Source organism: Zonotrichia leucophrys, chromosome 1 (genome assembly GCF_028769735.1).
Source record: "Zonotrichia leucophrys gambelii isolate GWCS_2022_RI chromosome 1, RI_Zleu_2.0, whole genome shotgun sequence".
In the NCBI taxonomy this organism is placed as follows: Eukaryota; Metazoa; Chordata; class Aves; order Passeriformes; family Passerellidae; genus Zonotrichia; species Zonotrichia leucophrys.
Window position 1 is genome coordinate 8,574,619 of NC_088169.1, and position 140,279 is coordinate 8,714,897.

Here is a 140,279-nt window from a genome sequence, read left to right on the forward strand (position 1 = left end):
GTTCCCAGCCCCTCTCCAGCCTCGTTGCCTCCTCTGGATGTGCTCAAGGGTCCCAAGGTCCTTCCCAAACTGAGGGGCCGGAGCTCTACCCTCCAGATGTTGGTACTGCTGGAAACCAAGGTTCCCTCTGAATAAATCTTTTGACTTCTCTGCTCCACAATAGGAAGCTAAAGGTAGGAAATGGGATATACACAGAAATGCATTTGTGGAGAACACAAATTTTTATGTGCTTTATTTCTGGTCTGGGATCATGGGTTATTGTATTCTTGAACAAATGATAGCTCAGATGACACAAACACAAGTTTCAGCTCACCTAACAAATATATTTCTAGTTCATCTCTTTCCCTCAGCATTTCTGCATTGTGATGCCTCTTTTTCTGTACAATGAGCATTTTCGTTTAAGCCAAAAATAATGTTTGGATGTGTTTAGGATAAAATTATTCTGCATTTTGTTTCGAGGAGAGCACATTTACCTCTGCCAAGGCAAGTCCAAGCAGCCTGTTAATTCAGGAGCTGGGGTAACAAGCTCTACAGAACTGGAGCATGTCACTGAATTTGTGGCATGGGCACAGACTGGAGCTGCCTGATCAGTGTGCAGCCACGAATGGGGCAGAACTCACAAATGGGCACATCACCCATGTGGGCTCTGGCACCACAGTTCAGCGAGTCCCAGTGCCCAGCCATGGCCTGTATTCATTTTTTGGGAGCTGATGACATGCACCAAGCACAGTAAGGTCTCATCTAACACCAGGTCACACAAGGAGTCACTCAGGCTGGTGGGTGTACAAGTCCTTTATTCCACCTGGCCCTTTGACAGACAATTCGTGTTCCCAATCTAACACAACATGGATAAAAACAGACAACCAACCCAGTACAAAACATAAGCAGCTGCAGCAGAATATATATTTCATTTTTACATTAAAAACTACTTACAGTGATAGATGACAGCACAGTACAATCCAGAAACCAGCTGCCTAGATTATGCATTATATCAATATTTATTTTAATTCTAAAGAACCATAGTCTAGGGACTTTTACTAAAATAGACACTGCAAATGGTATCCTGATGGATTATTCTTCATTCCAAAGTAACTTTACTTGGACATCTCTGAATTCTGTTTGTCACTTGTTCTTCTCTCAGTTTTTCAGCATGCTGAAAAAAGAAATGATAGAATAAAAATAGAGCTAACTGTGTAACTGAGGTGAGAATAATCTTCCCTGGCAATACAGCGCAATTGGTCTCCAGCTGTAATTACTGCCTTTCTCCTGCTCTAACAATAGGTCTGAAATGGTGTTTTGGGGATATAGGGCTTTCCTTCACAGTGCCATGGCTGTGTGATTCCCTCTGTTGAGTGGCTGTGCTTCTTCCCTGCGCCCCTTAAACCTTTCCCAGCACCAAACTGCCTCAGCAAACACCTCACAGGTGCAGCAGGCTGGGAAGAGCAGAAGTGTCAGAACTCAGTACATCCCTCTGGGTGTCCAGAGTTGCCAAGGACCCCACCAGGGGCTCGGAGACCCTGGCATGCAGCCCAGAACACCTGGGGATTTGATTGTGACCCCTGGAGCAAGTTACCAACTTTGTATGAGGACCTGAAAGTCACAGAGGTTTGAATGGTATAATAATAAAATTATCACAGGGTGAAAATGTAGATTTTAGGATTTTTGGTATGGGGGTTATGGGGACAAGATGGAGGAACTTGGCCATGTCCAGCCTTTCTTCTTCTTCTTCTTCTTCTTCTTCTTCTTCTTCTTCTTCTTCTTCTTCTTCTTCTTCTTCTTCTTCTTCTTCGTCTTTGTCTTCGTCTTCTCCTCCTCCTCCTCCTCCTCCTCCTCCTCCTCCTCCTCCTCCTCCTCCTCCTCCTCCTCCTCCTTCTCCTTCTCCTTCTCCTTCTCCATTTTCTGCAGTGATGTTGGCACTTTGGGATTGGTCTAGAGTAGAAGTGCACTGTCTAACATAGGTGATAGGTGTTGGGAATTAAGGGTAAATATGTTATATGTAGTTTGTAGTATAAAAAGACAACAGCACCTCAGGGATGGTCAGAGTGCCTGTGGCTGCCCTGCTGAGCAGACCTCTGCGGGGCAGAAAGAAAATTTTATAGATAGGAATGAATAAACAACCTCAGGACCGAAAAGTGAAGAGCCCAGACTCGTCCTTCAGCCACACGGGCCGAAGCAGAGACATCCTGCACATCTCAGGGCAGCAATTAACAACAGCTACCTGAAACAGAAGGAATTCAGCTTCTGCAGAATGAGGCTCTGCCAGCTCTGCCAATGGCACAAACTGTGCTGGGAGCAGAGGGAGCCAGTGCTGGGCAGGGGGAGCAGTCAGAGGCCTTGGCACAGGAGCTGGGGCTGCCTCTGCAGTCACCTGGGGCAGCAGCTCCTTGAAGTGGCAGCAGCCACTTCTTTTACAGCAGACAGGGACTCAACATTCAGAAGCCTCCAAGACCATAAATAAGGACATTTTGCTGTATCACTCATCTACAAGGTTTTTCTGCTGCTCTTGCCTTGCAGAGCCAGAGGTGAAGTAGTGTGGGAAACACAATTCAGGAGTTATCAAAAAGGAATATAGACAATTTTTGCTCCTTGAAAATGTGTTTATGTTTTTGTGTCATCTCCAATGCATAATTGCTCTTTTTGGTGGGCAGCATGACTAAAATGCAGCATTCATGTCTATTAGAAATTGGAAAATGCAAGTTTTTCTTTGGTGCAGCCCTGTTTATTTGCAAGAAATTAGTTTGTGGAATGCAGGAGGAATCAAACAAGAGGAAACTATTTCTTTTCTTCCAGTTTCAACTTTGTTTCTGGAAGCACTTTAAACCCAGAACTCCTTCTCTGAGCATTTTCTCAGTCCTGCTAAAAGTGATGCTATGATTACTGCTTGCTTGCTGACTTTCCTGAAGTTGTCCATGTGATTTCTCTTACTCATCATACATACAAGCATCCTCTTCTACTCATTTCCATAGCCACCTATTTCAGTTTAATCAATCTCTTAAGTGAAAGATGGTGATTGCACACTTCATTTCCCATATAACTGTATTAGCCAGGTTAATGACGATATTTAAAACCCAGAACTTTGTTGAGGATATTCAAATAAATGATCATTCCTTTGTTATTGCTGTTACTGCAATGATCCAGAATCACAGAATCATAGAATCACAGAACCACAGAATGGGTCATCTGGTCCAACCTCCCCGCTCAGGTTCTGGGAGCACATGGCACAGGATTGCGTCCAGAGGGTTCTGGAATAGATCCAGTGAGGGAGACTCCAACCCTTCTCTGGACAATCAGTTCCAGTGCTTGGTCACTGCACAGTGAAGGAATTCTTCCTCATGTTCAGGTGGAACTTCCTGGCCATCAGTTCCTGTCCCATTGCCCCACAGAGTAGAGCTGGTCCATGCCCTGAGCCTCCCTACAGACACTGACAGGGATCAGGGCCCCTCTCTGCCCTCTCCTCTCAAGGTTGGACAGGCCCAGCTCCCTCAGCCTGTCCTCAGTGAGATGCTCCAGTCCCTCCATCATCTTTGTCACCCTCCACTGGATCAGCTCCAGGAGCTCCATGTCTCTCCTGTCCTGAGGAGACCAGAAGTGGGCACAGCTCTCTAGGGGATCCTCACAGGGCTGAGCAGAGGGGCAGGATCCCCTCCCTCCAGCTGCCAGCCGAGCTCTTCCTAATGGACCCAAATCCTTCAGCCAGAATCCTTTTGGGATGCAGTTTCAGAGGGAAGCAGCTGCAGGATGGCTGCTGTGCACAGAGCAGTGCCAACATCCTGCTCCTTGCTGAGGTCTGCACCCTAACACTGCCTCTCCACAGGGAGCTAGGGCAGGACCAGGATGTCTTCTCCTTTCCCAGCACCAGAGGAGCAGGACCTGCCAAGACAGGGGCTGCATTTTGCATTTCCATGAGATCCTGTGTGCCTCTGGTGTAGGGTCTGAGGCAGATCCCTGTGGTGGGACACAACTTTGTCTTGGGCAGCTTGCAGCAGGCCCAGAGCAAGCTCAGCCCCTCAGCTTTGCTTTCATCATCCCCAGACTGCTGGCTCCAGGAATGAGCATTGCTAAAAGTCTTGAGTTGAAAAGTTGTCTAATCTCCCAGGAAATCTAAGAAAATCAATCCCACCTCAGAAGCAAGTTTACTAAAATGTTATGGTGCTTTTATTATTGACATTAAACCACAGCCAGATTTTACTGGGAGGTGCTCAGTGGTGACAAGGCTTTTTCTGCCCTTGCATTATTTAAAGGTTAAAAGTAGGAAGGTATATTACTTAAGATATAGGACAATATATAAATGTATGTAAGATAATGATCCTTCAAATAGTGAACCCTGAAAAGGGCTGCGTGGGTGTAGCCTAAGGAATGACATAAACATCAACCAATTATTTTTACATTTTCTCTTTCTTGGTGTAAGCTTCAGCAGCTGGGTCCCATATGAATATGTCATGACAGATGACAGTGATATGAGCAGATGAACCCCAAGGCAACCCACTATCCTGTCAAGGAGAGGGCAGAGCTGGCTCCCCTCAATATGCATAGGCTGTGTCACTGACAGCAATTTACTGTTGTGGTCAGGCATCTGGAGTCTGTATCCTTCCCCAGCAAGCAGGTTTTGAAATATTTTTAGGCATGAATACCATTAAAGTTTGTCTTCAGTAAGAATCACTGAAAAAGGAGAGCCCAATCTTCCACAACCTGGTGAAATTTTCCCTTTTTTATCTGGCATTTTTAAACCATGCTTAACTAAGCCTTGCCAGCTGCCTTGCCTGCCCTACCTAGCAACATTAAGCTGGAAAGATAGGAAAAGAGGTTGCTGGGATGATTTGTAACAAATGTTTACATTTTATGATTGGTTCAGACCTGTGGGTTTTTTCTGGCTGTTTCCATGTGGTTCTAGACACTGAAAATGGAGGCAAATGCGCAGTTTCTTGTTTTAAAAGTGAGGTTTCCAGCATCAGAAAGGTGCAAAAGGAGTGGCCAATCCATTACCTTCATTAGGAGCTGTATGAACAAAGCAGCCACCCTGTGATGCTGACAACACAGAGCCAGTTCCTCAAAAGGTTGGATCAGTTCCTCTTCTGGCTTGCACCACAAAAAAAAGCACAGTGCCTACCACAGCCTGTGTCTAACAGTGCAAAGCAAGGGCTGAGCCTTGCTCCTGGTGTTTCTGTAATGTGAGGAATTCAAGAGCCTCATTTAAATATTAAATACTTCCTTTTCCATACCCCATTTTCAGTCCCTTTCTCCATTTCAAATACCTCCTCTGCTCTCAAGCAGTGACCAAAAGCTTTCCATGGTATTTTGAAGGGATGCCAGTGATTCCTTATGGCAGGGATTCATATTAGGGGAAGCTGGTTTGCATACCACTAAAATAAACTGTGCTCAATTGAGTAAAAGGGGGGATGTTAGTGCTAAGGTCACAGTTAAAGCCAGTCTGGAATTTGCAGCCAAAAGAGGAATCAAATCCCTCTGCATCAAACTTCCCTGGCTGAGTTTAATCTCCAGATTTTAGAGACTAGATCTTGCATAAGGCACAGAGGGCTTAACATTATTTTCTGGCGTATCAACTAATTTCTAAATTATGTTCATTTTCTTTCTCATTTACTTCTAAATAATTGTAAATACCAGACTTTACAGATGGAAGATGTGATGGCACCTCAAGGTTTCTGTTGTTTTGTACCTGGGGAATTTCAGGCACCGCAAATCATTCCTCCTGCCTTGGCTGGCAGGTCTGAATTATACCGAGTTTAGCCAAAAGGAATGGCTGTGTTTGCCAGTAATGAGAGTTTAAAAGCCTTCCACCCCTTGCATTGCTCACCTGATAATAGAAACTATGGAGGTGGATTTTCAAGGTAGCAGGGGAGTGAGATGTGTGGGACACGTGCTGTGCACGTGATGTGACGAGCAGTGACGGCGCTGGGTGTGAGCGCTCAAGCCCCACTAAGCCCCAAGTGCTCCAGTGCCTCTGCACAGAGGAGGAATGGACCAAGCCTGGCTCTGGGCCCTGAGCCTCTGCACCAGGTCAGCAGCACTTGCAGCTGTCCTTGCAGAAATCCTGCCCATGTCACCTTCTGCTCTCCTGCTCTCAGCCCATGCCAAGGGAGCTGCACCTTTGTGCTGGTGTGAGCCAGCCCTGACTGCCCCACAGAGCTGAGGCAAGGGCCAGGGGCTTCCTCTGAGGGCTGACCCCATGGGGTTAAGGGCTGCTGGGCTTTTACCCCCCCAGGAACCCAGCCCTGGTCCTGCTCCCTCAGTCTATCCCTGGAATAGTGTTTATCTGCCCCATGGAATCTCAGCTGGCAGGGCAGGGGGAGCAGGCAGCTGCAGCAATGGGATTGTGTGGGGCAGCATGGAAGGGGAGGGAGAGCTGACATGAAAGCTGTTCAGGTAGAGGGGCTGCCCAGGCTTTGTCAGCTCCTCTGTTTCTCCCTGCTTGGGTCCAGATTGACTGCAGAGCCAGTTTTCTCACCTCTCCCTCCCCCTTGGAGCTTGTCAGTCCTGCAAACCAACAGAGAACATTACAGACAAGCCCCCACCTACACTTCAATATCTTTACCACATCTTCTCATGCTGCCCTCCTTACTGTCCCACACATACCCCTCTTTCTTTCTCTTCTCCCTCACTGCCTTTATTTTTTTTTCTGTGCCCGTAATATATCAACTCTCCAGTGATTCTCTATAAACAAGCAGTGAAAGAGCTGACCAAGGAGTCAGAAAACAGAAAGAAAAGAGTTAACCTGTGCTCTAGCAGAATACAGAATTAATCCAGGACATAGTCTGGAAAATGAGAGAGAGAAGAGGAGTCCAGTAAAGAGGCCATACAGAAAGCAAGGTGGTATGTGAAGATTTAGGGCTTTGTAAGACACCAGGAGAGGAACAGAGATGAAAGTACATGAGCTACCCATGCCATCTGTCAATGTTTGCACAGAAATCCCACCAAACCAAAAATATTGTTTAAAATCCATTAAAGTTGCTGGTGGCACATCCCACCAACAAAAACACTAGAAAGCCATGAAGTCTCCAGCCAAGGCTTCACTTGGGGTTTGAAGCCCTGAACCGCAGTTTCACCTTCAGCGTGTCACCCCACAGACTTCTAGAACCCACAGGCTTCCTCCCTCCCTTCCCACTTGAAACCTTTAACCTGAGCCCTGCACACAAACCTCTCCTGCCAAAACAACAAAATTCAGCATTGCACTTCCTCAACACACACCAAACTCACACCAGCACAGGGAGTAGGGGAGAACTTCTCCAAACCACCAATTCTCCTACAATAGATTCCAAAGCAAAATCTCCTACAATAGATTCCCACTTACAAACAAACAAAAAACATTTGTGCCATCTCACAAAGCTCCCTCCCACCAGCTGCTGAGACCAGATACCCTGGATTCCTGCTGCTTCTCAGGGCACCACACAATTTCTCTTCCTGCCAACCACACTGCACAGTTTGAGTTTACAGTTATGCAGCTCATGTGAGGACGGAGGGAGGAGGTGTGTGGGTTGTGGGTGGTGGATGAGGCTGATGTAATGTGGAGAAGGTGAAATCATGCTCACAGATAGCTGAGGACTACAATAATCAAATTCATTGATTATTCCTATGGCTTTGGAAGTGCCTGGTGTAGGTAAGACACTTTATTTTTTCATAAATTCTGAGAGAGGATGAAAGAGGTGGTAAGGAGTAACCACTAAAACATAACAAAACAATAAGCTTTCTTCCAGAATTGTTGTTTTGTTGACACATTGAGATCACAACTGTTGGCTTCATTCTCGGACTGTGAACGAGAGTGCACTCCTGTGTTGGCCAGGACATGGCCCTATAATCTCATGAAGATCTGGGCTGCTGCAGCATTGGGTAGGAGGAGCAGATGGCCTGAGAGTGCAGCCATTGGTGCAAAAACAGAACTCAAGTGCCTTTAGCAAATGTAGTAAAGTAAATTATTCTAAAATTAATAATCTCACAGCGCAGAAACAGTAGAAAATATCTTGAAGTGCACCCTCTGCTCACAGTTTTCACCGTCTTCCAACATTACTGCACGTGCATGTTTTAGCATTTTTATCCATTCTTGGCTGACCAGAATTAAGCTGGAATTTTTCTAAATAGCTGCTGATTGCAAAAGCACCCACTTTTCTACACAAGCTGTAGCTGAGTGCCCAGAAATGAAGGCCTTTATAATCAGTGGCTTTTTCTGCAAGTGCCTCCCACGAGGTACCTCTCCAGTGCACTGGGCTTTGTCTTTGGAGTTCTTACAACACGGGGAGGGAGCAGGAGCAGCATTTTTCCCCTGGTGTCAGTATCTGCAATGAGTGTTGTAGCTGGTTTTAAACTAAACAAGGGTAAGATTGGAACGGAGCATTCTGTGACTGGGGAGATCTGGATCCTCTTTGCACTGCTATAGAAAAGTAAATATGATTTATCACCATTTAGTAGGGTACAGTCTTAAATGGTTGGCAGCTGGAGTGGCAAAGAGCAGAGCTTTTTCAGACAGAGAAAGCAAAAGCCCTGCTGAAGCCCAGCAGTCCTGTGCTTTGCAGGGTGGGCTGGCCAGGTGCTCTCTCTCCTCTGGCAGCCAGATCGATGCTTCCAGCCACACACCGCCCTCAGAGGATGCTTCTCAGCAAATCAAGGCTCTGGGAGAATCTCTTTGCTCATCAAATGCTTGGCTTTTTCTGCCAGGGATTCCCCAAAAGATACCAGTTGTAATTATACTGGGTCCCCAGTTCAACTTACCTCATTTAACAGAAACCGTAAGTTTAAAAAAACTTTTAATATAATCATGGACATGAACTTAGTAGAGCACAGATTAGGAATTACCCTGCATGAGAGCTGATTTGATGGCCTCTGGGAACCAAGGTAAACTTTTCCAGCAATCCAGCAGCTGGGACAGATTTCTGGGAGGCTTCAGATCAAGCCAAAAAATTCTACATCTGCTCAATGCTTCTCACAAGGTGCCAAATATTGTGTTGGTATTACAAGGGCTAGATCATTATGCATAGGGAGAGTCCACTGTTTTGAAATTAGCGTTTTACCAAGCATCAGTGGCCAGACATGATGGCAACAGAGAAGTAGAATACAGAAGTGTAGTTGCACCAAGTGACTGGCATGTTGTTGGTGCAGAGACCTCTGACAGAATAAAATAAAATAAAATAAAATAAAATAAAATAAAATAAAATAAAATAAAATAAAATAAAATAAAATAAAATAAAATAAAATAAAATAAAATAAAATAAAATAAAATAAAATGACATAGTATAGCATAAAGACATGTTACTCTAAGTTATGAAATGCCTCGCGTGTTGTGAGGGTTTCCCATCCGGCAGGAAATCATTTCTCCAACAGGAGGAGCTCTTTGCTTTGGTGAGACGGTGTCAAAGGAGTGGCCACAGTTTTACTCCAAACCCCCTCCTCCTCCTTCCCCTCCCGCCCCCGTTCTGTACGAGAGCGGCAGCTTAATTGATTTGATAACAAAATAAACAGCAGCCGAGGGCTGCCCGCGGGAGACGGCACAGGAAGGTGATGGATGCCCGCCGCACGGCTTTCCCCGGCCGCCGCTCTGCGGGGCCGGCGGGGAGCGGGATGAGCGCTCCCTGTGCTCCGCGGGGCTCAGCGGGCTCCCGGCTCCGCGGGGCTCATCTTTATCCCTGCGCTCCGCGGGGCTCAGCGCGCTCCCATCTCCGTTCGGAGCCCTCCCGGCGCCCCGCGCCGTTCCCCCCCGGAGCAGGAGCGGGGCAGGGCCGGGCAGACGCGGCATCGAGTCCTGCCCTGGGGCCTTCTGAGCGCAGCGCAGGGTCATTGCCTGGGCTCTCTCCCGGCGCCACGCGGGTGATGTTTTATTGTGCTTGGATCCCCTCGCTGCGCCGAACCTTCGAGGGGAGAAACGGCCCTCACTGATTAGCCTGGAGGGGGGTGTCCGACCTGAGTTTGTAGGGTATTTCTTGCCTTCAGCACGGGCGCCGCCGGCTCCTTAAACATCCCAAACTCAGCGCCGGGAGAAGCCGCCTCCTACCCGCGGGTCGCCCCTCTAAGCCATCCCATACACCGCGATCAGTGTAGGGGTTCGCCGCCGGCCTGGCATCTCCCTCCTGTGTAAAAAACCTCCCCGCAGCCGCCCGAAGCGATAGGGGCTGGCTTTTGCAGAGCAGATTAATCTGCTTTCCGTAAAGGCCCTTCACTGTAATTCTGGGAACCAGCGGGCCGAGCGCCCGCGTAAAGGTTGCCACGGAGGGAAGCCGCCGTGGGGGCTGAGCTTGCCCGCAGGGCATGTTTGTGACGGGGAGAAGCGGTTCCCGAGCAGCCGCAGCAGCAACAGCAGCAGCAGGGAAAGCTGCCGAAATCGCTGCTGCGCTGAGCGGCGCTCAGGCACCGCCGAGCCCTCCCGAGGGGACTGCCCGCCACCCTGGGCTCCCGCGGGCTGCGCTCGCCCTGCCGGGAACATCCCCGCATTGACCCCCCGGGTCCCCGCAGCAGAATCACCGAGCCTGTCCCTCCAGACCCTCCGGGGTCCCTGGGGCAGCCACAGAGCGCTCGGAGCCCGGCGGATCCCCCGCGCTGCCCACGCGTGTGCGGGGGGCTGGACGCGAACGCGGAGGGCAGTGGGCAAGGCCTCCATCTGCTCCCGCCCGCAGGGATCAGCGCAGCCACGAGCAGCACCAGCGCGGAGTTTCCAGCGCCTTGTCCGCAGTTTCAGCTTGTTTTTCTTCCTAATTATTTTTTAAAGACACGATGACTTCTCTGTGTGGGTTGTGCCTTTTTTTTTCTTTTTTTTTTTTTGGTTGGTTGTTTGCTGGGGTTTTTTCCCCTCTGGTTTTGTCTGCGCTGCGCTGCGATGGGGAATTTTAGCTGTAGAACCCAAAACCGGGAACCGTGACTAATTTAGGGGTGTACTTCTTCAGCGCATTCATTTTAAGACAGTAAAACTGAAAAGATGGAGCGGAGGGGCTGTGAAGGGGAGAGAGAGGCGGGAACGCGGTGCTGCGGCTCTGGGGAAGTTTCAGACACCGCGGGTCGGTGTGCGGGGCTGGGGGCGCGGGGGGGCAGCGGTAACGAGCACATTGCCCTATGATTTAGAGCGATGATGAGGTTTATCATTTGAACACTGATGAATTCAGGGAACATGAGAGCTGCAATTGACATTCCTAAAAACAATTAAATCGGTGGGGAGTACTGCTGGAAAATCGATACGGCCCAAGGTAATACGGTTTGACTATAAACAGATTCCTCCCGTAGTAATAAACCACGAAGTGAGTGTGAAGTACCGCGATTCCCTGGCTGAAAGGAGCTCTTCTCCCTTCAAAACACATCCCCCCTCGCCCTCGGCAACGCTCCCCGGCTCCCGCCGAGCGTCCTGGGGAGCCGGGGCGACGGTACCAAATACCTTTGTGAAATTCTCCAGCAGCAAACGTTCATAACCCCGAGGGGAGGTCGGGAGAGGTATTTAAATAGCTTCCCGAATAAGTAGCGAGCGTCTTTGGTCTTGGACGAAAATAAACTGGGAGTTAAGCTTTAAATATCCAGGCTTGATTTAAGAGCGCGATGCACTTGGCTGAGTGCGCTCTCGGCGTGGCCCCCCGGGAGGAGGCCAAGGAAAGGAAGGGGAAAGGGAACTATGAGGGAAGGGAAGGAAAAGAGGAAGAATGAGGAATGGAAGGGAGAGGAGGCCTCCGGGCCCCGCTCGGGCTGTGCTGCCCCCGCTGCTCGCCGCTGAGCGCGGAGGCGACGTTTCCTGCGTCCCCTCGGTCGGATTTGGGGGTGTGTGGGGGACCTGGCCGGCGCCACGGCCCCGCACCGCGCGGAGCTTTCCAACAGAGGGCGAGGGAAGCTCGGCTGGGCTCCGAGTCCCGCGGGGACCAGGATCGACAGGGGGGCCGGGGACACCTCGGCTCCCGGGGACCCCCCCACGCCACTGGCAGCTCCCACTGGAGTAGGGAGGCTGCGGGAATAGAGGGAAAAGCGGAGCCAGGCAAACCCCGGGGGCGTTCGCGGAGCTAGCTGGCTTTCATTGCGGCTTTGGCTGGCGAGCGGGGCCGCCGAGCCCCGCTGTGCCCGCGGCTTGGCACGGGCAGGCAGCGCCGGCTGCCAGCGCTGCGCCGCCCTCCGCGGGCTGCGATCGCGGCTTCGCAGGGCAGCGGCTGCACCGCGGGGATGGCCAGGGGTGGCCCGGGAGCCGCGCGGGGGCCGAGCCCCGCTGGGGACGCCAGGCAGGGCCCGGGGGCCGCGGCCGTGCGCCTGGAGGGGGCGGAAAGCGGCCGCATCCCGCGGGACCGCCGCGCTCCGCCCGCTGCGAGGGAAACAGGATCCCGCTGCCGTGCGCTGCGCGGGAGCCTGTTCCTGGCAGCCGCCGGCTTCCCGGTGCCTCCAAGGAAGAGGATACAAGTTGAATATTGTTTGTGCGGCCGGGACAAAATATCCAGGGCTGACGGGGATAGGGGGAGGGGGAGGGATTGTGTTCGTCCGCCCATGATGAATAATCCGGGCCGGCCTCCCGGCTGTGGCGGCCAAATCGCTCTTGGATCTGCCAAGAGATCAGCCGCTGCCTCTGCCCGCGCCTCGGGCGCCGTTGGCCTTTCCCCGGCTGGCTCTGGCAGCACGCACATCGCAGCCGCCGAGCGCACGGCGCTGCCTCGGCCGGGGGCCGGGCCGCAGCCCCGGCATCAGCCCGGGACGGAGAATGGGGACGGGCGTATAGAGCGTGGTTTGGGGAGGAGTGGGGGTTTCCCCGGCCTGGAGATGCCCGCAGCAGGTGGAGGCTGCCCGGGGCGGGGGGCACTGCGGGGAGCGGAGCCCCGGGCGGCGCCGTACGGGACCTGCTGACCCTTCCTCCCCCCGCCCGCCCGCCCGGCCGTCTGGTGGGAACAAACACAAGCTGTTCCGGACCGGGGCCGCGCAGCTGGCCCGGCGGTGGCGGCGGAGCGCTGCCAAAGAGGCCGCAGGGAAGGTCCTCGGGTTTCCCGCAAGCGCACACACGCGGCCGCCCGGGCGCGGCGCCGGGACCGCTCCCAGCGGCCGCCGTGTGTGTGTGTAAGTGTGCGTGAGTGTATGGGGGAGGGTGGGTGACGTGCCCGGAGAGCAGCCGGGGACGGCGGGCGTGTGGAATTCTGTGTGGAATTGTGAGGCAGCGAGCGCCTGCGAGACGATGTGCGTGGGGAGCGGGAGCGCGTTGCGGGGGAGGCGGCGCGCGTGTGCCTGCGTGGGAATCCCTGCGCCGGTGCGTGTGCCGGTCAGCGTGAGCGTGTGTGGCTGTGTGACAGCCCGGGTGTGAGAAAGGGAGCGTGAGAGCTCCTCGGCGTACGTCCCAGCTGAGAGATGCAGCGAATGTGTGAGAGCTGCCGTGCTTCCCCCGAGGGACGCAGTGCCCGTGCGGGAGGGCCATCGAGTGTGCGTGGGAATAAATGCGCGTGTGCCACGGAACGTGAGTGTGCCACGGAACGTGTGCGTGACACGGCACGATCCAGAAGCGGCACTGTGTGTGCCACACGGAGCGTGTGCGTGACACGGTGTGCGAGAGGCGACGTGCCCGTGTGACTCAGCGTGCGACCGTGCGAGTGCACGCGTGGGCGAGAGCTGCCGAGCCGCTCGGGGGGCGGACGCGCTGCGGGGCCGAGGGAGCCGGGCACAAACTGCTCCGCTGCCGCTCTGGCGCCCTGCCCGCACCCTGCCCGGGCGGCCCCCAATGCCGAGAGTCTTATTTGCCACCGGCGGTGCCGTCCCTCGGCCGGACGGAGGCCCCGGGCCCATCCGCCCCCGCGCTGTGCGGCGCCCGCCGGAGGAGGGAGCTCCCGGGGCAAGAGCCGCGGCTGGGCGGGCAGCGGGCCATGGAGGAGGGACCCCACGCCCCTCCCCTCCCGCTCAGCGCCGAGGGCCGTTCTGCCCGTCCCCACCTTGTTTATGTGCGGCAGGCACTGGGATTTTCCATCTGCCTGCTCCGCTGGTCGTGACCTCCGCGCAGAGCTCGCAGGCAAAGCGCTGGGGAGCGGGCCCGCGCCGCGGGGCCGGCGGGAGGAGGACGCTCATCCTCGCACGGGCTCCCGGTGTGAAAAGAGGAGGGGGGGAGGGATGGAGGCGGCGGTGGGAGGCCCTGGAGACCTGCCCTTCCCGGGGAGCCCTGCCAGTCCTGTCCTGCCTCTGCACGTCCAACCACCTCGGCACAAGTTCGCCTTTTCCCGCCCCGGCCCGATCCCTCCTGCCAGGGACAACACAGGCCCTTAAAGGGGTTTCGGGGAAAGGGAATCCCCAGTTTCCTTCCACCACAGGGAGCAGAGAACCCCGCTGTGGCTGCTGAAGCGCCGACGAGAGCAAGGCCCTCAGTGCAGCGCGGAAATCTGCTCCGCTGGATCCCAGAAACACGGGGAACTGCCTGGAAAAGATGCTGCGCCAGTACGGGCGGTGTTCCCACTTGCGGTGGTGTGACTCCTGCCCGAAAGGGCTGGAGCGAGGATGGGACACGGACATCGCTCTGCTTGCCCTGGCAGGGAGGGGATGAGGGGAGAGGGAACGCCGAGTGGCCGCGGAGCCCCGGCCGTGTCCGGCTCTCGGATCCGCTCGCCCTCGGCCGCTCCCGGGCACGGCTGCGGGCGCTCCCCGCCGCTGGGATCAGCCCGGAGGGACAGGAGGGGCCGGCGGGCTCCGCAGGGAGGCTGCACGGAAGCAGCGCTGCGAGGGAGCGATGACTCCTCTCCTCCTGCGCTATAGAGCAGGGTTGGCTCTGTCTGAGCAGCCAGCAGTGATAAGAGCTGATTTACAGGTAGGGGTGAAACGTGCTCTGAAAATCTCGTGACACTTTCCTCCGGTGGATTCAAATAATATATAAAGACCGTGAGGTGGCGATCTCCCGGGTAGCTCCTAGGATGCGTGGCGTTGTTGTTAACACATGTTTCAATTTTGGATTGAGACTGTCAATTACCCGCTGAGCTGTGAGTCTTAGCCTCAGGCGGGCTGGGAAGAGGGGACGGGTGTATTTATTAACCTCTCAAGCCTGGCGAAGATGCGCTTCCAGCCTCTCGCTCGGCCTTTCTCGCACCTTCCCTCCGACCCTGCAGGTGCCACCGGGCTGCCCCGGCGCCTTCCTCTGCCCGTGGCAGGCGTGCTCTGCCTCCTCTGGGCCCTGCAGAGGCTCTGAGTCCTCCCATGGGCACAGCACCGCGATGAGCCCCACAGCTGAGGGGGAGGTGGCGGTTCGCCCCGACTGTCTTGGCCAAAACGACCCCGGACGGAGCGGGGAAATGCACGGACAGCCTTTCCCCTTGCTTCCCAAATACATTCCCAAATAGATTCTCTTGCTCGGTCGGAAAAACAGGCCAGCTCTCCCCAGCGCAGTCGATTGGGTTTAGGGTTTTTATCCCGGAGCGGAAGAGACCCCCATGTCCCCGGGAGCATAAGCAAACAGCTCAGAGAGCCCGCTCCCGAGGCTGAAGCGGAAGGGCTGACAATTAACATTTCCTCCGGTAGCAGAGATCTGCAGGCAGATCGCTCGGGAAGCGCATCGCCCCCTCCCGCGGCGTGCCCTCGCCGCATCGCGCGGTGCCTGCTAAGCGCTGTGCGCTGTTGGTGGAGCAGATTTCCTTCGGGAACAGCCCGCCCGCTGCCCCGGACCCTGCCCCGCACCGCCCCGGACCCTGCACCGCTGGAGCAGCCCGGGGAGCCCCCCAGCACCGCCGTTTGCCCTTTGGCTTTCCCCCTTCTCCTGCAACCACCTGAAAACAAGCCGCCCTGACTCGCTCAGCGCAGCGCCTCTGCCGCTTACTTTTCCTTTCCCTTTTTCCTCCCCGCCCTGACCTCCCAACTTCGCTGGTCGGGCCCGAGTCGAGCCCCGCGACCCCCGCCCGGCCCGTTCGCTTCTGTGTGTGCTGGGAGCCGCGAGTGCGCCTCTCCGCACCAAGCCTCCGTGACGAGAAAGGCATCGTAGGCAGCCTATAAATAATTTCCATTATGTTCAGCTGACAGCGCGAGGCGATTAATTTTAATAGCTGTATATTTGCCTGTTTCTCCTAATGCTCTGTAATGAGATGAGAAGCCATCCAACCCCAGATGGCTCCAGCCGCCTCGTTATTTATTTATTTTGTGTGTGCGTGTGTGCAAAAGAGGGGCGAAGGGGAGGGGGGTGGCGGTTCCTGCGGGACCGGCAGCCCCCCCCGGAGCTGTCCCCTGTCCCCGCCGCTCCCGGTGTCGCCCCCGGGACCGCCCGCGGGCCGCAGGAGCCATCGTGACACTGCACATTCGGCCGCCGGGGCTCCGCCACTCGTGCGCGGGGCAGGACCGGGGCCACCACCGGCTGGGTGTTTGGGGAATATTTATTTTATTTATTTATTCTCTCCGGTGGCGCAGAGAGCGGCTGCTGGAGCGCCGGGGGCCGATCGGCGCGGGAGTAAATGCGGCGGATCGATGTCGTTCGGGGTGAGGGGCGGGCGAAGGGGACCACGGATCAAAGCCCATCCTATTAACCTAAATTTCGGCTCTGCGTGGCCTGCGGTCCGGGGGCCGGCGGGAGGGGAGCGCTTTGTGGGAGCCGGGAAAGCGACCGCGCCGCCCGCCGCCGGCACCAGCCAGCGACGTGGTGGTGGTGGCGGTGTGTGTGTGTGTGTGTGGCGGTGTGACAAAGCCTCGCCGCGCTGAGCAAGCTGTCCCTCAGCCCAGGCGGCTGAAGGGCGGGGGAAGGGAGGTTTCGACATGCAGGAACGGCGGAGCGAGTCCCAGATTTGGGGACTCCAAAGCGGGGGAGGGGGGGACGGGGGCATTCCCTGGTAGGACGAGGCTGCTTAACCAGGTGGAACACTAGCGAGGCGAGCACCTGTGTCTTTTTCTAAAAGGCGTGTACTGATAATTACGAGAGTTAATTGCATTGCTTTGAAGGTCATTTGAAGTTACGGGGCTGTGTTGGGTTTTTTTATGCAGGCTAGCAGACAATGCCCGTGCACTGTTTTAAATGTAAATCAGAGGGTATCCGCATAAACCTGTATTGTAGGATCGAGGCGTAATGGATTCACTCCGGCTGTGCCTGAGCTCGCCACAATACAGCTGAGCAGCCGAGCTGCGAGCGCGCCGGGGTTTCTCTGCGGAAACGCAGTTGCCGAAGAACATGAAAAGCATTAAATCGTGACGGGAAGGGGGCGGCGGGGGCGGGGGGGATGCATTTACGGTGCGTGGGGAGGGAATCTCGGCACCGAAGGATGCGTAGCAGCGGCGCAGCCACCCGTCGCTAGCAGCCAGGAAGTTTCTCACCCCGGAGAGACACGGGGCTGGCGTGTCACGCACCGTGGCACCGGCGGGGAGGGCCCTGGCATCGCTCCTCCCGCGGGCGTGGAGAGGCATCCGCGTCTCCGGTTCCCTGGCATGCCCCACCTGGGGCACTGCCGTTCCCAAAGGCTGCTCGCTCATGCGGAGGGCCGGGGGGAGAAGGGCTGAGGGAGACGGGCTGGTCCCCCCCAGGCCTGGAGGACTTTATTCCCACCCTCCCGTGTGTGGGGCAAATTCCGGCCCGGCCCGATCCAGAGGAATGTGGCATAAGGGAGACTGGCCCTTCGCCCATCCCCACTGCCTCTGAGCCCTCATTAATCGCAGCGCCCGGGGCCGCGGCGCACCGCCGAGCCGGCCTGCCGTGAGGTTAGCCCGGCGCCCCGGGGTACGGCTCTTCCCGGCGGCGCTGACAGGCAGCCGGGCCCCGCTGCCCCGGCACCTGCGAGCAGCTCCGCCGGAGGCGAGGACGTGCGCAGGAGTCCGCGGAGAGCCTTTCTTCTCTCCCCCTTTCCCCACTAATAACAGGGCACCGCTCGCAAGGCGGCCGCGCCGCACGGAACAAGCGTTCATTGATTTCCACCGCGGGGCTGCGGGGGGGACGCGGGGCGCCGTGCCGCGCTCCCTGCCCGAGGGGGCACCGACCGGGCAGGGACCCCCCCCTACCGCATCCCAGATGGGAGGGAGTGTGCACATCCGCGGGGCTGCCCGTAGGGGAAGGCGTTCCTCTCGCTAAGGATGTGCCGGAGGTTCGGACGAGCGGAGGGGCCGCAAGGCGAGCGGCGGCCGCGGAAGGTGCGGTGTGTCCCTTGCCGCGATGCCGGGCCACCCTCATACAGATCGCGCCGTGTCACCTCCCTGATGGCAACCACCACCCGCCTCCCCAGAAAAGTCGTCAGCCCGGTACCGCCGCTTCCCCCGTTGTCCACGGCAACCGGCGTATCTGATTGAACCTCGTTGTAGGCAGTGACACCCGCGTAATGGATCATCCTGTCAGTGCTTTTTTATCACAGGCATTTATTTTGGTCACGGCTGGTGATAACTTTGGTGTTTATCCCTTGTGTCGTTACGGGCCCTGCCGCGATCTCCCTGCCGCCCTCCCTCCCCGGCGGGCGAGCTGCTCTGGGACGGCGGCTCCCTCCGCCCGTCCGGGGGTGCCCCGATCCCCCTGGGCTACCGATACCTCCAGTACCGCCCCGGGCTGCCGCGGCCTCGGCCGGGGACGGATCGATGTGTTTGGTTTGGTTTGGTTAAGCGCCCTCCCCCGATCGCCCTGGCCTCTCCGGGGCCGGGTTATCTTGGGTCACGCTGGCGCGGAGCGCCGGGTGCGGTAAGAGGCTCCGGCGGAGCCCTGGTGCAGGAGGGAGCCGGGGGAAGAAAGTGCCGTTCGCAGTTCTCCATCAATCCAGACACTTCAAAAGTAAATAAAGCAGGGCAGGGAAGGGCCTCCAGGGAGGGGAGAGACGAGGCCTCTGACAGGCGATTGTCCAGGGCGGAGCCAGGGCTATTTCCAGCCCGGGAATAACAACACTTGGGCTGCGGTGGCTCCGACCCGCGTGTCCAGGAAAGACCGGATCGGGGTGTTTGTTTTGCTTTTAATTATTATTTTGACGGCGGGCTGACGCAGCGCAGGCAAACAATAACCCCGAGCCGTCCGAGAGGGGCACCGGGGAGCAGCGCCGCCCCAACCGGGAGGGAGCGAGCCCAGCGAGGGGGCGGGCGCGGGGCCAGGTTCGCTGCCTCCCGCCGAGGTCGGGCCGGAGCCACGGGGCCGGAGGAGCCCGCCGGGACTGGGGCGGCCGGGAACGGCCCCGGGGGAGGCGGCGCGGGGGGCAGGGGAGCCGGGGAGAGCAGGACCGGGGCCCCCGGCGCGCTTGCGGGCGGGGTGTGGGGGGAGGCCGCCGCTCTTATCTGGGTCACTGGGGTTAGAGGGAGCAGCTGATAGAAACAGAGGAGCTGAGCTCCCGCTGCTGCAGAGATAGAGCCGCGATACGGGCCAAGCAGGCACCGAGCTGGAGGAAGGGCGGGAGGGAGGGAAAGAGGGAGGAGGAGGCGGCGGCTCGTTCCGGCTCCCGAGCCGAGCCCAGGTGCGCTGTGGTTTCCCTGCGCTCAGCGCTGCGCTCGGCGGCCCCCCTTCCCTCGCTCCCCATCCCCCGTCCTCCTCCCCGGCTCCCTCCAACGTTTAACCCTTTCCCACCTCCGCGGGGCTGGAGGCTGAGGCGTGCGCTGGCCCGGCCGCGTCCCCTGCGGTTCCCCACTCCCTCCGTGGCAGAGACTGATCGCGGCGGGGGAGAGGCGGGGGGGCCGGGGGGTTTGGCCTTGTGCTGCCGAGCACCGCCCTCGGGCAGCTCCCGGGACCCGGCTTTGTACACACACACACACATACACACACTCGTACACACACACCCAGCTGCGCTGAGCCGAGCCAGCCCCGGACCAGCCCCCGCCTGCCGCCGCCGCTGCCCGTGCGGCCGATCTCGGTTGCAGCCAGCCGCCCAGCGGGGCTGGCTGCTGCAGCCGCCGCCTTCCTCCTCCTCCTCCCCGGTCCCCGCCGCCCTTTTCCTTCCTGCTCGGGCTGAGCTGCCCCGGAGCTGCCCCGGCTCGCCGGCGGCGGTCAGTCCCCGCTGCCGGGCCGCTGCCGGCGGGGAGGCGGATGCGCAGCGCCCGGCTAGGGGAAGGGCTCTCCGAGCGCCCCCATCTCGCGCCCAGCCCTTTAATCAATTTCACCCTATTAATTATTAATTTTACGCCAGTCAAGCTTGCCCAGGAGGAGCGGGGAGGGGGAGGGGAGGCTGATGTCAGTGGAGGCGGCGGCGGGGCCGTGTGCCAGGCTCCGCGCTCAGCCCCGGCCCTGCAAGTTTCGGCTCCGCTGGCTCGGGCAGCTCCGCTCGCCGGCAACCGGGGGAGGCGGCGATCCCCATGCCGGGGAATGATGCGGTCCCCCCCTCGCACACACATCCCCACACGCTCTCCCTCTCTCCTTTCCGCTCCCTCCCCTTCTCTCCCCGCCCGCCCCCCGTGTAGACACATCCATACAAGGGCCCATTGCATCGTAGCGATGATGGATCGTGCCTAGCGGGGGTGATTTGGTGTTGATCGCATATTATCACGGGCAGGTTGGACTGGTTGCTGATGGACGGCTTTCTAGCAAGCCGCTCCTTCCGACGCTCGGGGAAGCAGCTCGATCGAAAAAGCAGCTTGCTTTTAACTCCTTCTCTCACCAGCACGCGTAGGGCAAAGCTGAGCATCTGTCACAACAGCTCTCCGGATAGCACTTTTCCCTCCTCCCGCTCCGTTTTCCGTTTGGCTCTCCCCGGCACCGGACGAGCACCGGGCAGGTCGGGGGGGGCTGGCAAAGAGGGAGGGATACCCTGGCTCCTCCACGGGCCTGCGGGGCGGCACAGTGCCCTGGCAGGGAGAGAGATGTCCCTGGGGGTCCCCACACCCGCCCGCAGAGAGATGCTCTGTGTCCCTCTCCTCCTCCTCGCCTGTTTTTTATGTAAGTTCTCGCAGATACAAAGGCAGTTTCGTAATGCCTCCCGTCTGCGAGGAGCGAGGACCTTGGCTAACCTTTGGAAAAACTGGTTGCGAGTGCCGGGTGGCACCGCGCTGGCAGCACGGGGCACCGGGACAGGCTCGGCGTTTCGGTGACAAGCACCGAGGTAGCCATGGATCCTCTCCTGCGAGAGGCCTGCTCGCAGCCTGCCTCCTCAGAAACGCTTCGTGCGAACGCTTATTCTCTGGCGAGAGAGGAGGGCGGTGGAGGGGAGGCTTAACCCTTTCGCTCCGCGCCGCCAGCCGCGTCCCAGCCGCCCGCCCGCTCCGAGCCGTGCCGTGCCGAGCCGTGCCGGTCAGCTTGGGGCTCGGGGCACCTCCACCAGGACCAGGTCGGGCAATGCCCCGGGATAAACTGCCTCTTCTCCTCGTGATGGTGCAGGACAGGGAGCCACAAAATGTATTTTTATTTTTTATTTATTTTAATTTCATTCTTATTTATTTTAATTTTTCCTCTTTTTTTCCTTGTTTTTTCTTTATTTTTTTAACCACAGGACTCGAAAGCGATGGTGCAGCGAGCTGCCTCCTTATCTCGCTCTTCGCTGCTACTTTAACTCCTTCCGCCAGGCCCAGCGCAGGTTCCTCGGGCCGGGGATTGTTTTCTGTTTGGAAACTGGAGAAGGGGGGAGGCTATCGGCAGGAAAGCAATAGCTCGCTCTCTCTGGAGAGCTGCTCTCCAACAGGCAGCGCCTTGAAATCTATTTAAAGAGAGGGAAAGGCGGGGGGGGGGGGGAAGAACAAAGGGGGAGGAGGAGGAGGCCGAACCAGAGCCAGCCAGAGAGGGAGAAAGCGATGGATCAGCCGGTTTGCAGCGTACATCAAGCTATCACATCTGTATATGCTCCGATCGATGAAAAGGATGGATAATATTTGTCAGCTGCAGACCTTTTTCTTCTCACTTCCCAAAGAAAGGACGGGGGCTGGGGGAAGAGAAGTAATAGGGAGTTTCAAGGCCAGAGGCACTTCCTGGTACAGCCAAATAGGAAAAAAAAAAAGGCTAGGGATTATTATTAATTATTTTTATTATTCTTCAGCCGTCCAAAGGACGATCAGGGGACCGTGCAGCCCTCTCTGCCCGCTTCTTCACGCTCTTACTCCTTCCCCCCCCTCCTTTTTCTTTCTTTTTTTTTTCCTTTTTTTTTTTAACTCTTGTTCCTTGTAGGGCTCCAAAGATTTAACCCTTTGCTTGAGGGTTAAGAAGCTTGAGGTGGGTGAGGCACAAAAGCAGACCGTGAAAGCCTTGGACTGAAAAAAAAAAAAAAACAACAAAAAAACGCACTCCAACACAAGCTCAGCGAGAAGTCGGTAAAACGCACCGTTACACACACAGCGACGTGGTTTGGCTTTAGGGAAGACAAGGGGGGGAGGAAGAGCGAGAGAGACGCAGCCTCGCTCTCCACCGCCCCCCGGCTCTGACAGCCCCTCGCCTGGTGCCTGCAGTTGCACTCTGAGTAAATAGTTCCCACACATGGTCCACATTTTGCACAGCAGCAGCGTGTTTCCTCTCGGTCTCTCGTTGCTGCTCTCCGAGCAAAGGAAATAAAAAGAGAGGGAGAGAGCTTTAGAGGAAGTTAAAAATCAGACGAGCTGAGAAAAGGCTCTGTGTCACACACATCCTGAACGAAAGCGAAAGCCCAGCGTTTCGGCCCGGTGAGCGCCAAGCTCTCACCTCCTCAGTAATGTCACCAGCATCCGTGTTGGACACACCGCAGTTCATCGCTCACACCCGGCCAGACGGGCTCACAATAGCTAGGCTGGCCGCGGAGCCGTGCGGAGGAGCCGCTGCCCCATCACCTCCTGCTCGCCTCCCGGAGCGGCTGCACGCAGGGAGCGCCCCGGGAGAGCCGGGCTCCTGCCCCACCACCGGGGGGTTCTTCTCCCCTGGAAATGGGGGTGCCCGCAGCTCAGCCGTGTGTGCAGAAACAGCGATGTCCTGCACTCCTGGAGGGGCACATCCCTGGAGGGGCGGTGGGATGGGTGCACGGGTTTGGGATAGGGATGCTGGGTGTGCTGGATGAGCTCCAAGGAAGGTCACCACTGTGAGAGACAACCCCACGGTTCCCTGCGCTGGGGTGCACCCCGGGCCTGCGAGCTGCTGTTCTCTCTCCCCTTGCTTGGGGAGGTGGTGCAGGGTACAGAGCGGAGTGCGCTGCTGGGAAACCATTATCCGGCGTTCTCCTTTTCTTCTCGCTCCAGGCCCTGGACCCGTCCCCGCCCGCCCCTGAGCCGGGATCGGCCGGATGATCCTCCGGCCGTCGGCTGAGTGGCAGCCGCTCCGTGGGTAGCATTAGGGCTCGGCCACTCCGCGCTCCCGTGACCCCGCCATGTCTCTCTGCCTCCATCGCAGCCTCTCCGAAGCCCAGTACCCCATCAGCTCTCGCTGTGTGATATTTAAAAGAAGGGTTGCATTCTCCCCAATAGAAGCCCACTCGTTTCCTTGTTGCCAGGAACAAAGCGTACATTCAGAGGGGTGGCTGTTGACGGCTCCCTCTGTATAGCACTGGAAAGCGGGTGGCCTTTGGTTACTGGCAAGGAAAATTCTAATCAGGGTGCTTGTAAGCGGGGCTTTATAGAAGCTTAGTTACAAAAGGCTTACACCAGAGTAATGCAATAACTATAATAACAGCCAGGGAGCCCTAAAGAGGGTGGAATGTGCTTGTGTCTGGATGATTTTCCCCGCTCGCACAGAGAGGGACTGTTTACCGCGAGTGCCATTAAGTATCGCTGGAAACTCACCAACCGCAGACTTATTTCAATATACTTTATTGTTGTATCTCCTCTAAAAGCGACTTGCTTTGGACGACTTCTAGATCGTCCTAGAGGAGAAGAGAGGCCGCCCTCGGGTGTTGGGGGAGGCTCTGAGCACAGGGGTAGTGCCAAGGGTGAGGGAGCTGCGAGCCGGGGCCCGGCCGGGTCGGGCGGTGCCGCCGCCGAACAAAGTGGCGAGGGGAAAGGGCCCTCGAGCCCAGCGGCACAAAAGCTGTCGGGTCCTGCCCCCGGAGGTGTGTACGCTGCCACGACTCCTCTGCGGGCCTCCTCGCCTGTCTCGGCCGATAAGGGCGTGGGGACCCCGAGGGACACGGGGGGAAGGAGGGGCGGGACCCAGCATGGCCCTCCCGCCGCTCGGTTCGGCGCCCCGGGGCGCCCCTGGCAGCGGTGACCCCGCTGTTCCGGCTCAGCCGCTCCGGCTTGACGAGGCTAATGGGATCAGCCGCTGCCCTCGGCCGCCGCTGCCGCGTGTTGATTTTTCCAACCTCTCCGCCCAGCCCCGATGCCCGCCGTCCCCTAGCCAGACCCAGCTTCTGCTTGGCCGCCGGCGAGGGGCCGCGGCTGCGGAGGGCAGGAAATGGCTTGGCCGGGGAGCCGGGGCGGTCACCCCGCCCGGCCGCGATCCCGGCGTGCGGCGGGGGCTGCGCCGGGAGGCGCCCCGGGGACCGCGGTGGCCCCGGGAGGGACGCATGAAGCGGGCAGAGCTCCACACCCCCCCTCCCCCCCATTACCAGCCTCCCCCGGCACCCCCGAGCAGACTTCGCAGCGCTTTATTTTAACGAAAAAACAGAGCGCGGCGAGCAAACTGCTGCTCCGCGCAGGGCAAGAGAAATGGGTTTTTAATAGGCAAGGTCGGCGTGCTTGGCAGCCGGCCACCGCGACCGGGGAAATAAACAAACAGAGGAGCTGCAACTTCAGGTCGGAGCAGAAGTTGCGCTCCCGGCGAGACGAGCCCGCGGGGCGAGCGAGCAGCCCCGGAGGGAGCGGCCCCGGAGAGCATCCCCGGCCCCTGACCCCTCAGCTCGCCCCCGGGAGCGGAGCGGGGCCGGGGCAGGCAAGCCCCGTGCGGTGCCAGGCGCGGTGCCGGCGGGCTGGCAGCGGGTGGAGGGCAGATGGCCACCCTTGTTTATCACGTTCCGGCGGTGCTGCACGGCACGAAGCGCTGCTGTGCGGCACGGCTGGCCCCGGGGAGGCAGGAAGGGAGAGCCGGAGGGAGCGGGAGCGGAGCCTCCCGATCGCGAAGCGGCAGCACGGCGTCTGCCGGAGGGTTTGCAGCCGTGCCCGGGGGTTCCCGCTCCCTCCAGCGCCGGGGCTCGGCCGTGCCGGCCCCGCCGGCCGCACCGCGGGGGCGCCGCGCTCCCGCTCTGGCGGCGCGTTCCGGGCTCGGTGCCGAGCGAGCACTCCCGGCTGCCGCGCATCAGCCTCCCGCTGCCGCCTCGCTCACTGCCGGCTCTGCAGGCGGCAGGGCAGAGCTGATCCCGCGGCTCCTCCTGTGGCACTGCCCCCCGTGTGGCCTTCAGGTCTTCCCCGAGGAACGAGCCTCCGGGGGTCCGCTCCTCCGATCGCTCTTCCCGAGCCTTTCTGCAGCGTCGGCCGCCGCAGGCCCACACGGGGGGAGAGCGGCCCCAGCCTGAGCAGGGCTTGTGCAGCCCCTCTGCTCGCGGAGGGCTCGGAGGGGACATCGCCTTTGCATCCAGTCGCTGACAGGGCCAGAAAAGCCTCAACGCTCTCGGGGTGAGGAAGGGACTCTGCCTGCCCGCAGCAGGAGGACGAAAGGAGCTGTATCAGGAGAGCCGGGAGCGAAGTCCAAGCCTGGGGGAGCCGGACGAGAGCTCGAGAAGAGGCCGGCAGCACTCGCCCCGGCGGTCACAGACCTCTCCCTCCCGGCTTGGCGGTGGCAGGAGACGACCTCTTGCCGCTACCATGGTTCCCAGCGCAGCAGCACGGCCCGAGCTGGGGCCTCGGCACGCCGCGGGGGAGAACGGGGCGAGCCTCGCCCCTCGGGTTCCCACGGAGCCGCGGCCTGAGCTCCCGGGGGGGCTGCAAGGCCACCAGCATCGCTCAGCCACATTACGGCACAGGGAGAATCCCCTCGGTGCCGCCACCGCGCACCACTCCTGGCAGCCGGAGACAATCAGGGCTGCCACCGGCACGGGCACCGGGCAGAGCGGCGCTCCCGCTGCTCACAGCCCGGGCAGCTGCCCGGTTTCTGGCAGATCGCTCTGCAGGCGGCTCCCAAGGACTCCTGCAAGGGCTGCGAGGGTCACAGGGAATAGCTGAATGGTGCGATAGGCCGGGCTAAGCACGGCAGGGAGAGCTGGGACAGGCCAGGGTGGAGGAAAGGGAGAGGGGCAAAGGCCCGGTGTGAAGGGGTGGCAGGCAGAGACACCAGCCTGCAAAACGCTGAGCTGGCAGCATGCCCAGGAGCTGGGCAGCGCTGCAGTCCCGACAGCCAGGGGAAGGGGACACGAAGGAGCAGCGTGAAGGGGGCAAAGACTGTTTCTTACAGACCCTGTGTGACCTATCGTTTAAAAAATCTGGCTCCCCTTCTAGTGCCAGGGTGTACCTGCAGGGTACTCTCTGCCTTTCTGTCTCTCGTCCCATTATTCCACTACAGTCGAATCCTTCTGTTGTGACCTACAGCAGCGCTCTGATTTATTTTTAATGCGTTCCGATTCCTGTTCCGTTGTCAAGAGATGCATTGAGATTCATTTTCCATCCCCTGTTTTTCATACTTCTGTTCTGCTGGAGGGACCCGCCAATAGAATTTAATTCGATTTGATATGATTTAATGAACACCTTTATCTTTTGTTTTTAGCAGAAGGATAAATAATACAACTGCATTCAGCTTTTGCTAAATCAGACATGTTTCCCACCAAAATCCTATCTGGTGACACACACTCACTGTAACATTTCATTAACAACCTCCCTGATTTATTGATTTTTAATATTTGTATTAAATGTTGTGTAAAATTGAACTCAGGCGTTAGAAGAGATTGTGCACGTCACAAGACATGACTCCTACTTAATTGTTATTTTTTTTTTCCGGCCCTGGAACAACAGTTGGAAAGAGGCCAGCAGGAGGGAAAAAAATTAAAAATAAATTATAAAGGGCAGTGCCCGGGAGAGTGTGGGGGAGCTGGAGAGAAAACGCAGCCCTGAGGGAGGGAGGGAGGGCAGCAGGGCTTGGCTGAGCCCCCTCTGCCGAGCCCCCCAGGCCCCTCGGGGGCCGCCCCCTCCCGCCCCAGGGCCCCGGGCCGGAGCGGCCACCCGGCTCCCACTGCTCTCCCAGCTCGCTCGCTCCGTGTCGCCTCCCTCCCTCCCTCCCTCCTGCTCCATATGGTTTCTCCCCTCCTCCTCCTCCTCCTCTCCCCCCTCCACGCTGTCCCCGTGACGCTCCCCACTCCACGCTACTTCTCCGTTTCCCGGGGGAGTTTCCCCGCAGAGCGGCCCGGCCCGGCCTCAGGGTCTGAGGGGCTCAGCCGGGCCAGGGCGCAGCGTGGAGGGGAGAGCGGAAGAGCAGGGGAACCCGGGGGTCAGGAGAGGGCCGTGAGCAGGGGTGGCAGCCAAAACTCCCGGCCAAAATGTTTCCCGGGTGTGCGGTAGAGGAGCTTGAAGAAGTTCATCTCCCCCACACCCTCCTTCTTGTTTTCTTTTTCTCTGCTCCCCTTCTCTCCCCCCAGACCCCCCCGGCCGCCACCAGGAATACGAGGCATTCAGAGATCAACATAATTCACCTGCATCAAAAAAAACCTCGCGAGCTATAAACTAGCGGCTGATCCTCCGCTTAGACTAGTGTTTAGCCGTTCATGCATCATGAGTGTCAAATAAATGCCTGATTGAGGCCCTCAGCGGAGGAATTAGCTTTCCTTGTGCTGGAAATGCATAATAGAGAAAGTGCTGAGGCATCCTCCCCGGAGTTAGCTCGGGCTCCGCTCCCTGCTCTCCTCGTTTCGGGAGTTTTCCCTCCCTCATTCCGGCTCCGTCCCCCTCCCCACCCTCCAGCCCCTTTATCGCTCTCCCTTATCAGCACGCCCAGCTGGCCGGAGGCGAGGGAAGCCCTCCGGTGTGTACCGGGCCGGGAGGAGCAGCCGAGCATCGCCGCTGTGGCCCCGCGGGGAGCGCGGCCTCGCCCGCCCGAGGGCGGAGACGTGGGCGGAGGGAGCGGGAGCGGCGGGGGGACCCTTCCGCGGGCTCCGTGTCGCTTGGCCGCTCTTCCGCGCCGGGGGCCTCATCCTGCCGCCGGCAGCGACCCGGCCCCGCCGTTCGGTGGCGAAGGGGGCGGGGGAGAGGCTGGCGAAGCGCTCAGCCCCGCCGCAGCTCCGCAGCTCCGAGCCGGGCTCGCTGCCCCAGCGGGTCCCGAGTCCCAGCGGGCAGGGCAGGGCAGGCGGCCGAGGCACACAGGGGTTAACCGGGAGGAGCATTAAAGAGCACGGGCTTGCAGATGCTTTTCAGGCCTCGATGTCTACCGTTTTAAATTAAAAAAATGCACCCGGCCCGACCATGCACCAGTGACCTGCAATTTCCCCTTCTTTTCAAACTGAAATATGGCCAAACTATCTTCAAGTTAACTTAGGGGCTGGGGACGGGGGTGGGGGAGGTGGGAATGGGGGGGGGAGGAGGAAATCGCTCTGGGTTGAGATCTCTGTGTCAAGTTTCATCCCCTCCTGACATGTCTGGCTCCGTGCCAAAGTCCTGAAAATGGAAAATTGGGGAAGGGCGGGCTGTGAGGGGTGGGTGGAGGAGCGGGGGGGGTGGGGGAGCGGGCCGGAGCTCTCGGCGGAGCGGCAGTAGCGAGAGGCTCCGGCCAAGAGGGATGCATGAACGAGCCCGTGTGAGCGGAGCGCGGCGGCATCTTCCGCCATCCATTCCGCCGCCCAGGCGCGTGGAAAGCCGCCGGCCGCTGCCATTGTTACCGGCGGGCGATGCAGGGACCGGAGCCACCGCTCCGGCGAGAGATAAATAGTCCCTGACAGCGGCTCTTCGCACCCACAGCTCGGCGGATCGCACTCGGTGGACGGCCGCAGGTCTGTGTCGCTGCCTTTCGCGGGAGTTCCTTTAAATCACGGCTCCACTCCCCCCTCAGCTCTCCCGGGGGATGTTCCCGACCGTCCCCCCGCAGCAGCCCCGCCGCCCTCCCCTGCTCGCTCCCCCTCCCGCGGGCGGCCCCGGCGCGGAGCTCCGCCGGGGGAGGGGGAAACTCCCCGGTGGAACACTTTGGGCACGCCGCGACTTTGCCAGGAGGGGTCTTGGCGTCGGATCTTTTGTCTCGGGGACTTCGGCTCCGTGCCCCGGAGTGGCTGGCGGCTCTCCCGGGAAGAGACTCTGGGCAAAGCGCCGGGGAGTCCCGGGCTGCCGCCGCAGGCAGCCGTGCCCCGGGCTCCGCTGCCAGCGCCCGGCCGGCGCTGCTGCAGGCTCGCCCGCCTCCCGGCTCCCCTTTCCCGCCGCAGGAACCGCGGGGCTGGGGCTGGGACCTGCCCTCCGGAGCCCACGGGTGGTGATCGTGACCGTGACCGTGTCCCCACGCGGGGGCTTGGGGGGCGTGTGTCCCTCGCCATCCCGCAAAGAGGAGCAGGGCACAACTCCGGTAGCCAGGGCGCTCCTTTCCAGCTGCTGCCCTCCCTGCGCCCGGCGGCCGGGAGCGAGCGCTCCGGAGCCCCTGGCACCTCTGGGCTGCCTTCCCCGGGCACACCGGGCAGTGCCACACGAGCGGCTCGGCCTGAGGCGAGCCCGCACTTTATTATTTGCCATCATCACTTTCCTCCCCCGCGCCCCAGCCGGAGACGAGCCGGAGTGCGTGTGTGCAAGACGAGGTTATCGCCAGCTCCAGTCATTATTTCCAGGCCGAGCGCCGCGGGAGTCGCTCCCCGGTGGGGCCGGTGTGGGCGGCCGGTGCCCGAGCAGACAAAGGCCGGAGCTCCCGGTGCCACCGGAGCCCCGCTGCGCCGACAAGTGCGGGCCCGGCCGGACCCGGTGCGGGGGGCCCTGCCGGGACCGCGGGGCGCTGCCGCCGCCCCCGGGAGCGCGGACTGGGTTTTCCGAGTTCCATTTGTTACATTTCCGAGTCATATTTTCAGTTCTACGGAATCTACTTTTAGGCGATTGTTTTCCCTTTCCACTTGTTTGTCTCCTGCTAGCCTCGTAAACTGCCTCATGATTTATTACCTAGGCTAAGTGCTTAATTTGTGAATATGAAACAGATTAAAAGGAGATCGGCGTATTTTAGCAGTCAGGCCAGAGCAGAGCCCGGCAGCTGTTTCGAGTTTGTAGGCATCTCCAGCCTCGTGTAAGCAGCCCGCTCTGCGAGTGATCAAGGGGTGTCCCCGGGCTGTCTCCGAGAGGCCCCAGCGCCGCTGGCTGCCCGTGCGTGCTGCTGGAGCCCAGACCGCCGCGGGATGGCCGCTGTTGGGCGTTTTTGGGGGGACAAACGAGAGTGATGCCGTCCAAAGAGAAACGCGCGGCCCCGGGGTTCAGGAGCGGCCGCGGCCCCGCCACAGGCGGGCTCTGCAGGCGCAGGGCCCAGCAGGCACGCAGGGGGTTAACGACGGCGCTGCCCTCTCCTTCAAAGGACTCACTCGAGATAGAGTAAATACGGTCGGGGCGGGGGGGATGTGTGTGTGTGTGTGCCGCTCGGGCCACATGATGCAAAAGTAAGACAAGCACACTCCGGAGAACAAAGGCTTCCTACCCCCTTCCTCCCCCTCCCCCCCCAAATCTGCCTTAATTCTGCAAGTAAACTTGAGCGGCTATAAAACAAAGGCGAACGATGAAAGTTGTAGCCAAGGGACAATCAAAGTAAATACCTTTGATGCAGTCCAAGCACGCACTTGGTGTTTTCTGGAGCTCCCTGCTACCCCCAGGCAGCCGGGGTAGGGACGGCTCTTCCGAGGACAGGGGTGACTGGCACGGCGGGGTTTTGGCTCGGGCTGGTGCAGGCCACGTTGCTCAGCCCAGAAATCCGCCCTGGGCGAGGCAGGCAGGGCAGGAAGGGACTGGGGCCGGGGATGGCAGCGGCGGGACAGGGCTCCTCCGGGTGTCCCCCCGGGCTAAGCTGGCCGGGAGGGCTGCGGGCCCGAGAGGGGTCCCGGTGAGACGTGCCCGGCTCCCCGAGGAGGGTGTGGGGCTGGGAGCGGTGTCTGAGCTGTGCCCCTGCCCCCGGGAGCCCCAGGGAGCCGGGCCAGGGCCCCGGGTTGTCCCCTGGTCCCAGGTCACGCAAGTGACACCTCCTGCTCCCGACTGCCCTGTGCTGGCAGAGCTGGCCAGCCGCCTTCGGGCTCGTCACCAGCACCCTGGAGCGATTCCCATCCCATGGACCTCTGCCTTCTCCCTCTGCTCCCCTCCACCCCCGGCCTCTGGGGGAAGTTTTAACGCACCAGGGATGGCACAGGAAGTGGAGGGGCACAGCAGCTGCCTGTGCAGCCCCACAAGCAGAGGTGCTGCTGCTGCTGAGCCCAAAAGTCAGAGAGAGACAGAAATCTGTAACCTGCTCTGCACCCCTGAACACTGCTTAAGGAGCAGGAGCAAGAGCACCGTGCCACTCCTGCTGGAGCACAGCACAGAGGGCTGGCTGGAAGGTAAATAAATGATTCAGGTGCCCTTGCTGCACCTGAGCAGCTGCTCTGGTCCTCCAGAAGTGGCTGGTGTTGGCACAGCGGAAGGTGCAGGAAATGGGGGCAGACTCTGGGCAGACCATGGGGAAGAGGTGTGGTGTGGCACATGCCTGGACAGGCTGAGCCCTGGTCTGCCTGGGAGCAGGAGAGCAGCAAAAGATGAGGCATATGGCATTCAGAGAGATCCCTCTGTGTGTGTGTGTGGAGATTGGAGATGTCAGAGTAACTCTTGTCTGGGGAAAACAATATAAACCGTGGCTGGGAAGCAGTCCTTTAGGTACATGTGAATGAGGCTTGGGGATACCCTCTCCCATGGCAAGGAAGCACCTGAAAGAAGATTGCAAGAATGAGACAACAGCAGATAGGTGTGTGTCAATACAACTCTTTCAGGCTGGCTTGAGACAAGGTCCTTCTTCTGTATTTGGGACAAGGTTTGGGGCAAACCAACACTAAAACTCAGTTCCCAGGGGCCTGATGGGGTTTGGGTGTAGTTGATTGGTCCCTGCCTTGTGAGGGGAGAGAGATTGCACAGTTTTTATATAACACTACTCTTTCTAGCCCTGAGCCTTGCTGTTACCTGTCTGAAGGCAGGGCTGAAACTTTTGAGCAACCTGAAGAGCAGGAGGCAAAAACAGCCCAGGGTCTCTGCATCTCCCTGTAGGTTCTGCATGGAGCTGATCTCTGACTAGGAACACCCAGCATTTTAGAAGGGAGAGAAAACACAGGTTGTGACATGATGGTAACATACATCCCTCTTCAAGCAGTATGCTTGAATCAAGAAGCTGGAAAACCAGACAGCAGCAATGAAAAAGGAAAACAATCCTTTCCAACTTGTTGGCTTGGCCTTTGCAGCCATCCCTACCTCAGGGAGGGCGGTGGTCACCGTGCTAAGCCGTGGTTATGCAGCTGAAATTCACCATGCTGAAAGTTACCTGGTCCCTTGAGCGCTCTTGTGAAGCACTCCAAGGTCCCACAGAAAATGGTTTGTGTGTGCTTGAAACTGTGTGGATTTGCTTACAACAGCACATTATGCCACTTTCAGCCTGACCCTGTCTGGCTTTCACTGAATTAATGCCTGGATGGATCTAAGTCCCAGCCTCTCAGATCAAGGTGGTTCCAACAGTTCCCACTGCTGTCCCCTTGCAGCTCCAAAGGGAATTTAGAATCCCTTTGGAAGTGGTGTTATATGGTGATGGCAAAGTCTCAGAAGCAAAGCAGCACAGAACACTGCTAAAGCAGAGTGGGCAAACCCCAGTGGGCTGGAGCAGTTGGCTGGTACACCAAAGGGTGTGAAAGCTGCTTCAGTTCGGATCACAGGTGTACCCAGGCCCCTCTTCCATCCCCAGCCCTTTGCTGCCTGTTGTAATTCTGCAAGGAAAGTAGCAGGCTGCAGGCACCCAGCCCCACCAGCCTGCAGGCCTTCTTGCAGCCAGGCTTACACCTTTGATGCTCTCCCAGTTACAGTTTGTCAAGTCTTGTCTCTCTTTTTCACTGTTTTGACATCTCACCACCCTCAGAACACTTGTGAGAAGGGGAAAAACGATTTCAAAAGTCCTATTATTGAAAGTTCCTAAAGACCACTACATGACCACCTAAATGATGCCTTCATATTCTTAGAAACTCTGTTTAGCTGCCTGTCTTGTTTCTTTGGGTTGACTCTGCCTTGCATCATCTAATATACTGTTCCTATTATCAAAGTGTAACAGAGTAAGGACAGGTTTTGGACTAGGGTCCAAAGGCTCAGGACACACACAGATAAATAGGGGGATCAAGATATGCTAAATTTGAGTAGTATTTTATCTTTCCAGCTTCACAAATGTTGTGTTATGTGCCAAGAACTTTAGGGTGCTGCACACTCTGTAGACACAGATGACAGATTGCTCTTGCCTGCCCCAAAAATTGAAGAAAAACTGTAAAGTCTGTAGAGGCAGATGACCACGAGTGCTGTGCTGGTGGTACAGGGAGGCAGGTGAGCTCCTGGGCTTGGTCATGGGCTCCTTTGCCATGTCTCAGCAAGGCCACCACTCCCAAGTCTGTGTGCTGTGCTTAGAAGGGAACAGTGTGTGTTTGTGTGTGTGTGCTCATGTGAATGTAATTGTGTTTCCACATAATGTGGATTATCTTTCTTTTGGCAGCAAAGCTGTTCAGGGGTTTAGATAAAAAAGATAAATCCTGCAGCCGTTCCCTCCCTGGGAAAGGGCATGTCTTCCATCACTTTCTCTGCTCCCTCTTCTGAGCCATCCCCAAACACACTTTTTCCTAGCTCAGCATCTGACATCACCCTGACAGCTTGCTCTCTGTCTCAGCATGACACTCCCACATCAGGAATGGGGGAAAATGCACGGAATAAGGCACAGCAGGTGAGGTGTTGCTTGGATGAACGGGAGGAGAGAGGAGCTGGGGTAGAGTGTAGAGGGATCCCCCAGCAGCATTGCCCCATGTGGTGCTGATGTGAGGGTCACACTCCCACAGCTCCCCAGGAAACTCTCCTGGCAGGGGGATCAGGTGTGCCATGGGTGCAGGACACCTGATGGTCCCCCTTCTTTGGAACCCTGGTAGAGCTGTTTGGCTTCGTGTGAAGACAACCTTTTCAGGAAAGAGAGCTCCATTGATTTAAATGCAAAATTACCCTCCTACAGTTCTAATTTCCCAGGCGAGGGCCATACAGACTGAAAACATGAAAGTTGTTGATGTATTGGTTCAATTAATTTTTAAAATAAGTTTGAATGCCATTTGTTTCAAATTTGATAGGAAAACGCCATAGATTTTTGCAAGCAGCGAGTGAGGTGAGCGTGGATGGGGTGTGTATTTTGCATGGCCTTGAGAACAGGGCTCAAACGATGCATTCATTGAGTAGCAGACCTCTGCACAGGGATAAGTGCTGAAAGAAAAGGACCTGAACATCTGTATTTGCTGAGTGGCACCGGCAGCAGCCAGCCAGCTCACAGGGAAGGGCAGGCAGACGGGTGTGGGGCCCAGCTGAGACTCCTGGGTCCCTGGTGCTTTTAAAAGAAAATAATAGCTGGTGGGAGAACTCTTTCTGGTGGCCTTGGCTCCCGTGACCCCCCTCTGATGTATGATATTTAAACAAGAAAATGTCAACATTGGTTTTTACACAGACGGCCTCATCCTGCTCTCCATGAAAACCACTGCAAACCACTGAGAGAGGTGGAGGGGAGCAGAACCCAAAAGAGTCACTCAGATCCCAAAAGAGTCCCTCAGACCCCAAAAGAGCCACTCAGACCCCAAAAGAGTCACTCAGACCCAAACACTGCTGGCTGCAGCCTGGCAAGAAGCAAGTGCGAGTTGTAATGAGTGGCTGGGTGATGTGTGCAGGTAAATTAGAGAGAAGAGAAGCAATCCCATCCTGCAGTGTGCAGTGCCTCAAAGCTGCAGGTCCAAAGCTTTGAATGATTTTTTTTGATTGCTTTTTAAAATTATAAATTGCATTTTTGTACAGCAAGTGAGGATAATGTACTGCTTACTAGAATGAAGTGCAACTCAAGGGTGTTTTGTTATAACAAAGGTGACTTCTCTGTGCTCCCCTTTTCACAGTTGGGTTGGAGAGGTTGATCTGAACCCCATGGCTATCTAGCAGTGGTTCTGGAAAGGAGTAATGCCCATTGTATGAGAGGATATCCATAAACTGGGCTATCAGTGTGTCCTCTGATATATGTGTCCTCTGAGGTAGGAAAGTGTAAGTCAGAGGAAGAGAGGGCAACTGTGGCTGACTCATAGTAAAACAAGGGCACGTGGAAAGTACAAACCAAGGGAGGGCTGCTGCTAGTAGGATTTGAAGGCTGTGCTATGTGTCATGGGAAATATAATTTAAACTCATGGATAATTTATGATTAAAGGGGCAGATGTGGTGCAACTGCATGGTGCAAAATGTGAGATGGGGCATAAGAATAAAAGAAACTTAACCCTTGATCACTGTGCAGTCCCTGTCTTGGTGCTGGTTTATGCAGGCTGGGCCTTTACAGGTGTTGCAGTAGCAGCCTCTGGGTTCTGTAAGGTAATGTGAGCTTCATCACAGATCACCTCAGCATAAAAAGTGTAATTACACTGGCTTTATGCTCTGCCACCACATTCCCAGAGGTAGTGGCAGAATAAGAGGCATGCAAGTCCCTTGAGCAGCTCTGTGCAAATGGAGAATCATTCCTGCATGGGGACCAGCCTTCCTGGGCAGGTGACAGCTGCTGTCCCACTGGGAGTGACCCTGGGGCAGGCACACTGAGCTCACCCATCTCCAGCATGTGCCACGACCTCTGCTAGGGCACAGAGCTCAGCAAGGACAGCCTGGCAAACCAAGTGATGCCAGTCTGATACCAGTCCAATTGCCCTTGGCAGGAAAAGCACCTTTGGGCTGATGTGTGACCACGACCAACCTGAATCTCCAACCAGAATACAATGAAATTTGCGAGGAAAATAAATAAAGGAGTGTTGCTCAGGTGTGACTCCTGCTAGGAAGCACAGAGTGCATGAAGCTGAGACTCAGCCATTCCCCAGAATGTGTCTATCCTACATGATTTTCTGTTTTGAGGATACAAATAATATGAAAAGAGATTGTTGGGCCAGAATATTTCATTCTTGCTGCACAAAGCCCAGGACAATGAAATCCCAGCTGCTGTTGAGGCTTTTGGGAGCCTGTCTCACCCAAATAATCCAGGGTATTTTGGTTTCAACTCAGGCCACCTCTCATGAAGAAGAGAGTCCAGGCTTGCAGCACCTGATGCGATGTCACTCACAGTCTTACCGTGCTCCATGTCCATCTTTTGGAGCAGATGTTCATGAGAAGGTGGATGGGCAATGGGCTGAGGTGTGAAAGCAGATCCTTTGACATGGTTGAAAAAGCCTTCCTGGAATGTCTCTGTGAGCTACCTGAGGAGGAATGTCCCAAAACTGAGCCCCATCACTGGGGCACTGAAAGCACTGAATTACCCCAAGTCTTGGAGCAATTAATGAAGGCTTTGGTACTGCAAGAGAGGAACAGGGAAGAGGGAATGGTGCAGGGAAGCTCTGCCCATGCTTCTCTGTCACTGTACATCCAGCTGAGAATATGCAGCAGTTGCTTCTTACAGACAAAAGAAAAAAGTATGAAGCCCTGCTGAAGGCTAGGGCTGATGGAGCACTGAAAAAGTCGCAACCAGAAAATCTAAGCTAGCTCTGCACTTTTCTCAAGCTATGCTCAGCACTGTGATTTTGATGAACAACACTAGTCTGCATGAAGACAGGTGACTTTTTAAATGGGGTTTTAATAAAGTCAGTATTGCTAAACCTATCTATAAAAGTAATCTGCATAGGGTTTTAAACAAGTAAACTTAATTATGCCATTAGTGCTTCCGACATGAATGGGGCTGTGCTGCAATACTGTGTCCGGCTCTGTTGTGGTGTTTGCATGTTAAAAGTGCATTGGCAAATTAATATGGGATCAGAAGAGAGCTGGAAGAGTGATTCAAGGTCTGGGAATCGCATCTTATTGCAAAAGACTAAAGAAATCCCATCTATTAATTTATCCAAGAGGAGGCTATGACTTGGTTTGATCATAGTCTTTAAGTGCCCTAAGTGTCTCTATGGGGAGATTTCTGATAGTCAAGATCTCTTTAATGTGGCAGACAAAGGCATAATGAGATCCTATGTTGGAAAATGAAGCTCTATGAATTCTGAGCAGAAATAGGTACTTTTTAAGAAAAAAAACAGTGAGGGGACATAACCACTGGAACAACTGAGGCAAGCAGTGGTTTTTCCTGTTACTTAAAAGTCTTCAGAGCAAGATTGGATGCCAAGTTAAAAGCTCAGGCAGAATTTATGGGTCTGATACAAGAACGTCTGGCTGAAATTCACTGGCCCATGATATGTGGCAGGTCAGACCAGCTGATCATAACAGTCCGTTCTTGGTTTAAAAAATCTATGAATTAGGTATTTCCAGTCCCCTGAGTCCTGATATTACTGGAGGTCTCAGAGGAATGCATTATAAGCTGTCATCATTTAATTGTAAGCAAGCAGGGGCATTGCCTTTTTCTTTTTTTTATTAATAAACTTATTTTCCAAGAGCTTGTTAGGCACTGGAGTTAAGCAGCTGTTAACAAACATGACAACATTTTAGAAACAATTCAAATAATTCTCCTCCCGTTTGCTCAGCTTTGTTTTGCAGCAGCACAATTCCATTTGTGCCACATCTACCAGTACTTTTCTAGACGAAATTGCAAATTCCAGCAAAATGGAAAATGCAACCTCCGTACTTAGGGTGGTCTTCTTACACCCTGTCCCCTTCCATGTGCATCCCTTAGATACATTGCAGGGTTTCTCTCAGCACGGTGTATGAGCAGAACAGGGAAGAAGTCCATCAGTTTTCTGGTGCAGGCCCCTCAGACAGGAGGATTCAGGTAGGAATCCATTGTCTGTCACAGTGCCTGGCCTCCAGAGCTCCTGGTTTGTCTGAGTAAATGGCAGAGAATGAGAAGAAGGCATTAAGGAGAGACCTGGTATTCCTGAAATTATGCAAGCTATTAACCTCCTTGAGGTTTCATAAAATGGCCTCCGGCAAATGGTCAGAATGTTTTTCTTACGGAGGAGTAGTTTTCAAGACAGCATAAACTTTCTTATTATCCTTTCAAAGGAAAAAAAAAAAAAAAAAAGAAAGAGAAAGAGAAGAGAGAAAATAAGATAACAGAAAATCCCAGCCACGGCTCCTGGGAGTCTTGAAAATCATATCCACAGTTGCGTAGACATTCTAAACCTCGGATACATTCAGTGCCTCGTTAGCCTCAGTTATCAAAACTGGAAGGGGATATGGTGAGGAGCGCAGCAGAAGATGGAGTTTGAAGTCGCTCGAGGACTGCTCTCCCGCTGCCGGGAGCCCTCAGCCGCCTCCCTCCGCCCGCTCCCCCGAGCCCCAGGGCGTTCGATAAGCGGGCAGTGAGTCAGAGGGACGGGGCCGCTCCGCCGGGCCGGGCCGGGGCCGCCGCTGGGCTCCCGGTGCGCGGGCGGGGAGCGGAGCAGCAGCGGGGGGAAAGGTGAAGCCGGAGCCGAGCGGGGCACAAACCCATTAGTCGCACATAACTTGGGAAGACGCTTGGCCTCGCCATGACAACCGGCGGCCCGGGCTGCTCGCACGTCCCGCCGCCTCCCCCGGGAGCCCCTTTCCGTGCGCTTTGCCGGCGCTTGGGGAATGCGGGGCCGCAGAGACGGGCCCGGTGCGGGTAACAAAAGGGAATGAAAGGAGCTCTGTAGCTCACTTTACACGTCCGAGAGGCATTTTCATGCCCCGTAATGAGAAGGGATCGTTCCGAGGAAGTTCAGATCAAAGGGGAGAGCGTCCGGGGCATTTGCATAATTGCCGGATTTCGGAGCACGGGCTGCAACCTGGTCACCTCACCGGGGTTGCCCCTCGCTCGCCCGGGAGCTCCGGACAGAGGGGAGGCTGCGGACCGGGCTTCGCGGGGACAGGAGAGAGGCCTGCCCCGGGAACGAGATACGGAGATACGGAGGCGGCCGGGCCCCGAGCGGGGTGCTGGGCACGGCTGCGGTGCCCGACGGCAGGGAACCCTCGGGGGCTCCGCAGGGTGCGGACCCTCCGGTGCTCGGGCAGGCGGTGCCCGGGGGCTGCTGCCGTGGTAGATGAAGGTGGTGCCGCTGGGGATCGGCTCCCGGCTCTCACCCGGCGACATCTGCGGCGCCGAGCCAGCACGCTACCTCCCCGGTGGCTCCCGGCCCGGCGGCTCGCTCCGCCACCAGCGAGCGCGGATAAAGGGATTAAACGGCACGCTCGTTCCGCCGGGCGGGGCGGGGGAGGGGGCCTGGCCGGCTCCGGGCTCCCGTTCCCCCCGAAGGCCTCCCCCGGCCCCGCGGCGCTGCCCCCGGCCGGCCCCGGCAGCGCGGAGGCACCGGGCGCGCCCGCGGCCGCTCATTGTTCCCGTAGCCAAGCGGGGCCGCCCGCGGTGCTCGGGGCGCGGGGTTCGCCTCTGCTGCTGCTCCCGGGAAGGGGATGCCCGGGGACACCCTTTTCAGCCATTTTATAACAGCAAAGCTGGCGTCTCGCCGCGGGTGCCCCGTTCCCCCCCCCCCCCTCTCCTGGGAGCCCGTTCTACGATCCTGACGGAGATGCGGGGGTTTCCCCCGCCCTGAAGTCAGCACCACCCGCATACGCCCCGCATCTGCGGGCTCCGAGCGAAACTCCACCCTGCGGCGAGGACACCGCGATCTTCCGGAGCCCTGTCCTGGGGATGTGGCCAGTCCTGGCCCCTGCTCCCGCCCCCGGGCAGCCAATTCCCCAAACCGGGATGCAGCCGGACGCCTCCCAGCTCTGGCTTGGGCTGCTGCCAGCCCCAGGACGGGCTGCAAGCTCCCCACGGGAGTCGCGGCTTCTCCCTGCACGGCCGGGCCGGGGCGGGCTGGCGGGGCGCCAGGGAGGTGAGGTTAGCCTCGGAGCTGGCTGGCGGATGGCATGTTATTGTGAGAAGCGAAAAGCGAGAGGGGAAGGCAAATAGGAGCATGGCACCGTATAGGCTCGCCACGTGACCGAAATGTGTTTATCTCGCCCCGGAGAAGCCGGGCTGCCTGCGGAGGCCAACCCTGCCTTCATGGCACAGGCACAACTCCCGTGGCCGCGGACGGTTCTGGGCCCTGCGAGAGACCACTTCTGTTTGCTTTCGCTGTCGCTTCGGCTCTTATCATTTGCCTTGTCATTCATCATCAACCTCTCCCGGGCTGCCTCCCCCTTGCTCCCCCACACCGCCTCCCCCAGGGTCAGTCGGGAAAAAGCTGAGAATCCATCTGAGGAGTGAGACGCGGGAAGAAGGGCTGGATGGTGATGTGGCTGGATGGAGGGCGTGTGTGTGTGTGTGTGTGTGTGTGTGTGTAAAAGCAGCTGCATGCAGAACAAAGCTGCTGGGGGGGTGGCTTTTGGTGCAGGAGCAGAACCTCGTAAATGGGAGATTTCCGTTCGCAAGACTCCGCTTGCACAGTTTCTGTCCTGCCCTTGAACTGACAAGTGTGTATCTGCATTGCAACCAGAAAGTAAATCACACCGCGCCTGGCTCGGGGAGGGCGCGCACGACGCCTCAGTCTGTTGCTAAGTGCGAAAAAGTAGAAGATCTCAGCTCCCCAGCGCAGCCCCGCTTCTCCGACACAGTATTTACTTTGGGCGCCCGGCGAAACGCGCTCAGCGTTTATTACGGAGAGCGCCGGGGCAAGCTCGCATTTGCGTGATTAGGAGCAAGCGGAGGAGCGGCCGTGGCGCGGAATATCAAAGCCAGCCCGCCTTGGCAGGGCTCCCAGGCAGGGCTTTACTGGCACCCGCGGGATTCCGCGGGGCAGGGCGAGCGCGGCCCGGGCGGCGGCGGCGGGCGGGGAGCGGCAGCCGCCGCCGGGGCACGGGGGGAGCCGCCGGCGCTTCGCGGGAGGCCGGCAGCGAGCGTCGTTCGTGGCCCGGGCTCCGCGCTAACGAGGCGCGTTGGCCGGGCCGGGCCGGGCTCTGCCCGCCCGCTCGGCGCTTCCCGGCCCCAGGCGCGGCCGGCCGGCCGGTAATCTCATTAGCGCCGTCGCGTTTGGGGAGCAAAGCGCCCGGCGTCCCCGCCCGGCCTCGGGAGAGCAGACAAAGGTCTGCGGAGCAAGGCCCTGCGGCCGTGCCGCGCCGGCCGGCCCTGTTAATGTTCAATCGGAGCCGGAGAGCGCGGCCGCTCCGTGCCGGGGGGCGCCGACCCCCGCCCGCCGCTGCCGGGCAGCCCGCGACGAGGCCGCTCCAACGCCGCCTTGCCCCGCCGGGATATTTTCTCCCTGGAAGTTATGCTAAAATAACATTTGTGTGCACGTTAATGATTTATTTATGTGGCTAATAACGCTCACATTCTCGCTGATATTTGTCTAGGCGAAGGACCAGCTGCGAAATGCCCCGCAGCTGTAGCCAGAGCTAGAACAGAGTGCCTTGGAACCAGAAATCAATGCTCCTGAAATGAACAAGTGGACAACTTATTAGGCTCAGTCACTCCACGCGCCGTCCCCTGATAACGAATAGATGAAGTAGACGCCGGAGAAGGGACATGCCGGGGAGGGCTGCACATGCCGGAGTGGCTGGGTGACACCGCGGGGCACAGCCAGCAGCACGGACATCCCCGGGCAGGACAGGGGCCGTGACACGGCCCTCGCGGGCTGCCGAGGGTTAGATGGCGATAAGTACAGCGAACGCCCGGCAGAACGGCTTCGGGGGTCACTGATAAAGGTGTCCGGTTTCCCTGCTGCTCCAGAGAGCACAACCGACAGGTTCAGCGAGATCACGTAGTCGTGGCTTCTCTGCCTGGAAACAGTCACGCTAATTTTGCATTTTTACCATCCACAGGGAGGAAAAATACCTGTCGTCCCGCAATGCAAATCCTTACGCAAATAGATCTGCGGGTGCACAGGGAGCTGCTGGCAGCCTGACCTGCCAGCCCAGAGTCGCTGGCCCCGAGTATAGAGGTGCCGGCCGGCAGCGGCACGCCCCGAAAGCACACGGGATCTTGAAGACTCCCTGTTAGTCCCTCGGAACTTGCTGCTGCCTCGGAAAAGTCCGAGAAAGAGTCTGCGGTTAATCTCCGAGGCCTTCATACATCCCTGGCGAGCAGCGCCCCAGCGCTAAGTGCAATTAACATAACAGACACTAAAATAGGAGTGCGGCGCTGAATTTAATTTGCAGGCTTAGAGAAAAAAAGAAAAAGAAAAAGAAAAAAAAAACTTAGCACTTAGAGCGGTTTGGTGATGAACGCAAGAAGTGATGGGGAAGGCGGCAGAGTAGCCCTCCTGCCTCGGAGCGGGGCCGTGGCCAGTTCCAAGGATCCCCTCCGGGAGCCGGGACCACCCTGGTGCGCGCAGGTTTCCAGGCAGGTAAACTCCTCCGACGGAGCTGCCTCCCTCCCTCTGCATCGCTCCAGCGCCGCTCGCCCCTCGGGCAGCGCTCCCGGGGCCACCGGGTCACCCGCAGCGCGACCAGGTCGCCGGCGCTGGCAGGCACCTCCCAGAGCCTCCCCGCTGCCCGCCCCGACACCCACGCACCGAGATCCGGCTGCTTTCCTGCCCCTGGGGACCGGGAGGACATGGATGGGGGGCAGAAGAGACGGGATAACCCCCTCCCCGCTTTTCCTTCGCCCCCTCCCCCCCGCCTCCTGCAAACTGCCGCTGAAGTTCACAAAAGAGCGAGACATAAAGAGATCGAGGTTTCCGAGAAAAGGGAGAGGCGAAAATAGCGAGGTAAAGAAAAAAAGGAAAAAAAAAAATATCGTCGCAACAGAGGGACCCACCGACCGGCTGGGAAGCTGGTGGTATCCGGCCGGGAGAGAGGGGGAGAAGGAAGGAGCAAAGAGGGCTTTAAAAAACTGGAAGGCAAAAGCTGTTGGGGAGGAAGTGTAAACCGAGAGGGAGGCTGGGGGAGGGGAGAGAGCGCCATCTTTTCATGTCACAGTCACAGAGACAGCGCTGGGCTCGGCCACAGTGTCTCGGTTTCTTTTTAACAGCGGAAAACGTGCGATTAGCAGGCAGACGGGCGGAGACTAGCAGCCCTGCGCGCACACACAGCCCGCAGCTCTGTCTCCGCGCCGTGTAATCCCAGCGCTCAGCCCTTCTGCACCCCCTCATTAAAAACCCGGAGATTTCCTCCTCCTCCTCCGCTCTCCGAGGAAAACAACGCCTGCCACCGCCTGAACCCTGGCAGCGCCGCCCGCCCCGCACCGGCCGCCCGGAGGCCGCCCAGGGGCCCCGCGCTCCCCGGCGCCCTGCACGCCGAGCTGCGCTCCCCGGCGCTCGGCCCCCGCTTCCTCTCGGGAGCCTGATTATCGCCCCCCATCGCTAAGGGCCGCCCCCAATGGGGCGCACAGCGGAGGCTGGGGGGGATGTGGGGAAAGCTGGCTACGATCCCCTCCACCCCCCGTTTCCCGTCCCCAGGGGCTGCCGCTCCCCCGCTGCCAGGGCGGCTGCTCGGTTCCCCCCCACGCCCTCCCTTTATCCATCCCGAGGGCGAGGGTGGGGTGCGCCGAGCCGGAGCTCCCCGCACTGGGGCCGGCGGCGGGGAGCAGCGCCGAGATCGCCCGGGAGCCCGCGGTGGAGCCGGGCACCGCCGCCCACGGCCCCATGAACAGCGCTTTATTCCGCAGCGCTCAAACCCCTCATTGTGTTTGGCAGAATCACCTGCCTCCTCCGGAGCCGAGCGATTAATTTAATGCGATACAGAGTGCGCTCCCTCCCGGCCCCTCCTCAGCGGGGAGATCTCCGCTGGGCGCTCCGTGCCGCGGAGGAGGGGCACGGCACAGCACGGCACGGCACGGCAGAGCGGGCTGGCATCCTCCGAGCACCGGCTCTCCCGGCGGCGCCCGGGGAAACATTCCCCGCCCGGTAGCGGCGGAGCGTCAGCTCCAGTCGGAGTCGCACACAAGCATCCGCCGCGCAGACCTGCTCGGTGCCCGGGGGGGCTGCGAGGCGGGCGGGGGCCGAGCCGTGCCTGGCCAGGGGATTTGATGGGTCGTTGGCTGCGCCTGGGGAAAGGCGGGCGGGCGGGGGGGGCGGTTGGCTGCGCCTGGCGATGGGGGATTTGAGAGGAAAGGGGAGGGGGGCTGAGCTCGGTGGAGGGGGTGCTGACTGCCGCGACTGCCGGGGACGGCGGCTGTTATTATTGTTATTACTGTTATTGTTATTTTTAGGGGGCGGTGGTGGTGGGAGCTCGGGGGGGGATGGGGCTGTCCGCGCTCGGCGGGGGGCGACGTGGTAGGGGGGCCGCCGGCTGCGCCCGCGGAGGGGGCATGAGGTGAGGGCGGTGGGAGGGAGAAGCGTCTCCTCTGTTTCTAATAAAGGAAACGACTTTTATTGAACGATAAATGCAGGGGAACGAAAGTCGTGTGGGTGCGCCTGGTGGGGGCGATTGATTTGGCAGGGGAGGGGTGGCGGCTGCCCGTGCCGGCGCGGGCTGCTCGGGGCGGGAGGGGCCGCCCGGCCTCGGCTGCTCCGGCTCGGCAGGGATCACGGGGAGGGGGCGGCGGCCGCCCCGGTGGCAGGGGACGGGGCTGCCCCTGTTCTTTGGGGGGGCTGAAGCGGGGGAGTGCGGGATGCCCGCCGTGGGGGGTCCGTGGGCCATGGGGTGGTGCCGCCTGCCCCTCTCGGGCAGGGGGGGGCTGAGGGGGAGGTGTCGGCTGCGCCTTGCCAGTTGGGATTTGATAGGGGCGGTAGGAGACACGTCTCCTGTTTCTAATAAAGGAATCGGCTTTTATTGAAGGATAAATGCAGAGAACCAAAGTCGTGTGGGCTGCAGCCGCCGAGCTTCGTTAGCTGCCGATGTGACTGTGAAGATAAAACGCTCCACAATAACTCGAGCGCGAACAGCGCCGGGGATGGGGACGCGCATTCCCCGATGGCCTTGGCCTCCCGGGCCCCTCAGCCCCGGCCCCTCGGCCCCGGCCCGGCGGCGGAAGGTGCCCGGGGAGCCTCAGACCGTGTTAACGGCTCGGCCTTGGGACTTCGCCAAGTTTCTCTGACTTAGGGGAACTCTGGGGATGAGTAATCGCGCCAGGCTGGGGTTTGGGAGGGAGTTTTTTTCGCTCGCTCGCTCTCGCGCTCTCTTCTTTTTTCCCCTTGTCATCAGCTGCTGACCCACTCACTTCGAGAGCACGGCACCGACGGGTTTCTGAGAACGGCGGCGGGAGCAGATCGGGGCTGTGGCGGGCCTGGGGAAGCCCCCCCACAGTCTTGGCTCTCCGCCGAGCCACCCCTGCTCTGCTCCGGCCCTGAGCACATGGGGCAGCGCGGGGTCGCTGCTATCGCGTTTCCCCTGTAGTGCCCTCGATGTGTCTTTGCCGGGGGACAAGGGGACGCGCACAGCCCCACGCCACACACACTGCGCTGCCTCGCGTGGAGGTTTCCCAGGGCAGCGAGGACACGGCGCTGCCGCTCCTTGCCCTCGGGAAGGGGTCGGGAAGCCTTTTCTACTCGACATCTCCATTTATCGCAGGTGGCGACTGCTCAAGGACGGGAGGGGGAAACTCCGGGCCCACGGGGAGGCCCCGGAGATTGGGAAGCAGCGCGGATCCCCGGCCGTGGCCGGCGCGCCGGGCCGGGGCGGAGCAGCGCCCGCATCCTGCCCGCGGGCCCCGGGGCGGGCACGACGGGGCCTTGCCCGGTGCCGCAGAGGGCAGGGCCACCGCCGAGGGCAGGGCCACCGCCGTGTGCGCCGGGCACCCTGCCCGCACACGGCCTCGCCCGTGCCTGCCGGGCAGCGGGGCGCGGGGGGGCCCAGAGGCTCCGAATCAGAACCGACCCGATGCCGCCGGGCACGGCCCGCCCCCAGCGGATCCTGCAGGGGCACAGGCTCGGAGGGGGAGTGTCGCCGTCGGGGGTGCTGCGGAGAAACGGACTGGGCAAGGCAGGCGGGCTCTGGCTTTGCCTCAGCCCGCGGGGCTTTCCCCAGCGCGGGTCTGTGCCCGCTCTCCGGGCAGCGAGGGGCCGGGTCCCCCGCCCGCGATGGGCACGGCCGGGGAGCGGCGGGGAGCCACTCATCTCGGCGCCTGACAGGTTTCGGACCTCTGATTACCTGCGTGATTTGGCTTCCGACAGGCGCTCCATGAAGCGGCTGCTGCCCTTGTTTGGGTACCGTGATGGCGAGGGGGGGCGCGGGGGAACGACGATGTAGAGAGATGAAGTGAGGACGGGGTTTTAAATGGCACTTCTGAACGGAAAATACTTTTATTTTCCCTCGGATTTTTGAAGCTGTTTTCGAAATGAACATTTTCCGAGATAAGAGGTGACCGATCAGAATCGCTGGGGGGAGGTTGTAAGCAGACGTTTTGCCCCAGCTTACTGTTATCTTATCTTTCACACTTGCAGGGCGAAAAAGTGGCTTATCTTTATACCCACCCCCCTCTCGCCTTAATTGCTAAAAACACTGTGAAGTGTTAAGTACAGGACTAAAGAATCTCTCCGCGTGTCTGCCATGCGAGTGAAGGGGCGGGAGGGGGGGGGTTGTGTCCGATTTTAAAAATTAGGGGCTTTTCTCTAGAAAGGTACACACATGTACGCACGGAGAGCCCCTCCCTGCCTCCGCTCTGCTGCTGCTTTGATGTTGCAGGCTCTCATTTCATATGTATGCACCCCAACGAGCTACCCGCCGCTGCCGGGCTTCCAGCCGGGGCGCAAATCCCGCTCGGCACGCCGGCGAGCCCGGGGGCCGCGCTGCGGGGCGCGGGCGCGGAGGGCGGCGGAGGCCTCCGCTGTCACCTCTGGGGCGGAGTGAATAACCCCAGTGTTTATGAACCCGGGCTCGGAATTGGTATTCAGCGCCGAGCCACCGTCTCCTCGCTTTCTCTCCCCACCCCCTTCGAAACAAAACACAACACAAAAACAAAACCAGAAGGAGGACGGAGGTGATTCATCGACTGTATCCAATTATTAACATACAAGCTGTAGTCTGCACAAACACACCTTCAAACCATGGCGGTTCCCCCGGCCGCCGTATTATGTTTAAACTCGGGAGCATGGTGGCTTCTGTTCCTCCGCCAAGTCACCGCTCGCTACCGCTCCTCGCCAGGCCGCCGAGAGACGGGGACGGGCCGCAGCCCGCGCCTCCCGGGGCTCAGGGACCCCCACCGGGAAAAGGGCTCGTAGCCTCCAGCTCCCGCGCATCGCCTTCAAAGGCGAAGGCTCAACCTCGTCCGCCTCGCGTTCCGCCGGGCCGGGGTTTTGTCTGGCTCCCGTTCCCGTTCGCCCCCCGAGCCCTGCAAGTCGCCCTCCCGCCGAGCCCCACCGCTGCGCCCCGCTGGGATGGGGGGAGGCGGGCAGAGCGACAACCTCGCCGCCGCTATTTTTACTCCTCTCCAGACTTGTGCGGCGCACGCCCCCTCCCCTGCAGGGCCTTGCCTAGCGGCTGCATCTCCCGGCTCTCAGCAGCGGCCGGGGCCGCCCGCCTTTCACCTCCGCCCGCCCCGCCGGCCCCACCGCCGGCCCGGCCCGGCCCCCGCGCCCGGGGCAGCGCCCGCAGCGGCGCGAGGGGACACGGCGGGGGCGGGGGACACGCACACGGGCGCGCCGCAAGCATACAAAATGGCCGTGGTGTGCAAGTGGGAGAGGTGGAGGGGGCAGCTCGCAGCCGCCTGCCCTCCTCTCGCAGCTGGGCTGCCGCCCCCTTCCCCACACTGGGCCCGGGCCGCGCATCGAACCCCGGTGGGCTCCGCGCTGCGAACTCCGAGCTCTGCCCGGGCCCGGCGAGAGCTCCCCCGGCCGCGGCGCGGCAGGCCGAGCTCCCCGGCTGGGGGCAGGCCGAGAGTGCGAGTGTTTGTCCGTCTGTCCCTGCCGGGCTGTCCCCTCCGGGCGCCGAGCGGGGACCGCAGGATCGCGGGCATCTCCGCTGTTTGGTGGAGCGGGGAAGGGGTGCGGAGCGAAGCAAACGCAACCGGAGCGATTTGTCATTCGCCTTTGTAAGAAAGATAGCGGCGCTTAGTCCGTGAACCGAGCGCGTTTCGGGCTCTTCTGGGGAGACGGAAAGAAAATTATGGATCTCCTGTCAACGGAGTAGCCCTGAACTACGAAGTGAAATTATAGTACTTCTGCTATGCAAAAGCCCTTTGATTGCACGGGGAGTTTGCATGGCGGTGTTACAATATGCTGACGCCGTGTCAGGTCTGAAAGCGCTGCAGACCCTGTATAACGCCAATTGAGGCTTGTCTTGTTTTGTTATTCAGATTTCTACACTTCCATTAAAAACAGCCTTACAATAACCAATGATAAAGGTCTGATTTAAGACACACTCAACCAGGGCAATTCAGAGCTTAGGACAGTGATCTGTTATTTATAGGCTTTTCCTAGCACTCATCACCAGGCTGTCTGAGCGCCTCGCTCGCATTAATTCATTCTACCTTCGCAGCAGCGCCCGTCTCCCCTCTGTCTCATTTCCCGTGCCCGAAGGACTCGCGTGCTCCCGTTGCCGTTTGGGGATCGGGCCGTGGAGGGGCCAGGGCCCGGCCTCGCCACTCCTGCGGTTTAACCCTCAACTTTCTGAGGTGCGCGGGCCGGGGGCGCGGGGAAGCTTCCAATTAGAGGCGGCGCTGGAGGTAAATGAGAGCCGGCATAAAGCCATCCCACTTGGAAGCCTCCTGCGAGAAGCCTATTCTGCCATTAACAATGGATTTGTCTTTACGAGGAGGTTAAGTACTTAGCATTATCGGAGCAGCCGCTTTCGCGAGCGCATCCTCGCCCCGCTCCTCGGCGGCCGCAGCAGCAGCAGCGACAGAGCGGAGCCCCCCTCCCCTCCCGGGGAGAGAGCAGTGTGCAGCGGCCTGACCCGGGGGTCAGCTCCCTCCGGGGCGTGTGGGAGGGGGGGAGGCCGCCCGGTAATCCGCAAGGCAAGAGCATGCTTTGAATTTTCCGGGGTTAGCTCGGCGGTGCCCGGCGGAGCCGCGCTGGGGAAGGCGGCGGGGCGCGCAGCCGGCCGGGGCAGGCCGCGGGACGAGCGAACTGAAGCCCCAATGTGTTCTCTTCGGGAGCCGCCAGCCTCCCGCGGCAAAGCTCGGGGACCCGGGGAACAAAAAAGGCACAGAGGCGAACAAGCGCGGGTCTGTTCCTCCCCGCCACGAAGGAAGCTGCGTTCACAAAGAAAGTTTACGGTTAAAAATAAAAGCGAAGCAAGTTTACGCCGAGATAACTTTAAGTCATTAGTGAAAAACAAAAAAAAAATCCCCAACCATCCCTGCCCCAAGGATCAAGCCCCAGGCTGTAGGCACACAGTTGTGATCTGGACTTCGCAGCCAGGGGGAAGGGAAGCGGGCGACTTTTGTGATGCAAGTGCGGGCCGCTGGCACCGCAGATCCAGACCTGTGGGGAGAGACAAAGCCCAGATCAATGAAGCCGGGAAGCTGCGGCCACCTCGCCAGGAAACGCGCTAGTTCTGCTTTCATATAGAAAGAAGCAATTTTAATGAGGTTTTCCTAGGAAAGGGGAAAAAAAAATCCAACAGAGGCCTCCCCTCCAGCTGTGTGCCTGTAACTCACGTGTGTTCAATCTAATAACTTTTAATGTCTAGCCCTAAAACATCTTTATAAAAAATAGCTTTACAGCGTAATAGGCCAGGTGTCCTCCTGCTTGTTATTGGAGATTAAAAAAACGTGTGGGAGCCTTTTCAGATGCGTGGCCCGCCGCACCAGGATCAAACCCGGCTGCTGCTCGGGGCAGTGCTCCCCGTCGCCCAGCACGGTGGGACCGCTGCCCGTTCCCCATCCTCGGCGGCTTCCCGGGCTCCCCTGCGAGGAAGCCGAGCGGTGCGGCTGCCGTTTCGGGTTTCATTCAGATGGTGGATATTTCACTTCTGCTTTGAGACGGGCGAGTTTTTTTAAGAGACGCAGTGAAACTCCAAAGCCCGTGATGGCAGTTTCATGAAATGCCAACCTTCTGGCCATGACCCGGCTGCGTGTGTGTGTGTGTGAGGGGTGTGTGTGCTTTTCTGTGGACTCTGTGTCCTTTCCCCGTGCATTGGGCGACCCCAATTTATTTTTTTTTTCTCCAGATGAAGTGTATCTTCTCTATTAAACGCTTCTGGATTTGGGAGGTGGGGGAGCTTTAGTAGGGACAGCTTCGGAGAACTCTCATTTTTCCACCCTCAGAGATAAGCAGGGGCGCAGAGCAGGCAGGCAGCCCGGGCCGTCCTGCTCCGGCGTTGAATTCCCATCGCCCCGCTTGCTGCTCCGGCGCCCTCGGTGAGGGAAGATTTGCAGCTCTGAGCGTCTCTCCAGCCTTTTCGCGCAGTGTCCTGAACGAAGCGATTAAAAATCCCCCCTGGGGCAAACTGTCCGCGTTAATCGCCTGGCGTTTGGCTGGCAGTCGCTCCCACACGGAGCGGCGGCGAGAAGGGCTCGGTGCGGCGCCGGCGGAGCTGAGGTGGCACAACTCCCGTTCCCGGGAAGGCGCCGGGAGGTGCGGGGGAGCAGAGGGGCCGAGAGCCCGCCTGGCCCTGGCCCCGGGGCCGCCCCGGGAGCTTCCACGCCGTGGGCTCTGCGGGACCAAACCTGGGAGTATCAGCGGGGATAGGCGCTATGAACGTGATATTTACGAGTGGAGCTCGCCGAGCCAAAAGTTGCTTTGCCAAAGTAAATAGATGCAGCCGATAACTACCAACCCGGAGATTAAAGGGCTCCACGATCCGGGCAGAAATCTTAAAGCAGCCCTGGAAATACCAGCGAGGGAAACGGCGCTTCAGTCGTGACCCCACCCCGGGTTGCCACACTGCTCACACCGGGTAAAAAGCGCGTTAAAGGCTGCCAAAGCCGGATCAGGCGAAAACGCGCTTTAATAAGGTCCCCCTCGGCCCCCCCGCCCCCCGCAATGCAGACGTTGACAAACGAGTGGCTTTTTTTTCCCATCCCGATTCAGAGCTCGCAGAAGAGGACCGGGGGGAAGCGCGGAAATCAACGCGGCCGAGCCGCGGACCACGCGAAGTTGGGGGCGGCGGGTGGGACCCAGAGAGGGGCCCCGGCATCCGGGGGGACACACCTCCCCCTCCGCGAGTGTGAGAGGCCGCGGCCCAAAGGCTCCGCTCGTGCTGTGACCCCTGCGGGGGTTACGACGGCTGCGAGCCCTCGGCGGGTCCTGGGGGAGCGGGGATGCCTCTCCGCGACGGGGGAACCCCGGAGCCGGCGGGTGTGACTGCGGGCGCGGGTTGCATCGCCGGGGGGTATTCCAGGCGCCGCCGGGATCGCGGGGGAAGCGGGCTGGGGGGGCCCGGCGGAGGGCGCGGGGGCGAGCGGGGTGGCGGGGGGTGGCAGCGCGGCGCGACCCGCCGCGGAGGCTCGCAGCGATGTCTGGCAGCGCCGCCGCCGCCGGGGTTTTGACAGCTTGGCGGAGCGGAGTGAACGGAGCTTTATGGTAATTGCGGTTCTCCACTGGCCTTCTGGGTAGCGAGAGAGGGGAGTATCGGCGGGGCGGGGGGGGGGCGGCTTTCCCCTCCTGCCTGCCGGGGAGCGCGGGAGCGCGGAGTCCCCCCCCGGGGCGCCGCAGCTTGGCAGCGACCTGTGCCAGCCGGGGGGAGCGGGCGGGCGAGGGGCTGGCGGCGCGGCGAGGGGGGCAAATCAATTAGTCAGGGCAAGGGGGGGAGCGGGCGAGCGGCCGGGCGAGCCCTGCCTGAGCAGGGAAACGCAGCCAGGGGAGGGGGAAACTTGCTGAGGGAAAAAGCGGTGGCGGCGCTGCTGCCGCTGCTGCTGCTGGCGGCGGCTCCCTCGGTGCAGCGCCTGCCCGGGGGGAGGGGAAGGGAGGGGAGGCGACGGCTGGAGGAGGAGGAGGAGGAGGAGGAGGGAGAGAGGGAGGGGGGATGCGAGGGGAGCGCAGCGTGCAGCAGACGGAGCCCGGTCTCCCAGCGGCAAGGTGAGGAAGAGCGGCTTTCCCGGCGGACTAAAGAGGGGAGGGGGGGGGAGAGGAAGAAAAAGAGAGAGAGAGAGGAGGAGAAGAGGAGGAGGAGGAGAATTAAATCCCCAGCCACACACACACAAAGCCGCGGCGGCCAGGGCACGGGAGACGGCGGCGCGGGCGAGATGTGGGGAGCGCCGCGCTCGCCAGCGCAGGAACTTCGCCCGGAGCAAGCCAGCAACATGGCGCTGCCAAACCAGAGCCGGCAGCCGGAATGAGCATCGCGGGCTGCCGCTCCCACTCCCGCTGCTGAGCCCGGTCGAGCCGAGGAGCAAAGCCCTTCCCGCGGGCACCTGCCCCGTCGGCGCAGAGGGCGGCCACGCTCCCTTGCCCCGCAGCTCCCTGGTCTTTCCGCGCCCCTTCCCCGACCCGCCCGCGCTGGGGCAAGCCGCGACACACGCACCCACGGAGAGCGGGAGTCGGATCGTGAAACTTTTCTCGTCTCTTCTTCCCACCCCCGACGGGGCTGCCCTTCAGGGAGAGCAGCAGGGCCAGGCGACGGTGTGGGGACCCGCGTCTCGGACCGCGCACGGCACAGCCCCGCGGCGCCGCAGGAAGGTCAGTGCTCCGCTCCGCGAACAGCTCCCGTGCGGAAGCGCCGCCGCCGAGTCCCGCCGTGCCGGGGCAGCTGCGGGGCTCCCCTCGGCCGGCCGCGGGCAAGGCAGAGCGGCAACGGGGCAGAAAGTTACGGCGCGGGGCTCGGGCGGGAGCGGCGGGGGCAGGAGGGTCTGGCGGAGCGCCTGCGGGGCTGCGCTGTCGGAGGGGAAGTTTGGAGGCAGTTGCTGGTGAAGATGCCTGTTTGGGGCAGCGGAGGCGGAGGGAAGCACCGGATCGCGGTGTCGGCTCCCGTGCGCCCGTGTGGGGAGTGGTGGCGGTGTTCTCGTCGTCTCGCACTTTGTGACTGGGAAGGCGCCGGAGCAGCGGCGTTACGGGGGCTCCCGCGGGACGGGGCGAGCAAGGAGCGGCGCTGCCGGCTCGCGGAGCGGGGAAAGCTCCCGCGCCGGGCGGGCCGGGCTCCGCTCCCCGAGCAACGCGCGGTCCGGGGCGGCGGGCAGGTGAGCGGCGGGGAGAACCCGCTGCCCGCCGCCCCTTCCCGCCGGGAGAGCCCGCTGCCGGCCGCCTCCTGCCCGCCGGGAGAGCCCGATGCCGGCCGCCCCTTCCCGCCGGGAGAGCCCGCTGCCGGCCGCCTCCTGCCCGCCGGGAGAGCCCGATGCCGGCCGCCCCTTCCCGCCGGGAGAGCCCGCTGCCGGCCACCTCCTGCCCGCCGGGAGAGCCCGAGGCGCTGCTCCCCCCTGTCCCTCCGCCCCGGCGGGGCGGGCGCCGCGGCGCACGTGGGACAGGGCGGCCCGGGGCTTTCCCGTGCGCGGAGCGGTGCTGGCGTGAGGTCCGGAGTGACACGGAAGTTTAGTCAGCCCGAAAATGTAGTTTGGAGTTGGAAGAGCGGGCCAGAGGGAGGCTCGGGGCTTGCCATCAATGGGGCGGCCGGAGGGGGACGGCCAGGCGGGGAGGCAGCGGAGGCTGCTTTGTGAAGGCAGGGCCAAGTGGGGCGGCTCTGCGCAGCATATGAGGCATGCATTTGATGTTCGCGGAGCGAGTCCGGGGGCGAGGGCTGCGGAACGTTCACGTTCCTCTTTCTTTCTCGGTGTATGTATGTTGGGTGGTTTGTTTGTTGTGTTTATTGTTTTTTCCTTTCCCCTTCCTCCTTCCTCCCTCCCTCCCTCTCATTTCCGCGATGTCTGTCGGATCCCGGGTTTGGCGATCGCAGAGGGGGCGCGGGGAAGGCGAAGAGCACCTCCCCCATTTACCCCGGCAAGAAAAAAAAAAACCGCCCCGACCATAGCGAGCGGTGTAAAACTGACAAAGTGTGGGGACTGACTTTAATGGTATCGCCTCGGAGCTCCTCGCAGCATTAATTCCCACTAATGAATCTTTTCCAGAAACTCCGTTCATTGCTTTCATCTGCTCTTTAGAGCCCGCAGCTTTTGTATTCGTGTTTGCATTAAAAAGGGGGGGGGGGGGGGGGAGCCCAACCCGCACCACGTAGCCAAGCCCGGATTTTCCAAAGGTTTCTATTAACTTTTTTTTTTTTTTCCCCGCCCCCTCCCCGTGGCCCTGCCGCGGGGGGCGGCCGGGAAGAGCAATGCCCCGCCAGAGCCACTTGGGAACAAAGCTGGGGGCGAGGGCGGGCGGGCGGTGCGGGCTCCGGGTGCCCCGGGCAGCGCCCGCTCCCCGCCGGTGGCTCCGCCGCTCCCGGTCACCGCCGCCCGCCCCCGCTCCTCCCGCGGCCCCGTGCGCGCCGCTGCCCGCCGAGACCGGCGTTCCGCTTCCTCCGGCCGCCGCTCTCGCCGACTTTCGTCCCCGAGGTGCTGAGGCTTGCCTGTCTGTCTGGAGCCCGGTGCTGTCGCCGTTGCGACACGCCGATTCATTTCCTTTCGGTTCTGCTGTTGGAGCCGCTGGGTGTTTTTTTTTTTTTTTTCCTTTCTTTTTTTTTTTTTTTTCCTTCCCGAGAGGTAGCCAGCGCAGCGCTCACCCTAATTGCTTTTAGGAGGATTAGGAGCAAATTCCTCCTCCCCCAGCACCCCCCCTCCCGCCGCCTCTTCCCTCCCCGCCCCCCCCGCCGGGTTGCCTTCGCACGCCGGGGTTGCAGTTTATCCCTGGTGCAGTTCTTTGAATTGCTGTCACAAATAGGTGACTCAGAGTTAATTAGGAAGTATGCACCGGATCAATGGGCTGCACAGCTCATTAGTTATTCCCCAGCCTTTTGCAGCGTTGGACCTCCGGCTCCTCGCCCCGTATATACCTCTTTAATACGCAACCTGGAGGGCTGGCAGGGCCCAGGGAGTGCTTCGGGTGAGGGGGGCCGGGTGCGAAGGGGGCGTGATAAATGCGGATATTGAAGCTTCCAGGGTGGGAGGTTGCATGTGGACACGAGTGACCGGGACCCCTCCTGCTGCCTCCAGTCCCTCCTGCCCCCGCTGTCGAACCTGCCGTCACGCACGGGCGTGGTGGGCCCTCGCCCGCCCCGGGATCGGAGGGACGAGCCCGGAATGTTACCAAAAACAAACAGACACACACACACAAAAAAAAAAGAAAAAAAAAAAGTGTGTGTGTTTATTGGAGCGTACGTTGAGAGAGCAGACAAAATCTCATTTGTCAGGCATGAAGGTGGGCTGTGTGGAAGGCTATAAATATACCGGGGAGGATTGTATCGCGGTCACTTTTCTGTTCTTCGCCATTTCTAAGGTGAGTGGCGGAGGCTGAGGGACCGGGCAGGGGCTTCTCCTGGTATTGTTTGTCCGTCTGTGATAGATCGGTCTAGACAGCCGCTCAGGCTCCCTGCGAGCTCAGGAACCGGAGCCTGAAAGGGAGAGTGGGGGAGACGGAAAAGGTCACCGCGATATTTCTTTTTTTTCCTCCCTCTTTTCTTCCTTCCTTTTTTTTTTTTTTTCTGTTGGTGGTGATGGTTGTTAACCCTTCACGCCAGAGGGGATCGGGGCTGGCTATCCCGGCCTGGAAAGATGCGGCAGCGATCGCAGGGATGATGTCGGAGCGGGGGGAGGCACAGGGTAGCGCGCCTCCGGGCCCCGGCGCTGCCCCGTCCATCTCATGGCTTTATACGAGATGTTTCCCACAACAGGAAAAGAGTTCACGAGGCGAGTGCCAGATGATTTCGTTCCCAGGAGTTTCCTCTCTGGAAACTCCGAGGAGGAGCGCTTGGAGCGGGAGTCAGGCAGCCCCAGGGCCGGGGCAGCCTCCGCAGCCCCGGGGGCTCGGGGGTGTCCCCGGGGCTCTCCGCCCCTCGCCGCCCTGCCGTGCGCTGGAAATCCCGGCATGGAGGTTCCCGGCCCGCGGGGGGAGCGACTTTCCGTGGCCGCCTTCAGGTTCCGTCAACTTCTCCCCCGGCAGCAGCTCAGCGCCCTTCGCCCCACGGGGCTGCATCTGTGCTCTGCTCGCAGCGTGGGGCAGCCCTCGGCCCGTGTGGGTGCGGGCAGGAGTCGGCCGAACCCACCCCGGGCTCTCGGGAAGCCCACGGGAGCGAGCACACCTCGTGGAACGCAAGGGCAGGTGGGGAGCAGGGTCTGCCGTGCAGCTCGGGTGGGTCGGGGGCTGTTTGCAGCTCCTCCGTGCGTGTGTGTGCTTCCTTCCTTTTGTGCTTGAGACGTCCTCGGTGGATGAGATGCGATCCTGGCGTGCAAGCCTGGGCGGTACAGATTAAAAGCAGTTAAGGCTTTAGAGCGATAGATAAAAGCTGGTTTTGTTGGATTCGCCTGCAGCGCAGACCATTCCCATCCCTCTTTGTCTGAGCCCTGGTTCCGGGCGCTACAGCCTTATTGGAAATGCTCCCGAGCAGTCCACGCAGCCAGGGCAGCAGGCAGCTCAGCGCTTATTTACACGTCACATCTAAATACATCTCTAATTAGATAGAAGCAGCGCCGGAAATGGCAGATTTGTTGCATATCTAATAGAGACCAGTGCAAACAGACTCAGCAGGGTTTCCCTCTCTTCTCCCCCCACAAAAAAACCCCCCACCACCAAGACCAAGCCAGTAATGTGAGAGCGAACAGAAATGACTTCTCCCATTTGAGTGCATTATGAACCACATTGGCGAATGTCTCTAATATTTAAAGCAATACTTGGGATGTGTGAGCTGAATGCCCAAATATGGACTGGGTCTTGAAACAATACTGGTGCCTTGGCTTTATTCCTGTGCTGGTGGACAACCCAGGCTCCGTGTCACACACTGTATTTGCCTTTACCAGAATGTGCCAAGAGCTGCAGCTTCTCAGGCAGTTCAAAATTGTCATCCCTCTTCCCTCCTCCTCCTTCACCCCATGATAATACACTTTTTTGAAGAGTGATGAGGAGGCCAGCGTCCCCTAACAGTGACTGAGCTACAGGGGTGCCTGTACAGTCCATGCAAGCAAACTTTCTGGATCTGTGCAGCTGCGAGAGTGCACAAAGTTGTTGGCATGTTTTTGTGTCTCCGTTTGTGGAGAAAACGGACCCAGGTCACCAAGGCCCAAAATAAAGAGTTCTGCACATACCAGAGTAGTTTTGGCAATGTGTGACTGTCGTTCACAGGGTCCCTCAACTCTGACCGATGAGTGGCCCCTGCAAAGACAGGCGGAGGGCCTGCTGCAGTTCAGGTCGTAGCTTAGCAGCCACGTTGCCCTCAGATTAAATATGGCTTGGAGTAATTCGGTGCTTAGTGTGGAGGACAAGTGATCTCCGATTTCCGCATGTCTCGGCAGAGGCCTGTGCTCTTGCTGGGACCCTGCAGCACAGTCGGGTGGCACAGGTGATGTGCGATGCGCTGCCTTTCCCCTGAACGCTGCAATACATCACATTTTAGTGCGGACTTAAAGCAGCATGAAGCCAAGTTTAATACTTCCTCCTTAGGCTGGTGTTGCTTTAGAAATAATTGATGACTGGAGCGGGGCTGCTCCCCTCTTCCTTGGTTTTGCAGTGAGCTGAACAGTGGCGTGGAGAGCCGGGCTTGCCCCTTTGGAACACGCTGGCTGCACGGCGTGTGCGAGCCGGAGGCAGCGCGGAGGCCCGGGCTGCAGGCAGGGGGAGTTCCCCTGGCTGTGAGCAGATCCCGGTAATCCTCTGGCCTTTCAGGGAACCGGCTTACAGCAGTCGCTGCTCCGGAGCGACCTTTCCCTCCGACCTGACCTGCCCAGGTCCCCGGGCAGGGCGGGCTCTGCCAGGAGAGCGCATCCTTCCTCGGCGTTCTCCAGAGCAGGATGCCAGAGCTCCAGCAGAATGAGGTGGGGACGGAAAGGAGGAGGCCAAGAACTCCCTGCAGATGTGGCTTTAGGAAAGTTCTGCTGCTTTCCAGCAGGGAATTCATTTTTCCTTGTTTGCTGGACAGCAGTTCTTGGCTAAGGGGAGATTATTTTCCCCTCCTCTCTTCCATTGCTGGAAAAGTTAGCAAGTGAGAGCATCACTCTGTACCAGCCTGCCTGTTTTCCAGAATTGTTGTCTGAATGATTTGGGACTCTTCCTTCACTCTCTGCACTCCAAAACTACCTCATGAGCTGGTAGATTTGGTGCCATGTGATTAGACATGCAAGGAAGTCCTCTTGGAGAAGATCCTGACAGCATGAAATATAATTTGTGATCTGAAAGACAGTTTCCAGTATAATCTCATTATGCACCACAGACTCCCGGTGTTATTTTGTAGAAGGCGGACAATGATCAATTTACATTGACCTAGGGCTGGGTGAGCTTTTAGATGGTAATTGCCATATTGATTTGCATGCAAAAAGAAGACCTGCTAAAATTAAAGACCGGAAGCTAAATTAAACTAAATTTATTGTCTAGGTGCAAACTAAAAGACTTGTTAAAGTCTACGATAGACTTGGAAAGCTATGATATTGAGAGAAACATGATTCTCACCCTGATAACTCTGTAAAATGAATCTACATGACGGGACAAGGGGCAGCAAAGCACCCATTGTGAGTGGAGGCACACAAGCCAGGGCTGTTCCGTGTAAGCCCTGGCTCCCTAAACAATCAGAGAATAAAATATCTCCTCTGTCCAATGAAAATCTCGGTCTGAATGTTGGGATTGTCGTGCTAAGGAAAACAAAGCTTTATTTGGATAAGACAATTAAAGTGGAAAGCGCAGAATCCACCAGCCACACTGGGAACAGCTCATATAAAGAGCTAAGTGTGTTCAGCAGAGCACAGGGGAAAGGGGAGGCTCGGGGCTGTGCTGTGGCTGAGCCTGCATCAGGAAAGCCTGTCATTGTGCTTCCTTTGCCTGCTTCTTGGAGTGCTCTTAGCCTTGGTGCTCTCCTTTCTGTGGCTCCTGCTGCCCTTGGAGTAATCTCCCACATCCATGAGCTGCAGCAGCTTGGTGCTGTGGTGGGCTCCTTCCCCGTGCACCCCTGGACAGCCCATGGTGGGTAGCAGTCTGCCAGCTCATTCTTTCTCAGATCGTGGTTTGCTTTTCGTTTTCAGCTGGAGCAGCTCTTGATCTTACCCCAGTACCTCACCTGGGGGCCTTGTGTGCCTTTCAGTATTTGCATATTACAAAACATTTGGGCCTGTAGTGTCAGTTATAAAAGTAAGAATTACACATTTGGGAGTATTGGAGTAGCTGGCACTTGGCACAGTTGACAGCAGAGGGAAGTACACCTGTACCTGCACCGACTGCATGCTTGGGGCAGCCTGGTGGGTGTCCTTGTCCCCGTGTGAGCAGGTGCTGTGGGGCTGTCTGTCCCTCCCCCACCACTGCGTTTCCCCTGTGTTCCCCTGGGGTGCTGTGGCATTGCTTCTGGGAGGCTCCTGGAAGACTGAGATAGCTTTGTGGGGCTGGTTTAGTCATGGTTTGAGTATGGCATTTGTGTATGGTGACAGGTAGGGACAGAGAAGTGAAATCAAAGCCGGAGGGGCGTATTCTCAGCTCTCCTTGAAATTCACAGAGAACTTGTTAATGGCACAAGAAGGGATGGGCTGAGCTTCTCTTTCTAAGTGTAAATTCCCTCCCTGAGCCAAACTTTCTCCATGTGAAAGCTCCTGGCTATGGAGAGATCCTGCAGGGATCTCTGATCCTCGGGCAATCCCCTTTGCTCCCACGCCCTGGTGTGCTGGGTTGTGCTTTAAGCTTCTCCGACTTGCCCACAGCAGTAGGAGGCTGAGCTGGGTGTTGAGGAAAGCCCTTCCCACAGCCTGCAGTCCCCCAGGCTCACCTTGCTCTGGCCTGCTCGTGCTCCCCCGTGCAGTGTTTTCCTTTCCTCCTGTTTTGGGGCACAAAGTGGATTAGCAAAGCCCCGTGCAGAATTAAGCAGCCCGGTGTGAAGTTATGTGGATGGAGCTCTGAGGACTGGCCTGCCTTGCCCTGCAAACCTCCTCTGCTGTGCCATGCTGTGCTGTGCCAGGGCAGGGCTGGATGCTTTGCAGGGTGTCCAGGCCTCGCTGGTCAATGAGAGAAATACCTCTGGCTAAAGTTGGGAGCAGCAGGGGAAGCTGGAGCAGCACTTGTGCCAGCAGGAAGTGATCTCCCAGGGTAAACGTTTTAATGGAAGTGTAACCTGGCATTGCACAAAACCCCAACCCAGGGCGGCTGCTGTCAGCTGGGGAGGATGCAGGGCTGAAGGAGACGCGTGGGAGGCTGTGCTGTGCCGTGCTGTGCCGTGCCAGGGCACCCACAGCCCAGCCCTGCGTGCCGAGCTGGAGGCGGCTGTGGCACGGCCTGCCCTGAGCAGGTGGCTGAAGGTTGTCTTATTTTAGCTACAGAAGTATCTCTCTAGATCCATTACTGCGAGATCTCGCTTGCAATAAAGTATATTGGCTCCCCTCTTTATACAAATTGCTGGTATGAAAGAAAACCCAGCCTATATGCATGGAGGCAGGCATGAGCTAGTGAGATCAGGTTTCCTACTGAGCTCCCAGAGGAGAAGTCAGTATTTGATTGAAGCTACACTTGGTTCTTGGTTCCCAGGGGACAGCAGCCCTGAAACACGAGAGCCCTCCCTCCTTTTTCCCCCTCTTCTCTCTCTTCTTCCTCTAAAAGCCTTTGTGCTGAAAGAGCCTCAGTAGGCACGAATCGCCTGTCTCTCACAAGACTGTGTTGCAGCCTTTGCTGACATTGTTCTGTTAGCAGTGGTTTTTACCAGGCCAGCAGATTTCTAGCTACGTATAGGCAATGAATAGTCGATGATACTGACCTGTGAATATGTACTGGTGTCTTTGGGTGGTGAATCTGATTCAGAAGTCGATGGGAGACTTACCACATGAGTGTGAAGCACCATACCTGCCGGGGTAGTACTGCCCTTTGGCGAGAGTTAGGCCAACATGAAAACATGCTTCCAATAAAGTCAGCGATTTTTCCTTACTGGTGTAGGTACATAGAAAGTGTTATTTCAGCTCCTGTGGCCTCGTAAAGAGTTTGTGCGGGACACAAATTTCAGAGAAAGTTGCTGTGTCTTGGTTTTCCCTTAAGAGATGCGCAACTTGGGTAATGCCAGGAGTCAGAATGGGCAAGGAAAGGTTTCCTCGAACAGATTTATTTTCCCCATGCTTCTGTAAAGCAAATTCCACGTCTCCTCCAACTTTGCTGCTGATGTAAAAATAAGTAAGGGCAGGGAAGGAGCTATGAGGATTTACACTCAAATTCCAGCTGTGCCCAGCAAAAAGGCCCTCTGAGAGTTGGAAGCAAAGGAGTGTGCTGCACAGTGGTTGTATCATGAACGAAGCTGGAGTCGTGCTTTAGGTTACTGGCATTTTTCTTTTCTTGTTATTTTTTTTTCCTCTTTACGGTGGAAAGGAGAAGGTGGCAGCGTGTCTGCCGCCCGGCTGAGCGGAGGGGCCGCGGCTTGCGGGGTCACCGCCCCGGGCAGGGGTGGCGGAGGGGCCCCTCGGCGGGCGGTTCGCTGCCGCAGCAGGTCGGACGCTGCCACAGCAGGTCGGAGGCTGCCGGCGGCGGCCCGGGGCCGGGCAGGGATCGGGGGAAGCCCGGCTTTCCCGGGGCAGGGCTGCTCGGAGGCGCGCCGCGCCGCGGGGGCGAGCTCGCCGTGTGCCGCGGGGCGCTGCGCAGCTGCAGGCGCGGCTTTCCCCGCTACACCGGGGTTCCCCCTCGCCTTTCCCAAAAGCCAGACCGAGAGCGGAGCTCAACTTGCGATTGTGCAGGCGTTTCGTGGGGCGTGAGTGCTGACTGGAAACGCTTCTGTGCTGTGGGGGAGAGCCCCGCGGCGCTTGGCACCCACCGACATCGGGCTGGCGGAGCAGCACCCGCAGCCCCGGCCCGGCTCGCGGAACCCCCCGGGCAGCGCGGCTCCGCCCGGCCAAGCTCCGGGAACGAGCACGTTTGTGGCCCCGGGGCGGGGGAGGTGGGTAGAGGGTGTTCCTTGTTTCGAGTAAACCAGCTGCAGTAGTTGATGGTAAAGCAATGAAGGCAGACACAATGCTGCTGTTGTTGGTTTGATCTCTAACTGGGGATTGTTAGTCTGGATTTAACTCTGTGGCAAGGGGGGCGGGGGTTTTGAGGGGAGGGGGGAAGGCGAAGGCTGTTTACAGCCAGTGCAAATAATGTGACAGCTGTTGGAGCGCGAAAAGCCCGCGCCTCGCTGGCACTCGCACACAAAAGCTCTCGCTGCGGCCGGAGTGGCCCCGGGGCCGCCCCGCCGCTCCCGGAGGCACCGCCCGGCGCTGCGGGGCCCGGCGGGGCGCCCCGGGGCCCGGCGGCATCCCGGGCGGCGGCGGCGGCGGGGCGCCCAGCCGCGCTCCCCTGCCGCCCGCCGCGACGCTTCGGCGAACGCCGCTGGCCGGGGAGCAGCGTTCCGCCCCCTCCCCCCGGCCCCTCTTTCCGCCTCCGCTTGATTTACAAGCGCGGGGAGGCAGCTGGAGGAGCGGCCGGCTCCGTGCCCGGCCCCGGCGCTGGGAAATACCTCCCGGCGGCAGGTTCGCGCCGGCCCCGGGGGCTGTGCGGGAGCGGTGTCACGGGAACCCCGAAGCAGGAGAGGGCGGCCCGGGGCACGGCACGGCACGGTGCGGGGGCTGGCAGCACGTTTCCCTCACAAACACGTGTTGGCAGAGAAGTTGCCGCTTGAGATGGCAGCGTACGACCCTTGATAACCTGGATGTGCAGGGATCCCTGGAGTAGGTCTTCAGTGAAAAACTCCTCGTGCATAAATTTCCCGAGTGACTATTTTCTGCTCAAAGACTCCGCATCTAAGGCCCTCGGTGTGTCTTCTGAGCGTAGGATATAAAATGCTGTCTGTTCTTGAAGTTTGCTCCGGTACCCAGAGTGATCTCCTGGCCCTTTCAGAAGAGCCTCTGGAAAGTCGAGGAAACTTGGAGAACTGGGTTCCAGCCTATATTTGTACCTGACATAATTTTGCTACCTACGAGAACCGCTGTGTTTTATATAGTAAGTGACCTCCATGTACTATTGTCTTCTTGACGAGGCGTCTCTGGGGTGGAGAGCAGGTAAGAAAGGGGGAGATGCTTATTTCCTCCCTCACCCCCCTTTTAGTCGTTTTGGTCGATGGGTTGTCTTTATCTATTTCTCTCCAGTCAATCTATTATGGTTTTTTTTCTCTTTTGGCCTTGACTATCCCCTTGGTCCTTTATGGATTACACTGTGCTATTAGTGGCAAAAGTACACCAGTAGTCATTCAACAATTTTAGCATCAATTCCTATAAACTGGTGTTTTATATGACATGTGCCATTTTTCTGCAAGAATACTGCTTGCGAAACTAGTTTCGCCTTGGAGCAAAGGCGGAAAGATAAACAAGCCTGCATAGCCAAAACACTTGCATAGCCAAAACACTGGCAATTGCTGCCTCCTTCCAAATCTTTTAAAGTCACGGAGCAATATTTTAAGGATTATGCTGCTGCCTCTGAGGAGGGAATGTCGGCGGCGTTAAAAAAAAAAAGAAGCTAATGCAAATTAGAGAAAAATAATTTTCTTTCAGCGATATGCAATGTATTAGTCACTTGTTATCATGCTTAGAGGCAGACCTCATTTGCGCGTCTGCCAACTCGTTCACATCTGCTCAGAGCTGTTCAGGGCATTTTAACCTTGGCGGTGTCGTGTCGTAGTCCCACGGATCAAGAACGAGTAATTAAAGCTCTAAGCAGCAGCAAAAAATTCATAGCCGCCCATCTGCATCGCAGTTGATTCGCTGCTTTGTTTCGGTGCGGAGCGCCGGGATGGGAAGGCAGGGCCGGTGGCGGCCTGCACGCTGCCTCCTCTACACCGGGACACCGCCGCTACCGGCAACTTTATGTCCTTTTAATTTCCTTTTTCTTTTTTTCTTTGTAATTTTTGTATTTTTTCACGTGGTTTTATTTCCTTTTTTTTTTTGTTTTGTTTTGTTTTTTTTTGCCCCCGGTGCCTTCCGCACGCCGAGTCGGGCGGTGTTTGGCGCTGGCTGTGCCCACCCTGGGCTGGCCTTTTCTCTGAAGGTGGAGAAGGTGGTGGATGTGAGGTCGGGACACATTGCAGAGATGTTTAATCGAGGTGCTCGTGATGCAGCTTTCGTAACTGAGGGCTTGCCAGCGCTTTCCAGAAGTGCTCGGGAAAGCGTTTCCCATTAAGGAGAAACGTTAGCGCCATAAACCCGACATAAACTTTAGGGCGAGGCTAATTTTTATGCATTGTTTTGCAGAAACCAGCTTGTTTATTTGTTTGTTGTTAGGAGTAGGAGTAGGGAATTAAATAAGAAAAAAAAAAAGGAAAACCCCCCAACTTCCCAAGCACTTTTCCTTGCGTGTACTCGCCGAAGGTCCCCGTGCCCCGGCCCTGGCCCTGGCGTGGCTGCGCAGACAAAGCCCTGCGGGAAGCTGGAGGCTTCCATGCTGGCCGCGCTAGGTAGAACGGGAGACGGAGGCACCTAAGTTTAATATTTGCCTCTTGTGCGCGGCCATTTGCTGCATGAGGAGCGGAGCCGCCGTCCCCCGGCCGGGCTGGGGGAGCGCAGGGAGCCGCTCCCCATCCATCAGCCCCGCGAAAGCTGTTGCTCCGTAAATGAGGGAACCACAGGCCCTGTCAGCCGCAGTTATGCAAAATGAAGTCGTCCGTGATCAATATCTCCCAAAGTCCCCGACGGATGTGTAGGGGGGCCGCCCCCGCCCAGCGTGCCGCGGCGGCTCCGCGCCGGGGAGCGGTGTGCCGGGCTGGCCGGAGGGAAACCAAGGGCGTACGGCCCATTAATCACTCCACCCCCCGGGGGTGCGGCGGGGGCTGGGGGAAGGAAACGGGGGCCGTGCTCCGGTATTTCTGCTAGGATAACGTTGCGGAAGTGAGCGCAGGCCTTCGCCCAACTCTCGCAGGAGCGCTGGGACTTTTGTATTCACTGTGGGGGGGTTCCCCCCTCCCACCCTGCCTCCTAAGTTGCCCGAGCTATTGGGGGCAGGGGAGTGCTCGCCGGAGCCCGGCTGATAGCGAGCCCGTGGCGCTGCGCTCTCCCAGCCTCCCGCGGACGAACAATGGGGGACGAGCGGGGGGAAGGGGCTGGCTCGGTGCTATTTTTCCTTTTTTCCCCTTCCTCCCCCCCGATTTTGCTTTTTCCTTTCTATCCCCCTCCTGGAAAGCAAAAGCCATAGGGAATAAGGGCAACAATGAAGGGTTCCCGGGATGCCGATTGCGCGGCGGGTTAATGGGCTGGTCGGGGCGCAGGCCTGCGCTTTTCCTTCCCTGCGCCGGGAATGCGGCCTTAAATTACCTGAAATGCACATTTCTGCCTGGCTCGCGGTGCGTGGGTGTGTGTGCTTGCGTGTGTGTGTGTGTGTCCCTCTCTCTCTCCCACTGCTGCCGCTGCTCCGCCTGCGCAGCCCGGGCTCGGCTGCTGCTGCTGCTGCTGCCTGTTGTCTCTGGCAGCGGCAGCGGAAACCTCGCTCCCGTGCGCGCGCGCGGTGTGTGTGTCTGTGTGTCTGTCTGTGTGTGTTGTGTGTGTGTGAGAGGGTGCGTGTGAGTGTGTGTGTGTGACTAAAATGGCGCGGCCGGCCTCGGTATAGGGAGATGCCGCGGCGGGTGGGCGATGTAAGGGAGCCCGGGCTCTCTCCCGTCTGCGCGGGGGCCCGGGGGTTCCTGCGGCTGAGCCGGTTTGTGGCTCCCTCCTCCTCCAGTAGTATCCTTGTTTCCCGGCACGGCCGGAGCGGCAGCAGGAATCCCCCGGCCCCCCCGTCCCGCCCGGCCACCGCGGAGAGCGCCTGGGGGGGACTGAGGCATCGCCCGCTCCGGGGGAGGGACGGGGGGGCCGGGGGTGGGCGCCATAGCGGCGGTGCGGGGCTGCCAGTGCGGCGAACGGGGTCGGTGTTTCCCGCGAATCTCTGGGAAATCCTTCATGCGGTGATGCCTCAAAGTTGGGTACCAGCCGCCTCACCTCCCCCCGCTGTGTGTGTGTGGGAGCCTTTGCAGCCACTCTATCGCACCCCCACCATGTGGTTTAACCAGAGGGAGGGGGGAATGACGTGAGTGCCCCCGCCATATGAATGTCCCGTAGCCTTCAGGTATGGGCATCGCGGTGTGCGGAGGCAGCCTTGGCCGCCCGAGGCAGCTTTGGCCTCGAGGAGCGTGTGCCTGGGCGCCCGGGTCTTCCCCCGGGGCTCCGCGGCAGGCAGTGCCGTGTGGGCTCCAGGGGAAGGCAGCCAGGGTTATTTGAAGGATCGCCAGCCATTTTAACTTTCCCTTATTGGCCTCCTCCCCCGCCCCCTTCCCCAGTTCCTAGGCTTATCATTAATTGAAAACTTTTTTTTCCTCCCCCCTTTTGGCTGCCGCCGGCAGCAGCTGAGAGCGATGCAATGATTCGCCTCGCAGCATATGGGAGAGGGGATCGCGCCGCTGCCGCTCCGGCGCAGCGCCTGTCTGTGCAGGGTCCGAGGCAGGCGTGACAGGCGGCGCGGGGGGCGCGGGGCCGCCTCTGCCGGGGGGCCAGACCCCGCCGGAGCCCCGCCGCACCGGGGGTGTCCCCGTGGGGCAGAGCGGCGGGCGGCCCGGGGCGGGGAGGATGCCCCGCTGGCTCGGCAGCCAGCCCCGGGTGCCCCCGGTCGGCTCCGCCGTGCCGTGTTTACACGGCAGCAAGTCCCGGTCGCTGTTGACACGTGACGGTGTGGGAGCCGCGGGAGGGGGAACACGGGGGACACGGGAGCGATGGGGGGTGGCTGCGGCAAGAGCCTTAAAATAGGGGCCGACCCCCTCGTGCTGCCTGCACGCTGCCTAAACCGAGATGCACTACTGTCGTGCATGACTCTATATGTATTTTAAAGCGGTTTAGCGATCTCGCTGGCGCATTGTGCTTAGCTTTATGGTTAAATGAAATGCCACACGTCCCGGGTAAAGGTCAAACTTCTTCTCTAATCCGCGGATCCGTGCGGCGGCTACTTAGTCTGCAGCTTCCTCCTCTGGTTTACAAAACGTGTCACTAGCGGTGATGTCGTGTGGAGATTGCTTAAAAAAACCCCACAGTATATTTTATTTTTTCATACATATATATATAAAAAGCGCAGCCAAGCCTATTCTTTTAACACTTGTCTAATATTAGATCGCTGGCTGCTGCCAGAGCTTTATACGGCGCATTGTAAACGGTGCAGCAATACGGTGTCTCTGAAGTCTCCTTTCTAGCCGTGGCACAGGTCGTTGTTCCTATAAGTCGTAAATATATAAGTCGGAGGTACAAGATAAACGAGGTACCTAAACACATTCATAAGCATCAGCCCATATTTAAGCGTATAAATACCGTGCGAGCGCTGCCCTTTAAATCAAGCTCCAGATGATCGGGGCTGAGGGCTAATCGAAGTAGATCACTACGAGTCCCCGATTGCTTTTCACTTCTTTCTCAGGGATTTTCACAAATCTAGAAATGATCCTTCCAGTGGCCTGGAACCAGGCGGCGACGGGGCGGGGGGAAGGGGGCCCGGGGGGGGTGATGTGGGGGAGGGCTCTGAGCCCGGTAATTTATTGCATCGCTTTTAATATCCCAAAGGCTGGGTTGTTTGCCGAAGCTCCCGGCGCTCCGTCGGTGCCATCGGCTCTCGCAGAGGTTTTTTTTTTTGAACCCCGCGCAGCCCTCCCCGCCGGCTGCCGCTGCTGCTGCCGGCTCCGTGGCTTGTGCAGTGGAAACTGGCAGGCTGCCAGGCGGAGCTCGGAGGTGGAAAAGAGTAAAGGCGCCAAAAGGGAACTCGTGCGCCGCTGCAATTCTCCTCCCGAGCCGCTTCCTGGCTCGCTGCAGCCGCCGGCCCCGCCGGGCTTCCTCCGGGCGCCCCCCCCTCATCCCCTCCGCCCCTCCACGCCCCTCGCTGGGACTTTCACCTCGCAAACTCGCCGGCAGGCACCCTGGGGTCACGGGGCTGGAGAGGGAGGGGGAAGAGCGGGCTGCCCTGTCCCGGGTGGCGCTGCCATCGCCTCCTCTTTTCCCCCGGAGGCACGGAGAAGTGGAGTCTTCCTCTTCCTCCTTCTCCCCCTCCCCGCGGGCATCGGGTTTTTCTCGTTTCCACGCCAGCAGCGTGTTAACAAAACTTTGCTGCTGCTGGCGTCAATGGCTGCCAAAAGTCTGTTGACGTTGCGAGGGAGACCCGAACGTTTCCCTTTGTAATCAGCGGCCCGAGCGGTGCGGTGTGTGCCTGTGCCTGCCTCTGCGGCGCGGGGCCGGCGGGGCGCGGGCAGCCAGGGAGGTGGGTGGGTGTTCCCGGCACGGCTCGGCTCGGCACGGCTCGGCTCGGCACGCCGGGGCCCCGCTCGGCAGCACGCCGGGAGGCAGGTTAGTGCTTGCAGGCGCTTTTCACAACTGGTTTCACACGGCGGCATCGCTGCGGAACCGCGTGTGCGTTGCGCGTCTCACTCTCTTCCACCCCCCCACCCCGCGCCTCCCTCCCTCTCTTCCTCCCTTCCTCCCTCCCTCCTCCGTGCATCACCGTCTATATTTAGCCGCAAATGGCTTTATCGGCCAGACACCTCCCGGAGGAAATGCCGTGCGCGCTCCGGCTGCCGAGCCCAGCTCCGCTCCGCGCCCCGCCGCGCAGCGCAGCGGGGGCGGCCGGGGGGGCTGCGGCGCCCCGGGGCGCGCTGGCGGTGGCCCGGTGGGTGACAGCAGGAGGGAGGGAGGGACAGACGTGTCCTCGGTTTCCTCCGTGCGCTGGGGCGCTCAGCCCGCCGTCGGGGTTGCATAACGGGAGCGGCTGCGCCCACCCCCGCGGAAGCTGGGTGTATAAATAGGTGCGGTGCCCCCCACGCCCCCATTGTTGTTCCCCCCGTCCCCGCAGCGCTGAGCGCTTGTGGCGCTGCCCGCGTTTGGCCGAACCTCCGTGAGCCGGTATCCCCCGACAGGCAGCTGCTCGTGGGGAGGGAGAGGAGGGAGAGGGACGGGGTGTGCGAAGAGTTAAAAGTCTGCTGCTTGTTGCAATGAAATTATGGCTGGCAGTGGCGCCGCTGCTCGTTCAGCAGACCTCCACTTTTAAACAGTTCACAAGAAGTTCATCAGGGCGGCGATGATTACAACTGCACACACGCGCGCACCCGGGGCGCACGGCGACAGGGGCTGGCTTTGGGGAAGGGGCTGGCAGCCCTCGGGGCGCGGGCTCTGACCTGCCTGGTGGCCCCGGGACATCCCAGCACGTCCCTGCGGCCGGGCGGGTTTTGCCCTTGCTCGGGTGGTGGTGGCTGTGGGACATGGGGCCTCCAGATTACCCGCTCTTGGCTGGAGAAGCTCTCACTCCCCCCATGCAACTTCAGCATTTCGCTATCTGCACGTGTCAGGGGATTGATGGGCTTCAGTTCAGGCACCTCGCCTTATCTTAATGATACATTTCCAGCGAGGAAAGCAGGCGGGGAGGGTGCAGGCAGCCCCTTGGAGGAGCCTGGCCCCCAAGGGAAGCGGGGCGCAGAAATCGGGACTGTGCCGTCGAGGCCCTTCCCTGCGCCGGTGTCTGTCCCTTGGAGATGAGGCAGCGCACGGGGTGGCTGCTAACCTTACGTAAAACCCTAAATCACTCTCTCCATGCTGCTGCTGCCTCTATTGAAAACATTACGAGCGGCGCATCTGGAAACCAGTAAATCTGTCCAGAAAACATCTTTCCAGTGAAATAACTCCTTTTGAATGATAGCGCGGTAACTAAACCTCCGTGGATTTTTGTTTCCTTGCGGCGATTTGTGCGGACTTCATTAGGAAAAGCTAACCGTTGTGGAGAAAGGAGGGTCAACGCGCCGTTTCATTAATATACATTTGTTCCAGACGTGGAGTTTTGCACAAAAGGCCTCTCTGAGGGGAGAAAAAAGTGTTGGGGAACAAGGCTTTCCTGCCGTTTCAGTTCTTAAACCTCTCTGAACGTGTGTGAAGTATTGTGTTAAAGGCCCAATCTGGGCTTCTTCCCTATTAAATGCCAAAGTGATCATTTGCATATTTTGTAGCCTGACAAAGGAAATGAGTTTGCTGGGGAAGCATGGATGCTTTGGGAGACGTTAGGCATTAAACTCCCAGTGGTCAATCGCCCGTTACTGGCTTGTGTGTGTGTAAAAGGAGTATCATGCCTCCTGCTTAAAGGCTTCTATTTTTGTGAGAGAGGAAGAGCTGAGGGATATCCTGTGCATTAAAGGCTCCCCCTACTTATTAACCCAGCATTTAGCAGCAGGATGCAGGCTGAAGCTCAGTCAAAAGAAACGACTCAACCTCCGAAGAGCAATTAAAATCTTGCACTGGAATAAATCATGCGCCGCGATAATCCTGTTAATAAAACGCAGCTTGTCCTGACACTTCGCTCATGCAGCAAACTAGAATTTAATGCGAGCGGAGGTGGCATTAGGCAAGGTAGAGGGGAGGAAAAGCCTTTCCCTCTGTGCCACTGGACGTGAAAATGTGGTTACCTTTCACCTGCCTCTCTGGCTGCACACAGCGCCGATCCTCTTGGACTGCTAATACTTCTCCAGTGAGCCCGCTAATGATTTCTTTCCCTGGAGTGAGCAGGCATCATTGAATTACTGAAAGCACTCGCAGCAGCAGCAGCAGCAGCAGCAGCAGCAGCAGCAGCAGCGGCAGCAGTGGCAGCAGCAGCGCAGCAGCTCCAATGCAGAAGCCACCAGGGCTCCTCGCTTAATCAAATCAAGGGGTGGGGAGCTCGCCAACCCACTTACTATTTTTAACCCCTTTCTCCAAGTTAGTCATGTGCAGACGCTAAAAGGGAGGGTTTTATTTAGATGCCTTCTGTAGCAGCGTCTCTTCAGTTTTAAGTCCTCGTGTAAAAGCCTTATCAGCAATCAGCGTAGCTAATACACGCGGTATGTGGTTGTTCTTGCCATGCTCTCCTGCTCCTGTGTGTTCCTAATGCAGGGCTTTTGTGAGCTCCTGTGGGTTGTTTGAGTGTCCCCCCAGGCTCACGGGGTCTCCCTCCTTGGTTCAGTCTATGTGAGATGAAGATTTGGGGACTGGTGCGTACTTGGCCGGCTGAGTCATTTCTTGTGGAAATGAAATGCTGCGGAGAAACTTTTATTTGTCGATAGTCTGGAATGATTCTTAATTTTCTGGATGTGCGCTGGGGAAAAGATCCATCTCCTCTGACCTATAAATGCCCTCAATTTGCTCCTTTATTGCCGGGTATCTCCCTTAGCGGTTAACGTAGGCAGCTCACTCCCCGCACCAATCCTGCATTCATTATTAATTACCCGGAGGGAGGCTGGCTGCTCTGCCGTGATGTTTGCACTTCCTCCTAGACAAATCTGCTCAACTTTTTTTTTTCTTTTTTCCTTCTTTTCTTTTTCTTAATAGAATATAAAACCTCGAAGAAAAGCGTTGATTTTTAAGGAGACGTCATGCTTTCTGCAACTCCCCTGTATGGCAACGTTCATAGCTGGATGAGCAATGAAAGGGTCCGCATGTGTGGAATTAATGAAGACAGGTAAATATTTAAGCTTCTGGCGAGTTAAAGCACACTGTGGTTCTGCAGAGCGAGGTCTCGGAGTGTGCTCGCTTCCCTAACGCTGGAGCAGAAAGCTGCCACCTTGAATCGAGATCAGCCCAGCTTGGAGGGAGGGCAAAGGGAGAGAGTCAAGACGTGCCTGAGAGCAGTAGAGCAGATGCTGATTTACTATGGAGCAGGCAACCTGGGTCAGTGAAGTGGGGACGCACCCAAAGCAGCCTTTGAATGTGCTTTTACAATTAATTTATTGTTCTGCATTTGTGAAGGGGGATTAAACCAAATAGTGCACGTTTCCTTGTGGTGATTCTCTGCAGCAGAGGGGCTCGTGCCGGCAGTTTGGTGTTCCCTGCCTGTGGACCAACAGCTTGTCATGTGGAATAAGATCAGTAGTGTCTGTCTCCCACGAGTGAATTTCTCCTCCTCCCCACCTTTTTTCCTGCTGAATATAATTCAATTGATGATCAAAATTACAGTGTTAGATGGGATGACACAGGCACTGACAGGTGTCCCCTTCCCTTAAATCCCAGCTCTTTAAAAAGCAAAATGATGCTGGACAGAAGCTGCAGATGCGCCTCCAGTTCTCTGTGCCAGTTTTGTGTGGTTTTAGTGCTTTTCTCTCTTCTCATTCTCTGTTCTCGCTGTTGTGTGAAAAGCCTCCAAAAAGCTGGTGGAAGTTTTTGGTCTTTGCAGGGAATACTATTTGCAAACATAAGCTGAAGGAAAACAGCCAAGCATCTCACTTTGCTTTCTCACCCTCCCTCCCCACTTTCCTCCCAGTTGTTCAGGGATAATAACTGCATGTGCTTGCAGGGAAGGTGAATCTTTTAAAAACAAATGGATTAAAATCGCATTTCTGCTTTATGGTGATGATGTGCCTTTAAGCACTTCGATTGAAAGGAGTTCTTTTGGGTAATGCTGAAACTTTCCTTCTGCTGCATGTCAGTGATTTTTATCCCTGGGATTTGAAATTTGGCACTAAGGTATATTCTTTATTGGTGATTTCTGTGATAACAAGTCCCAGAGCTGCAACGCTGCTATGGCACAGATGTGCAGCTCCCTCTTAAGCATGGAAGAGCTGATGTTCATATGATATTAGCGTGTGTGTTTTAATTTTATCCTCAGCAGTCTTTATGGATGGTATATAAGCAGAGTATGTTTAAAATGGGATATTCTCCCCCTGGAAAAAGGAAAGGGCAAAGAGCAAAAGAGAAGACCTTGACAAAAACTGCTTGCTTTGGAAGAGGCTGCTCTGAGATGTACTTGGTGTGTTCTTGTTGTCAAAGTCCTTTATGCTTATTTTCAAATGGTCCTTGCTTTTCAAAGTAGTCAGCATGTATGGGTACAGAGAAGGATAAATATGTTATCTCATGGGACTTCTCTAGGGGAATCAAAATATGGAGGTGAGCTGATATTGCACTGATCTGAGATGCACAGGATGTTTTCAAATAGTAAGCTGCTGTTTTTCAATAGGAAAATTCCCGTTAACGATGCTGATGCACCGAAAAGCAGACTGGAGTTGAGGGAGGAAAATCACCTGAACCACAGTGTGGTAAGAAGTTACAAGCTTCATGCTGCAGATGAATTTGTGCCTGTCCTCCCCACCATGACTGACTCCTGCCCCTGGCTGTTATTATGTGATCCATTTGAAGAAATTATTAAAACACCTTTCTGTTGTGCAGCCCTAGTGGGCTTGGGCACATTGAGGTTGTTTCTGTGAAACAGTGAAGTTGAGCCTTTGTTTATTTATATTGTTAATTTCTTGATGCTTTGTGATGTGTGTTGTTGTATGACTTCAGATTCTTAGTTTTGCTGTTACGAATAATGCCATGCAGAACACCAGCATGTGTGACAAAAATAGTTCATGTAAGCATTAAGAACATCGATGTTCCAGCAAAGTTGGTGGGGTTTTCCTTTCTTTGAGTCTACATGGGGAGCAGCAGGTGGGAAGGAAATTTGATGGCAGACCTTTCTTCGTGCTGCACCCTCAGATGCCTTGCCCCATGAATCATGTGGCAGTGGTGAGCCCCAGAGTAGAGAGAGGTGGAGGGAGAGGTCCTGGAGGAGGATGAGGAGGAGAGGCACTTAATCCTTCTCTTTCTGGTCTCCATGCCGCAGCCCGCCTCTTGTTCTGGGAGGGCTGGGACTAAAGAGCTGATTGCACAGGAGCAGTGCCTCTGAGCATTGTCTCTGGGCCACTCCTGGCTGCTTGAGTCCTCACACCTTTGTTCTTGGCTGTTTGAATTTTGGATTTGGAGAGATTGGTGTTGATGTTTGTGGTGTTATGCATATTACCCTGTAAGTTCCTGTTCTCCCATTTTCCAGTGTAATCAGCCTCTGTACGTTTTCACAACAAACAGCATGTTTGCATTGTTACTGTTTCTCGTCCAAAATGCTGATCTATGTGTGGCTTGAATGGTAGTCGTGTCAGTGAGATGTGAAAGTAACGTGCTTCTTGTTCTGTAAAGGTGGATGCAACTACAGCACATCGCATCGACAGCCTCGCAGCTCTGAGCATGGACAGGACTGGGCTCATGCGAGATGGACTCAGAGTGCCCAGCAGCATTGTCTACTCCAGCTTGTGCGGACTTGGCTCGGAAAAATCGCGGGATGCTACGGGTTCCATAGCCAGCCTGGGATTTACTCCTGAGAGAAATCCAGAGATACAGTTTAAGTCTAATCCTCCCGAAGCGGTGGAAAGCGCAGCTGTCTCTGGAAAAGCCCCGAATGGCTTCAGCGCTATATACAAAACACCACCTGGAATACAAAAAACCTCTGTCCCCACAGGGGAGACCCTGGGTTTGGACCGAGCTGCGGGTGACAGGCAGAGTCCCCTTGGTGTCAATGGTGCTAGTTACCTAAGGCTCCCCTGGGTAAACCCCTACATGGAGGGTGCAACGCCCACCATATACCCTTTCCTTGACTCACCAAATAAGTATTCATTGAACATGTACAAGGCATTGCTACCTCAGCAGTCCACCTACAGCTTACCACAGCACCTAGCTTACTCGCCCGTGTGTACGAACGGTGAACGTTTTTTATACCTGCCTCCCTCCCACTACGTTGCCCCTCACATCCCTTCGTCGCTGGCGTCGCCCATGAGGCTCTCGACTGCTTCAGCTTCTCCAGCAATCCCGCCTTTGGTGCACTGTCCGGATAAGAGCTTGTCGTGGAAGATGGGTGTGAGCCCGGGCACGCCTGTGGACACGCACGCCTACCCCCACATCCAGAGCAGCAAGCAGCCCCGGGTCCCCGCCGCCAAGCCAGCCCCTGCCAACTTGCCAGGAGATCCTGCACTCCTGCTGCCGCACTCGCCCCGGCCATCTCCCCGCCTGCCCCTGCCCGCCCAGGTCGGGGATGCCTATGCTGATTTCCACAAACATTTCCCCAGGATCACCACCTCTCCTTCCTCTGCTGTTACGCTCCCAAAGCCCTACGTAAACATCGGCAGTGAATTTCCACCTGCTCGCCTCTCCAATGGGAAGCTTCCCAAAGGCAGTGATGCTGGGGAGGCACCCCTGCCATCTGCCCCCCATGCACGGAAAGCTGGCCACGACAGGAAGGACAGCAGGTCTCCCCCACTCCTGGAAAAGCAGACTCCGACCAAAGATGTCACCGACAAACCACTGGACTTGTCGGCGAAAGTGGTCGACACAGAAACCGCTGGCAAGTCTGACCACAGTAAGAAAATTATGCCAACAGTGCTGGTGCATGGAAGGGCAGGAGGGGGGACACACTTGCCAGGCGGTGACATTGTTCAGAAAGAAACCATTTCTCCCGGGAACAGCTGCCCCATCTACAGGCCTGAAATTATCAGCACGGCGCCATCCTCATGGATTGTACCCGGTCCCAGCCCCAGTGAGGAGGCTGGGAAGAATGTCCAACTGAAAAACAAGGCACTGGACTGGGTTATGCCACAGCCACGGAGCTCCTCCTGCCCCAGGATGGGTGGCACGGAGGCCGTGGTTGGCAGCATTTCAGGGACGGTGTCGGCAGGGGGACGGCCAGCGTCGGCGTCACCAGCTCCCAATGCCAACGTGGACTGCGCCAAGACGGCGCGGAGCTCTGCAGAGAGCACGGCCTCGGTTATCCAGCACGTGGGGCAGCCCGTCGCCGCCCCTGCTGCCAAACACAGCAGTAAGGTGGCCAAGTCCTGTGCTCAGGAAGCCAACTTCAAGGCGACTGAGACTGCCCTGGCCTCCAGCCCCATCTTCCTGCCGCCCAACGAGGCGTTTCGCTCCCCTCCTCTGCCCTACCCCAGGAGCTACCTCCCATATCCAGTGCCGGAGGGGATCGCCATCAGCCCTCTCACCCTCCACGGGAAAGGACATGTGTACCCTCACCCTGTCCTGCTGCCCAACGGCAGCCTCTACCCCACCCACCTGGCTCCCAAACCCGGCCTCCCTTACAGCCTGCCGGCCGGGAGGGGGGAGTTCATGACCTACCAGGATGCTCTGGGAGTGGGGATGGTGCACCCTATGCTGTTGCAGCATTCAGCTCTGGAAATCAATAAGGAGGAGAAGACAGAACGGAGGTCACGGTCTCACGAGAGGGTCCGCTACGAGGACCCAGCTCTGCGGGGCCGACTGCCAGAGCTCCTGGAGAGCGGTGGGAAGATGCATTTCGAAATGCCCAATGACAAGAGCGTGAAATTGCACCAGAACTCTGGCCATAGTAAAAACTCTGCAAAAAGTGACAAACACCTTTTCCCGGATCTTCTGCGAGATGAGCAGGAAGCTAAGAGTGAAGCAAACGTAACGAAAGCCAGCTTTGCTACAGAAAGCAGTAATCAGACTAATGACCCTACAAAGCACAAGGTAGAGCAGGCGTCTCAGCACAGAGATTTTATTGTAATGAGAGAGGAGTTTGGAAGAAATAATGATGTTCACGAAACCTATAATTTCAAGCAAGCCCAGAGTTCATCAGTGTTCGGCTTAAGGAAAGAAGATTTATCTGTGAGCCAGCCTAAAGAGAGAGTGGCAGTCCAGCCTTCTCCTGTTTTCTTGGAAGGCGTGCACGAGAGCGATGCTCCAGCTCTGGCTTTTGGCAAGGTGCAGGAGGACGCGAAGCCGTTCTGCATGGGGACCGCGCCGCCGAGCATCGATGCCAGCCAGACCTATACCAAAGAGGGAGCTGACGACGCGGAGTCTGCCGACGGCAAAGCGCTGAAACCCAAGCCGTCCAAACTGGCCAAGAGGATCGCAAACTCTGCCGGTTATGTAGGTGACCGATTCAAGTGTGTGACCACGGAGCTCTACGCCGACTCGAGCCAGCTCAGCCGGGAGCAGCGGGCGTTGCAGGTGAGCCCGCGCGGTCCAGCACCCGCCGCGCTTGCTGTTGGTATTTATTTCTCTGTTGCGAGTCACAGTTGAGTTTTTAAAGTTGAGAGAAGCGACGCAGGTGGGGAGACCAGAATGGCTTTTTTGTTGGGGCGTACTGGCCATAAATTGGTTTTAAATAGCGAAGTGAGTTTATTAATGAGAGTGAGGAAATGTAAAGAATATGTGTGGCTTGTAGGTATGTATGGGCTAGCCAGCTTTAAAGGGCTGTTACTAAAATCTGATACAAATGTTAATGCACGTTAATGCAATGTTTGTGCAGTTTTGAGGGGAGTTGGACAGGCATGCATGTTACCTTGGCTGTAATTTCTGAGCTGGCCTGTGGTGCCAGCCAGCACAGCATACCCAGAAGTTTTGATTAGTATGCCAAACGTGCCATTGGATGGTGAGGAGCTGCAGTCATGCATTAGTGGGTCTCAGGCAACGTTGGTTCCAAGTGAGCGCCTAGGGAAGAGTAGGAGTGGTATTGAGGTTGATGCTGAGGGATGATAGACAGATATTGTGTAGGAATATTCCTAGGGTGTTTTACTTTTAATGAAGGGATGAGTTAAGCCAAATTGTTTTGCATTGTTAAGAAAAGAATTGGTTTATGCTTATAAAAATGGATGAAATTATCTAAATGATCCATTGAGTGCCCATTTTAATTACATAGATGGAAGGATTACAAGAGGACAGTATTTTATGTCTACCTGCTGCTTACTGTGAGGTCAGTTCTTCAAATTTTTATTACTAGACTCTTACATAAACCTTTGAGTTAAATTTCATTTCCAATACACAAAGGGAAGTTTGTGGGCCATGGTCGTCTTTTATTCATTGTACGGTTTTGTGTTGTTGGTTTTTTTTCCTTTTTAATTTTATTTTATTTCTTTTCGTTTTTGTCTCTTTTTACCTCCAAAATGGAATGTTTTTGTTTTAGATATAATATACATTTATATATAATCTTTTATATATATATTTATATATGAAAGAATTGTGTGACTATTTGCTTATAAGATTCTAGAACACTGTTTTACAAGTCAGGTGTGTTAAAATCCTACCCTTAGCTGTTTATATGAAACCCTGGTTTTGAGTAAATTTTTCTTTGGAAATGCTTTCATATAAGGTAAGGTGTAAATGAAGTAGTTTTTATTGCAAGACTTTTTTTTTATATCAATTCTCTTTCTAGCGTGCAATGATGCGCTTCTCAGAGTTGGAGATGAAAGAGAGAGAAGGCCAAACAGCTACCAAAGACTCAGAGGTCTGCAGATTCAGCCAGGCAGATTGGGAAAACTTGAAAGGAAACAGTGAAAAGAAGCCAAAGTCTGTTGCTCTGGAAGATGCCATTGCTGACCAAAATGACAATGACAGATGTAAGCGAATTTAGATGGCTTTCTGAAGCGTGTATGTGTCTCTTTGCCATGGCAGCTTGCAGCAAAGCAAGCAAATCTTCGTGTTCTCGCTGTGTTGCTGGTGAAAGTCACTGACCTCATCCTCTGCAGGTGCTGAGTTGCCAGGGCTGGTACTCTCTGTGCTTGTCTTGGGGCTTGCAAGTTTCTGGTTGCCATTGCACCTGCTTTTCGGGAGATAGTTAACTGTCTGTCACTGCCTTAGAGAGATCCTCTTTTAACTGATGGGTACCACACCAGCCAGTGAAAGCAAAGGCCCAAGGTTATGTTTTAAATACAGAAAGGATATGGGGGAAGGCAGGAAAGCAAGGAGGAGTTCAGCTTCCTGAAGTTGCAGTAGCACTGAGATATGCCAGTATTTTGCAGTCTTCAAAGCAAGGATGGAGGGCAGAAGCGTGAAGGGAAGTGGGGAAGGATGTGATCTGCCAGACTTATCCATAAAAGCTGGCAGTAACAACTCCAAATGATAAGAAGTTATTTTCCTGGTGACTTCTGCAGTGGCTGGGAAGTGTGTGAGGCACAGGTTCTTGCAGGCATGGTCTGTGAAACTCCCAGTGATGCTGTCTGTGCCCTCTAGGCTGTTACAGGGTGTCAGAGGACTGTGGAAAATGCAATGTCCTAGAAGTAAGATAAAAACTAAAAAACTGTATTAGGGGATTTTTTTACTGCATGCAAGAGAGATTACGTCTTTTTTGTTTGCACTCTTGGTAAGCATATGGCTTCTGTCAGTTTCCACCTTTTCTTTGGTTTTTTGTTTTACCTAGGTATTTAAAGAATGGATCAGTTCCTTCTGTTGCTGCTTTGTTTTGAACAACTCAGAAAAAAAGATTGGTGCTGAAAGCATTGCAAAACAAGGGGAATTGTACTGCAGACTGCACTCTCTGTGTGTGTGGCTGTGTAACTCAGTGGTTAAGTGTGCTCTTTGGTAGGTGGAGATTCATGAGTAGGGCTAGTAGAAAATTTCATTCAGGCAATTTAATAACTTTGAATTATTGTTCTGGTCTTTGGTTAATGCTTTTGGCAGGGAGCATGCTAGTCAATCGTGCTTGCTTGGTTACTCACCTAAATTCAAGTTACTGTGGCATTGCTATCACTGAAATGACAGCCTCCACAAAAACTGGCATGGCAAAACAGCAAGGGAAAGTTTTAATTGTGGAAGTGGAGAGTGTAGGAGGCTGGGGAGAGGCAGGCTGAGCCTTTTCCTTTCCCAGGCTGTATCGAGGCAGCTGCGGGGAGGAAGGCACAGCTGCCTGTGCTAAAGCTGAGAGCTGGGCAGGCTGCTGCCCTGGCTGTCCTCCCTGCAGCCTCCCTTGCTCCTCAGGGATGCCCTGCTGGTGCCCTCTGTTAAATCGCACCCTGGGTGTGCAGGAAAGCTAGAAGAGCAGCAGCAGTGCTGCTGGCTGGTTCTGGCTGCAGAGAGGGTTCAGCAGAGGGGGGATGATGGGCTGTGGAGTTGAGAGGGGGCACAGGGGATGAACAGAGGGAGGGAAGGCAGGCTTGCTCAGGGACATGGGGCTGTGGAAAGTATGAGTGTTCGAGCACAATTGCATGCTGAAACTCCTCCCCCCATCCTTGCAAAAGGCTGATGATATGGTTTGTCTGTAAATTCACTATTTAGTGAGATCTCTGGCACTTGAATCTGCTGGCTAAAATTTGTTTGAGACTGTTAAATAACTGTTGGAAGCAGGGAAAGCATGTTCAGTCTTATGTTAGTTCATTCCTCTCCTCTGCTAATTAGCTCTGACTTAACAGGCTATTTCAGACTCTGGCCAAATGTCCAAACTCCTAAAAGCATGGATCTGTTCTGCTGAGGGAGTTCCTTTTTTTTGTACACCCGCCTGGGCAGCAGCAAATACTTACTGGTACAGATTCAGGTCTCAGTAAAAGTTTTTTATCGTGGTGGTTCACCTCCTGCCCCTCGGGATAGCAGCTGATAAATCAGGAAGCCGAGTTTCACACCTCTTGAATGCCTCTACTGTGGTGGCTTGGGCTGTGTGTTGGAGCTTGAGCCACCAGCAGCAGCCCTAATGCATCTCTCACTGAGAGAGTGGCAGAGGGGAGAGGAGCTCTGCCTTCCCTTCCCCTGCGCTGGGAGCCAGGGCTGCTGATCCTTTGCCTTCCCTTTGCCATCAATTTCTCACCACACTGTTGGTGTGTTCGGCTTTAAAGCTCCTGATGGTTTGCAGCCTCTCGTGTTTCCTTTCTGCCTCCTGTGAGCGATCTTGCTGCTGGAAAAGTTTCCCTGTGTTTCGTGTTTGTCTGGCGCTGGCTTGAAAGTGAAACAGCCGTGCCTTTACCCGTGTGAGGAGGGAGTTTAGCAGTGAAACCGACGGGCTGTTGTGCCCGCACTGGCAGCGCTTCACCTGCCTGATGAAGAAGGAAACTGCATCCAGAGCTGTGATTGTGGCACGGAGCCAGCTCCCAGGGCTCCCCTGCTGCCGCCGCGGCCGCGCTTGGCACGGAGCTCCAGCGCCGATCGGCCCTGGCAGCTGCCTGCCCCCTTGGCTCCTCTAAACCCGCTCGTGCAACAAACGCCTAAACAACACAGGCAGGTGATGCTTACAGAGGCATTGCATGGGATGGAAACTGCTTTTTTTTTAGCTTGTCCTAGGAGTTGCTGGTTTTCCTAGCTGCGTTACACATGTATAGACTTTTTTGGAAGCACACGAAAGCACAATATCCGGTTCCTTAAATTTTTCCTCTGACTTGGCAGTGTGTGATTTTCTGTGCTGGGAGTCTCCTTAAGTTTGAGCATTGAGGAGAAGGGTAAAAGAGGTGGGCTTTTGTTTTGTTTAGCTTTTTGTTTTGCCTTTTTTTTTTTTTTTAAGGCCCAATTTAAGGCAGGTAGCCGTGTTAGCTAATTAATGAGCAATTAAATCCGATCAGTAAATTAGAAGTGCTTCAGTTCTCTCCCATCTCGTCTGGGTTTTGCTGGGCATCTGAGAGCGGGCATCTGAGAGCAGCCGCAAAGCTGCTTTGTTGCCAAGGTGACTTGTAAATGTTGCTGAGGCAATGCTACTCCAGTGCATTTTCATAGCACAAACATGATAAATTATGGGATGCATATGTCATGAGTCATAGGATTGTTCAGAGATCAAGTGATTTAAGCTATTGGCACGGACACATGCATCAATACGGGCATGTGATGATCGCTTGTTAGTTCATAACAAAGCTCTTCCAGAGGTTCTGAAAATCATACCCGAGTGTGAAAGAGTGAATGAATTCTACAGACTGTGAATTTCTTGACTGGGGAGCATGACTTCACCTGTTTATTTAATTTTTTAGGATGGGAGACAATGCCTGTTTAAGCCTTAGCTGGGCAAAATTACTCCAATATATTAGAAGCCTGATCTTAAGGCAGGCGTGAGGTCATAAAGAAGAAGTTAAAGCAGTTGATGTGTGTGAAGGTAAATGGTGCAATGTGCCAAAACACGTTGCACAATTGATCTCAGCATTGTAGTGAGGTACCAGTGTCCCTTTGCATGGTGATGCCCTGCTTTTCTTTTTTCTTGCTGGGCTGTGTGTACCCTGGAACAAATGAAAGATGGAAGCAGTAAACATGTCCTTTGCCCTGGTCAGTTATTACCTTCCTGCCACAGGACGTAAGGAAGAAAAAAAAAAAGTCTGTGCACTGAGAGTGGTGGTTGCTTGTTTGTGCAGTGTGGTAGGCTCGGGCAGAACACAACAAATGCAGAAAGCTCCCAAGCAGAGGTACTTGGAGAGAAAAGTGAGATCAGCTGGATTCCCTCTGCCCCATGGGATACTCAGAGTTGAATTCTGAGGATATCTTAGGGAATTTCTTACTGTTGTTGTGATCTTCCTGCTGAATACTGGGTTTTAGCATTTGGATAGTCATTACTGTTCTTGGATGAATAAAGGGTGCCTTGCATATAAGTGAGCGCAATGAGAGGTTGCTCCAGGGAAGAGGAAAGGCTGTTTTTAGCTGCCATGTTATTTGAACAAAAGAATCTGCAGCTTGAACACTAAGATGTGTTTCCTTGTTTGCATTGATTGGGAGGGTCTGGCCTTGTTGACAGCAGTTGACAGCGACAGGAAGATGGAAAAATGAAAGAAAGTTTTTTGGGCAGAGTGTTTGTGCATGTCTGTAACTGCTCCTTGTGAGATTGTAACCTCTGCACTAAGAAGATATTGCTTCAGACAGAAAACAGCTGTGAAGAAGCATCTTCTTAAATCTTCCTTGTTTCTAGATTGGTAGGACAGTGAGAAATGGTTTGAATTGTTGGTGCTGGTTGTCACAGCTGGTGTGACACTGGCAAATATTGGAGGCTTGAGGAGGGAACACATTTAAGAGTTTAATCTCCTTACTCATAGAGGTGTGTTGCTATGAGAACTCAGCGTTTATCCTGTGTTTCTGGCTACCTCGCCACTGTTTGAATAATGATGATACGAGAACTCCCAAGTATTTCGTTGTTGTTTTCTTCCTCAGGCAGAGAAAAGGATGTTGTAGATACATGGCACGGGAAGGGGGATGGTGGGAACAAAAGCAGATAAATTCCTTGTTGGGCACACACATTATGCTTACGTTGCCGTGCTTCTTGTTGACATTTGTATCTTAATTTGAGGGAGACATTGCGTCTGATCCCGGTTGCTTGCAAAACAGTTTGAGGATGGAGCGGAATCCGGTGGTAAAATATTAATAGAACCTGCTCTCCGTGAGGCAGCCACAGCTGTGCCAGGGGGGGAAAAGGAAAAACCTCTGGGCTTGCGACGTGTCGGGGCAGGCTGTGAGGAGAGCCTGGCGCCCGTGGGTGTCCCCAGCCGTGAGTGAATGAGTGAGGGAGCGAGGGAGGGAGTGACCTTTGTGCTTTGGCGCTGAAATCCGGCTGCGGGAGCGCACAGGCGAGGGCACGTCCCGCGGCTCCCGGGCTGCTCCCGCTCGGAGCAGGGTGGTTACACAATTGGGATTAGTGTGCGGAGATGGAGATGCCGCTTCCCTCATGGCCTTATTGCGGGAGTGGGATTGCACAGCCATGGACTGCACAGCCATGGGCTGCACAGCAGGATTGCACAGCCATGGACTGCACAGCCATGGATTGCACAGAGGGATCGCACAGCTGCGTGTGCAGTGGGCGGCCCTTGGGAGGGATTTCTGGAGCTCTGTCCCCTGAGCGTCCCTCTGGGACGTCACCCGGCCAAGGTGTCACGGAGCCGCTGGCAGCCAGGGCTTTTTGGATGAGCCGCAGTAGGTGTGTGCTGTTCTTCCCAGCACGTGGAGCCCCGGAGGAAGGCTGGCAGTGACAAGCTCTTAGCGAGGGCTCTCCCCTCTTTTATTTTTCAGCGCAGTCTGAGCGAGCGGCGCTTGACGTCCCCGTGCCAAGTCCTCTCGCAGATAGAGCAGGAATTAATCTGCAGCAGGTTGCTTTCGGTGGTGGCAGGCTGGAATTAGCTTGCTGTTTCCTGCAAGCCGTAAAGATTAGGACCATCACCCCCCCTGCCCCCCCCTACAGCCTGCTACTTCCTTTGACCCTGCAAGAGCTTCTCTGGGAATTGGTCAGGATGTGCCTGCCTTTTCTCAGGCCAGACAGTGTTAGGAGCAGGAAAGCTATCCCAGTGTAGTGGCTCTCAGCATGAACCATGGCGTGTGGCTGTTGGTGCTGCTGGAGATGAGAGGGCTCTAAGACAGCAGGGGTGTGGCTGAGAGTGCCCTTACCTGATCTCTTCAGGGAAACTGACCACAGAAGTATAATGTTTCCTTATGAAAGGAAGAAAATAGCAGATTGCATTAAAAATGTAAAATGAAATCTGATAGATGCGTTTATTTCTATTGTGATACTTAAAACGTGTCTGAGCCAGCTGCTTTTATGCTGTGTGAAACAGGACTGCTGGTGCTTTTGGTGTGGTTATAGGGCACAGCTGTGGGGCGGCATCCTCGTTCCAGATGTGCGAGCACAGGATGCTGCCAGATTCATTCTGCTCTGGAGGGACTCTGCCACTCAGGGGCACAGCCACAGTAAGCTGAGATACCTGTTCTCTGGAACATCTCAGCGCTGCTGGCTGGGAGAAGTGTGACAAAGTGCATTTTAAAGTCTTGGAAGGAGCATGTGTTGGCCAGACGGCCTTGTGGAGCATCGCGTCGCTGAGCAGCGGAACAGCCCGAGCCTCCCGCCTGCTCGCCTGCAGAAAATCAGCTTTTGTTTTGATTTTTCTTGGCCCATATCTTGTGCTGTTTTACAAGCAGCCCTGCAGGCAGCTTCCCAAGCAGTGCAGAAATTATGCTGGGGTGTCTTCTGGTGCCGACAAACATTTCCAGAGCCCTTGGTGCTACTTGGAGCCATTTCCAGATTGTGGTGAGGAGAAAACTCATCAGGGAAGCTTCCCCTCGCCTTCCATTGCTGACAAAAGGTATTTTGAGGACGGTCGTGAAACTAGGAGGGGCTGGCAGTGCTGTAGGAAGATGCCGTCAAGATGAAGTGGGATAGAGTTGGGCTGCCTCCAGACTTTGCCAGTGGTGGGTCTTGGAGGGTGCAGAAGGGGAGAAGGGGTTGCAGGGGAGCAGTGTCAGTCCTGATAAGGGGAAAGAGAAGTTGAAGGCCAGGCTGGACAGGGCAACTGTAAAAAACTGAGTAAAAGGAAGAGAGGATCTGCAGGAGGGAAGGGCAACAGAGCTGTCAGGAGTCCAGGTAGGAAAGCAGCAAATGTGTTTGCAGGAAGGGAGGTGGGAGAAGGAGGAAGGGCAGGAAGGAGGAAGAGGAAAAGGGACAGTGAGGCATGGGGAGGTAGGATGGACCATACAATTTGTAAAACAGTGGTAGAGGTGTGGAGTGTTGGTTGGCCAGGAGTGCTAAAACACGTGAGAACCCCAGCTTGTTTGTGGGAGTTGTAAATAGGAGCTGATTGTCTGTGTTGAAGTCTGTACTGCATCTCTGCCTAACCTTGCCTTTGCTAGCTTGGTTAAACCCAGGAAAATAACGTTACTCAAGATGGTGATTAAGTGTAATTTTAAATCAAGCATCCATTTAAAATTGCATAGGCTGTCTCTGAATTTGAGCAAACAGTATTGGAGGGAAGCTGAAGTTGGTGAGGGCGAGGCAGCATGGGTGTTTTTGTGGCTAATTTGTCAGACTAGTTTCTAGTAAGCTTTTCAGAGCTCACCCTCTTGCTATTGCTGGAAATACTCCTAGAAAAAAGTGAGGTCTGTTTTAAAAGGAGGTGACAGAGATCATGTGAGGTACAGTGACTGGTTGGTTACTTGAAGTGAGGAAGCCTTTTTATAACCTTGGATTAAAGTAGTGCTTTTTTGCAAAATATCACAGCTATTCTTAGTGGTATTTCTGTGTCCGTGTGTGCGTGTTCTGTATCCCATTTATATCTCCAGAAAAAGGGATGAATGCTTTTAAGCCAGACTCTGCAATTTGATGGGAGAAGTTAGTGAAAGATTAGGAATTAAGGGAGGACTAATACTTGGTTGTCATCAGAAGGTGTTTTTGAACTGGATTGCTACTTGCCACAGTTTAGGGGGTGAACTTGCTTTCTGAAAAGGGTTTGTGCTTTCAGTATCTAAAGATGTTTCTTTATTTAAAAAAGCATATTGTGATGTTTCTATGGATACAAGTATAGTGAATATTGTGCTTCTTAGATTAATGTAAAAACAACACAAAGTAGTGTTCATTTGGGAGTTTTGTGCTTAACTATTGAGAAAACTGCCGCCTTAGGCTGGGCAGAGGAGACTTGTTCCCAAGTACAATTTTGTGTTTATTTGCATGCCTCATGAGCTGTAATTCATGATGGAGATGACATTGAAGAGATCAGAGAGCAAAGCCTTCTCACAGTGAATTGTGTCGTATTTATTAGGTCTTGTGGTATTTGTTTGTTTTTTATTTTTAGGTAACTTTTCTAGTACAGAAAACAACCGAGGTCACTTTCTTGAAACTCCGGAGGAAAAAGATCTCTCAAATGAGAAATGTTATTTAGAGAGACATTCTGTATATGAAAAGGCAGAAGACCAGCCAACAGAAGATTTTGGCCAACATTCATGTCCACGTCTGGACAGGAAACGTAAACACTCTGGTGAGAGAGTGCAAAATGATGGCAGCCAAAATGAAAGCTTTGTGGATGAACTGCAGGACGAAGTTATATCAAAAGCAAAAAAGAAAAAGAACTCCAAAGGTAAGACAGCATTTTGCTTTGGTTTCTCTCAAGGAATGTCTTGTGAAAGGAACGTCCCTTTGGCTTAATGTGTTTCCATTTTTGAACTTGCTAGTTACTAATGTGAGCACTGTCATTTCACTTTAAATTATATATATGTATATATATGTATGTATATATATGTGTATATATATATGTATATATAAAAAATTTGGAATGTAAGGATAAAGTCATTGGCCACTGTAGCCACAGCAGTGCAAGTTACTGTAGTGCATGTAACCCGTAATGAGCAAAGCTTTAAAATGCATAGTGTGGTGCTAAAGCTGAGACTATATGCCCCGAAAGTGAAATGTAGCTTTTGTTTTAAGTTGAGGGGGCTTTTTGATTAATTTTTAGTTATTTTTCCATTAGATGACTGGCCTGAGAGGGAAATGACAAACAATTCCTCTAACCACTTAGAAGAGCCCAATTGTAATGAGGTGACCAACCTGAAGGTGTGCATTGAATTAACAGGGCTCCATCCCAAAAAGCAGCGTCACCTGCAGCACCTTAGGGAACTATGGGAGCAGCAGGTGTCACCAGAGAGATCCCCGTCCGGCAAGTTGGGCCGGCAAAGCAGGAAAGATTTAGCTGAGGCTGTTCAGCCAGAGGCCACTGCAAAGGTCAAAGACTTCACAGAAGAAAGGCACACCAAGAAAAGGTCAGAGGCCAAAAGCAATAGAAGTTGGTCTGAAGAGTCCCTCAAAACAAGTGACAATGAACAAGGTATGCAGAGACTACTAGGGAAACCAGCTGGCTTTAGCATTTACAGTGACGCATGCTGCCACCGATGTGAAGGAATTGTCGAGAGTTTTTTTTCTTCTTTCTTTATTTTTTAACTATATATATATTTCTGTAGATGTCCATTTTTATAAGGACTGACACCTCCTCTTTAAGAATTGCACTGTAGCTGATATTTGTCAGACCAGAAAATGTGTTTGTGTATGTGTGTGTAACTCTGTGTTTGTGTGTGTGTGTGCGTGTGTGTTTTGGCTTTAAATATTTTCATAGATGATGTGAAGATGAAGTTTATCTCTAGAGGAGAGCTGGGGAGGGAATAAAACATGGGCATGCTTTTGGGTGAGAGAAGGAGCAGATTGGCTGCTAGTTGGTGTAAGGGTGTTTAACCACATAGGGTTTGAAGGGCTGTGAGCTTCTAAAGCAGCATCAGCACAGCTACAGCTGCTCTTGATCTTGGGAACCCAACTCCTCCAGCACCTCTGCACTGCTGGCTTCCCCTGCCTTTCCCAGGCCATATGCTCAAGAGCAGAGCTCATCCTCCTCCTGACAAGGATGCTTTGCTGGTTTGTCCTGAGCACATCCTGTAGACCCCTTGCACCCCATTTCCTGGCCCCTTGGCAGAGGTCTTCCAGCAGCTCTCTCCTAAAGGGTTGCTTCCTCAAAGCATATCAGCTTTCCTTGACTTGTTTTTGGCTTCTTCTTTACCTCTCACTTCACTTCCTCTTTTCCCAGTCCTCCCTCCCATTTCTGTTGATTCCCTATCCTGAGGGAAAGGCTGTGGATACAGTCTGCCAAATTTTCACTGGGATGGACACAGGTCACTCTCCTGTCCTCACTGTCCCTGGCCCCTGGGCACATTTTCTGCTCTGGTGCCTTTCTCCTTCCCTGCAACATTTTGCTGCTGTAGCTTGGCTGGAGAACTGATAGGGAATGGAATCACACAGTGCACAGGGCAAATCCCCTTTTCTTTCTTTTTTCCTGCTCTTACCTCTCCAAGCACTCTGCTTGTTTTTGAGGAAAGACTGTTTCTGGGAGCAGGAGCTGTGTGTATGGCATTTGGGCTCCTTCCTCCTTCACAAACTGGGAGCTTCATCACCTGGACACATTCACATTCCAGCTGGCCTAACCTATAGTTCAGCTGAGATCCCCTTGAAAGAGGGAAGCATGAGGAGAGTGGATCCTCTTGTCCCATGCCATGGAAAGGACCGAGTCCAGATCATCCTGTGCCAGTGAAGATTTTCCCTGGTAGTGTCTCTGAAAGTCACAGGCAAAAGTATCAGCTTCCCTTCCGTCCTAAAGCTCCTCATCTGTCCTTCTCCTTGGTAGGATTGTCTGAGGGCAGAAACCCCCAAGCTTTCATGATTACTGATGGGGAAGGATCCATCCAAAAGGATTTGTGCAGTAGGAGAACAAAACTTTGTTTAACAAACCAAGGACAAAAAGGAGCTGTGACTCTTAGTTCCTTGCTTTATGTGCTGCCTTGGTGAGCATGGTATTGGCTCAAACACCCCTGCCCCTCACCTTGGTACTTTCAGAGAGAAATACCTTGTAGAGATCAAACCAGGGTCACTAACAAGAGGCTGTATTGTGTAAGGATGCTCTCACTTTCCCCTGGAATCCTTCCTGTGGCATTGACAGGCTCATGGCCTTGGGAAAGGAACAGAGGTGGCTCCCAGTTTATGCACCGTTCCCAAAGGCATTCAGGTTCACTTGCCCTGTGGCTGTGAAAAAACTCTTGGGTTTGGAAGCTGCTATAAAACCATAAACTTGACTGAATTGTGGCTTGCTGTTTGTTGTGCAAAGACACTGGATGTCATTCAGATAATTTTGCTGGTGCTTCTTCAGCCCTCTTGAGGCATAAACTTTTGAATCTGCTCGTTCTTAGTTGACTGGGATGAGGACATTTTTCCCCATTGTGCGACAGAGCATCCTCTGCATGACAGTCTCATGGGGATGGAGACTTCCAACTTGTTTGTCTTGCACAGGACTAGTCCTCAGACTTTCCTTAAACAAACAGAGACTAACAATATGAGAATGTACACTGTCACTTGCAGCTTTTTTTTTAGTTTGGGGCTGGGAACAGCTGTTCTCTGTGCTCAGGCACTGCCTGCAGTTGTGGCAGTGTCTGCTGCAGGGCAGCTGGTTGTATCCCAAGGAGCAGGCTGTAAGAGGACATGAGGGTGCCTCTGTGCCTCTGAAGATTCAGTCTAACATTAGCAGGATGATTTGCCACTCCTGCCTGCAAATCTCTGGGAATGTGGAGGCTTCTGACTTCTGGGTTTGTTACTCCAGTATTGTTTATGCAGAGCAGTGTGGGCAGCAGGTCAGGGGACGTGATTCTGTCTCTGCTCTGCTCCTGTGAGACCCCACCTGCAGAGCTGTGTCCAGTTCTTGGCCCCCAGCACGGGAAACATGGACCTGCTGGAGCAGGTCCAGAGGAGGCTGCAGAGATAATCAGGGGGCTGGATCACCTCAGCTGTGAATAAAGGCTGAGGGGTTGGGATTGTTCAACCCAGAGAAGAGAAGGGTCTGGGGAGACCTCACAGCACCTTCCAATACCTAAAAGAGGGCTCTAAGAGAGCTGGGGAGGGACTTTTGACAGGGACATATAGTGATAGGACAAGTGGTAATGGATTTTAAAGGGGGTAGACTTAGATAGGTTATTAGGAAGAAATTCTTGTCTGTGAGAGTGGTGAGGCACTGGAACAGGCTGCGCAGAAAAATTGTGGCTGCCACATCCCTGGAAGTGTTTAGGGCCAGGTTGGATGGGGCTCTGAGCCACCTGGTCTAGTGGAATGTGTCCCTGGGTTGGAACTGGATGATCTTTAGGGGATGGTCTCCCTTCCAACCCTGAACCATTCTGTGATTCTGTGGTCCTGTTGCAAAGTGATGTTGCCGTGCTGGCGTGCAGCAGGTCCATGAACATGGGGATGCTGCTGCCTCAGGGCACCACACTGCCTGCCCAGCCCCATGACCAAGGCAGAAGCCAGGGCCTGTGCTGGGGTCCCAGCTGAGCAATAACCCTGCGCTGCTGGAGCATCTCCTGATGCTCCCCCGGGAGCCGCAGCCGCTGACGCTGTGCGAGGAGAAAACCAGAGCAGCGCGGAAACAGCAGCCCTGAGGAGAGGAGCCAGGAGGATCTTGCCCACTGGGAAGCATGTGCCAGCCCCTGGGAGCTGCCTGGGACTGCAGGCAGTGTGGCTTGGCAGGCAGGAGGAGAGGAGGCAGCTGCTGGGGCAGCTGAATGAACAAGGAGCGTTCAGGTGACGCGGCAGCAGCTGTGGCTCCGCGTGGACCTTGCGGCTCCTGTGGGAAGGGAGACAGGTCCTGCTCTGAGTCAGACTTGCCACAGCCCACATCAGGCAGAGGCCTGAGTTCTTGGGGTTTTTGGTTTGGGTTTTCTTTTTTTCCATGGATGTTTAGGTGTATTCCTGCTCACTCTTGTTTTTCTTCTCTCTTTTTGCATGGTCAGGGAGATGGGGTGGGATTCCAGGATCAGTCACTTGCTGCTTTTCTGCCCCTGTTTTGCATTTCCCAGGCTCGTGCTTGGCTTTTTCTGTGTAGTGCTGGCTTCTTGCAATGTTACTGATCCTGGAGCTCCTGGGTGCACAGCATAGCTGCTCTCCATCTCTCAGCTCTGGTGCACGTTTAGCCTGGTGCCTGCTGTCACCACTGTGGAGGGTCAGAGTGAAGCACAGAGTTGATGTGGAGTTTGCAGGCAGGAGAGCACATTTTTTGTGGTGATTAAACTTCTGCTTTCAATGCCTCGGCATGTCTGCATGGGAAAGCCTGCAGTTCTTTGAGATAAGCTTCCTGTGGGTTTTTTTTTCCTCCATCCTTTCAGTATTTCTGTCCTTCTCCAGACCTGCGAGTGTTTCATTCTATTGTAGTTTTTCCGCATGCAGCTGTTTGTTCCATTTGCACTCACCAGAGCTCCTCGCTGTTGCTTTCCATCTTTTCCATATTTTTTTTTCCTTTAGTATGTGATTAAGTAGGTAATGATGGTACTTCTGTATTGGAATTGGGCTTTTCATACGCTGCTCAGTTAGGTTAGTTGGGAACATGAGAATTAAGCACTCCTTACTTTGTGCTATCTACAGAGTTGGGAAGACACCCTTGCATCCATAGGCTCAGCCTACAACTAGGTGCCTTCCTTCAGTATTGCAAAGCCTGAAAAACTTACATGATTTTTGCTGAACAATCTGCACATCATGTGTCCCATAAATTCCCTGACATCTGCTTGGCAAGCCGTGGTATGTGTCTTTTTCTAGAAAGTGGCTCAAAAGAACTGAGGGATTTCTGTTTTCATCCTTAATCTAGAAAGCCTTCTGTGAGTTGCTTTCACAGATCTATTTAAAGGAAGACTAAAGTGTGAAACTGCCCACCAAGAGGATTCTAGATTTTATTTTATTTTTTACCAACTGGTTCTGGACTGAATCTTGTTAAGTAGGGGTGTCTCTCCCCTGAGCACCTGCTTATTGGCTCCTGCCATCTCTTCTGTTATGAAAGTAGCATCACTTCAGAGACTTCTCAGAGCAAGGGAGCCTCTTTCAAGTTCTCAAAGTTTTTTCCACACCTTCCCTTGGTGGTGTGGTATTGTTTGGCTGAAGTGTCCCTTCCTTTCTAGCAGCCTTTAATTTTTCTGCATAGCAGTTTGTTCTGAGGTCACCTCAATTCTCTTCCCAAGGGAAATTCAGACTATAAAAAGTCAACTTTCCTGTCCTTGTTTTGTTGTAAGCCTGCTTGCACTCTGAAAAAAACCCCAAAACTAACCATGCTTTTTGCATGTGGCCCAGATTGTGGGATCCAGCTTGTTGGAGCTAACCCCCAGAGAAAACCCAGCCCTGCCAGTATCCTGCCACAGGCAGCAGAGCACTGGCCTTACTGTCCCAGTGTCCCAGAAAGACTCACTTCTGAATTATTCTTGGGGGAAAAACCATCTGATTGCCTTTCCTGCAAAATCCCTGTGCTTTCTGATGGAGAGCTTGCACAGAGCTTCTGTAGGGACAGCTCCTTGAGTAGTCGTCTCTTGGTTTGTTTTTGAAGTCAAAATGCTGTTGAGGAGGTGTTCCCTGTCTTGGGACTAAGCTCAACATTCCCAACTCTCCCAAAACATCACTTCCATGATACGAAACCAGCACACTGCCCCATTAAAATCTGATCCATGCTCCCCCCTTTCTTCCCATCCCCTCTTCCCTCGCCAACCCCGTGTCTGCACTGACACACGCCAGGCTGGCCCAGGCTGCTGGAGGAGTTGGTTCCCCTTCACATCAGGCAGTCCTAGGTTAGGAGGGGAGTTTTTCCCTGCAGCTGTTCCACTCTGCCCGTGGTGGCCGGGCTGTGGCACTGCCAAGCTGGCCTGGCACGCATCCCCTGGCACGGCCCTGGCACTGCCCGGCACCTGCGTGGGGCATTTAATTCAGGGATTTTTATTATTGCCCAGTAACCGCTAGCGCAGCGTCAACGGGCGAGATGCTATTTGCAGTTTGGATGCGGAACACTTAAAATATTAACGATTTGAAAATGTAATTGTAGATCTCTTAAGCAGTGGAGGAGCTTGTGTTAAGTGCTAGCACTGCGTTTTCCTTTTAACGCACCATGCGATGTGTAATGCCTTTCCCTTCCCATTTAGGCTTGCCCGTATTCCCGGTGTCTCCGCACATGAAGAGCCTTTCATCCACCAATGCAAACAGCAAAAGGCAGGCTCAGCCAAGCTGTACTCCAGCCTCGAGGTTGGCTGCCAAACAGCAGAAAATTAAAGAAAGCCGGAAGACAGATGGGCTGTACACAGACGAGGAGGAGGATTTCCAACATGCATCTCTGATGCCGAAATACAGCGAGTGTGAGAAGCCATCAGGGAAACGTCAGTGTAAAACAAAACACTTGGCACTGCAGGAGAGGAGAAGGAGGTCATCTCTGACAGGGGATGACACCACAGATATCGAAAATGCTGAAGATAAGGTATCTTTATTTAGACTTAATTGTCCACCAGCCTCTGAGAAGGCAGAGCCAGCTTGCTTAAAACTAACGCACTGTTGTGCATGCAGGGTAGCGGGGATTGCGTTCGGATTTGTCTGTGGATGCTTTGCACATTTTATGTTTGCTTTTCTTAACCTAACTTGAAGGCACTGTTACAAGGGTGAAGCATTTTGTGTTTAAAAGCCGTAGTGGGTCTTCCTTTAAAAATTAAATACCAGTAGAAAAGTCTTAATTCCTCGCTGACAAAACACAGTCCCGTCACAGTACTGTGCAAACAAAGATTAAAACCCCCTGGTGTCACGGTTTTGACAGGTACCGGTAACGAGGAAAGTCAGGAAGCGACCGGAGCCGAGCTCAGACTGCGACTCCTCGCCGGCCAAGCCGTTTGAGCAGAAGGCGTATGAGCGGCTGCCGCAGGCGCCCGCGCTGCTCCCGCAGCCCCCGGCGCTGCCCCTGGCCAGCCCCGGCCCGGAGAGCACCCCCAGCCGGCCCATGCCCCCCGAGGCTCGGCGCCTCATCGTCAACAAGAACGCGGGGGAGACGCTGCTGCAGCGCGCGGCACGCCTGGGCTATGAGGTGAGGCTCCCCCGGCGCCCCGGCATGGGCTCAGCTTTCTGATTCCAAGAGTTAGCGGATCTCGGTTGGGTCGCTGAAAGTTGTAGCCCCCGTTCCCCTGCTGCTTTGCCCTCCCTGGTGTGGGGGTTTGGAGGCAGGTTGCTGTGGCAATGACTCCCCAGCACTGCTGGGTCAGCTGGCAGGGGTGCAGGGTGAGCAGCATCCCGCGGGAATGAGCAAAGGGTAAAATTTTACTGGTAACCCTCACTTCCTTTTAGATACAAACCGTCTGCAAACAGAACGAATGTCTTTTTTTTTTTTTTCCTTTTTTCCTCCCAAGTAATCTTTATGGCGATCTTTAATGAGCTGTATGTTTTCTGCTTTTGTTGTTTGTGAAGAGCGTGTAGTTTAGGAGAAGGGTTTTATTTTTGTTCTTCTCTCCAAGGAGTATCTGGTATGTGACACAGGATGTAGCGCTTAGAGTGTCCTCTTGCATGATCAGACACATCATAGGAGCACTCTGCATGCTTTATGCTCGGCGTCTGGAGCTGCTTGGTGTAGCTGGAACAATGTTGTCTAATGAAAGGGGCCCCCTGTTGCTACAAAAATCAGAAACCGATGAATCCCTTAGCTGGGCCGTTTTGAAGTGCATTTTTATTGGGGAAGTGTGGGCATGTAGGTATGAGCGTCGTTGCTGCTCGGTTTCAGATCTGTGCAGAGGTGTTTCATTGCAGAGAGCAAGTGCTGCCCTTGGCATGGCTGTGCTGGGGTTGCTGTGCTGCTGAGGGGGCTGCCTGGATGCCTACGTGGGAAGGTGGCATCAGCCCAGGTCCAGGTGAGGCCTGCCCAGCCTTGGGGATTTGCTGAAACCTTGAAATGCCCTTTGTGTAGCTGGAGAGAGCTTTGTGTGGAGCAAGGCCTTGTCCAGCTCAGGAAGGCAGGGTTTATTGGGAAGGTTTTGTTTACCTTAGACAAAGGCTTCTGCTAACCCAGGGCACTTCAGCTCTAGCTGGGAGAGGTGGTTGTTACAACACTGCTGTGGAATTCTCCATGGTTTAAATCGTTTCATTTTCTGTGGGTCCAAAATCAAAATGTGCTGTAGCATGTGCTCCCAGCTATGAGTGTGTATTTTCTTCCTGCATGGGGTCTGTCAGGGTGAGCATGCGTGAGCACTTGGCTTTCTGTGGCCAGGACGTCTGCTGAGCACAGCTCAATGGGAGCAGCTCCCAAACTTAGTGATGGGCTGACGTACTGCTCAAGCAGGGGCCCAGGGCTCTCCATTTGCTGTGATAGCAGGAGCTCTCTGCTATCAAATTGGCTGGTTGCAGAAAGCTGAGGATACCCAGGCTCACCAAGGTATCATTGAGAGTAACATTGTGTGCCACCATGCCTTCCCATTATCAGCTGGTTGGGGATTTTCATTTTCTGGCTTGAATTCACCCAAAAGTTCAAGTGAACACCGTGTTTTTAATACGTTTAAATATTCAGCTCATTCAATTTGATTATTCAGGTGGTGCTGACTGTGGAGCAGTTGGCTCTGTTGCTGGTGGAATGCAGGGCAGGGAAAGAGTTCAGTCCATGCACCCAAACTGCTGCCAGGATCAGATGTTGTCTGTGTTTTCTGAGGCTCAGTGGTGGGTGGCTGTGCCACCCTGTTGGAGCTGTGTTTGGCCCATGGTGAGCTGGGATAGTTGGATCATCCATGGAACCTCCATAGCTGAGGGATTTTTTCTTAATAGTGATGGGACAGCAGAAAGTTGAACTGAATTTCCTTTGTCTGCACAAAGAATGAGAATGGTCAAGAAGTAAGACATTCCTCTATGTAAAAAAAAAAAAAAAAAAAAAAGGAAGAAAAATCTGATGAGTCAAGGTACCATGCTGGTCTGTGACCTATGGCAAGTACACAGGTCAGTTTTCTGCCACCCCTGTTAGCAGGGCAGCAACCTCTGGTGGGCACATGGGGCTTCCCTGGCTGCTGCGATGGCACAGCCCTCTGCCAGCCCTGTGGCAGGGGAGGCAGATGAGTTTGCATCATCAGGCACAGCGTGCAGGGGGAGCTGAGTGCTGATTCAGGCCCGGGAGCTGGAAGCGGCTGGTACCGCAGGGCACCGCGGAGCCCTGGCAGGAATGCTGCGCTGCCCTGGGACCGGATGAGCTCGTGCCTGCCCTTGGCAGCCTGCCTGCCTTTGCAGCAGGGATGCCCTGAGGCTGTGCAGAGATCCCACTCCAAAGCCTTCAGCACGCAGAGGTGCTGGCAGAGGCTGTGTGTGTATCACTGCTGGAGCCGTGGGGAGCCCCAGTGCTGCGAGGCCATGAGCCTGTCCTGCTGTCAGTGCCAGTGCTGTGTCCTGCTGTCAGTGCCACCGCTCTGTCCCGCTGTCAGTGCCACTGCTCTGTCCCGCTGTCAGTGCCAGTGCTGTGTCCTGCTGTCAGTGCCAGTGCTGTGTCCTGCTGGCAGTGCCAGTGCTGTGTCCCGCTGTCAGTGCCACTGCTGTATCCTGCTGTCAGTGCCAGTGCTGTGTCCCGCTGTCAGTGCCACTGCTCTGTCCTGCTGTCAGTGCCAGTCCCGTGTCCTGCTGTCTGTACCAGTGCTCTGTCCTGCTGTCCTGGTGCAGATGTGCCCCAGGTCACTGCAGGAAGCAGGACATGATTTTGCGTGTAAAGCTGACCCGAGTGTGAAATGTTGAAGGGGAAGTGTGGCTGGTGTCTGCTCAGATAAATTGCAGGGCTGCCGGCAGCAAGGCTGCTTAGAGACAGAGCAGCAAATGGTCTTCAGCCCTGGAAATCTCTGATAAAGCTGGTGGGAAGCTTTGCCTTTCCCTTCCTATGCTTCTGCGCCAGGCCATGCCTCAGCAGGATGTTACCAACTCATCCCAGTGTATGGCCGCTCCAGAATCCCTTCTGTTTTCCCCATTTGAAACAAATGACTTGAGATAATGGTAGTCTTAAAACTGTAATTTACTTTTTGTGAAGAGGGAATTACAGGGAGCGTAGAGTCTTTTTGGAGAAAAAAATGACAAAAGGCTTGTGTAATGAATTTGATGTGAGAGGAAACACTGGCTGTCTTTGTGCCTCATGTTGCTTTTTGGTGTGTGTCTGAATTTGCTGGTTCTGGCTGGGATAGGGTTAATTTTCTTCTCAGTGGCTGGTATGGGGCAGTGTTTTGGATTTGTGCTGAACACAGTGATGATAATATAGGGATGTTTTTGTTACTGCTGAGCAGGGTTTACACAGATCCAAGGCCTTTCTGCTTTTCCTGCTGCCACACTTGTGAGGAGCCTGGTGTACATGGGAGGCTGGGAGGAGACACAGCCAGGACAGGTGACCCAAACTGACCAAAGGGATATTCAAACCCTGGGACATCATGGATCAGAGTACAAAGTTGGGGGAGAAGTGGGGGGACATTTGGAGTGATGTTTTTCTGCCCAAGTTACTACAAGTGGGATGGAGCCCTGCTCTGCTGGAGATGCTGAACACCTACCCAGCCATGGGAAGCAGTGAATGAATTCCTTGTTTTGCTTTGCTTGTGTGCATGGCTTTTGCTTTCCCTATTAAACTGTCTTTATCTCAGTCCATGAGTTTTCCACCTTTGACCCTTTGTGCTTCTCTGATTCTCACCCTGGTCCTGCTGCTGGGGGAGTGAGTGAGTGAGTGAGTGAGTGAGTGAGTGAGTGAGTGAGTGAGTGAGTGAGAGTGAGTGTGAGAGTGAGTGAGTGAGGCTGCCTGGGGCTTGGCTGCTGGCTGGGCTGAAACCACCACAGTGGGCTTGGGAAGTTCGCTGTCAGTTTGTTATTAAATCCTTCTGGGAAGGCAGAGAAATTAGCAAAGTGAGTGGTGTGTGAGGGGGCATTTAAACAGAGGTGAAGGCAGGGCTTACTCAGTGTCACTGCCACAATTATTGATAAGCAGGAGCTCCAGAGCCCCATCCTGCCCTGCACAGCTCCTGCAGGGCTCCTGCATCCTGCTCAGGAATGGACACCACTGCAGGGGTCTGGTGTGATACTGGGGGAAGTGTTAAGGCTCAGCATATAATACCTGACCCAAGGGCAGTGTTCTGAGGCTGGGGGTGGGGGAATATTGCTTCTTGGGGCCTGGGAGATGCTGAGCTGTTCTCCTGGAGAAGGAGTACATAAGAAGGGCAGCTCATTGAATATGAGGATGGATCATGCATATGAGCACACTGACGTGGCTGTTCTTAGTTTGACTAAGAAGCTGCAAGAGGCAGAGGTGGAGGTGTTTGGTTATGTTCTAGTTTGACTCTTTGGATTAACTGTGAGTGATTTTCAGAATGCTGATTTAAATAGAGCACCTGAACAGACATTAAGTTGCCCTGTGGCACTCTCACAGACTTCCCCAGACCTTAGCGAGAAATGCTTGTGAAACCAAAAGTGTGTTTGTGGCACCACATGTTCCTGTATTTGGCAATGGTGGCCAATTTTTTTGTAAATTGAATAAATCATGTTAAAAAAAAGTTAATGAGGCATTTAATTAATTAACAATGTAGAGTTTTATGGTCTTTATGGTTACATTTTGTGGTTAATGACATTCTTCTTATAGCCTCTTAACACAGAATTGCCCGACAAAATTAGCTTTTTTGTCCAGTAGTAGGTATTCCACCCTAGGAGGACTCTTTCCTTTTCACAAAAATAGATGAAACATCTTTTATTTTGAGTTGCAAAGTCTATTTTAAATGATGCCTGCATGCTAAAAGTGGCACTGAATACAGCAGCTGCTTCTGCTACCTATATCCATCTGCTAATTTGCCTGGCAGGGTGGTCTGCTTTGAAGGAAAATTCATACCTCCAGAGTATAATTTTGCACAGCCCTTTCTTATGGGCTTGAGCATGTGCAGGGTAAAGAGCACCTGTTCTGGAGTGATTTTTGGCCCTTGGGCTGGTTAGCAGGAGTGTTCAGAGCCCCTGTTTGGTGAGAGGTGGGACTGTGGGGGTCCTGTGGGTGCATTGGGGTGGGTGGGTGCATTCCCCATGGCATTGGATGCTCTGGAGCCTGGGACAGGCAGCTCATTAGCTCTCAGCTCCAGCCTGGCTGGTGAGGGCCTGCTAAAAGAGCAGCTTCATGCTGTATCCTGGATACCAGCTCTCGAGTCAGGTGTACCCAGAGCACAGATTATTGCGGGCTTTCCGGTTTATTTTGAAATGGGAGGAATAAATGCGCTGCGCCCGACGTTATTCTCCTGCTTTGGCAAAACAAGCACTCGCCCCCTCCGTGCTGTTTCTGGCTTTGCAGGGATGTCACTCAAATGCAGAATTAATGGTTTACCACTAATCTGGGAATGTGGGGGCTATTTTGTGCACTGAACATCTCTTAGAAATGTGTTTTGTTTTGTTTTGCCTCCTTTTGCATCCGGCACGAGTCGAGGAAGACTCGCACCATCCCAAATTTTGGGTTGAGTGATGGAGCAGTCATTGTTCCAAGGCTGCAGGGCAGTGCAGAGCCGAGCCTGGCCCAGGCTCTGGAGCGTGGTGGATTTGACTGCAAGATGAATTGTGTTAAATTCACACGGCTTCCTGCGGCGCCGGGCTCCTTATTGGAACCCGGCTCCTGCCTTTACTTCTGCATGCAGAAAACCAGGATGGGTGAAAATGGGATTTCCCCAATCTCGATAGAGCCAGGCTGGTTTTTGTTTGCTGATAGCAAACCATCCTTTGTGTGCCTTAAATGTATTTTGTTTCGGGTCATGCACTTTTCTTTTAAAAATCAAACTGACGTTGGCTGTGCTGCTGTTGCACTCGCAGAATTTTCTGTTAAGAAAATGCAGATGTAAGAGTAACAACCCTCCCACTAGCTTTACATGTAGAAGTTCTCAGAAGTGGAACAGTGTGAGTTTTGTCTGTGAAATTTTTGTGTTCTCCCTCTGTGACAGTTCCTGATGTTGGGGGTTACAGGGTCCTGCAAGGCATGGAGCTCTCAGTGTCACTTTGCCCAAATTAGTCTGCTCAGGGAAGTCTCTGCTGTGTCTCCTGAACAGACAGGACTGTCAACAGCTCCCCCTTTTATTTCCCTCTTGACTGACCCATCTCATAGAGGATAACTTAGCATATCATAGAGATTTTGACTTTAGCATCTTTCCCTCCACATTTCTTTCAAGCAGAGAAATCCGCGCGTTTACCCATTGAGAAATAACTCGATGTTCACCCGTTTTCCTTGCTGTTTGCAGGAGGTGGTTCTGTATTGTTTGGAGAGCAAGGCGTGCGACGTGAACCACCGAGACAACGCGGGGTACTGTGCCCTGCACGAGGCCTGTGCCCGGGGCTGGCTGAGCATCGTGCGCCACCTGCTCGAGTACGGCGCCGACGTCAACTGCAGCGCCCAGGATGGGACCAGGTGAGCAGCCCCCCTCGTCTGTCTCTCTGTGCCCCCCTTCCCTCTGAGCCTCTCCTTTATGCTCTCCTTGTCCTGCCTGCCCACCCGAGCAGGGCACACATCATCCGTGCTGCTGCTCCTTGGCCATGCAGGGCTCCGTGACCTGCTCTGCTCCCTGGTTCACAAAGCGATGGGGACGCGCTGCTGTTGTGGCTCGGGTTCGGGGTAATTTCTTTTCGATTCTGGGAATTTTAATAATCTGTGCTTCGGTCGGTTGTTGTTAGGCGGTGGAATTGCCAGCTGCAGGGCAGCAAGGAGTGATGCTTGAGCTGCTGCCCTGCTCATGTGCCCTGCAGGTCCTTTGAGCTGTGCCAAAAGAGCGGAGTTAGCCTTGTTAGCAGGGTTACTCTGGAGAGCACTTCAGGCTTTTGTGGCCATCGGGTGTGCGAGTCCTGGATGTGCTGTATAAAAATGTTGTTTGCTGAACAGTTAAACTATCTGCTCGTTTTCGATATTTTGGATTTACCGTTTCTTTTTTTCTTTTTTTAATCCCGAATTAGCCTTTTTTTAGTTTCCTTCACAGAATAGTAGGGGTGCTTAGTTCCTGTGCTGGCAGAATAGATAGTGAGCTTTTCTTTTTTAGCTTTGTGTAGAAAAAAATGCTGCTCTGGACCTTTTTTTAAGCTTCTTGTGTATCTCCTAAAGCACCTCTTTGGCCACCTCTGCGAGGCTGACCTTGGGGTAACTTGTCCTGAGCATATGCAGAGCTGTTATTCAGTCTGTGCATTTCGGGGACAGGTCTTTGTATTCTGCGAATCTCCTGCAGCTTGTTATCTTAAATGGTTTATCGCCTTCCCTATCACCATCCAAATAGCCAGGGAGGTAAAATTAGCGTAACTAAGAGCCTGCTTCTTTTGTTTTTAAGCTCTTTATTTATTAACTTGGGAAGGGAGGAGTCAGGAAAACAAAAAGAGGTCTGGTTAGGATGGTCCATTAAAAGTTCATGATGGTCCATTGTTCCCGGCCCATCACCAGCCCATCACAGCCCAAAGGAAAGCTTTTTGGAGGAACATTAAAACCCCGACTGGATTGTCAGATTCCTCCTCTGTCGCCCACGTCTTTGTAGAGTTCTGAGCTCTCCAGGCTGACAAACAGCCTCGCATTTTCTGCTGCCTTCAGCTTTCATATGTGACCTGTGCAACAGCGGTGAGTTGCCATAAAAAGAGCCCTAAATTATTTTTGTCTCACTCGCTGGAACAACCTATATAGAAAATTATCCCTGGGAAGCGTCTGAGCAGTCTTAATCACCCGCCAGTTCAGAGCCCACCTTTGATTTCTAGTCACAGACGGAGCTGATTTTCAAGAAAGAAACTTGGCCAGTGTACCCTGAAAAGTTGTTCTGGGGAAAATGGAATTTAGAAACGAACATAATGATGATCTGATCATAGATGGTAATGTCAGAACTCAGCGTGCTGTTGCCTCTCTTTTCTGGGGGCAGACTTACTTTTCATTTGGAAAGCTGCCCAACAGACAGCAAGGATCCAAAACACAGCTAATACACAGAGGAAAGATGGTCTGAGTTGGGCAGGACAGAGAGCAGAAGTTTGTGTAAGGAACTTTGGATCTGTGTAATGCGTTGCCTTTTGGCAGGGTCAGGCTTCTCTGTCACTGTAGAGTAAGTCAGGACATTTGTTGAGACACGTCCCAATTTTCTCTTGAAGGTTTTTCTCCTCTGACTTTTAGAGGAAAGATGACTTCCTCAGCTGCGTTGCTTTTAAAATTAAAATCCAGAATATGTTCAGCACGTAAAATACAGTAAAGTCTAAAAATAACAACAAAAGCCCCCCAAAACAAACCCAAAAAGCGCACCATCAGAGACTTGTCCTATTCCCCTGCTTTTTTAATGACTCTGAATTGGCTTTTTATTTTCCCCTCTGCCACCTCACTTGTCCAGAGGTACTTTTGGTGGTGCTATGGAAGCTCTCAAGCCTGCAGCCGGTGGCAGTGCATGTGTGTGGTTCTGTTCAGCCTGTTTTAATGCAAAGCAGCACGGAGGAGTGATGTAACTGCGGTGGATGGATGCAGCTGCTGGGCTGTGCAAGCACAGCTGTGCTGGGGAGGCAGCCTGGGGGTCACCTGGAGCCCTGGGCTCTGCTCCTTGCTGCCCCTGCCATTGGCTTTGTGGAGGGAAAGTTGTGGCTGGTGAGGGTTTGGCTTTGGTCTGTGCAGGGTGTCGGTGTGAACGTGAGGGATGCAGGAAAGTTCTGTGAATGTGAAGGATGCAGGAAAGTTCTGTGAATGTGAAGGATGCAGGAAAGTTGTGTGAAGTCTGTGCCTCTCTCAGATGCTGCAGGTGCTCTGATCATGGTACTGGCTCTGTGTGTGTGTGTTTTGGGGTGAGGCAGGTGTCCAGCCTGGTATCAGACATCTCGGTGAAGCCAGAAACAAACAAGACAACAGACTGGTGTAGGGGCAGGGAGAAGACAATATTTAGTGGTGTAGGAATGGTCCAGTCCTTCATTCACCCAGCTCGGCACAGGATGTCCCTCTCTGCCCTATTCACAGCACATCTGGCCGGGCTAAATGTGGTAGGTCTTGGATGTTTTTCCCCTTAAACTCTGTACTGATGGACCACATGCAGTGCCGGCAGACCCTGAATACACAAGCACTCTGCTGCTCAATTAGTGCCTAATCAAAGATTATTGTAGAACCCGGAGATCTGTAAGACCTGTCTCCGAGGTGCTGCAGTCACTAAGGGCTCTTAATCGTCTTACCTATAAATAATAATAGACCGTGCTTAAGAGGTGAGAGCTTCCCTTCCCCGACAGGACCCCGGTGAGTGTGGAAGCTCCACCAGGGGTGTTGGCACTGACATTAGCAAGGCTGCTTGCCCCTGTATTTGGCCTTATCTCGCTGTTCTCCTCCTCTTACCTCTGCAGCATGCCCTAGCTGAGCCCTTGCCATTATGGCAACAAAGCCACATGCCAAAAATACAGACATCCCCTGACTCCACGTTGCTTCGGAGTTCTTTGGCTAGATCCTCTCTCCGCAGCCAGTTTTGCTGTATCCTTCCCGCTGGCAGCTGATGAGCTCAACCTTTTTTTATTTTTTATTTTTTTTCCCCTGCGAGGACCATGCCAAGATGGCTCTCTTCCTGTGTCCTTTCAGCTGGTCTTGGCACAGCCACACCTTCCAGCAGCTAATTGCGTTCGAGGAGAGGCAGCGCAGCCTGCCCTCCTGCCACCGCTGCTCTGCCCCTGCCTTGCGTAACAGAGCGGCTGGGAATGCAAACAGAACGCCAAAATATGGCATTGCTCCCTCTCACTGCACTGGGGAGAGAGCTCTGGTGGTGCCTGAGAGGCTGAGAGCGAACCCTGCCTGGTCTAAATAGTTTATAATTTTGGTGGTGGAATGATAAACCCCCAGTGAAATGTTTTCCTAACTCTAGTGGAAGTAAAAATAGTAGGGAGGATTTGGCGGTACACAAGAGAGGGTTTGAGATGTGTGCCTTTTGTAGGATATTGTGGCTCTCCAATGTCCCCAGCTCCTTCTGGGGCCTTTTGAAGGGTTTGTTTTAGAAACGAGCTGTGCTATGTTAACTGTACCATTAGGGATAGAGAGTGTTTATTTCCACGATGCTCAGTGTGGAAGAGATTGTATGGCAGAGCAGCCCAGGAGAGGACTCCCAGGGATCTTCTTTTATTTTCACATCTGAAAAAGTTGCCTATTCCAGTAGTCGCTTTTGCATCCTACAAAGAGGATGGTTAAACCCTGCCAAGACTGAAGAATACTCCCTCCTCTGCTGGCTCTGCTGGGAGAAGCAAACAAATAGCTGTGCCTTTGCATGGTCTCGCTCGTCAGCTTGCCAAAAGCTGTTCTAGCCAGCAAAAGAGTCTGTCGGTGCTCTGTTTTGGCCTTTTCTCCCTTAACTTATCTATGGGGAATCTCCTTCCCCGCCCACCCCCCCTATCCCCGCCAGTGTTTTCTTTGCTTCCTTCTATTTATTGTTCTTCCTCCTTCCGCACTGCCTTACTACGCCTTTCCTTCCCCGTGCCTCTATAAACTCCCTCTCATGCCCAGGCAGCCTCCCTGTCTACTCTGGGATGACAAATCTGGTCCTGCCTGCCCCTCTGCCTGCCCTGCTGCCTCTGTCTGCAGCCCCACATTGGGCTTGGTGGCCTGCAAAAGGCAGAAGGAAGCTCCATCATGGGGTTACAGCCCGTGTGCTGCAGTTTTTCCTTCCTGGGGAATGCCCAGGCACCCTTTAATAAACTCGTCCGAGTGTCGTTAAATCAATTGGAACACTGGGCGGTGATTTAGATACTGTTTTTAATAAGTTAAGGGATCATCTTGAATTCATTACTGCTTCAAAAGCCACTTAGGTAAGTCAGTTTAAAAGAAAACCCCAAACTCAAACAAGAAAACCCACAAACCAATAATCCACCAGCACTTCTCAACCCCCTCCCCAAAACCAGAAAATAGCAATTCTGAAATAAAATTTTAAAAGAGTTAAGAATTAAAGACTCCAGTGAAGAGGGAGTGGGGGAGAAAGAGCATTGCCAGCACTTGGCAGTATCCTCTGATCTGCTCCTGGTGCCTGACTTTGAGCCAGGGATGCTTCATGCCCCGTGGGGGACAGGAGGGTTTGCAGCAGGGCTGACCTTTCCTGCTGCAGATGCTCAGAGTGCCGTGACCCAGCAGCTCAGGCCTCAGATCCTTGCTGACAGCAAGGAACACTCAATACTTCTGCAGCCCCTGTGTCGGCATCCCTGTTATTTGTTGGGTGTCACCTGGGATGTGACACTGTGATGCAGCACTGGCCAGATCCTGGATGTGATGCTTCCCTGTGGGGAAGCACCGAGTCAGTAGGTGGAGGTGAGAGGGTGAGACTTGAAGGGGCATCCTGGGAATGCTGGCTCCTCCAATGCTGTCTGTCTCAAAGGCAGCAGTTTCAGTGTTATTTTAGAGGCATTCCCTCAGAAACTGATAAGGGATATCCTGATGCTTTGCCAGTGATCTTCTCTGGTCTTAAAATGTGAAGGTGGCTTTCCAAAGAGCGGTGTGTTGGGCTTTGAAGGTGTCCACACGTTGTGCTCTCTGCTGGCAAGGGTCTGAGGATTGGCACAAGCTGGGCTGAGGACTGTGCTCAGCAGCTTGAGAACCGCCTGTTTCTTCCTCTGTTGGTGGCATGGGGTGTATGGGAGGCAGGCACCGTGTCCCCAAGTGCGCCTCCTCAAGTCAGTGTATTGTGCACATGTCAAAACTGATATGACAGCAAGGTGGATGCAAGCAAGAGCCCTTCACATGTAGCAGATGTTAGTCACCCTAAATCACAGCCTACTGGAAAGTGCTTGGAGCAAATACATCTGGAACATCTTTTTGAGACGTACCAGAGTCTCCCTCCTCCCTCTCCTACCAGCAGTGCCATGTGATAGATGGGAAAATGGGGGTGTGCCATCCTCTTCTGACTGATCTGATCCTCCCCTCCTCTGTGCTGAGCTTTCGTGTGTACCAGGTGATGCCAGATCAGTGGTGACCTTGAGGGGACACTGCCCTGAGAGGCAGCAGTGGTGGATGTGCCCTCCTGGCAGCAGGAGAGATTGAAGCCCTGTTGTCAGCTGAGCGCTGCCTGGCAGATCCGGAGATGGAGCAGAGAGGTTCACTTGGCTGTGCTTCCAAACGACTTCCCCTGGTAACATCACTGTGAAAGCTTTCCAGGAAGGCAGTGTGTTGTGTGCTCCACGTGAAAGTCCTTCCTTGCCTTTCATACAAGCTCCCTTGACAGCCTCGTTGGGGGCAGCAGTGTTGACAGCCCAAAGGAGGAGCAGCGTTGTGCTGAGTTGGGCTGCCATGATCACTGCCCATGCACTGGGCTCTGCTGTTAGTTCCCTGTTCTTGCTGTCTAAGGAAAAGATGGGATTTTAGCACATCTTCATTAGTCTGAAGGGTAATATGTTCTACTTCCAGACAACTCCCCGTTACGTATAATCAATTTTAAAGGCAGAAGTTAATGCGATTTATAATTAGCGATAAGGAATTCTAAACCTGGAATTGCAGGCCTGTGTATTAATGAATAATCCTTCTGAAGGCTCATAAAATCTGTGTGGAGCTTGTATGGATTGCTCACGCCACATGAAATGCTTTAATTTCTGGGTGGACTACAACTTAAAATAACATGTTTTTCTATTCTCTGATTAGAAGGGTTGAATTGTGCTGCAAATATATTTACAAGTACTGTTTAAAGAGGATGTTCTGCACGGAAGTTTAATTCCTAGCAAATTTTCATAACTTATTTCTGTGTACATAATTTAGGAGCTTTGGGTAACTGATCTCCCTGCTTGCCCAGAGGCAGGCTGAATGAGCCTTGCTCCACAACACGCTGTTATATGGCAGAGATTTGGAACGGTAGAGTGACTTGCAGCAAAATGATGTTTGTGAGGCTTCACACAAACTCCTGCTTTCTGTTACAGCAGTGTAATTATTTTACTGTCCCTCCAAAATGTGTACAGCAAGGAGTAGAACGTAACAGAAATATGTGCCCTGAGCAGTCTGACTGAAGACAGGAGGGGAGGGGGATGATGTGCAAGTAAAACCGACAACAAGATGATTGGCAGCTGTATTAATAGTGTTACTTTCTATAAATAGCTTTGATCTACAGTCAGAAGTTTCTTGTCAAAAATATTTGCATAAAACTGTCGAGTCAAAGTGTAACTCTGTGGTTTTTATTTTATTTCACACCAGACCAATCCACGACGCAGTGGAAAATGACCACTTGGAAATCGTCCGCCTGTTGCTGTCCTATGGTGCTGATCCAACACTTGCAACCTACTCTGGGAGGACCATCGTGAAAATGACCCACAGTGAGCTCATGGAGACCTTCCTCACAGGTCTGTGCCCACCCTGCTTGGGGCTTTGGGTTCTGGCACATGGGGTCTGGTTCCCCAAATCCCTCCTGCGTGGCAGGGGTGGCTTCATGCCAAGGAGATGTGGGACGGGCTGGGCTGGGCTGCAGAGCTCCCTCTTTGCCTGCAAAAATACAGAGGTTGCAGCTGGGGAGCACAGCCATGCTTGGGGGCTCCTTCTAATTGAAACTCTTAATAAGTCATAAGGATTATTGCACTGTCAGGTTTGATGGGTGGGTAGGAGGTCAGTGGGCTGTTTCGGTGCCTTCAGCTTTCTGCTTGAAATGAAAATAACGAACTTGCCAATTCAAATAGCTGTTTGTTATACTTGTGTTTTCCCATGGTCTTGCTTTTTTATCTTAGACTATTTTTGGTTTTGCCAGTTCTGCCTTGTTTTATACCTGAAAAACTGTAAAAATGCATTAAAGGCTTTAAACATATCCATGTTATAACATGGTTTTAGGGTTCTTTTTCCTCTTGGTTTTGGACACTTGTATTCCCTAATAACTTACCTCTGAGCATGTTTGCAGTGCTCATAGTCCATGAGTTTAAGAACTCATCTGTTTACTTGTTTAAAGTGCAGTACAGAAGGCACACAGGTGTTTCAGGACTCCAGTAAAGTCCAGTATCTTTGACTTCCTAGCATCCTGGATCCCAGTATCTTTTCACCAATTCAGCTTGTAAATCTCCCAAATTATATCTGTAGAAAAGAACTACATCTTCTGAAAATATCTGTTTAGAAAAAAATTTTTCATCTGTTTATTTGGGGCCACAGTTTCACCCTCAATTTGGTGTCCAGAATAATTGTGAAGGCCAAAAAATGTGGTACACCCTATCTCCACAAAAATAAGATATTGCTCTCAGCATCTGAAGCTTAATGTTGGGTGTGTCCCTGTTAGACCTTAGGTGATTATTTGATGTGGTGGGTCATTATTTGAAGTGGGGGAATGGTGTTTATATGCTGCTGTTTGCAGCATGTGTGCCAGGAGTATGGTGTGGGATTTTTTGATGGAAGGTGCTGAGGCTCTGTGACGTGCAGTCTCCTGACTTGCCAGCTTTTTGTTCTCATCAGTGTGTTTTTGTTGTTGTTTTTTCCTCTCCAGAGTATTTAACTGACCTGCAAGGTCGAAGTGTGGATGACCCTGGTTTGTACTGGGATTTCTATGGCAGCTCTGTGTGCGGTGAGCAAATGTTGCCCTTTATTTCTTTGTATGCAGAGACTTTAAAAACACAGGGCACGTGGGGGTGGGGGCTGTTTTGTTCTTGTGGTGGAGGAAGCTGGGAAGGAAGCAAACTGATTTTGTTTACAGATCACGTTATTGGGGGAAAAAATAGCAAGACCTGCAACAGTCTTTTCATTGCTGACTTAGCACCTTTATTCAATTTTATTTAGATCCAAAAGATGAATCTGGATTTGATGTCTTGGCAAATCCTCCCGGCCCAGGTGATGAAGATGAAGATGGCTTCAGTGATGTGTTTGAATTTGAATTTTCGGATGAGCCCCCCTTACCGTGTTACAACATCCAAGTGTGTCTCTCTCAGGGGTAAGAACAAATTCAGATTTTGGGGTGAAAACAGCTGGGATGATCTGCTTGGGCTGGTGGCAGTTTGTGTCGGTGGGGAAAAGTGTATTTATGTAACATAAATGAGAGATCAATACTGTAACTGCTGGTCGCTTTTTGGAAGTAAATTAATAAGAGGGGAGAGAGGAGAAGGGTGGTTTGTCAGGGCTGAGTTTTTACTGCCATATTCTAGAGCAGGACAAGTGATGTTTGAGCACAAAGTCCTTTCTTCATCCCAGACAGGCATCTTGTTTATAACTTCCCAAAATAGAAGTGCTGCTAGCACTTAAATTTGGGTATGATGTTTGTATGGTGTTAATTTTATTCCATGGGTTTTTCTGTTCTGCTGCTGAGTGGACACGCTTTTGTGGATGACAAAATGACATCATTACTGCTTCTCTAGGCTTTGTATCAAAACTGGTTTAGAGCTCTGAATTGGAACAAACAAGTATCTTAGGGAAGATCCTCTGATACTTACTAATAAGGAAAGACCTGGAAAGTTGTATTATCTAGTATATTCAAGATATAAATTAGATTTGTTAGTGGCTGTTGTTTACCATTTGCACCAATTTTGATGACAGCTAGTTTTAAATATTGATCATGCAGGAGTGTGGGTTTTAGTATGCTTTTGTTACATGGGTGATGGATCTGACTTAATTCCCTGAAGTGGACAAGTACAAAGATTGAATTTTAAAACTGTGTTGTTTGTCTGACAAAAAATGAATATACTGTGGACTTCTATTTAATATTGGTCTCTCTGGAAGCCAAGGGTGCTGAATTTTTGTGGTTGTAACTATAAGCCATCTGTGGTTGTAGCTATAAGCCATCTCCTTATTAGCGAAATGAAAGTTGGGTTCAGGTGGGCTAACCCTCTGAGCTGGGGTGGCTGCTGGCCCACATGGGCACTGAAGAGCCCAGGTTTTATAGGTCCCAGTGCATCCTGGATCTTCTCTTCCCAAAGCTGCAGGTAGCAGTAGTCTGAATAAACACATACACATTTGCTTGTCTGTTATTTTGGACCCCTGGGCACCAGCCCTGCTTTCGGAGGGATTGTTTGTGGTGTGGGATCGGGGAGGGTTTGTCACATGGAGATGTGGGGAAGAGTCAGCAATCCTGTGACCTGATGTCAGTTACTGGAGCCTCTCTCCTGTGCTTCCACAGCCCACGGAACTGGCTCCTGCTCTCGGACGTGGTGAAGAGGCTCAAGATGTCCTCGCGCATCTTCCGCTGCAACTTCCCCAACCTGGAGGTGGTCACCATCACGGAGGCAGAGTTCTACAAACAGACTTCCCTCAGCCAGTTGTTCTCTTGTGCTACGGACCTCGAGGCTTTTAACCCAGAGAGCAAAGAGCTCTTGGACTTGGTGGAGTTCACGAGTGAGCTCAAGACTCTGCTGGGCTCCGAGCTGCACTGGCTGCACCCGCACGAGGAGCCTCCCTTCGACATCCTCTGGTGAACCGCCAGCCCTTTAATGTACAGCGCTCTGTACAGCTCCTCCTGTATGTATATGTGTTCAAAGGAAATTGTTTCTGTAAAGAAAGGACACTATTAAATATGAAAATATCTTTCCTTTATATAAGAGATCTGAATTCCAGTTGGATGGATTTTGGAAGAATTTTTTTTTTAACTTCAATCAGTTTTTACAAAAAAAAATTTGTTATATAATGTTTCTTTAAATGCACACAGGCTTTGGGATAAGTTTGTTATTACTCTGAACACATTTTTTTTTTAAAGAACACACCCACACACATTGACTTTGTTTCATGCAAAGCACTGATTACACAGAACATACTTTTTCTAGGTGATGTGATCAAAGTCGTGTGGCTTGTTTGGGAGATAGAATTTGGTAAGGCACTTGGTGATATTATTTTCGGTTTTTTTGTTTACAGAATTACCTGCTTTGGCCAGGTAAGCACTATTGAATATAATTCAATAGTTTGTAATATAAATTAAACCATATCCATACGCATCAACTAATTGTAAGAACTTTTATATCCTAATTTAAAAGCTGTGAAATTTAGTTTTCACACATCAAACCGGATTGTTTATATATGTTTAAACATTTTATGCTCTTTATTTAAAGAAGACTTTGAACTATTTTTTCTGTACCTTGTAAAATATTGAAAAACTAACATATGTTGAAGTTGCTTGAAACTGTACATAAACTAAATTTTCTGAATTGTGTGTTTATGTTTGAGATCTGTGTTTTAACTTTGTAAGTAAATCTTCTGCCTTTGTATTTATATTTTACAAAAATTTTCTTAAAGGCAATAAAACTGTTGAGAAATGAAGAGGCTAAAGTGACTCCCATTAACTCTGTGCCTGGTTGTGACATGATCTTTATCTCATTAATGTTCATTAAAGGAGGGTGGAGTTTCCAAAGCGGGGCAGGGCTGCTAGAGGTGCAGGCAAGCAGCTGATGAAATCTTGGGTACACTCTGTATTGGGTTTCTAAATTCCACGTTGCAAGAAAACATCAGGTTTGTGCTTTTGGTGGGACAAGGGTTTAAAAGTAGTGTTCACAATATTTTCTGCACCATCTCTTAAAGAACTGTGAATAGGTTCCATCATTTTCCCTCCTTGACATCCTTTTAATTTCAATTGGCTGAATTCTCTTTTCAACGGAGTCTGCAGAGTGGAAGTTAGTACCAGGGGAAATGCTTTGGTTTTAGTGTGGAGCATTAAACCTATGAGCACATTTTGGGAGGATATAAAGGGACATGGAACCAGAATGTCACTTATGTGCAGCTCTGGAACTTCTGTCTACGAGGCTGGGCTCCCTGGGCTTGGGCAGACCTTCTTGTCTGCCTTCCCCTTGTGGAAGGAAATTCTAGCTCTGAATTCAAACTCCTGAGTTGTAATTAGGGGCTGTTATTGAGAGTAGTATGTCTGATGACAGCAAATTGCCACTGGGGTGTTTAAACTGCTCTGCTCTTCTGATGGGGGCCAGCACGCAAAGAATCTTGAGCAGAGCACCTGCTCAGTCTGGGAAAAGCATCTGGGAAGGAGTTTCTGCATTATCATGAAAGCAGAAGGTAAGGGAGAACATTTCTGAGGGTGTCCTGAAGGCTGAAGGTAAGGGAGAACATTTCTGAGAGTGTCCTGAAGGCTGAAGGTAAGGGAGAACATTTCTGAGGGTGTCCTGAAGGCTGAAGGTAAGGGAGAACATTTCTGAGGGTGCCCTGGAGGGGAGGACTCAGAGCTGCTGCCTCTCTGGTGTGCTGAGTCTTTTGCCGAACATTTGTATTGTGTGGGTTTACAGCGGGGCTGTTCCTGTGGCTTAGGTGGTTTTGTAGCTGAGCCAAGAGGTGAGAGAAGGGTCCAAAAGCTGTCTGCTGCTGGATGCTGAAGTCTTATTTCTGCTCAGGACAGGGAATTTTTAGTCCTAACACATCTGCCAACCTCCTTTTTCCAGACTCGGGGTAAGGAGGAGGATGGTCTCTCCTGCACGGGTTTTATGTGTGCACTGAATTTCCTTTTCATACAGTCTTCAGCTTTGCAGGGGACTGAAACACAGGCACCCCTACTCTGCAGTGCCATCTGCTTGCACCCCCTGATTTTCCCAGAAAGAAGGGGGCCAGAAAATGAAAGGCAAGGCACAACACTGAAAGCAGCTGTTACAGGCACCTTTATCTCTGTGATCCCAGTGCTTGGATGGCTTGAGCTGGGTATAAATCAGCTTGGTGCCACTTCCTGGGGTGTGTGGCACACACTTCATTCTCCCCAGCCCCTCGGGCAAACAAAAGATTGTCACAGCTTCCCCTTTTGGCCAGCTCCTCCTCGAGGAATCCCGAGCATCCCTGCTTAGTCAGCTTTCCCTGCCTCCACCGGGTACAGTTGGGATTTCTCCTGCTGGTGCTCAATACAGGAACAGCCTCATGCTGCTGTAATGTGTGTGTGAGCCTGCCCCAGGCGCCTGTGCTCTAAAAATAGGGCCGTGGCAGGGGACACCTGATCCCAGCTCTGTCCCTTGACATAGCACAACCCTTTTATACTCTGGGGTGTGCTGTTTTAAAGGGACATGGCTGTGTGAGGGTTCAGAGGAGCAGGAGCCTGGCTTGGCTGTCCCTGTGCTGGGTGCTTTGGGAGAGGTTGTCACAGGAGAGGCTGGATGCAGGTGTGATTTTGCAGGAGGCAAGCCCAGGGAGAGTTATCTTGGGAGAGGAGAGATGGCAGTGTGCCAGCAGGGCATGAATGTGTGACAGTGTGGGCAAGGGAGTGAAGTTCTGGCCACACTGGGGCTGTCTGGGTCCTGCAGGGCACAGAGCTGGGGCTGGGCGAGATCCAGCCAGCATGAGGGCTCTGTTCAGCACTTCACCTTCTGATCTCACACTGTTCTCCTTTACAGCCCTTTCCTGTGCATCCTGCTCGGGCCAAACATGCTTGCTTCACGCTGCTGGCTTTGCTCCAGGTTAATAAAAAAATAAGGAAATGGAAACGCAGCCTTTGGGGATGGTAAAAGCCTGCTGATCCTGTTACTTGCCTTCTGCAAGGTGAAAGCGCAGTGTTGATGCTGCTGGGGACAAAGCCAAGGTGTTTCCTTGAATTTCCCCGGCTCGCAACTCGGATTTGCCCAGCTGGGAGTCTGTGCTGCCCTGTGGAGGTGTTGGACAGCCAGTGGTGCAATAGGGAAAACCCCGTTTCCAGCCAGAGCAGGCAGATGAGCCTGCTTCAAAGAGGTTCCTCTGTCAAACTTTCACTGCAGCTGGCTGGGAAATCCCAGGGAATGCCCAGTTCCAGGCTGGCTGCCTGGCAGGGAGGGTGAGGGGCAGCCACAGCACAGGCAGTGCTGGGAGGGCTCCCCTGAGGTAAGTGATGCTGCTGAGGAACAAAATATTGAACCCTCCTTTGCTTTCCTGCCTTACCCAAGAGTTCTGCGGAGTGGGGTCAGCCCTGGGGGTTTCTGTTTGGGTCATTTCTCCCTCCAGCCACTCTCCTCATTTCTTCTGCTTTGCTGGGGAGGCTTATCGCCAGCTGGGGGCTATGTACAAATCACAAACGGGATGGGAATGCTGTGGAACGTGCCTTGAGCGGTTTTATTTTCCAGCATCAGTCTCATTACATGGTTATGACAATGGGAAGATACCACCAGCTCACATCTCAGGTAGCAGGCAAAGAACTTAATGTTACAACTTGCTTTATAAGTTTTTTCCCCAATCACACAAAGCAAAAGCACATTGACAGTAGCTCTATCCAGCCACTGTAAGCACACGTACCTTTGGTTAAAACAATGCTTGTTTATTTCAAACACCTGCTTGTAAGCCTTAAAACACAACGCACAGAGCTCCATTATTAAGCTTCAACCTTCCTAATATCTTGCTAGATAAACTTTTCTGTAGCTTAGAGAGTTATTCTAGACAAGCGTTAATACACAGACCATTGTTCTATTTGTCTTTGCTTTTTTACTTTTAAAATAATTTTTCTGCTGATCTATGTCATGGCTGCTGCTTAGCTCTAATCACAGTTCTGCTGTCTCTGAGGCCTGCCTTTTGCAGCTTTCCCAAAACCCTCTGATTTTGTGGATTCCCACAGTGGCTGAGCTGGAGCCCTGTGCCAGAGACACTGAGGCAGTGAGTGGCAAGCAAGGGGCAGAGGAAGGGGAGATGTGGTGCTCAGGCACATGGCTCAGTGGTGGAATTGTCACTGCTGGGTTAACATTTGGTCCTGATGCTCTTGGAGGTCTTTCCCAACCTTAATGATTCTATGGTTTTTGTTAGCAGGAAATTATTTTAAAAGCTACTCCCAGGAGCCAAACTCACTCCATGAATCAAAAGAGTTGGAAGCTGGCTCCTCCCTTCATTTCTGTGCTAAATAATGAAACTATAGAGGAGACCCATCATTTAAGCATTAATGTATCAGGGAGTGGTGAGTGCAGGCAGTGCCATTCCCAGGCTCTGTGGGGATGCTGGTAAACATTCAGCATCATCAGCTTCCACAGGGAAAAGGCACACATTATTGCTTTAAACTAGCACAGATCCGGGGTAACTGGAAAAATTGCATTTTATCTGTTAAATTTTTTTTGCAGAACATATTTTTATTTCAGTATGAGGCCAGTGGTGGTAGGAGAGGGCTTGGCACCACCACACAAGGGAGAAGAGTGGAATGCCATAATTGTAAAGACACAGATATTTTCCCAGTGTGCTCATTCACCATTGCATTTCTGCTAGAAGGAGGAGCAGAAGAAGGTGATAGGAACCCAAGTTTCACTTGGAGTGGTGGTCAGGGCCAAAAACCTCCAAAGAGAGATGAAGAAGATGAAGTTTTAAGCATCCCACCATGATGCCTACCTGCATCAGCCTTGCTAGCTCTGCATTTCACCCTTGCTTGGGCTCCCCTGATGGCACAGTGCAGCGTGATGGATCCTCAGGAGCAGCACTGCCTCCTGCCCCTGGGGTGAGAGATCCATTGCTTGTTTCTGGTTTGCCACTCCTGAAGAAAACCCCGTCCACGCCATGTGCACATTTCCCTCCAGCAGGCTGACGTGACTATAGATGGTTGCTCTCTTGAGCCAGGTAGGAACCACAAATCTGTCACTAAATAGATTTTCCTTTTGTTGTCACATTAATTTGCAACTCATTAATAGTGACAGCAGTGAGGTACTGCATGGATGCAGATTTGCATATTCATGGTTAACTTATTATTAAACAAATAAGATTTCCCTAGCTTAGGGAAAGTACCAGAGTAATGCCACATTGTGCATTATAACAGCCTGAATGTTTTATTTTCTTGTTAATATGTTAATAGATGCAAGGGGCGCTCTTTTTTCAAGTAAATATGCATCTATAAAATAACGTGTAATTTAAAATATCACAATTGTTTAAATAGTAATCTACTAACAAACCTGCCAATAATTGAGCACAAATACCTATTTAATGTACAAATCAATTAGTCAATTCTAAATACTGGCTTTGTTGCCTGATGACCGTGACACAGGCAGCACCAGCAAGGCACAGCCAAGCACTCTGCTGGCGAGGTGACCCAGAGGTGGAGAGCTGATCCCATGTTTTATGGTTCATTACAGCCAAATTGGGTGGTTTTCAGGCGCTTTTGTTTCTTCTCCCCAGAGGAGGGGTGGGAGAGAAAGAAGGTGGGAGAGAAGGAAGACTGAGCTGGCTGTGGTGCCCAGTGCCACCCTGCCGTCCTGCTGGGCATGGCTGAGGAAAACGTGGCCACCTCAGCCCTGCAGGTGTCGGAGCTCAGTGCATCTCTCTGGGTGTCCAGAGTTGCCAAGGACCCCATTGGGGGGCACTGAGACCTTGGCACACAGCTTAGAGCACTTGCGGGTTTGATTTTGACGTATGGAGAAATTGTCAGCTTTGTATGAGGACCTGAAAGTCACAGAGGTTTGAATAGTATAATAATAAAATTATCACAGGGTGAAAATGCAGATTTTGGGATTTTTGGTATGGGGGTTGTGGGGACAAGATGGAGGAACTTGGCCGTGTTTAGCTTTTCTTCTTCTTCTTTTTGGTTTCTGTTTTCTGCAGTGATGTTGGCACTTTGGTTTAGAATAGAAGTGCACTGTCTAACAGGTATGTTGTATGTAGTTTGTAGTATAAAAAGACAACACTGCTTCAGGAGCGATCAGAGTGTCTGTGGCTGCCCTGCTGAGCAGATCTTGGCTGGCCAGAAAGAAAAATTTATAGATAATAATTAATAACTTCAAGATTGAAAACTGAAGAGCTCTGACTCTTGCTTCAGACGCGCGGGCTGAAATAGAGACATCGTGCACATCTCGGGGCAGCAATTAACAACTACAAACCCGAGATGCAGGGACTTCCCTGCTCCCCCTTTTCTCTGCCAGCAGGATGCCACCACCTGGATGTACCACCTAGGCACCAGCTTTGGCCAGCCCTGGTGAGGAGGAGGAGGGCAGAGCTGTGCCCCCAGCATGTCCCCAGCAAACTCCCCTGGCACCGTGGGTTTCTTCCCCTGTGCTGAAGGAATCGTGGTGAAAAGCCCCTGGAATTCAACAGGCAATCAAAACCTGCAGGTGAGAGGAATGGGAAGGGTGGAATGTGGGGCTGTCCTGCAGGCAGGTGTTTTAATTCATTTGCTGGTAATAGAGAAGGTCTTTTGCCCTCAAGGTAGCACAACTTTTTTCTACTGAGCTATTCAAGACTATCCAGTATACACAGCAACCCCCTCTTCAAATCCCTACTTCTACATCCATTTTTTCATTCCTTTCTGGCTCTTTTAAAAATTTGCAGGGTAGTGGGCATAATTACACGTGAGGAAAGCAGCTGGTTATTTCAGCTCCCCTCAGTCCTGAAGTGAGGTTTATTCCTGACCTGACTTTCCAGAGTCTTTGACGGTGTTGCTGACCACAAAATGTGGTTCTTACCCCATCCTGCTGTTCCCTTGTGAGTCACAAGGCAGCCCCTGAACCCCTGGCCTGTGCTCCCAGCCTGCCCAGCCTCTGGAGCTCCTGTTCCTGGCTAATTGCAAAGGGTGCAGATAAAACCAAGGATGCTGAAATGCAGCCATCAGTCACCCCAAAGACTCCATCCCTGAAGGTGCAGAGCAGGTGAGGCTCTTTTTAAAAGCTGTGTACAGCAAGCTCAGAGTGCCCTTCTCCAACAGGGCATAATTTCATTTTTTGATGTGGGATCTGCTTTTATCTTCATCTCTTGGCTCAGGTCTTTCCTTGGCACAGTGAGGAGTGCCAGTGGGACTGCAGCCCGATTTCCCCTGCTCTGGGGCTGAGGCTTTTCCACACACTGAGCATGTAGAGGGTTAGGCAACACATGTGGCAGATGCTCATGATGTCAGAGACAGTGTTTAGTATTTGTAGCTGTCAAAATTTCAAGGAAAAGGCTACCTAATGAAAACCCTTTTCACATATGCCATGAAACTCCTGTTTAAGCAAAGCCTTCGTGAAGGCAAGTCCTGACAGGCCTCCTGAAATGAAAAGGGCAGATTATTTAACAGCTGATCAACACTAATAACCCTTGGCAAATACAGTATGCAAATTCAGGGCTGGAGCCAGCGTGTGCCAAAGGGACTCTGCTGTGACAGCCTGGCCTGGCTGCTCTCAAAGTGCTGCTGGTAACCACAGAGCCCAGCCCTGGGAGTGGGGAGACCTGGGCTGCCACTGCCACGTGTCCTGCCCGTGGTCTGTGGTGCTTGTTGGGGAGAAGTTCCTCCAGCACCACAGGAATTTGGTGGGCATTTGGTGTCTGACCATTCCATGAGGCGGGGCTGGAGCTGCTGGAGCTGATGGCATGAAGCACTGAGGGAAACAAGGAGTTTGAAGCTGGGTACTTGTCTCCCCACTTTAGGACATTTCTGGGTAAGTATCACTTCTGAGTGTCTTTGTGACCTGCCAGTCTACACAAATGTAATTCTTCTTTCTGAATTGGCCAGCCCCTGGGCAGTTAAGCAAGGGATGGAGTTGGGTTTCCAGACTGAGCTCATCCTTCTGCCCCCTGGCTCCATGTCATGAGGGTGGGTGCCTTTGTGTCTGCCCTTCTGGCCTGCCCAACTCACCTTCCCCAGCCCTGGGACCCTCTCTGTGCTACCTCTGGCTGTGTGAGCATCTGTAGATCCGAGTCACCTCCCTGCAGGGCCAGCCCAGCTGGTGGCAGTGCTTGGGAATGTCCCCACAGGGGCTGGGTGCACACTCTAACCCAGCAGCCTGTCAGGGAGGGATGGCCCAGGGTGGGACACAGCCCATCCTCTGCAGGGCAGGAGGCAGCGCTGCCTGGGTCTGGGAGCGGGGCAAGGGGTCAGGGAGAGCCAGGGAAGTGTTGCCCTTTTGGTGGCAGTGTGGCATTACCTTGGCTCAGAGAGCTGGGTAAGCCAGTGCCTCCCAGACCTGGATGCTGTGCCCATCCAGCAGCTGGTGCTCCCAACACAGCCCTGAACAGCCTGCTGGCCAAACCTGCCTGGTCCCCAAGGGGTTACCTGTCCTGAAATAGCTGCCATGCCCAAAGAGATGGAGTGCCTTTGAGTACTGCTGCTTTCAAAGGCTCAGGAGTGAGCTTGATTAGCAAAATCAACAAAGAGATGCAAATGGGCTGCAGCAGAAAGGTGCTTTGTGGGGCCTGGGTGGTGGGAAGCAGCAGCTCTGTGTGCTGGGAAGCCCTGGAGAAGGGAGGGTGTGTTTCTGCCCAGAAAGCAGCAGCTCACACCAGCACAGGGCTCTGTGGACACAAACAGCGTCTCTGCCTCCAAGGTTATTTAAGGGTAAACAAGAGCAGCCAGGAGGGAAGGAGCCCACGGCACTCCCAGGCTGTCCTGTGAGCACAGCACATGGGGCACAGGCAGGGCAGGCTGGGGGAATCCAGAATCAGCCTTGCCCAGGCTTATTCTGCAGCTGAGATCACCTCAAACACAGCCCATGTTGGACTTGCCAGGGCTTCAAACAGCCCACCAAGTTAAAGCCTTTCCTGCTCAGTGTTTGCTTTCACATCACCTGTGGTAACTCCTGGTGCTCCTCAGCTTTGCTTTGGAGGCAGCACAAGGTGAGTCAGCCCCATCCCTCACCCAGCAGTGCTGAAGGATGAGGATGTGGGGGATTAGCAGAGCAGGTCTGCTCAGCAGCTGGGGCTGAATCACAGCGAGACAGCCCCAAGGATGGTCCCTGTTCTGCTGCCAGTGGCTCCCAAGTGCACAGGAATGCAGTGGCCCAGGCAGTCTGTGAAGGTGCCAGGCAGATTTTAACACACAAAACAGAGAATTCTGCAGGGCTTGGTCCTTTATAAAGTAAATTTATTTGACAGGTTTATTTCTTTATCAGGTATTTGTCTAACCCCATGACACTGAGAGACCTGATTTCCTGGTACAAATGTTAAAATGTAAACTCGCAGAGATGTGGCCTGTCACAACCAGTGTCCAAAACTCCCTCATACTGGTTTCTTGTTGAGGGTCCTGGTGTGACAGCAGGAGACCCCAGAGGTGCTGGATAATCCCCAGAAGCACTGGATAATCTATGCCATGATCACACCAGGAGAAGAGCCCCAGTAAGGGGACAGGAGACAGGTTTCTGGCCCGTGCTGGCTGAGTGGCTGGTGGATTCAGGGGTTAAAAAAAGGCCTTTTGCAAGTGGTGCCTCCATCCAACAGGATGGAGAGATTAGAAACACCTAAAGCGCCTGAAGGTTTGCAGCACCACTGACTGATCAAATAAAAATATGTGAATCATAAATCAATGTAATTTAAAGCAGACTTATTTAGAAATTGAGATTGGGCACTGAGAGACTTACTCAAATCATTCTGGCTCGCCATTAGCCACCTCCTGCAACTCTGTGTGCTCTCTTGGGCTGGCTGGGGTGGGAGTGCAGATTTGTGGGTGCCTAAATCCTTTTGCAGTAAAAATCCTGCACCCCATGTAAATGCCACCTGGGCAGGGAGCTGGGGCAGGGAGCTGGGGGAGCAGGGACTCAGCTGCCTGCTCAGCCCTGGCCCTGCTGGCCACCACAGACGAGGGACAGACGGCAGCAGCAGCCTGTGCCGTGTGCTGCAGGGTGACAGGAGGTCCCAGCACAGCCCAGCGTGTCAGGGAGCGCAGCCAGGCCCAGCAGAGACAGACCCTGGGGAGTGCCTTCCCTTGCCCTCTTGGCTGAGCAGAAAGCCACATGGCCAGCATCCACCACATCCCCTCCTCAGCATCTCTAAGGGTACCCTGTGTCTGTGTGTGTGTGTGTGTGCAGGGGGTGCTGGCTGCTCCTTCCTACCCCAGCTATGCAGAAAATCCTATTACCTGACCCACAGCAGGATCCAGGAGGGGGAATGCTGGCTCTTGGCTCCCTGTTCCCATCAGGCTTGCACCCAGCCCACAAACACATTAGTTTCCTAAAAAGGCACCGGAGAGCTGGAACAGCAATACCACCGTGGCATTTATTAATTTTTTAGTATAGCTCTCTCCCCCCACCTCCACTGTGATTTGCATACCTGTTAATCCTCTCCCTGCTGCAATAATTCTGTGAAGGGTAGGGAAATGATTTCTGAGCAATAACTCCTTGGCTCTGGAGCTGTGGAGCCCTGTGTGCCATGCTGATCAGAGCAGAGACTTCCTGTGAGTGCAAGCAGGAGGTTTCACCTCCTGAGAGATGCATCTCACCCACAATACCCAAGGAAAGCCATCCATCGCAATTATGTGTATCCCAGCTCTGCCATTCCCAGGTGGCTCTGCCTCCAGGAAAGCACCTGCCCTTGGCAATATTTTACCTTTAGAAAATCACTGTTCTCTCCTGGCAATGTCCCTCCTGCAGCAAAGGTGGTTCCTGTGAGAAAGGGGAGGAAATCCCTGCACCCTGGAGGTTTCATCACTTCTTGCAGCCCTGCCTGGGGAGCTGGGAACACCCCCAGCTCCTGCTGGGATTGACCATCCCATGGCAGGACTGTGCTGTGAGGCAAGCTCTGGCCCCAGCACTTCAGATGGCTTCTGGTGAGATTTGTGACAATTTTAAGCAGCAGGAATCTGCAGGCCCTAGAAGCTGCATTAATCACTTTTCTTACTGCTGTCTTTTTCCTCTTCCCCTCAGGTTTTTATTTCATTTGGGTTTGTGGGTGCCTAACTCCTTTTGCAGTAAAAATCCTAAAGATGAGTCAGTCAGGTCCAGGGAGCAAATTCCTCCAGAAATCCCTGGAAAAGTTGAGCCAGTTTTTCTTGCCATCCCACGTCCTCTGTGACCAGGAGGGGACAGGGCAAGCAGGAAGGGGAGGAAGGAAAGCAGGGGAATGGGTGGGTGGGGGAGAGCTCTGGGGATCTCTCTGCCCTTGCTTGGAGCCAGCAGTGTGGGTGGACAACAGAGGGAAGCACAGGAGAAGAGCAGGAAGCTGAGCTTGAGGAGGACACATCTATTACATGGTGATAAGTCCCCAGACAGCAAAAATCTCTTGGTGAGGGGGTGACTAAACCCCCAGCTTGCTGCAGCTTTGTTAAAACTGTGCTACGCTCTGTTGGAGTCTCTAGCTGGTTGAGAAATGTTAAAAAGTCTCTTTTCCCAGCTTGGTGCTGGAAGGAGGAGTCAGGGCTCTTAATTTCTTGGTCTCAAGGTTGTTTATTGTTCCTTATCTATAAAATTCTTTTCTCCTGTCCTGCCAAGGTCCATCCAGCAGGGCAGTTCCAGGCACTCTGCCTGTCCCCAGGGCAGTGTTATGTCTTTATACTAAAAACTACGTGTACAATGTTTACAATTACTTTCCAATACCCATCACCTATGTTAGACAGCGAGCTTCTACTCTAAACCAATCCAAAAGTGCCAACATCACAGGAGAAGATAGAGGCCAAGAAAAAGGAGAAAGGCTGGACATGCCCAGATCCCTCCATGTTGCCCCCCTGAACCCCCATTCTAATAACCCCAAAAGCTACTTTTTCACCTCATGATAAATTCACTATCATTCTATTTAATTTGTCATGGCTTGCAGATCTTCATCTAAGGTTGGTAACTTGCTCCACAGGTCATAATTAAAACCACAGGCATCTTGGCTCTGTGCCAGGGTCTCTGAGCCCCCCCTGGCAGGGGTCTGGGCTGCTCAGGACAGCAAGGGGCACGTCCTGGGTCCTGACAATGCTTCAGCTCTGCTGGAAAAAGAAATAAAAATAAAATAATAAAGTAAATAAAAAATAAATAATTCTTAAGGTCTGAAGGATGGATCTTTGAGGGATCCTTGTGTGCTGTATGTGCCCCCATGACTACAGTGTGCAGCACAGGTGATGCTCACCACCACCTCTGTCCTGAGACCATGAGGAACTGCCCTTGATGATTTTTGGCAAGCACAGGCAGGCAGGGTCAGGGGCACCAGGACAGCAAAGCCAGGGTGGGGAAAGGCTGCACCACTGTCCTGTAGGGCCACAGGGAGTGTCCCTTGGCTCTCTAGGGACAGAAGCTCATGCCACAGGGGAGCTGGGAGGGTGGGCAGGGCACACCTGGAGCAGCACATAAACACAGACAGGCTGGGTGTCCATGCTCACACCATGGCAGTGACTCAGGCAGGGGCTCCCCAGCCCTGCTGGCAGAGTTTGCTCCATCACTGAGGTCTGGGAGGTTCCTCTTTCTGGGCTATATTAAGGCACACACAACGGCTGGAGATGGGTGAGAGGACAGTGAGGAGTTGTGAAAGAGCAGCAGGCAGGAGCCTGTGAGCAACTGAGGCCTTTTGGCAGCGTTTCAGAAAATGGGGTGGTCCAGTTAGGGAGTTCAGGAAATTGTCTGAGTTAGATTAAACATTTTCTAAAACCTTCTGGGTTGCTTGAGAGCCGACTTGAAAGTTGGCAAAGCTAAATAAAACAAAAGTTAACACATTCCCCTCAAATTATACTGTTACAGGTCTAATATAAAATCAGACTATTTTTCATTAGTTTCAACATCTCCTTCCATCTGAAGGCAGGAGTATCTGCACAGTAAAATGCTGAGAATCTTGCACAGCCACGCAGGGGGCCACATGTGACACATAAGAGCTTTAGATCACATTCCAAAAGCCATAAACCACATAACTTTCAGGCAGAAAACTGCATTTCTCCCTAGTTGAAGCCTGGGTGTAAAAGAGTCTCCATGGGTCTGAGGCTCACTGGACTCTTCCTTCAGCCCCAAGCCCCTGGAGTGCCCAGCAGCAGAGAGCTTGCCCTGGTCATGCTGCTTGTTCTCCAAAGCTGCACTTTGTCCCTCAGGAGACAAGAATGCCACAGTTTGGGCAAGAGAAGCATCACCTCTCTCATCAGCCCTGCACAACAGCAGCAATAGAGGCAACAGAGGGGTTTCTCTCTGGAGAGGACGGGAAATGCACGATGTCTGAGCAAAACAAGAGCTCCTCTGTTGCCATTACATTGCAAGAGTTCTATTGTCATTATATTGCAAGGGTTCCGTATTGTTAGAGTTTCATACCTCCTTCATGTTTCTTGTAGGCATCTCCTCTAGGCACTGACTCTTCCTTATCCTCACAGCAGCCAAATGACTCCAGTTCACCCTCAACCAACAAATCCACTCTTTTATAACACTCTTCTTATTAGCTACAGGTGTGGCCTGTTAACATCAGGCCTGCTCCAAATCTTTAGTAATTGGTTCAGCTGCAACTCTTTAGGGGCTAAGAATACTTTCAATACTACCTTTATTTTCTTATATTGTATCCCCCTATACTCCTCTGCCCTCTGATAAGCCTGACTCCAAGCTGGGTGTCTCCCTCCCCTTCCCTTTGGAGAGCAAGAGGAGCTGGAGCTGCCTGAAGCAAAGGATTCCCAGTGCTCCTGCAGGGTGTGTGCAGGCAGGAGAGGCAGAGCACACCCCCAGCCTGCACCCATCCATCTCCCTGCTGGAGACACAGCCCCTGATCCCAATCCTCACCAGCCTGGGAAACTCCTGGCTCCGTGTCTCTCTGGAAAAGTTTCTGCTTGTGGGATGGGAAGCAGTATCAGGCACAGAGCAGATGTTGGGCCTTCCTCACGCCATGGAAATAAGGAAGTAGGGAGCCCATTTAGACAAACAGTTCCACATAAATCTTAGCCTGATGCCTCTTGCCTGTGCGATCCCTGCAAAGGGTAAATGGAACTCTGCCTCATTGATGAGGCCCAGTGCTATTAGTTATACCTGTCTCCACTGCAGAGTTGCTCTGGGTGAGAAAAGAAAAGCAGAATGGCCCCAGGAGAGAGAAAGAAATCAGAACATAAATGCAGGTATCAAAGCAGAAAAATGCAGAGAGTGGTATTAGCCCAGGGTATGCTGGAGAAGAAAACAAACTCTTATCACAGCGAGAGCAGAGGAAGCCATCCCACTGGAGGGAGGGGACAAGGAGGACGCTGGGCATCCTGTGGAGAGCAGATCGGAGCTCTGGGGGAGGGAGAGCACAGCCCCAGAGGCATGGCGCTGCGAGGGGATGCTGCTCTTAAAGACACAGCTGCTCTGCCTGGCCCTGCAGAGGGCAGCTGGACCCAGGCAGCCCAACAGGAGCAGCCCCAGGGCAGGGCTGTGGGTGCCCCTGACCCCAAACCATGGGCATCACAGGCTCCTGGACAGCCCCACAGCCCCAGGAGAAAGCGAGAGCCTGAGCGCCCACCTGGAACCTGGTCAGATGGAAATGAATTATTGAACGAAGTGAAGATTTATTGCCTTTAAAAATTTATTAGCAGGACAAGGAGAACAACTTTCTGCAGGAGCAATGCTGGGAGGGAGCAGCAAGGAATGGAGTTGTGCCTTTGAAGATGGTCATCTCCAGGGGGGAGTTGGTGGCTGGTCACTGACCAGGGGGTCAGAAAGGGGTCAGAAAGTGGTCAAAAGCACCCCAGGTCCCACCCAGTGCCCAGTCCTTTTTGAGAGATGTCGAACATCCCAAGGACAGTGCAGGGGCACCAAACAGAAACAGGAAGGACACCTTTCCTTTCTGTGTACAAACCCCTGAGTGATGGCACCTTGGCTAAACTCTGCAAGAGCCACTTCTGTTTGGAAATGTGCAAAGCCTGCAGTTATGGCAAACTGATATCACTGAATACCCTTCCTTTGGTAAATTTAAAAATATTCATGTTTCAGTGGACACGTTCTCTGGTGCAACTTTTGCTCCTCTTCACACAGGTGAAACAGGTAATCATGCCTGTCATCATTTTTTGCAAGCTTTTGCTTCATTGGGTGTGCCCCAAGAAGTAAAAACTGACAATGGTCCCGCATTATATCTCAAAAGCTGGCCACATTTCTAACCAGAACACATTTCTATTTGCTCTGCCTTTGGGAGGAGCAGTCACCAATCTGCCCTCAGGCTCTGGATTTCCAAGATATCACCTTTTTCTATAGCTAGGAATTGAGAAGTGCTTCCTGCTCTGGCCCCCTCAGAGGTGGAGTGGCACTGTGGGGATGAGGAAAGGAGGAATGATCCAGGGGAGGATTCCCAGCAGTGAGTCAGAGGGGAAACAGACCGAGGTGGAACTCGTAAAAATAGCTTGGGAAGCAGGGACAAGTCCTGAAAGAAAAGAGTCTTTGTGCAGGGAGGATAAAATAGAATCAGAAAGGGTTGGAGCTGCACCACAGAGATGGAGATGAAGACCAGGAAGAAAACGCAGGAGGGGAACACAAGAGAGGTTCCTGTCGATCCTTGTGGTCAAATTTGAACACCATTGTAACATTTTGTAACGTTGTAACACAAAATTTAAGATTTTTAACACAGGGTTTATTGGAGGCATTGCTATTTCTGCCATCTGCCAGTGTTGTCTGCACTGAAGACACATTCCCTGGGGACTTCAGCTTCCAATTGTGTTCTTCATGTCCAAAGGATGGTACTTGGGGCCGAACAGCCAAAGGAAGACCCTGTTTGTCCACTTCTGATTTTAGTCTCACCCTGGTAAGTGTTTCTGGTGAGTCCACCTCATGCTGGAGTTGGTAAGAAGTGAAAATTCCTCCTGGTGCTCCTTCCCACTGAAACACTGCTGCTCTGCCAGTCTGGATTCCATCCCTCGGTGCCCAAACCCATGAAAATGAATGCAGCCATTTGTCTTGTCACTTCCCTTTCTCTCCAGGGGTTCTGTCACACAAGCAAATCACAATTACAAAGAAAGATACTAAGCCCAGCATGGACTTCCCACAGGTCCCTCCCTGCTCTTCCCCTCCTGCCCATCTCTGGCCATCCCCTCCTGTGGGCCTTGGTCTGCCTTCCTCATGGATTTCCTTTTGAACTTTTATTTTTCCTGCCTGTGGTTGAACATCCTTTTCATGCACACAACATTTAATTTGTGTGCATGGCAGTGACGTTTGCCACACCAGTGTTCTCCAAGCATCAGAAGCAATTTGCTCACTTGATTTACTTTTTAGTAAAAATCCAAATTTACTTTTTACTTTTACATTTGCTGACTGAGATGTGATCGCTTGCTCATATCTATTGAAACACACAAAGAGTACTACAGCTCAGAGCTGTGGCCCAGTCCTGAGGAAAGTGTCTTGGAGCTCTGACAGAAGTGCAAGGGAAGCCCCCCTCTGCTCCCTGGGCTGTGGTTTACAGACCAGATGGTCACTTTTATGCATGTATGGCCGTTTCTAACCACACTAAGACACTTATTTGCAGAAGACCTGGCCCTGATGATAAAGGCTCCTTATTTGTGAACAAACAAACCTGTCAAGATAAAAACAAAGTCCTGCTTTAAAGTGCGTTTCACTGGGAACAATACCAAACAACACCAAACCCAACTCCAGCCATTATATTCAAAAGAGAAGCAAACTCTCTGCCCCCAAGCCCCATATCTTGGAAATCCCATTATCTCAGCACAAAGAGTGTCAGGGCCCCTGCTCTGTGTCAGAGCTGAGTCACAAGGAGTCTGCATGGGGTGTTTTGTAGGTGGGGGAATACCACTGCTCTGTACTGGCAATGGCTTCTACCTGGAATACAGATGTAGCAGCAAAGCTGGCTGGATAAAACTACAAAAACAGCCCTGCCAAAGAGAGCAGCAGCATCTCCAGCAGCCCCAAGCTGGCTATGCCTGGTTAGCCTGGTGTGAGCTGTCTGCAGGAGGCAGGAGCACAGGGACACAGGGACACTCACAGCCACCTCCGTTACCAGAGCTCTCTCCTGTATTGCTCGCTGCCACGGTGTGTACAAATGCTTGTTTATAAAGTGAGATAAAATAACAGACTCTGTGGTGACTCCTGCACATGTGATGTGAGAAGAGAAAATGGGATTTTGCTGCATTAAAGGAAAATAGGGCGAGATGCTAACTCATCAATATTTTTATTATGCTAGTTAACCTACCTCAAACAGGTACACAACAAGGCCAAGCAATTGTGGGGTGTGTTTGAGCTGAGAAAGAAAAAGGGAAAAAAAGGAGAAAAAGTTCTCCAAAGGAAAGTTCAGATACATTTCAAAGTGCTGCAGCTCTAAAAACACCAAAGGAGTTTTATCAAACTTACCAGCAAAACTTTTCTCTGAGAGGAAATAGGGCAAGTGAGATTTCAAAGGGAGACATCTGAGATGATGACTGAAAAAACCTCCAGCCCTGAGCCTCCTGAATGTGCATTTGTCCTGAGCTGTATGAAGCGTGGCTACTGTCAGCCTGTAATTAAGATGAGAATATGCACCAAGCTCATTGACTAAAGTTCTGGAATAATCTTGGCTGTAGTTGAGACCTTAGACTCACCCAAAGCAGCTAAGTTATCACAAAGCACTGATTCACCAACCCTTAAAAAGAGTGCAGCCTTTAAAAAAAAATTATTATTTTATTTCTCTTCTAATTAACAACAGGTAGTGAATAGGAAAGTGTTTATCCTCCCCCCACCTCAGCTCACTACCCTGCTGTGTTATGACAGATGGAATGTTAATTAATGTGACCTGGCATAGAATATTTAATTCAAGACAGAGCATCATGGAGACATCTGAGTGCCTCAGGGCTGGTCACCTCCCAGGTACACCCTGGAAACCCTCCTGTGCACTATCCCATGGGCACCCATGGCTTTCTGACCCACAAAAGGGTGAGAGGCTGTGCTGACACCAGGCTCCTGAGGCTCTGGGGGCTGAAGGCACACTCTGAGAGGTTCCTCAGGAAGGAGAGGTTTGTGAAACTGCCTCAGGACAGTCCATCCCTGGGTGACCTTTCCATCCAGCACCTCAGCAGTGTGAGTGCTGTGTCCCTGCTCCATGAGCTGTGTGCCTGCCTCCTGTCCCTCCTGCAGGGGCAGCTCTCCTCCTCCTCCTTCACCAGGAGTTTCAGTATCCCTGCTCACTCCCTGCTGTACCTGCCCAGTACACCCAGCATGCCCAGTACACCCAATTGGCCCAGGATATCTAGTACACTCAGTGTGCCCAGTACACCCAGCATGCCCACCCTGTACACCCAGTGTGCCCAGTACACCCAGACTGCCCACCAGTACACCCAGCATGCCCAGTACACTCAGTACACCCAGTGTGCCCACCCAGCACACCCAGTCTGCCCGGCACACCCAGTGTCCTCAGCCAGTACACCCAGTGTGCCCAGTACACCCAGCATGCCAACAGCACATCCAGCCTGCCCACCCAGTACACCCAGTGTGCCCAGCATGCCCAGCCTGCCCAGTACACCCAGAGTGCCCACCCAGCATGCCCAGCATGCCCAGTACACCCAGGGTGCCCAGCACATCCAGTACACCCAGAATGCCCATCCAGCATGCCCAGCCTGCCCAGTACACCCAGCAAGGCCAGCACACCCAGTCTGCCCAGTGTTCCCAGTACACCCACTATGCCCACTACACCCAGTGTGCTCACCCAGTACACCCAGTGTGCCCAGTACACCCAGAGTGCCCAGTACTCCCGGTGTGCCCACTACACCCAATGTACCCACCCAGCACACCCAGCCTGCCCAGCACTCCCAGTGTGCCCACCCAGCACACCCAGTACACGCAGTGTGCCCAGGCAGAGCCACTCTGGAGCTGGAGCTCGGGCCTCCCGCTGGCCAGGAGACGTGACCCCAGCCCTGCCTTGCCCTGCTCAGATCTCCCTGCCTCCCAGCCAGGCTGTCCCAGCGCAGCCTGAGGTCTGCTCAACACAAACTGCAGGCAGTATTTAAAGAGAAACCACATGGAGCATGACTTTACAAATACTCAGACTAAAGCTGATGCATCCACGTGGTTGCAGAGTAAAGCAACAAACAAACAAACAATCGGTGGAGGCTTTTTAAAGGTCTATGTTGCTATAGAAGGACTTGAGAGGGAATATGACAGAAAACTTGATGAGAAGAAAAGCACATTACTAACTCCTCTATTCTCAGTCAGTCGGCTTCAGCCCAGAGAAGGCAAGGAGCAGACAAGAGCTGAATTAGAGGTAATCCTGTTATTTTTGTAGTACTTGATGTGAGGTTATAAACATGAGTAAAAGGAGAAACTTGTTGCCCAGGCCTGATTTGGGCACCAGGAGAGCAGCTGCTGGAGACTGAGGGGTGCTGAGCCTCTTTGTGTCCTCAGCATGCTGAGCTCAGTGGGAGCTGTGCACACAACATAACACCCAGGAAGTCACGCGGTTTTTACACCAGTGTCAACATGTGAGCACCTCAAAGTGAGATGTTGAGTCTGAGCAACTCAGCGGTGGTTTTTAAATTGAGGGTATTCCTTTAAAACAGTGCCGCTTCTTTGCAAATACAGAAAGATCCTGACATGGCGAAGAATCCTTGCCAAGCTGCCCCCAGCCCTGTAAGTGGGAGATTGAACTTTCTGTTATCTTTGAAAATACTAATTTAACAGATGAGTTACCAGATGCTATCTCTTAAGAGATTTGGGACAGTGATTTCTAACAACTTTAACAAATATAAGCAGTACCATGCACGCACGCACACACAAACGTGTCTTGAAATGTAGGAATCAAAAAGCTCCTCTAGCTGCAAAAAACTACATGCTGTTATTGCTAGGAGCAGCCTTCCTGACCACAGATATCTAAAAGACAGAGTAGTCTTTGGGTACTATTTAGTTCCAAAGGGGCTATAAAAGGCAGATGGTCTCATTAGAAACAATTTATGCATATATATTTCTAGGAGTTGTACACTGCCAGAATAGGTTTAGCTCTTTCACCATACCGAGGAAAATATCACCACTTGCAAATGTTTCCAGTTTGCAAAATAATGACCTATCCAAAGTAGCTAAGCAACTAATTACTCAAATACTAGAAGGTTATATGCCAATATTATCACATTGTTGGTCTCCTGGGCAAACAACTTCACATTCCTCAAACTGCCATACAGTGTCATTAGATTGTGCAGGAAAGTCCTTTCTGAACAGTACAGCAAGAGCAGCCCCAGTGCCCCTGTGCTTATGCCATCATTTCAACTATTATTTCCAATCTCCAAGTCAAATCACTTATTAATTAGAGAGGCAACTCCAGCAAACCCAATTACCCGCAGGCAGTTTCTTCCCAGATGTGAAGCCCTTCTTGGAGATGGACCATGATGACAGTTGCTGGGGAATGTTTATGATTTTTCTCTCCAACATATCAACTTTTACATTTAACTCTGGCAATACTCCTTGTGGCCCCTGCCTGTGACGTGTCTGCTGGATGCATTCCTCCCCCGAGCCCCAAATCCTGGAGAATTCAGCCCGTACAGCCTCAGGAGGTGTAGACACAGCCATGTGCAGGCATGTGTGCTTTCAAGGCTGTACTCAATGTCTCCGAATGTTTCTTGGGGGTAGAGCAGGCAGAGCACAAAGAAAGCAATGATGAATTGTGCAGAGAAGTGGGGCTGGCTCAGGAAATTGCAAAAGACAGCAGTTCGAAGACTTGGATTCTGGATTCACTTAAAACAAATAAATACTTTTGAGAACAGATTTTTCACCAAAAAGGCAGAGAAGATCTGTTTTGGAAGGAGAGGGGAGACAGTGCATGTAAACAAGTGATGGAAGATTGGATGTGGTGTCAACCTATGGTGTGTCTCATGCTGCATGTAGGGTGGCAAATATTGGGTCTGTCCTGAGGAAATAATAAATACTTGGGACTGTGTGAAGGATGTTGCATATGGGATATGAGGAAGGAGGATGGGGATTAGGAGGATGTACCTGTTTTCTTAGATAACCTTCTCCTGATATTGTATCTCCGGGATGGCTGAGTTCCAGTTCAGACTCTCCCTTGGGAGACAGTCACTGGCACTAATTATGCCCATACAAAACAGAAGTGTGCTTGAGACATGAAACTATAGAAAAATCTGTGTCAGCAGGAACAGTTGCAAATTATGATCTAGTTTCCTGAAAATAGCCTTGCCTTTCCACTTGTGTGGAACCCATCCCTGCAAAGAGTCTCAGTTTGTAGGGTATGCCTGCACCGCCCCAAGACTGTAACAAAATATTTTGCCATCACTTTCTCTTCCACACTCATTCCCAGCCACCATCTGCTTTCACCCTGCTGCTGTGGGCCAGCAGATGCCCTTGTAAAGAAGCTGGGATTACCTGGCTGAGGCCGTGTGCCTTCTTTCTTCTCCCCTTGCCCTGAGAGTCAGGGTGATGCTGTTTTGGAGCACAGAGGCCAGTGGCCATGTTCGAGGATATTCACGCATCAGTGTCACATGGAAAATCTGCAGCAAGCAGATACTCAAATCCATATCTCCTAAATCCAAGGTTAGTAGATTAATCATTTCCTTTCAGCCATCTGTCCAACAGCAAAGTGCTGCTGAATTTGTATTGGATTTCTCCAGGAGGAATTAACCACTGACATGCTTTTACCTTACAGGTGATACAAAACCACAAAAAAACAAAGGGGAAAAAAAGAGAAGAGAGTAATTACATCATAAATATGTATAGCTTAAACCCTTGGCTTAACCTGAGCTCTTCAGGATTGATCCTCAGTTTGCTCCAAGTTATATTTGCTAATAGAAAACAAAACCTATGGCACCATTGAAAATAAGTTACTAACTTAGAAAAAGTTACTTTTGCCAAACAATGCAGGAAAATAAAAGGATGTGAGTTGGTGGTTGATCTCCTGTGTGTCAGTGGATCAGGTACCATATTTCTGTGAGCAGCTCCCAGTGGCACAGGTGCAGCATGGAGCACCCAGTGTGTCTGTGGGTGCAGGTTCCTGCTCCCATCCCTGTGAGGTGATGCCCAGATCAACCTGCTGCCTCCAAGGGTCACCAGGAAAACAACAACAACAACAACAACAACAGCAGCAGCGTTTCACAAAACCTCTGAAACAAACACCACTCCATTTCAGTGGGGTGGAAATTAAACACACTCTAAATTCTGCCAGACGGTGGATGTTCAGGCCTCCTTTCAAAGTGTGGCAGGGAAAACTCCCCCAGCCTTCCTGTGCTGTGGAGAATCCACCTGGCAGACACAGCCCGCAAGTGAAATTTCTGAGTCTTGACATTTCTGAGACTCATAACTGAGCCCTTCTTGCTGCAGGTCTGTCTTATACTTGGTGAAATAAAAGAATCATGCAGAAGGCCTTCACCTGCAGTTCTGCAAAGCAGATACTGCTTATTCACAGGAAGGCCAGCAAAAATGCAGCTTATAGCCATACCAATCCTTCCTCACACTGAGCACATGAAGGAAGACACAAAGTTTTTATTTAAAATTAGGAAACCATCTAAGTAGCATTTATTCCAACGACTATAAACCAGTGCCATTTACAGAAAGTTCATATCTCTTTTAGCAATTGTATCAAAGGGGCTTTTTAGCTATTAATGGACCATCAGTCACTGCAGCTCAGATATCTGAATGACTGGGAGGGGCAGGGGTGGGCACACACAGGTGGGGAACACAAACTTTCAACCTTTCACTCACACAAACCTCTCCTGGCATCTTTGACCTATGGTCAACCATTCGTATTCCCACAGAACTGCTCTCCTCTTCAAAACTCTCCCCTGGTGCTGTGGCTGGTTGGGGTGAGGAAAGCCAGGAATGAGGAGCTGTGGGAAGACCAGCACAGCATCTCTTGGTGTTTCCTGCCCAGGTAGCAAACCTGATGTAAGCACCTAAGAGGAGAGTTTCTGAAAGCCAGTGTGTTTGAGCTCTGGCAAAGTGAATGCTCTGGAGGGAGAGGGCGAGATACACACCCATCTTGCACTGGAGGGTTATCTCCAGAAGGGTGTCCCTTCCTTATTCTTTCTGCTCCTGTCAGATCTGTCTCTGTTAAATCAACATTGCTGACTCCAGACATGAGATAAACCCAGAGGCAGAGGCAACAAAATGAGGTTAGGACAATGTAAAATTAGTACTCATAAAAAAAAGAAAAAAACAAAGAAAGGAACAAAAAAGAGGAAACCCTCATTTCTTTGAGCTTGAGCAAAAACTATTCCAGGGAAAGATTCTTTACCTTTTCTTCAGCCTTTGTATTTTACCTGGGTGTAGTGCAGGGGCTGTGGAAGCTCCAAAGCCAGAATTTGAGCCCTCCCCTGGTTAGAACATCATAGCAGGTTGCTGCAGCCCAAGCTGCTCTTCTTTTCTTCCCCTCCACCCCCAGGCCCATGAGTACTCTGGGACTGAGGAATTTCTGCACGGTGCCTGGGGATGAAAACCCCATTTATATTGGAGGAACCGACTTTTATCAGAGGGCTGCACAGTTCCTTACTGTGGCCTGGTATCACAAGACAAAATCCCTCCTTGTCCCCCCCCTTCACTTCAACTCTGTGCCCTTTACTGCCATTCCCAAAGTCAGAGAAGAGAATTTTGGCCCAAGCCTTTACAGAAGATAAAGTCTAAATGTCAGGTGTCTCCCTAGGCAAGCAGCAAACATTCCTTTCACCACAGAGCACTGGAGGATGAAAAATTAAATCCAAAAGAAAGCATGAACCGTCCATATATCACTCCCTAGGCTTCGCAGTACTAACCTCTTACCAGTGCAACAAACATCCTGTGCTCAACCTGAGGAACAGGCAAAGCACTAAAACATTTAAAAGGCAATAAACCAGGTCAAGGAAAACAACCTTGACTACAGCTGGTTACTTTTAAGGAAGTGACCCGACCTTGTGACAATGGAAAGGGCATAAAATGGGGTGAAATCCCACCAAAGGCACCATCCATGGCCAGAAACTGGTGATGGAGGCCAGGGAAAAGCAAGGCAGAGCTGATTATGCCACCAGTATGACAGAGAGAAAAAATCTGTTGTTTCGGTTTTTTTTTCCTAGTGTCCAAAGTGCAGGAAGGCAAAAAGCAGTGTTAAACATGAGAAGAGATTCTGAAAGTAAAATCATGGGGTATATCCAGCAAGAGGAGAAAACAGAACAACTCTGGATATTGCCATCATCTCTATTATTTACAGGTTGTTATGGCTTCTTACTTAGGATATATTCTGTTTGGTACAAGGGTCAGCCTGTGATAGATCTATTTAAAATAGATCTGTTTTCATACGACATCAGATGCAATGCTGCAAAAATAGAAATAAAATTACATTTAAAAAATAATGTGTTAAATACAAGCGGACAGATGAATAAGCTGAATAAAGCCCTAAGCAATCCCAGTCTGCATTCCCAGCAGACTTCATCCACCTCTAATGATGAACTGAGGGATCTGTTTCTTGGTTTGGCAACCACAGTGTAACTTGCCCTGCCAGCAGACCTCTGTTGACTTGGATAACATGGAAATCCATATGGAATGTGTAGATGTGTTGGTGTTGCTCAGGCTGCATGGAGAGTTTGGAAAGCTGCTCCTGTGCAAGTGTAGGAGCTGTGTTTGGGATGCTTGCAGAAGAATGCTCTGTAAAGTGCACAGATATTGAACGAGGTGGGGATTTCTTGGGAGAGATGCAGCACAGCCCTGGAGCCAGGACCTGTGTGTGTGCTGGACTGGTGGAGGGATATTTGTGATTCTGAGCATTTGCTTCTGCCACAGGGTTTGTCCATTATAGCAGTGCTGGAGAAGTGCCTGGAAGATAAATGTCAGTGGGGCACAGGCAAGTGGAGAGTACAGATGAAACCTTGTGACGTTGTGGGTAATGGAGCTGGTGTCTCACTGAGGTGGATGCAGCTGCAAACGTGGTAACAGCATTTCCTAAAAGCAGCACACTGGCTTGTGACAGGCCCTAAAGGTCTCCTTCCGCTGATCACACCTCCTTGCTGCCTTCCCACTCAGCCTCCTGCCTGTACCTATCAGTGATTTGCGCCTCTGCAGCTCTGGATCCACAGGTGTGAGCACGCTCCAGGTGTCTGTGCTGCATTTGGGAGTGAAGGGGTCTGTCTGAAGGGTGTGGAGCCAGTCTGGTATGCACGGGAGGCCAGAGGAGAGGGAGCAGGGGAGCCCTGCGTGGTGTGAGGGGCTGGCTCTGGCAGTGTAGCTGAAGGGTATGTCTCGTCTGTATTCTGGGGAGGCTTGCAGAGGCTGGCCCTCGTGCACAGGGCTGTCTGAGCCCTGTGTGAAAGCAAGGAGGGCAGATGGGAGCCTGCAGAGGGGCTGCGCATGAGGGGAAAATTGTGTTTGGCTGCTGGTCCATCTGGCCAGGTGGGCTGTGCCAGGCTCTGTGTGTGGGTGTCAGCACAGGGCAGGCATTGGGGAATGCTGGCTCTGGGGGCTGGCTGGAGAGGGGCTGTGCAGAGCTGGGGCTGTGGGGAACACGAGGGTGTGTGAGCCTCAGGGGAGCAGCACTGCAGGGCTGAGCAGTGCCACAGGCAGGGTGGGCATATGGGCAGGTGTCAGAACTCAGCACATCCCTCTGGGTATCCAGAGTTGCTGGGGTCCCTGCCAGGGGGCTTGGAGACCCTGGCACACAGCCCAGGACACCTGTGGGTTTGATTATGACCCCTGGAGCAAGTTATCAGCTTTGTAGGAGACCTGAAAGTCACAGAAGTTTGAATAATGTAATAATAAAATTATCATGGGTGAAAAGGTAGATTTTGGGATTCTTAGAATGGGGGTTTAGGGGACAAGATGGAGGGACTTGGGTGTGTCCAGTCCTTCTTCTCTACCTCCATCTTCTGCTGTGATGCTGGCACTTTGGGATTGGTTTAGAATAGAAGCTCACTGTCTAACAGAGGTGATAGGTGTTAAAAGTAGTTGTAAATATGTTATACGTAGTTTGTGGTATAAAAAGACAACACCACCTCAGGGGCGGTCAGAGTGCCTTTGGCTGCCCTGCTGAGCAGACCTCTCCTGGGCAGAAGGAAAATTTTATAGATAAGATTTAATAAACAACTTCAAGATTGAAAACTGAAGGATTGTGGCTCGTTCTTCGAATGCACGGACCGAAACTGAGATTTTCACATATCTCGGGGCTAAACTCCCGAGAGGCAGGATGGTATGCTGGGCATGGCCAGGATGGGCAGGGTGGGCACTGGGGCAGAGTGGGCAGAGTGGCACAGGCGGGCCAGGCAGGGTGCGGGCAGCACAGGCAATGTGCAGGCAGGGTGCAGGCAGTCCCAGCACCGTGCTCAGGCAGCAGAAGGGGCAGCAGGACATGGAGATCCAAGCCTGCTCTGCCCATGGGCTGGTTGGTTTGCCTGCAGGGACCCTGCCCTGGCCGGGAGCTGTCCTGTGGCTCAGCCCTGTTTGCAGAGGCGCCCTGCCAAGGAGGGGTGGCCATGCCATGTGCCACGCATCCCTGTAATACTTGGCAGGGCTCTAATTGCCACCTCTGCAGGCTGTGCCCCATCCCTGGCAGGAGTGCAGGAGACTTGGCACGGCAAGGAGGACACTGGCTGCCGTGCAGCTCAGCAGGGCAGCCCTCACCTCTCTGGTGCTGTGGGCATTAATCCTGGCAGGCATTCCATCAAGAGCTGCTCCCCTCTCATAAAGGGGAGCTGGGAGCTCCAAAAGATTGAATGACCTGTTCAAACTATTGGGCAGAACTGAGAATGGAACCTAAATCTTCAAGGGCCTCCTGCTGTGCTTTAACCACAGAAGGAATCCATCCTTTCCTGGTATGCTTGTGCAATGCATTGTTTTAAAATTGCGTCCTTACAAGGTTGTACAGATGTTGCTGGGGGTCACATTTGGCCTCCAGAGCAATCTCTGATGGGGAAGATGTGGGGAAAGGACAGAATGCAACTTGGGTCTCCAAGTCTCAATGTGTTTGCAGAAGCATGGAGTGGAATCCTGTAAATGCTCCAAATGCTGGACTAATTTCCTCCACGAGTAAAGTCAGGCATAGGGAAAACCAGTTTGGCTTTAAATCATATCTGTAAATCTGTGCCGGAAATTGAAGCAACACCTACTGAGGATGATGTTCAGTTGATGTCACAAGCCCACCTCCCTCCCCAGATGGTTTAGTCTCAGGAAAGAGCCAGAGTCCCTTTATTTGCCACACAAGAACATCTCCTGCTGCTGCACACTGTCCTTCACCATCCACGAGCTCTCTGGAAAGTTCCTCTTGGAAGGTGCTGTCAGTAGAAAGACACTTTGACTGGTTGTTACCTCTTTGTCTGCTGACCTTTCCTCTTTAGGTGGATACCAACTCACCATGAAAATTGTATGTTCTTGTCCACCAAAAGGAAGAGAAAGGGATGAAGAAAACTAGAGAAAAATGAATGCTTGTATAATAAAACAAATAGAAAAAGCGATTTGGTGGGGGTGAAGACATCCATCCTATAAGAATAAGAATTTAGTTCCATGGGGGTCATTGAGCTCTGCTCCAGGCAGATGGCTTGGGTCAGCACTGCCACTCTCTAAAATTGCTGAAGGGTCTGTAAGGTGCCCAGTGGGGCAATCACTGTGAGCTGCTGGAGGCAGGAGTGGCAAGAGAATAGATGGGGACTCTCATAAAGATTTCTTCTGCTGGTGCTGTGGATGGCCTCCATTTGGCTTGGTGGAGGATAGGGAGGAGATCCTGCAATTGTTTACACTTGAGGTATAAATATTCCTCCTCTCTCCTTAGGTTTGTAGCTTTTTTTGAACGGTATTGTAGCAAAGCATTCCCCTGAGGAGCACTGACTTTCCCTAGAAGCTTGTTCAGCTCTGGTGGAAAGGGATGATCCTGGTCTTCTCCTTTGCACAAGCTGCCTTTCCAGCCACCTGTGAGCCTCATTCCAGTTTCCATCAGGGCATGCAGGGCCTTGTGCTGCTGGAGTTTGGCTCTCAGAGCAGCAGCTCCTGCAGAGCAGGTGCCCTGTGGCCATGACAAACTGCAGCCCAGCCAGGAAGAACAAACTCAGCTCAGAGTCTTGCTGCTCTGCTCTCCCTGACCCCACATAATGAGTCACATTTCCCACTGCCCCTGCCTGCATGGGGAACCTGAGACCAGGGGCTGGCTTGGAGGGGCCCTTAGTCTGACCTGCTCCCAGAGCCATTTATGTTCTTGCAGGCAATGTTAAAGCAGCGGTACCAGGTTTGTAAAGGCTCGTTCTATGCTTTTGACATTTTTGACTTGTAGTTCCCAAGGCAGGAAAAGTGATTATAGCCTTTGTCTTGCCATTTCCATCCATTCTGGTGGAACTATTTCTAGTGTCATGGTACTGGAGCCCTATGGAGACCCTCCTGCTCAGATGGCGTTTCAGACAAGAGCCAGACAAGAGAATGGAAAGACAAGAGGTCAAAACATGATTTGGTGTATTAAGTTTTGTGGAAAAGTGGGAAGACCAGCCTCAAACCCTATGTTGTTTGCAGTCTGTTTTAGTTTTGACTTCAAGGCCTGTTTGAAATCCTCCTGCAGAAAGATGCATCTTTCAAGGGACTCCAGTATCTTGAAAAAGCTGAAAAAAGATGGTATTCCCCATTCCATATTCCACACTTTGTCAGTAAAACCTGTGGGTACAGAACAGTAATCAGAGAGGTTTTTCTTTGGGGTAGAGCATGCACAAAGCATGCAAGATCAGAAAGCTTTCTTAATGTTGAATTTGAAGTCTGCCTCTGCGGTAAATTAAAAGAGAACTGCCACCCAAAGAAAAGCAGATAAAGAAGCCCACATTTGTCTAGTGTGTTGGTCTTTACAACTCAAGAGTTCAACACTAATGAGTTATGGGTTGGCCCATGAAAACATAATGTGTAAATTAGGAATTTAATGATGTGTAAGATTAAAAGCTGTGCGGGGTTGCATTTATTTAAGGCTGCCATCTTGTGTTCAAAGAGGAATTACTTTATCAGACAATGTCCCTTTCAGGGGGTTTAAATTGATTCCGTTCCGCGTGTTATGGAGGGTGCTCGAGTGCCCGAGACTGCCAGCTGACAATATTTCCCACTAAATGCCCTTTTCCCAGCTCAGTTTGCAACTTCATAATAGCAAACATACTGTGCAGGCCATAATGACTTCATCCTGATTTCCAGAAATAAATAAGTGTAGATTTCCCTCCCTACGTCCCTACCCATAGATTTAGCTGCAGGAAACCTGGGATTAAAGGCAAGAGAGGTAAAAATGGAAATCCTGCTTGTCTATTTGGCTGGCTGTCCTGGTGCTTCACTGCCAAGGCTTCTACACCCACCCAAAACCTCTTTCCTTTCAAAAAAATTAAAAAAAATCCTCAAATCCCAAACCCAAACCATACTAAACAATGAGGGGGACTCTGCATGTCCATTTGCATTGCAATGTGTGTAGTTAATTTCTAGCTACTTGCATGGCAGTATTTTGCAAGCCAGGATTTCTAGTTATCAAGTCGTGCCCTGCCAGTGCTGGTAACCAACAAGGGGTTCTTTTAGGAGCTTGACACTGAGCCAATGGTGCATGTTAGAGCTCCCTGGGATGGCAAAAGGAGTCTTGGTGGGAAAGGCTCAGTCTGTTTTGTACACTCTGATCTGCACAGTTTTAAGTTGCTTAACTCTTTCCTGATGCAGCAAAGAAAAAGAAAGGTGATTGAGTGTTCTGCAGAGTCTTGATGGAGAACAAATCTGGTCTGATTCAGCTCATGTATGTACCAAATTTTTATGGTGAGGCCCAAATCAGCTGAGGCAATTCAGGCTCCTCCTTAGGTAAGCCGAGAGGCCCATGTTCCCCACTTAGCTACTTCCTGAGCTTGTGGGCAAGTTCCACCCACCATCCATTGGTTAGAGCAATCTTTCAACAGATGGAAAACCTGTTTTCAAAGCCTCACCCTGCCTAATTTGGGCAGATCTCCGTGTTTCTCCTAGCAAAGTGACCTGGCCATCAAGCTCAGGACTGTGTAACTGACACTAGAGCTAAGATGATTGCTAATTCTGTGCCATCTCCCTGAGCTATGGCTGAGCAAGGTGTCAGTCACTGCTCCAGGGAGAGTGAAATGAAACAGCAACAGGAGATGCTGCACCCACAGAGATTCAAGCCTGGGCCAAGTGGATTTTTAAGACAAATGTCCCCCTACCAATGAGTGTCCTGAACCCCTGGATGTTGAGGAAAATATGACAGATGGTTAATAACAAGCCGGTGGAGTAGTGAATGTCTAAAGAGGATAACTTCGGCTGAAAGTCTGAAGTTGGGAAGCTGATGCCCTGCAAGACATGTGGTTTAAGTCTTACCCCTTTCATTAGCATTCCATCTTGAGATAAATGAGGCTTTATATTTAACATTTGAGCCACTGTGAATGCACAATACTGTGTTTTTAAAGTTGGGTTCAGATGGGACAAGTTTGTATCTATCTTTGTTTTCAGCAGATCGGAAATGGATGATCCCGGCCTGAAACTATTCCTGTGTTTGTGTGTCATGTTTGTGTGCAATTTATTCCTCACTGCTTATTTAAAAGAGCAACTTTTACAAATTTTTTAGTAGCTGGATGGTATAGATTTCCATACTTTGTCTTCTTTAACTGGAGTAGAGACCATCCCTATCTGTTTAGCAGTGTTTATCATAGAGCTGCTCGGAGTCCCAGGGGCAAGTTCAACAGAAATATTAGCAAGAAAGACATCTGTAAACATGGACATAGTTCATATTTCTGTTTTCAGCCTTGTTTCCTAGGGACACAAAAGTTACACAAACACACTGTTTATCTGCTAGTCCCCAACTATGAGCTTTGGGGCTCCACTGGTCAGCATGGAATCAAATCTGGCAGAGGGCCAGGGCCATGGCAGCACTTGGGGAAGAAAGGCACCACTTAGTGCTTCCACCAAAGAAAAGCTGGAGAGAAGGTGCTGCCCATGTTCACAGGCATCTGGCAACTCCCCCATCCAAATCTACACATTTTTGGTTGAGTCACAGCATGTGCTGTCTCATGCCAAGCTGAAAGGCTGGAAAAGTGATGTGAGGGCACATGGAAGGAT

General features: G+C 53.5%; 1 protein-coding gene across 10 annotated transcripts; it reads left to right on the forward strand.

Annotated features, from left to right (window-relative positions):
* The first annotated feature begins 51,470 nt into the window (after positions 1-51,470).
* On the forward strand, positions 51,471-110,124 carry BCOR (BCL6 corepressor). 10 transcript variants are annotated; one of them, XM_064706602.1, is made up of 16 exons: positions 51,471-51,503; positions 52,023-52,103; positions 70,754-70,883; positions 72,375-72,453; positions 73,370-76,201; positions 76,893-76,946; positions 77,406-77,589; positions 85,471-85,752; positions 86,143-86,496; positions 92,144-92,472; positions 92,803-93,066; positions 99,224-99,390; positions 106,111-106,256; positions 107,375-107,452; positions 107,665-107,815; positions 108,995-110,124. In XM_064706602.1, the coding sequence occupies exons 3-16, from the start codon at positions 70,798-70,800 to the stop codon at positions 109,287-109,289; spliced, it is 5,301 nt and encodes a 1,766-aa protein (XP_064562672.1). In that variant the 5' UTR covers positions 51,471-51,503; positions 52,023-52,103; positions 70,754-70,797; the 3' UTR covers positions 109,290-110,124. The 10 variants fall into 10 exon arrangements, with proteins under 10 accessions (XP_064562672.1, XP_064562709.1, XP_064562652.1 ...); XM_064706639.1 differs by lacking the exon at positions 52,023-52,103 and having other exon boundaries at positions 51,488-51,503; XM_064706582.1 differs by lacking the exon at positions 51,471-51,503 and having other exon boundaries at positions 51,514-52,103.
* The last annotated feature ends 30,155 nt before the right edge of the window (positions 110,125-140,279 follow it).

Bases quoted from the DNA above. Each gene is read 5' to 3' on its own strand.
- BCOR (XM_064706602.1), top strand. From the start codon at position 70,798: ATGCTTTCTGCAACTCCCCTGTATGGCAACGTTCATAGCTGGATGAGC. The intron at 86,497-92,143 runs GTATGCAGAGAC...CTTCCCATTTAG, and splicing joins AACAAGTGACAATGAACAAG to GCTTGCCCGTATTCCCGGTG. The intron at 107,453-107,664 runs GTGAGCAAATGT...AATTTTATTTAG, and splicing joins CTATGGCAGCTCTGTGTGCG to ATCCAAAAGATGAATCTGGA.